This window comes from Silurus aristotelis, assembly GCF_946808225.1.
Source record: "Silurus aristotelis genome assembly, chromosome: 12".
NCBI lineage: Eukaryota > Metazoa > Chordata > Actinopteri > Siluriformes > Siluridae > Silurus > Silurus aristotelis.
Window position 1 is genome coordinate 23620883 of NC_139585.1, and position 109247 is coordinate 23730129.

At 38.2% G+C, this 109247-nt stretch overlaps 2 protein-coding genes across 5 annotated transcripts; both read right to left on the minus strand.

The window, feature by feature from the left end:
* Nucleotides 1-19389: 19389 nt before the first annotated feature.
* wfikkn2b (WAP, follistatin/kazal, immunoglobulin, kunitz and netrin domain containing 2b) lies at nt 19390-22133 on the minus strand. Its single transcript, XM_083556978.1, has 2 exons — nt 21493-22133; nt 19390-20996 (listed from the first exon to the last, which is right to left on the minus strand). Exons 1-2 carry the CDS (start codon nt 21664-21666, stop codon nt 19497-19499), a joined length of 1674 nt encoding a protein of 557 aa, XP_083413104.1. The 5' UTR covers nt 21667-22133; the 3' UTR covers nt 19390-19496.
* Nucleotides 22134-38189: 16056 nt separating this feature from the next.
* On the minus strand, nt 38190-100264 carry abcc3 (ATP-binding cassette, sub-family C (CFTR/MRP), member 3). 4 transcript variants are annotated; one of them, XM_083556889.1, is made up of 31 exons: nt 99946-100264; nt 81527-81703; nt 80109-80234; nt 79321-79458; nt 77270-77395; nt 77092-77153; nt 75978-76109; nt 73292-73525; nt 70984-71161; nt 69060-69221; nt 68609-68701; nt 67511-67714; nt 64188-64334; nt 63862-63949; nt 63696-63762; nt 60997-61123; nt 60709-60885; nt 60395-60562; nt 59735-59918; nt 57798-57906; nt 56969-57125; nt 56545-56752; nt 54365-54675; nt 49911-50110; nt 49597-49723; nt 47750-47851; nt 46952-47095; nt 46658-46816; nt 43923-44089; nt 43596-43790; nt 38190-39185 (listed from the first exon to the last, which is right to left on the minus strand). In XM_083556889.1, exons 1-31 carry the CDS (start codon nt 99979-99981, stop codon nt 39077-39079), a joined length of 4614 nt encoding a protein of 1537 aa, XP_083413015.1. In that variant the 5' UTR covers nt 99982-100264; the 3' UTR covers nt 38190-39076. The 4 variants fall into 4 exon arrangements, with proteins under 4 accessions (XP_083413015.1, XP_083413016.1, XP_083413014.1 ...); XM_083556890.1 differs by lacking the exon at nt 54365-54675 and adding an exon at nt 52402-52715 and having other exon boundaries at nt 79324-79458; nt 99946-100243; XM_083556888.1 differs by lacking the exon at nt 54365-54675 and adding an exon at nt 52402-52715 and having other exon boundaries at nt 99946-100243.
* Between the last annotated feature and the right edge of the window lie 8983 nt (nt 100265-109247).

Here is a 109247-nt window from a genome sequence, read left to right on the forward strand (position 1 = left end):
CTTGTTTGTATTGATTTATATTCGGTAAGCTACTTACCGGTAAGCTACCCTAACCCTAACCCTAACCCTAAACCCTAACCCTAACCCAGCCATTAGCATTGCACAAGCCAGTGCACTCGTAGTGCCGGTCCTAAGCCCCAGGATAAATGGGGAGGGTTGCGTTAGGAAGGGCATCCAGCGTAAAAACGTGCCAAATCGAACATGCGGCTCACGAATACGGATGATCCGCTGTGGCGACCCCTAATGGGGGAAGCGGAAAGAAAGTTTTATTTAGTATACTACTTGGTTTTATAAACCATCGTCAGTGGTTCCTTCGAGTCAAAATACAGTAAATATATTCTCCAGGTTAAATAAGGAGACTGCGTTCATTTGAGACAGACATTAATTACAGTATAGCCCTAACCCTTACCCTAACCTTAACCGAATTTTTTTTCCTTATTCTCTGATAAAAAAGGGAAAAAAAGATTACCTATGGCATTTCTGTCATTACCCATGATCATCTACCTCTGTTGCTATGGAGACTGAGCCAGATGGAGGCAATCGTGCTCGGTGACACGAAAAAAAAGAGAAAATCAATAGATTGAAATTTCATGACTATCACAAAATGCTGTGAGACCGTGTTGGCATGTTCGTGTCTATATAGTCTGATTACGGACCTACTGAGCAACACAAGAACTCTGAGGATGGATTTTGACTGTATTTACATCTATAGTCTACTACAATGCCTTAGAACTTACAATTATTAGAAACCAGTGGTGGAAAAAGTACACAAACTACATACTTGAGTTAAAGTAGAGATACAAAAGGTCAAATTTTACTCCAGTAAACGTAAAAGTGTCCCTTCAAACATTCACTTGAGTAAAAAGTACAAAAGTATTTGCCTTTAATTTTACCTGAGTATCCAAAGTACTATGATTTATTATGGCTATAATGTTTCTATCTTTTTATCACAAGATTTTTTGCTTAATCAACTCATGTGAAAAGACTCTAATGTTACTCTCAGCACACCAGTCAATTAATAGAATGATTTGAATAATTCAAACACTGATTGATATCTATTCAAATGATCATGAGCCCAAAACCTTCTTTTCAACTACTTAAAAAAATCGTGCAATTGAGGTCACGGGTGTTGTGGCGAGTTCGGGTCAGGAGTTTCTTCCATCATTTATTCCTCTCCAAATGTTCTGCTTGCTGTTGAACTGACGCTGAACTGTTTGTGCTAAGTAGACACGACCAAGCAGCAATCAAATCAGAGTTCAACACAGAGCGTGTGCTCTACCCTGATTTTTGTTTTCGCTTGCTGCGTGTTTGACCAGTTGAGTTTTTATCCAGTCATAAATAAAAAGGAACGACTGATTTTGGCGAAATGTAGTTGAATAAAAAGTAAGATGTTTCACTTTGAAATGTAAGCTTTATACAAATATTTATTAAAATAAATTGAATTGAATTACTGCAGGGTTTTAGGCTACTTTTATATTGTTTAGGTACAGGAGTTACTTCCATGGGTCATGGTTTTTTTTTTTTCCATCAGCAGACCTGATAAACTGGCATCCCTTCTACGGTGTATTTCTGTCCCCTTTCATACCTAATAATAAGAGGGAAAATATATTACTGAGACAATGCAAAGCAAAACATCATTTGTCCTCACTGTGGAAAATGTCTCCCATTGTTAGAAAGTGCAGATGCTGTAGACTCCTTCAGTAAATGTGAAATAAATCTGAAAAGTTTTCTTAACAAAAACTTTTATAATAATAACCTTATCAATAATTAGATTTTTTCTTATTAAGAACAGCAATTTTTAATCATGTATATTGTTACTTTAAGGATATATGGACTGTCCACCGTATACAGTATACAGTACATACAGTATACATATACAAGTCCTCTGGAAGACCTATTCCTATAGAAACTATAACATTATTATAAAAGAAAAAATTAAATTGTCCTGCAAAAAAATTCAATTGTCCTGCAATTTCTTTAACAAATGTGGGAGGTGTGTTGTTTCAGAACGCGAATAAATTCTTCCTAACAAATTAGATTTGAGAATTTACACAGGGTTCTATATTTCACTAACATTATACGTGTTTTAGGAATATGTGAATGTTTGGCGCAAAAATGCCACAAGGTTCCCTATTGGAAATTGCTCATTTGAGTTAATTGAACAAGCTAGTTATGAGTGTCTGAGACAAACCGTACACCGTTCTATTCAGGAATCTTCTCACATTAAGAGATTGTTTAAAGCAGGAAAAAGGCAAGTACGGTACATGTGATATTCTTGCGAGTTTGCCAGCAGGTGCCTGGAAAAGTCTTGCGCCAATCAAAAGTCCTCATCTTGTTAAAGTAGACATTTCTAGGACAGGTTTTGTGACATAAAGTACCACACTGTCTTGCAAGACTAGAATCTCATTTAGGGAAGGAATTAGAAAATTATTACTAAATAGAAGTACTTATAGTTTTTACCCAGATGACAAAATGCAAATTCATGATAAAATTAACACCTTTTTGTGTAGGTTGTTATCATTTTGCAAAAAAATAGAAAGATTTCTGAGTCACTGGCTAATTAAAATGCAATTGACATGTTGGCTGAGCGTAACAAAGCACACACTTACTGTACTGGGCAGTTGCCAGCAACTTCCAATATTACTCATTAGTCAGTTTTTTAGTAACAGCGTGCACAATAAGTGATGACGTTAGCTGTAACACTAAGGGAGACATTAAGCTTTGAGTGACTCCATGCTTCATTTATGTGCCTCCTCTTTTTTTTAAGCTGTTTGTCTAAAAGCCTCGAGATAAACTCCAAAAATAGAGAAGAGTGGCAACAGAAGGAGTGTGAGTCATCTATATCTATCTGCTCTACTGTTCTCTGGCCTCGTGGTCGTCTTAATGTAATCTCTACACTGAATATAACTGAGAAAATAATCAAATAACACTAACCCAAAACACACAATAATATTATATAATAATATTATAATAATAATATTTTATGTGTCGTGACCTTTAAAAAAAATTGATATTTAAAGGAAAAACATCTGAATATAATATCGTTGATTCTGTAAAAAAAAACATGTACCAGATTATCCAGTTATGAAGCACTAGTGAAGTAACAAGTCATGATCTTTGCCCCTGTTAATGGTGTGGTAATCTCTTGAGCTGATGCTATGACGTGTCCATTGTGTTACTCTGACAGCAGTGTTACAGTGCATATGCACAACAAAAGCAAAGGAGGGCGAGGGACAACCGCTCTATGTGTGTGTGTGTGTGTGTGTGTGTGTGTGTGTGTGTGTGTGTGTGTGTGTGTGTGTGTAGGCATAAGTACAAAAGCAATCCATCTGTTGTTTGGGAGGTATTCGAATGCATATAGTGAAAAGACTCTTACAAGCCTGAGCGTCCTTGTGTATTTTAATAGGTGTATTTCCCAGCTGTTTACAGAAGCATAATGGTTGATGATGATTTTAACCCTTGCAAGGCCTGGTGTGATCAGGAGTGATGTTTCTCCACTATGTTTATGTCGTAGTGTTTCCATGTTCATGTACTGTGGTCAAAAACAAGTTCTGATCATGGGATTATAGAACAGAGTTCAAAAGGCAACTAGTTCTGGGAAAGGGTAGTGCAGTGGTTAAAATGTTAGACTTTTGATCAGAGGGTTGTGAATTTAAATCCCAGCACCACTAAGCTGCCACAGCTGGGCCCTTGAGCAAGGCCCTTGCCCCTCAACTGCCCAGTTGTGTAAATAAGATAAATGTAAGTTGCTCTGGATAGAAGCGTCTGCCAAATCCTTGCAAATTGCTTATGTAAATCAACAAAAGTGCCGCTGACCCAGGCTTGGTGTTATTTATACTTACCCATACTTACATTTACAGTGAGGAAAATAAGTATTTGAACACCCTGCTATGTTGCAAGTTCTCCCACTTAGAAATCATGGAGGGGTCTGAAATTGTCATCGTAGGTGCATGTCCACTGTGAGAGACATAATCAAAAAATGATCAAAAAAAAAAAATCTCAATGATCCTAAGGAAGGTGAGAAATCAGCCCAGAACTACACGGGAGGAGCTGGACAATGACCTGAAAAGAGCTGGGACCACCGTTTCCAAGGTTACTGTTGGTAATACACTAAGACGTCATGGTTTGAAATCATGCATGGCACGGAAGGTTCCCCTGCTCAAACCAGCACATGTCCAGGCACGTCTTAAGTTTGCCAATGACCATTTGGATGATCCAGAGGAGTCATGGGAGAAAGTCATGTGGTCAGATGAGACCAAAATAGAACTTTTGGGTCATAATTCCTCTAAACGTTTTTGGAGGAAGAAGAATGATGAGTACCATCCCAAGAACACCATCCCTACTGTGAAGCATGGGGGTGGTAGCATCATGCTTTGGGGGTGTTTTTCTGCACATGGGACAGGGCGACTGCACTGTATTAAGGAGAGGATGACCGGGGCCATGTATTGCGAGATTTTGGGGAATAACCTCCTTCCCTCAGTTAGAGCATTGAAGATGGGTCGAGGCTGGGTCTTCCAACATGAAAATGACCTGAAGCACACAGCCAGGATAACCAAGGAGTGGCTCTGTAAGAAGCATATCAAGGTTCTGGCGTGGCCTAGCCAGTCTCCAGACCTAAACCTAATAGAGAATCTTTGGAGGGAGCTCAAACTCCATGTTTCTCAGCGACAGGCCAGAAACCTGACTGATCTAGAGAAGATCTGTGTGGAGGAGTGGGCCAAAATCCCTCCTGCAGTGTGTGCAAACCTGGTGAAAAACTACAGGAAACGTTTGACCTCTGTAATTGCAAACAAAGGCTACTGTACCAAATATTAACATTGACTTTCTCAGGTGTTCAAATACTTATTTGCAGCTGTATCATACAAATAAATAGTTAAAAAATCATACATTGTGATTTCTGGATTTTTTTTTTTAGATTATGTCTCTCACAGTGGACATGCACCTACGATGACAATTTCAGACCCCTCCATGAATTTTAAGTGGGAGAACTTGCAAAATAGCAGGGTGTTCAAATACTTATTTTCCTCACTGCATATTTTTGCCATCTGTCAGCTGCTTTTATCCAGAGAATTATCTCATATATACACGTGAGCACTAGAGGGCATAGTTTTGAGTTCGCGTCCCAGCATTGTACTTGAGTAAAAGTAGAGATAAAGTAGGTAGAATATAACTCTAGTAAAAGTGCTTCCTTAAAACTTTCACTTTAATAAATGTACTTGATTGTCCAAAGTACTATGATTTATTAAGGCTATAATGTTCCTACTGTATTATAATTTTTGTCACAAGACTCTTCCTTAATCAACTCAGTTGACGTGAAAAGACTCCAGTGTCCCTCTCAGCACACCGAACCATAAATAGACTGATATTAATGAATGATTTCCCAAAATGTAGTTGAGTAAAAAAGTAAGATATTTGACTTAAAAATGTAGCGGAAAAAAAAAGTAAAACTTCCTCAAATGGAAATACTTCAGTTTTGAACTCAACATAACCAAAAATCTATAGACAATAAATTCAGCAAATCAAAAACAGAGGCATTAACTCAAAATGGAAAGTAGTAGGACTTCATTGAACATCACATGCATGTTGGCTGCACAAGTATAACTATCACAAGGAAAAGGTAGTTCTTAGGCTATTATCAATGTAGTTAGCGTAGCAAAAGCAAACTGTACTTATATTTTATAACAACATGTTCTTAAATTTAATATTAATGCCATGCAATGTCAGAATGTTCGGCACAGCTATTATTGTAAAGCTCTACCAGCTCTCTAATTTCCACTGACGTGAGCCGTAGCAGAAACAAGTGCTCGATTTTTCGTTTCTGTTTTTAGCTAATTTTGTCGAATTTTTGATCTCGGTGTCATGCTTCCTGATTTGCTGTCATGCTTCTGAATTTGTTTTAGTTTCAATTTTTTTTTAAGTTTTTGTTTTTCGGGTCGTCCGCTTTTGTTCATCAGTTTATCCGTGTGTCTGTCTGATGTTCTGGGGTATCTACGGAAATAAGCGGTTGCACTATTTCTATGAAACAATCCCAATCTTTGGATCATTTCCAGAATTCGATCAGAAACAATGCCAGAGGTCACAGCAAGGTCAAAGAGGGGGGATTTGCAGCAAAAGCATCCCTATTGACATCAATGGTGTACTTGCAAATGTCTATTGAAAATATTTGACCTTGCAATGACCTTTGAGATTGTCTCTGATCTGGTTTTGGAATTATTCCAAAGATCAATTGAAAAAAAAAAAAAGTGATTATTACAAATAAATACTACCAACATTTAAATTCTGTTGCTTCCTTAGCTTTGCTGTTGGGTTTTTGAATTTGTAATCTGTTGCAATTTCTTTATTGTGTTATTAATTTTGTGTAAATAACCACTTTATGGGGGAAATATAGTTCTTTTTCCAAAGTGCCTTATTCTAACTGATCAGCTTTATTAATGATCTGCGTTGAAAAGTGCTTACAGATGCTAATGTCTTCATCCACAGTGCACAAGGACTCACTGAATGGTTTGATAAGTACGACATTAGTGTAAATCCTATGCTATGACCTTTGAAATCACCAGATGCCAACATAAGAGATATTTACAAGAGTTTGACATGTTAGGCAGTGCACCCTGTGATTATTAAAACCCCAAACCAGGAAAAACCCTCTACAGAGACTGAGTGAACTTGGTGATGGTGGTCTGACACTTTATGATGACAGTATGTTGGTTTTTCCCTTTGTCATATGTTTCTAGACTGAATGATAGGGGCTTGTTGCTAAGGGGACGGGTTTGGTTTGGTTGAGAGGATTAAAATGTCGCTCTGTGATGACTGTCTGGAACTCTCCTCCCACCAGAGTGCTTAAGATCCTCTCCAGAAATTGTCCTTTTGTACCAGGCTCTGAGCTTAGACAAGAGGCTCTGATTCAGACAGTGGGCTGCAGTAGTCTGGTTTTGTCTCAAGAAGCCGAGGTGAGCTCCAGTGTCCCAGCTCTCTGACAGCTGAGCTGAATGCTCTTTGTGTCTCACTGAAGGCCTGGACTGCTCACAATGTACTGAGGGACAATTTTCCTGGCCTGTGTTCAGCCACCAGAGCTTGTATGCTGCAGTGGACTAGGGCAACATGACTTTGTGCGTTTCCTCCCCTTTCAGGCTTTTCTGCATTTTTGTTCTTTTTTTCCCCCTCTCTCTCCCACTCTTCCTCTCTGAAAGAATTCTACCTGATTTTATGTGAATATTTCTCTTGAATTGTAATTACAGTTGTATCAAGCTCTCAAAGTTCCAGCACATTTGTGTAAGACTTTCACAGTATCATTTCTGATCCATCTAAAAGGTGTTACGTGAGACAATGTCTTCCACTATGTCCTTGGCAAAAAGCACATTTCCCACATATTGCAGCATATTTTTTTCAGACTAATAGTTTATTGGACTAATGAAACAAAATAAAACAAATGTGCCTGATAGGTCACCTCCAACTACAAATACAAATATTTTGCTACTATGTAACTCACTACTAAAATAAATAAATAAATAAATAAATAAATAAATAAATAAATAAATAAATAAATAAAATTTTTAAAGTTACATGTAGTAATATCTCTTATTAGCGGGTTGGATAGTAGCAAATATTGTTGTAATATAAATGTATTTATTTATTTATTTATTTATTTATTTATTTATTTTTTTATTTATTTATATGTAATACAAATTTCAAGCCCAAAATTCTTTTGAAAATTTTTTTTGTGTTCACTAAAGGAATCAAAATTTGCTGTCCTGTTGGTACTAAAGTTATGAGAAAAATACACCACCACCAATAATAATAATAATAATAATAATAATAATAATAATAATAATAATAATAATAATAATAACAATAATAATAATAATAATTATTATTATTCATTTATTCATTCATTTTCTCCCGCTTATCCGTAATTCGGGTCGCGGGGGCAGCAGTCTAAGCAGGCCCCCGCCTTCGACTGCTGCCCAATCCCCACAGCACCGTCCCTTACGGTCCCTCCTGCAGGTGGTGAGCCCACGGGAAGGCGGCCCCACGTCACGGACCTTGATATTTCCCTCGTAAGGGACCCCCGGAGCATAGAGGGTTAAGGGCCTTGCTCAATAATATTATTATTATTATTATTATTATTATTATTATTATTATTATTATTATTTACTGTGCCTGAAAGTTAAACTTAATCTACCACCCCAGTATGTTCAATAGTGTGCTGATTTTTTAAAAACGTTTATTTCATGATTCAGGCCAATCTCTTAGTTATGATATATGTATAATAACCTATAAAAAAAAACTATAAACTCATCAACTCTTAGAAAACCTCAAAAACATTTCCCAGATATGACATTATATTATTTTTGAGATTTTTCTACATTTTCTGCATTCATAAAATTACATGTACATGTCCATTCCCATCCCTATTTTGTTTGACTGATTGTTGGATAGAATTGGGCTTATGATGCATTGACAAATAGTTAATAAGAAATGATAAACCAATACGTTAAAATGTAAATCAAAATTGTATTAGGAGAGCCTTTAGTTAGAAATCTGTTTTAATTAAATATCATATGAAAATATATTTTTTAAAATATAATTTTAATATAAAAAATTTGCCGTTCTGTATTCAACAAAATATTCCTGACTAACTCACACCTCAAAGCAGCATGGGCCACTGTAGCTGCCTCTAGAAGAGGATTGTGGGCCATGAGAGATTGTGACTGCAAACCAGCAAGGGAAATCAGGGTTTAGCAGGATTTGCAACACTATAAATAAGCAAATAATTTGGATCCTGCCAGTAGTGAAATGGAACAAATGTCACGTTAGCATTTAAAAAACCTTCCTGATCCTAAACACATATTATGTATTATGTATCTATGAGGTGGATGAAATCTTGCATTGTCCTACATAATCACAATTTTTTTTAGTAACATTTATACTTCCATGATGTCAGAGTGCAAGCTTCATGCAGGGGGGAATCGTGTTAAACGTTAAGCCAAACCGTTTCTCAATAATCTGCCTGGCTAAAAATAGTGTCCATAACTCCTGCGCTTGAGAAACATGGCCATTAAAAGTTGCTGAGGTAAAGAAAAGGATGTTCTGCGACACTGTTCCAAATTTAGCCTCCTGCTCCTCCGGCTCAGCTCCTGCACTAGATCTGTACGAGTAGCATTTTCAACACTCCACTGCGACACACAACCGACAAACAGTTATAGAGGCAATCAGAAAAGCTGCTGAATAAAAAAATATATTTACGCAGAAGGACAGGTGCTTCTGGAAGGTTAACCCGAGAACCACAATCTGAACTCAAAATAGCAAGATGAGCTAACTGTAAGAGCATCTGTGTTATAATAGTAAAAATGTCAATCAAACGATGTAATATCAGAGCTGTGGCTGGATAAAAGAGATCAACTGCATGTGTTTCGATTTTGAAACGAAGCCGAGAGCAATTCATTTGGTAGATTTTTGCAGGTTGGGGATTTTGCCCTTTTTGGCTGTTGATATTTTAAAACATAAAAATACGGGGATAATTTAATGTGTAGTATATGTACACCAGACCACACACACAGAACAATCCAGAGCAACCAATGTCCTTCTGCCATGTTTCCAGGTGGTAACAGGAAACCAGAGGACCCCCACATGGACACAGGGAGAACACACAACACTCCACACTGACTTTAAACCATGCTGTTAAACTGGGATATAGAATAATATGGTACTGTGTGCAAATAAAACAATTATAAAATGCATTATTTATTGAATAAATCTCTGATAATATCCAATTCTATTACAAATACATTTCCAAACAAAATCACTGAATGAATAGTTGAATAGTAAATCACATATTTATTTGTAAAATATGGACCATCACTGCGAAGCTAAACACTGCACCAGTGGCAATGATAGAGCAATGGCCAGGTTTCTTATTTTGTTACAGGATCACCAGGAATTCTGAAGAAAAAAAAATTTCAGTTAAATGCTCTTTTAGCTGGAGACAAATAGTTCATGAACCACAAAGGAAAATCACCAGGTGATGCCGACTCAATCCAACGTTTTTGCTTTGGAAAGTGGTGTCGATTGGAGCCTGTTCTATAGAAACACAGTGGGTGGCACCTTAGCAAAAACATCTAATGGAGCACACTTTCTTTGTTCTCTGTCAATCTAAGGGTCATATTATTTTCACAACCTGAAGAAAAACCAATGGAAGCAACCAAAAGCAATACGAATGGTCGTATGATCTGTGTCCATTAATTAATCATTCATTTTCTTTGGGGTTTTTTTTTTGTTGCAAAAACTACATTATATAGACAAACGTTTATGGACATAATATTTGCATGTGTTTTTGAACATCCCAGTCCCTATTTGCTGTTATAATTCCCTCCACTCTTCTGGGAAGATGTTACACTAGATTTGGTGCCTGTGGATATTTGTGCTCATTCAGACACAGGAGTGATGGTAAAGCTCACGTACTGATGTAGGTAAGATGAGAAGGCCTGGGGTACAGTCACTGTTCACTGTTCACTTTCATCCCAGAGGTGTTCAGTAGGGTTGAGGGGTCAGAGATCTATAGCTCAAGTTCTTCCACTCCAACCCATGTAAAGCAAACCTTCATGGCTTTGTGCACAGGGGTATTGCAACATATTTGGGTTAAACAAGGGTGTTAGTAAAGGCAGGTACTGATGTAGGGAGAGGAGGCCTGAGGTGCAGTCAGCATTCCAATTCAGCATGAGGTCAGAGCTCTGTAGCAGGCCACTCAAGATCTTTAACTACAAGACCTGGGAGTTATTTTAGACAGCAACTTGTCTTTCAAAAATCATATCAACCAAGTTACAAAAACAGCCTTCTTTCACCTTAGAAATATTTCTAAGCTAAGAAACATGTTATCTATATCTGATGCAGAGAAGCTCGTCCATGCGTTCATGACGTCCAGAATAGACTATTGCAATGCATTACTAGGTGGATGTCCTGCATCATTAATAAACAAGTTTCAGTTAGTTCAGAATGCAGCAGCCAGAGTTCTCACAAGGTCAAGAAAATATGATCATATAACCCCAATCTTATCGTCCCTGCACTGGCTTCCTGTTAAGTTTCGAATAGATTACAAACTACCACTTATAAAACACTAAATGGTTTGGCTCCCATGTATCTCTTCAGTCTTTTAACATGCTACAATCCGTCACGTTTCCTGAGATCTCAAAACTCTGGACTTTTAGTAGTTCCTAGAATAGCAAAGTCCACTAAAGGCGGTAGATCATTTTCACGTTTAGCTCCTAAACTTTGGAATAGTCTTCCTGACAGTGTTCGGGGCTCAGACACACTCACCCAGTTTAAGTGTAGATTAAAAATGTATCTGCTCATCAGGGATAAATACACACCATTCACCTTAACTGTTGATTTCTGTAAAGCTGCTTTGAGACAATGTCTGTTGTAAAAAGCGCTATACAAATAAACTTGACTTGACTTGACTTGACTTGACTTGACTTGACTACAACTGGAAAAGATATATGGCTGGAAAAGTCAGATCCCAATATGTTTGTCCATGTAGTATATCATGTATTGAATGGGCTTATTAGTGTATGTAGTTTTCATCCATGCTAAACTTGTGACTATGTTTCTCTTAGCCTACCATCTGAGATCATTTAGCCTTGTACACCCAGAGCACCAAATATGTGTTGGCTGATCAAGTACCTAGATCATGGAGACAAATGTGTAGACTTAATTTTTTGGCCAAAATGTTCCTTTTTTTGTATTTTTATTTTTTTACAGCTGCTAGAAAAGGGGCAGTGGAGATGTGGAGCACCTCATTACTGCTACACTGTCGTCTCTCCACTCTGAGCCTAATGGGATTCAGGTTGCAGAGAGAGAGAAAGAGAGAGAGGGAGAGGGAGGGAGGGAGGGAGGGAGGGAGAGAGGGAGAGAGAAGTAAAAACAACCACAGGCCACTTACTAACCTGCATATGAACATACTAGGGCAAAACAGCATACTGCCCCAAGGAACTGTGTTGGAGTTGCAGTATTCATAGTTCAACTATCGAGTCAAACCACAGACCGCAGGTTAATAAATATAATAAATACAGCACACTATTGATCGGGCGTTATGTCATTTCAAAATATCACTCATTCATACCTGTTTGCACTTTAGAAGATGAACTACGTGCATGATTTTGGGTGGTAGAAGGAAACTTAGGAACCCAGAGGAAGCCTATGTACACATGGGAAAACTCCACACCGACAGTATCTCTTGCTCAGAGACTCGATCAGCCTGCACAGAGAATAAACGTGATAAAATATTGAGATACAAAGAAGTGAATTAAGTGTATGTATGATGCGTGTAAAACGAAAGATCAGGCAACGTTCGCTTTTTTTTTGTGTGCGTTATGTAAGTATATCCTGTTCGGATTGGGCAGTTAGTGAAAGGTCGGCATGGTCGTGTGTTTTGCACTTTGTTTTGGAACCGTTTTATTGTACATCACACAAAGAGCAAATTGATCGAGCAAACGCAGTAATTGCAATGATTACTGACGTGATCGTGAAAGCTGCTCCAGAGAGGAGGCAATCAGTCCACTTGGACGCGCTTTCATTTTGACCACGGTGAGAGTGTGAGTGATGTCCCTGAAATAAACACATGCTCACACTCACACACACAGTTGTGTTTTGTTGACGTCAAGCTAATAAAGCATGAAAATAAACAGCGCTGCAGCTTCGTGGAGGAGAACACAAGCTCCACCTATTGGCAAAACATTGCTATAGCAGCAGCAGCAATAATAATAATAATAATAATAATAATAATAATAATAATAATAATAATAATAATAATAATAATAAAGACTTTCTAATTATATTCTATATTAATAAATTATATTCAGTCCCTTAGTCTCAGCCCCTGCTGGAGTCAAGTTTAAGAGGTGGTTCCGGTTTACTGATCATAAGATTCAAATATCAGCACTGCAAAGCTGCCCCTCTTGGGCCCTTGAGCAAGGCCCTTAACTGTTTGTACCCCAGGGGTGCTGAATCATGGCTGACCCTGCAGTCTGATCCCAGCTTCCTGACAAGCTGGGATAGGTAAAATCCTAAGAAGTAGGAACTCAGTGGTTAAGGCGCTGGGTTACTGATTAGAAGGTCGGGGTTCAATAATCAGTATCGCAAGTCTTGGGCCCTTGAGTAAGGCCCTTAACCGTCTGTGCTCCAGGGGCACCTTATGACTCTGACGAAGCTTCAGAACAAGGACAAAAAAAGCCCCCTTAAGTCCCATGACGAAGTTGCTCAGGTTTTCTAGTCCAGTTTTCATCATTGCTTTTTATATAGATATATAGAGGTATTTCGTTTAAAACTAGAAAATATTATATTTCAAGTATTATTGTCTCATTAGCATTTGTCGTAGTTATGCAGTTTTTTGAGAGATTGTGCTTTCTGAAATGCCCCCTGTGGGTAAGTGAAGACACTGTTGGGTTACAGAAACACAGCCTGTCCAATGCTGACACCTAGTGGATCTTCACGCTAACAACATTTTTAACAAAACATCAGTGGTTCTCTGAAGTGCAATCTATATAGAATTAAGGCAAACATAGCAGCGTATCCAGAGTCTCCACTCGACGCTTATCCGTGCGCCCAATGCCACATACATATTTACTGTATACAGTGAGGAAAATAAGCATTTAAACACCCTGCTATTTTGCAAGTTCTCCCACTTAGAAATCATGGAGGGGTCTGAAATTGTCATCGTAGGTGCATGTCCACTGTGAGAGACATAATCTAAAAAAAAAATCCAGAAATCACAATATATGATTTTTTAACTATTTATTTGTATGATACAGCTGCAAATAAGTATTTGAACACCTGAGAAAGTCAATGTTAATATTTGGTACAGTAGCCTTTGTTTGCAATTACAGAGGTCAAACGTTTCCTGTAGTTTTTCACCAGGTTTGCACACACTGCAGGAGGGGTTTTGGCCCACTCCTCCACACAGATCTTCTCTAGATCAGTCAGGTTTCTGGCCTGTCGCTGAGAAACACGGAGTTTGAGCTCCCTCCAAAGATTCTCTATTGGGTTTAGGTCTGGAGACTGGCTAGGCCACGCCAGAACTTTGATATGCTTCTTACAGAGCCACTCCTTGGTTATCCTGGCTGTGTGCTTCGGGTAAATTGTCATGTTGGAAGACCCAGCCTCGACCCATCTTCAATGCTCTAACTGAGGGAAGGAGGTTGTTCCCCAAAATCTTGCAATACATGGCCCCGGTCATCCTCTCCTTAATACAGTGCAGTCGCCCATGTGCAGAAAAACACCCCCAAAGCATGATGCTACCACCCCCATGCTTCACAGTAGGGATGGTGTTCTTGGAATGGTACTCATCATTCTTCTTCCTTCAAACACGTTTAGTGGAATTATGACCCAAAAGTTCTATTTCGGTCTCATCTGAACACATGACTTTCTCCCATGACTCCTCTGGATCATCCAAATGGTCATTGGCAAACTTAAGACATGCCTGGACATGTGCTGGTTTAAGCAGGGGAACCTTCCGTGCCATGCATGATTTCAAACCATGACGTCTTAGTGTATTACCAACAGTAACCTTGGAAACGGTGGTCCCAGCTCTTTTCAGGTCATTGACCAGCTCCTCCTGTGTAGTTCTGGGCTGATTTCTCACCTTCCTTAGGATCATTGAGACCCCACGAGGTGAGATCTTGCATGGAGCCCCAGTCCGAGGGAGACTGACAGTCATGTTTAGCTTCTTCCATTTTCTAATGATTGCTCCAACAGTGGACCTTTTTTCCCCAAGCTGCTTGGCAATTTCCCCGTAGCCCTTTCCAGCCTTGTGGAGGTGTACAATTTTGTCTCTAGTGTCTTTGGACAGCTCTTTGGTCTTGGCCATGTTAGTAGTTGGATTCTTACTGATTGTATGGGGTGGACAGGTGTCTTTATGCAGCTAACGACCTCAAACAGGTGCATCTAATTTAGGATAATAAATGTAGTGGAGGTGAACATTTTAAAGGCAGAATAACAGGTCTTTGAGGGTCAGAATTCTAGCTGATAGACAGGTGTTCAAATACTCATTTGCAGCTGTATCATACAAATAAATAGTTTAAAAATCATATATTGTGATATCTGTTTTTTTTTTTTTTTTTTTTAGATTATGTCTCTCACAGTGGACATGCACCTACGATGACAATTTTAGACCCCTCCATGATTTCTAAGTGGGAGAACTTGCAAAATAGCAGGGTGTTCAAATACTTATTTTCCTCACTGTAGTTTATAATGTGCGGTAATTTTAATTGATCTGTTTTGTTAAATCGTACTGTAATTTGATAACAAATTACATAATACTACCTCATGCTGGCTCTGATTTCTCGGGATTCCTGGGTAGGCTAGGCCATGTCTCGACATCTCCACAAAAAGTACTGGACTACCTGTATATGTACAATATATATGGACATAAGCACAGTTCAGATATCTGTAACACACAGGACTCTGCAGGGGTTTGAGGATCCATTTGCTGGAAGTTTATTAGCTGATAATGTAATAAACAATTGTAAACTTTTCACTGCCATGTTTCCCTTTTATATTTATTTGCCGCTTATGTATCCTCTTACAGTGTATAAGACATGCTGTACATATATTTGCCTATTTAGCTGTGTTTATAAGTTTGCACTATTGCTATTATTTGCACTTCTGGTAGATGTTAAACTGCATTGCTGTATATACACAGAAAAATTAAGGTACAGGATTGTACCTAAAAGAGTACAAACGCTTCAGATGTGCCCTATCAGAGTACAGCAATCTGTTTCATAGCATTTCTGCACGCTGAACATCAGTGAAATGCTACGGAAAAATATCAGGATGTCATTTTAATCCAGGACACAAAGGTACATTTCTATTTTAGGGGGTGCATAAATGTTCTTTTATAGGTACAAACAATAAGGTACAAAAATTTACCTCTATGAGAAAATGCATGAAATATGAATGTGCAATATCAGAATTGTAATTAAAAAATGATGCAAGAGTCAAAACACATATTGCAATTACAAAGTACACTTTATGGACACCTGACTTTTCCAGTCAGGTGTGGTTCTTTCCCAAACTCTTACCACAAACATGGAGGTTTACAACTGTATAGGATGTGGTCTAATAACATTTTCCCATTTACTTGATTTATGAGATTCATAGTTGATCCAAACCTGTGACAATGCCTTTGTGCACAAAGCCAGCTCCATGAAGATCTGCTTTACATGGTGTGTAGTGCAATAACCTGAACCTTATTGAACCAGAATGTGAACGCAATTCCTTCTGACTCATGTGACTCGAGGGTCTATTTTTAGATCCGTTCACTGAGTGATTCAGAAGGATTTAAATCTGTAAATAGATTCGGATTTATTGTCGCTAGTATATACTGTGTAATCAGGTAACAGCTGTGAGGTAAGAATACTCTGTGAGAGAGGGCGACCTCTGGGGGTGAGTAGGTGGAATAAACCTGTCAAAAAATATCCTGTTTGTATTTAAAATGGTGTTTAGTTGTTTAATATTCATATGGGAAATATGAACTTATCTAATTTGTCTTACCAAATAAACAAGTTACCACTAACCAAAAGAAATCCGGCATATCCTTTGCATCCACCATTCTTTTAGTGGGTTGGCTTTTCGTTCCAGTGACTTGCGCACATTTATTCTGACTTCTGCTTCAGTTTTAATAGAAAAGTGTTCATATATCGCTATAGCAAAAGGACCAAAAGCGTAAACAGGCCATGCCCCCCAGGCTCAGTTAATCCAAAGTTATCTAAAGGCTAGTTGATCCACACCGTGAATATACAAACAGCAAAGTCACTTCTTTATCTATTTATTTTTTTGTTAGTACTGTTTTTCAGTCCATCAATGGGCATCTATACACCATTCATTCCCATAAACCCCTTTACTTTTGTGCAAGGCAAATAATCTTTAATGCAGATGAACCTGGTTTTAGGAGGACAAAAAGGTCACATTCAGAATGATCAAGGATTGCTGTGGTAGCGTTGATGGTTCTTGAATGAATTCTTGAAAGGATGGATCCTTGGTTTACATATAAATCTTTCTTTGAACTATTTACAGAACCATAGGCAATAAATCACTTTTGAGTTTCGGAAATTACTTTTCAGCAACTGTATCATCATCCTTAACTGTAGATCATGTTTTCCCTGTCTGCTGCAGAACATCATCACTCATAGTACACCACTCATTTATGTAACTCCCCCCCCAAACTAGTTGAGTAGGTCATCAATAGACCCTTGGATTATCAATAAAACTGTTGAACAAATGATTTTAAGTATTTGGGGTTAATGTATAGCAATAAACTTGAATACAAATTTTAATTTTAACATTTTCTTGCTTATTTTCTCAAACACACACACACACACACACACACACACACACACACACACACACACACACACACACAGATATAGAGCACAGTGGCTTTATCATTCTACAGTAAGTGAAAGATAGATATGTCTGCTCTGGACTGCCTGTGTCCTCCGGTGTCTGTGTGGGCTAAATGGGAGGAACAGAAATTGGTGGACAGGAACTGCCAAGCTTAATCCTTAGAACAAGGTTTACATAACCTTACATGCACTCGGCAGATCACAAGAGAAGTACTTCTGGCTCCCATAAAGCGGAGCTGGCAAGGTACACAGACGGCTGTAAATTTAATTTTATGATGCCAGCAGGATTTGTTGGTATAATGAATCATTTCAGCTTAACGATATTGGAGAGTTTCAAGTAGAATAGGAAGCGAACATGTTGGATTCACTTGGACGACGGTATTCCCCAGTCCGTTTAACTCTACAATGTTGTACTGACCTGCTCGGCTCATTTTTTTTTTTCCAGTTACTTACCAGGAATTAGAAGGTCTGTTTATGTCCTAATATCTCACAGCATGCGATAGATAAAGGCATTCCTTTTTACCTTTTTCTTTCTGACTAGAGTCTGCCACTCCTCGCCGTAAGGTCACACATTTGCTTTCCACCACCTGCAGTAGCTGTCTTTTGAAGCCCGCCCTTGAAAACTCTACGGAAACCAGCTGGTGGGATGTTCGATCTCCCAAATGTTCAAGCTTTGTATCCAAACACGCTTCCCCCTAAATAAGCCTCCACAGCATGACCATCCACTTAGTGTGTGGTGATCTGGTAGAATTAAGCAGAGGCTTATTCTGTAAGAAAGCAGCAAATGATACTTGGAATATCATTGTAGTCAAAAACGCAATCAAGGACAAGTGGTCATTATTGAATCATTATTCCAAGGCATTAAAAATACACCATTATTGCTCATGCATTTACATTACATTCGTGGCATTCAGCAGGAGCCCTTGTCCAGAGCGATGCAGAAAAATGATTTAAGTCTCTATTAATGAATAAATCTACAGTGGTACGCTGGATTACAATTTAAGATGCTCATGGCATTATCTCAAGATTGTCTTTGCCTTTTTAATTTGATTTTCTTTGCCATGTGTTTTGATTATGTTCGTAAGAGAATGCGGTACTGCCAGTCTGGATTTGGAGTAATGTATACCCATCATGTATACATCATTATACAGAACTCCCAGAATCCCTTAAAAGGCAGGTACTAACAAAAGAAAAGAAAAAAAGAATGATAGTCAAACAATAAGACTTATTTATTTATTCATTCAGTGACATTTTGTACAAATATGATTTCAAAATTAAAAAAAACGTGGACGTGCTTACAGGAAATGAATGTTTGGCGCGAACAAAATACGTTAAAATAAATAAAAGGGAAACAAAATCACTTCAAGATTGTCCTCGCTGCAAAAATATCCAGCTGTACATCAAAAGGTCGTCGTGGCAGAAATTGCGGGCAGGATGGAAACACAGATATATCCGAAAGCAAACTTCAGAGTAAATATAATACAAGTGTGCATTTTACGGTATATTACGACCGGGTTTTTTTTTTTTTGAGACATTGTCATTCACCTCCAGTAATAGTCCTAGAGTTTCAGACATGAAACGAATCAGATACCTTGAATGAACCACCTTAAATCGATATCATTTTGAAGCTGGGGTGCAGTTTGGATGTGGTCTAGCAGATGGGTCTGATTAATGCTTTCCTATGCCTACAAATGTGTTCTTTCACTTTAACCTACGAGGCATTTTAGCAGGTTTCCTATGAAGACGTTGAAAGTTAACACTGTCTCATGGGTGAACAGCTGTGTCTCATACTGTATATACAACCTTGTCAAAGCAAACATCTTAACTGGCCTGGAATTTTGTGGATGTTAGACGACTCACTACTCATACACAAGAGTACAATATATAATCAACAAAGGGAAAAAAAAGAAAGAAAAAATGAAATCAGGTATGCAGTAAGTTAAGGAAAAGGATTTAAAAAAAAGAAGTAAACAAAAAAAAAATGTCATTTTGGAACGGAAGAGTTCTCCAATAGATACTTTGCATAGTTTTTACATTGATAAATGTCATTGTCCGTGTGAGTTTGCAAAAGAATAGCAGTCATCTTGGGCTAAGAGCACTGCCCTATTCCCGGAACTCTTTCAGAATTTCGCATGTGTTTTTGTTGATCACCTCGCGCAGCCTGCGGAGTCGCCGTACGCTCAACTGGCTGACGAAGCTGTCTGGCTGGAGCACGGCCATTCCGTTTTGCACATCACCCATGATTATGATCTGACCGTCCGAGAGAGTTACATTGGGACACGGGCAGTTCCAGTCCATGTTCTGCAACGTCACCTCCAAGGGTTGGTTCTGCATGAACTTAAGCCCCATCTTCTCATCCTTAAGGATCTCGTCCACGCTGATCTGCGCCCGGCCCGAGCTTTCCTCTTCCGTCAGCTCGGTCATGCGGCCCAGGATCACAAAGTCACTCTTGCAGAAGCTGGACACCATCTTGTGCTGCGATTTGCATGGCTTACAGCGGTGGTTCTTAGGATACGGGCACAAGTCCTCGCATGACTCTTTGGTTTCAAAGTTGTTGTCGTTGCCTCCACAACCCCCGTAGATAAAGGGCTGGCACTGATTGAGAGTGCTGCTGTAGGCCCAGCGTGGTTTGTAGAATTTGCAGGGACCCTGAAGGCTGGGGAGACCACACGGGGCGGACAGTTCGGCCTGGCAGGACAGCATGCAAGAGTCAAAGCTGTCGAAGTGGTTCTGGTTCTGATTGCAGTTACCGTAGGTGAATGTGAAGCAACTGTTCCTCTTGCTGTCAAAATACCAACTGAGCTCCTCAACACCGCAATTACCTGCGTCTGGCTCCTTCTTGCACTCCTCAGCAGGGAAAGAAGACAGGTTCTTTGGTTTCTCCAACTCAAATGGGTCTCTTTGTTTCACAGAGAGTGGAAAATGGGCTTGGATTGAACCCCCTGAGTTTGTAGCTGTGCAGGTGTAAACACCTATATCTTCGAGTTGAGCACTATAGATTACCAGCTGTCCAACATTAGTGACCACCACATTTCCCAGCACGTGATTGGGTTTCATAACAGTGTTCTCTTTTCCCTCCAGTTGCTTCTCCCAGGTGATCTCAGGCTTTGGCCAGCCAGTCACTTCACATAGGAAGCTTGCTGTGTCACCCACAAATACAGACTGCTCCATTGGGCTGCCACTAATAACCGGGGGCTGCACATCTAACAGGGTGGTGAGCAGTAGGGTGGTCGTCAGAAGGGCGGTCGTTCCTGGAGGTAGAGGACTCGTGTTTACAGGGTGCGACCTGCAGGTCACTACGGACAGCGTGATGCCTTTGGAGCATGCTTCAGCATCCATGTAGCACTTGTTGTAGTAGGTCATTCCGTCCGATGCACAGGTGAAATGCGGCTCTTTTTCACACCGGTCTCTGCACTTGCACGTGGGCTGCCCGTTCCAGATGTGACACTCGGAGCCCTGCTGGGTGCACAGGAACTTATCGCAGGTCACTTTTTTCGGTATGCCGTCAGCTCCCTTTTTTGCTGTCGCATCCATGTAGCGGGCCGCCACACAGCTCCTGCTCCCACAAACATTCGAGCAGCACTTTTCAAAAGTCTCACATACCTATAGAGGGAGATTATAATCAGACATAATAATCAGGCATAATCAGACATTGAGGGTGTTGTCCATTATTATTATTATTAGTAGTAGTGATCGTAGTAGTTGTTGTTGTTGTAGTGGTCATAGTGGTACATCACATTCTGTGAAAGCATTCCAGTATTTATTTCATCATCATTACATTTATTATTAAAGTATATTCTTCAAAATACCTACATATATATTTTTTCTTTGGTTCTATTTGTGAATGAATGCTTTTTAAAAAAAGGACATAAGTATTATTGTTCAGAACGAACCCTCGAGGAATTTTTTCTAATAATTCTTTAATATTTTTTAATATGACACTGATTCTAGAGTTTGGACCTGGTTGTGTCTTAGATTCTCGTAGAACTTCTTATATTGCTCTTGTTGTTCTTTGGATGCATGACTCAAATGTGCTCTAAAGAAATGGATCTGCAAAAGAAGACGTTGGTTTTCTACAAAAGATCTTAGAAGCACTCACCTGGTCGGACTCGCACTCCCGAGTACAGGTGCTCATTGCGTCCACCCACAGGTTGGGGTTCACATCGTTAGGACAGAGCCCGGCGTGCGAGAACGCGGCTTTCTGCAAAGCCATGCCTCTGACGCGCAGCATTACCAACTCCCTGACCAAAAACAACCACATCCAGCGACGCATGGCTTTACTGGAGCGTGTTATTCTCGGGAAAATCAGGATCGCTGTGATCTCGGTGCGCCTTCAGCGGTGCCAGATATCCTTGTCAGAACCGGACCTGCTCCAATCAAGCGTGTAGAGAAAAGAAAAGGAAAGAAAAGAAAAGTCCTTGTAGTTCTATTGGGTGGTAACAGAAACCGTTTAGATCCGACGCCGATGCCTGGATCTCTCCTTTTACGCGCACATGACAGTTCTGAATTGCTCCGAGGTTTATTATAGAGGCTTCACAAAACATCTGGCTCTAAGTTGGGGTTGGTACTGGGATACCTGCCTACGTGAGAAATGCGTGGAGCCCGTGTTAACCCTTCAGAGGGAAAACCTGAGATGTGTCAAACTCATGCGCAAAGAGCGCATACACTACAGCACCAATAACACTGCTTTCCTGACTCTGACAGTACATTTCACTCCAAGGTGGTGACTTTTTTGGGGGGTTTGATAGCTATGATAGATCTGTTCAATGAAGAAGAGGAGGACTGAAGGACTGAAGAAATAAAAGAGAAAAAGCAAGGTGCGCGCATATAACTGCGTTCACAACCCAAGAGAAAATGTATTAGGGGGGATCTGGGCACATTCAAACACTAAATGCTCCATTCAGGTGACACTCACTCTGAACTTGTTTGCATCCTCTGCAGAAAGCATATTGTTCTCATTATAATTCGAAAAATATATAAAAAATTGATAAATATTTTCACTTATAATACGATTGCTCTATCCTCTTTTCTGGACATGGCTTATGTGCATATACTATATTGGGAAAAAAAAGTATTGGCACACCTGACTTTTTCAGTTATATGTGGTTCTTTCCCAAGCGTTTACTACAAAGTTGAAGGCGAACAATTTCTTTAGATGCAGTAGTATGACATTTTCCCAATACTTGGACTAGAAGATCCAAACCGGTTCCAGCATGACAGTTCTTCTGTGTACAAAGTAAACACAATGAAGATATGATTTACATGGGATTAGGTATTTATTTTATGTGTAAGCAAACCCCAAAAGGCTAGTTGTTATCAGGTGCATTTAACTTTAACATCATAATGCTAAAAAAACAAATATGTGTAACTATTGCATTTGTCACTGACATGTACACACCCATTTAAGGATACATTTACTACACTTCTACTAGATTATCAGCATGTTTCTGTATGGATTTATGGATTTTTGCTTGTTTAGCCATAGGAGAATTAGTGAGGTCAGACAGTGGTGCCATGTTAAAAAAAAAAACCCTGCTTACAGGGTGTAAAGGTGTAGAGAGTTGGGTGGGGAACAGTTTGTTTGGGAATCACTTCAGTTTGTTCACATCAACCATTTCTAGGCACTTGTGTGCTTCCAGTGTTGGAGTGGATGTTTGGGGAAGGCACATATGATCAAGGTGACGATCAGGTGTCAGCATACTTCCGAACATAAAGTGTATACTTACAGTATATGAACAAAAGAATTAAGACCTCTGACTTTTCCAGCCATATGTGATTTCTTACTAAAATGTTACCACAAAGTTGTAGGCAATGGTGTTAAATGGTGTAGCATTTAAATCTCCCCTTCACATGAACTAGGAGACACAAACCTGTATGACAATGAACCTGTGTACAAAGTCAGCTCCATGAAGCTCCATCTGCTTTACATTGGGTAAAGTGAAAGATTTTGTGTGGCCAACTATTGAGCTCTGACCTCAATCCTATAGTGAATTTCGATTAAATGTTCAATGTGATGCTCAAAAAGCAAATACCATACTTATGACCAGGTGTCCGTAAACTTTTGGCAATATAGTGTATTTAGAGGTTCTTCCAAACATTGCCTCAAAGCTCTTGAATAGTGATCCAGTGGAACTTAGGAGCATAAACTCTATAAATACAAAAAAATCCTAATTCAGTATATAGTATATAAAATATGGAGTCTCATAAAGTCTTGAGAAGCCTGACTTTCCCAGCCATATGTGGTTCTTTCCCAAACTGTTACACATTTGTAAAGGATGTCTTTTACAAACCCGATTCCAAAAAAGTTGGGACACTGAACAAATTTTGAATAAAAACAGAATGCAATGATGTGGACGTTTCAAATATTAATATTTTATTCAGAATACAACATAGATGACATATCAAATGTTCAAACTGAGAAAATTAATAATTTTAATGTGAAAATAAGTTGATTTTTTATTTAATGGCATCAACACCTCAAAAAAGTTGGGACAAAGCCATGTTTACCACTGTGTGGCATCCACTCTTGTTTTTATAACAGTCTGCAAACGTCTGGGGACTGAGGAGAAGTTGCTCAACTTTAGGAATAGGAATGTTGTCTCACTCTTGTATAATACAGGCTTTTATCTGCTTAACTGTCTTAGGTCTTCTTTGTCGCATCTTCCTCTTTATGATGCGCCAAATGTTTTCTATGGGTGAAAGATCTGGACTGCAGCCATTTCAGTACCCGGATCCTTCTTCTATGCAGCCGTGATGTTGTAATTGATGCAGCATGTGGTCTAGCATTGTCATGTTGGAAAATGCAAGATCTTCCCTGAAAGAGACGACGTCTGGATGGGGCATATGTTGTTCTAGAACTTATATATACCTTTATATATAAGTTCTTTATAGATATACCTTTCAGCATTGATGGTGCCTTTCCAGATGCAAGCCCATACCATCAGAGATGCAGGCTTCTGAACTGAGTGCTAATAACAACTTGGGATGTCCTTATCCTCTTTAGTCCGGATGACAAGGCGTCCCAGTTTTCCAAAAATAACTTTACATTTTGATTCGTCTGACCACAGAACAGTTTTCCACTTTGCCATTTTAAATGAGCCTTGGCCCAGAGAAAACGCCTGTTCTTCTGGATGATGTTTAGATATGGCTTCTTTTTTTGACCTATAGAGTTTTAGCCGGCCAAGGCAAATGGCATGGTGGATTGTGTTCACCGACAATGTTTTCTGGAAGTATTTCTGAGCCAATGTTGTGATTTCCATTACAGTAGCATTCCTGTATTTGATGCAGTGCCGTCTAAGGGGCCGAAGATCACGGGCAATCAGTATGGTTTTCCAACCTTGACCCTTACGCACAGAAATTGTTCCAGATTCTCTGAATCTTTGGATGATATTATGCACTGTAGATGATGATAACTTCAAACCTTTTGCAATTTTTCTCTGAGAAACTCCTTTCTGTTATTGCTCCACTATGTTTTGCTGCAGCATTGGGGGAATTGGTGATCCTTTGTCCATCTTGACTTCTGAGAGACACTGCCACTCTGAGAGGCTCTTTTTATACCCAATCATCTTGCCAATTGACCTAATAAGTTGCAAATTGGTCCTCCAGCTGTTCCTTATGTGTACATTTAAATTTTCCGACCTCTTATTGCTACCTGTCCCAACTTTTTTGGAATGTGTAGTTCTCATGAAATCCAAAATGAGCCAATATTTGGCATGACATTTCAAAATGTTTCATTTTCAAAATTTGGTATTTTATCTACAGTGAGGAAAATAAGTATTTAAACACCCTGCTATTTTGCAAGTTCTCCCACTTAGAAATCATGGAGGGGTCTGAAATTGTCATTGTAGGTGCATGTGCACTGTGAGAGACATAATCTAAAAAAAAAAAAATCCAGAAATCACAATATATAATTTTTTTAACTAATAAGTTTATTTGAATAAGTATTTGAACACCTGTCTATCAGCTAGAATTCTGACCCTCAAAGACCTGTTAGTCTGCCTTTAAAATGTCCACCTCCACTACATTTATTATCCTAAATTAGATACACCTGTTTGAGGTCGTTAGCTGCATAAAGACACCTGTCCACCCCATACAATCAGTAAGAATCCAACTACTAACATGGCCAAGACCAAAGAGCTGTCCAAATACACTAGAGACAAAATTGTACACCTCCACAAGGCTGGAAAGGGCTACAGGGAAATTGCCAAGCAGCTTGGGGAAAAAATGTCCACTGTTGGAGCAATCATTAGAAAATGGAAGAAGCTAAACATGACTGTCAATCTCCCTCGGACTGGGGCTCCATGCAAGATCTCACCTCGTGGGGTCTCAATGATCCTAAGGAAGGTGAGAAATCAGCCCAGAACTACACGGGAGGAGCTGGTCAATGACCTGAAAAGAGCTGGGACCACCGTTTCCAAGGTTACTGTTGGTAATACACTAAGACGTCATGGTTTGAAATCATGCATGGCACGGAAGGTTCCCCTGCTTAAACCAGCACATGTCCAGGCACGTCTTAAGTTTGCCAATGACCATTTGGATGATCCAGAGGAGTCATGGGAGAAAGTCATGTGGTCAGATGAGACCAAAATAGAACTTTTGGTTCACAATTCCACTAAACGTGTTTGGAGGAAGAAGAATGATGAGTACCATCCCAAGAACACCATCCCTACTGTGAATCATGGGGGTGGTAGCATCATGCTTTGGGGGTGTTTTTCTGCACATGGGCGACTGCACTGTATTAAGGAGAGGATGACTGGGGCCATGTATTGGGAGATTTTGGGGAACAACCTCCTTCCCTCAGTTAGAGCATTGAAGATGGGTCGAGGCTGGGTCTTCCAACATGACAATGACCCGAAGCACACAGCCAGGATAACCAAGGAGTGGCTCTGTAAGAAGCATATCAAGGTTCTGGCGTGGCCTAGCCAGTCTCCAGACCTAAACCCAATAGAGAATCTTTGGAGGGAGCTCAAACTCCGTGTTTCTCAGCGACAGGCCAGAAACCTGACTGATCTAGAGAAGATCTGTGTGGAGGAGTGGGCCAAAATCCCTCCTGCAGTGTGTGCAAACCTGGTGAAAAACTACAGGAAACGTTTGACCTCTGTAATTGCAAACAAAGGCTACTGTACCAAATATTAACATTGACTTTCTCAGGTGTTTAAATAATTATTTGCAGCTGTATCATTCAAATAAATAGTTTAAAAATCATACATTGTGATTTCTGGATTTTTTTCTTTAGATTATGTCTCTCACAGTGGACATGCACCTATCAGACCCCTCCATGATTTCTAAGTGGGAGAACTTGCAAAATAGCAGGGTGTTCAAATACTTATTTTTCTCATTGTATATTCTATTGTGAAAAAAATAGAAGTTTATGAGATTTGTAAATTATTGCATTCCTTTTTTATTCACAATTTGTACAGTGTCCCAACTTTTTTGGAATCGGATTTGTAAATGCCATAGCGTTACATTTTCTGCTTCACTTAACCTAGGCGACCCAAACCTGTTCCAGCATGACAATGTCTCTGTGCACAAGTCCAGCACCATGAAGATCTGCTTTACATTGGTTTGAGTTGAAGATTTTAAATAGCCTTCAACAGAGACCTGACCTTAACCCTAATGAACACTTTTGGGATGAATTGAAATGTTGACTGCACCCCAGGCCTCCTCACCTCACCTACATCAGTACCTGACTTTACTAACACCCTTGTGGCTAAATGAGCACAAGTCTCCACAAGCACACTCCAAAATCTAGTGGAACATCTTCCTAGAGTGGTGGAGGTTATAATAACAGGAAATGGTGACAAAATGTGGAATAGGATGTTCAACAAGCTCATACCAAACATACAGGCAGGTGTTCTCAAGCCTTTGTCTACTGTATATTGTGCACATTAACGAACTGAGATGAAACGACTGGGCCCACACCCCATCTGAACCCCATCATTAGGAATTTAGTTTGGTCCTGATTTCACTTTGGATATTTGTTAACATTAAAATAGTATTTGTTCGAAGCAACATTTACCACACAAGTGCAACTAGTGTTATTTTTTATAATTTACTCAAAAATTTAACAGACTCCACTCTTTTCTATAAAAGACAGTGTCTGTGATTTGCACCACATTACAGCAATCTAACACAGATTTATTATGCCCATTTATTATGCATTTCTTTCACCAATAGTTCATTCAAAACATTTCAATATTTAAATAAATGTGAAAAGATATTAAATTAAACAAAACTTTAAATCTTTTATGAATTCCATTTAATTAAAAATTCATATTATATAATTTTAATTGTATAATTTTTATTTAAATATTCAATTACAGTAGAATTTAATGTGTATTTCTATAGGGCAAACTTTAGATTTATAAGAATAAAAATTCCTCATCAAAGATTTGAGGTTAATGTGTTATTTTAAAGTTTAATGTTTTATACTAATCTGTTAATAAAGCTTTTTTAAAGCATATTTTTAAATAGATGTTTTAAACAGCTTTTAATTAGTACATTTTCTTTATTGTTATTGGATCTACATTCGGATTTCTGCTCTGTGCAGAAATTAAAAAAATGATTTTGGCCATACAAACAGAAAAAGATCCAATGGTGACTGTAATTTTCGGTGTTAAAGCATTAATGGTCTAGAGTGTTTCTCTAAGGTTGATGGTATAAATGGAATTTTTTTGTCCAAAGTTGGATCCAATTAATTCAGAACAAAAAAAATTTGTGCTTGTTATTATTCCTATGAACACTAAAAACCTTTCATTGTCATTGTTTTGCACAAAGGCACACATGCTAAGACCTCAACACAAAAACAGTTGATTACATCAGCAGGTAAGTTGATGGTGGTTGTATGATCACTGTACTGATGCTACTACAAGTGGCTTGATTTTCATTGTAGAATCTGGAAATGTTGCCCTTCAAGGAGCAACCACTTCTTGGTTGAATAATATAAGCCGGATAATTGGTCTGTTATACAGATAGCAGCCAAACAGTTTGAAGAATACCCTAGTATGTGTAATATACACAGTAGAAAACATACTGAGAGGTCAAATTTGGGTACCTAACATAAGGCATTTTTATTTTTGGTTAGGCCACAAGGTTGTTCCATATGTCAAACTGGGCAAATTATTGTTAAGCCACCCCTGTTAGAGAGTTATTTTTTTCTGTACTGTGGTAAATTTAATTAACAGCCACATACACTACCTTCCAGTGGCCTCAGCATAATGAACTAGTACTATCAGCATTGGTGCATTGGGCATTTGACAGGGCACTTCATTTTTTGCATTAACCATTTATTCCTACCGTTATCAGCCTGTCCACAATTTCAAATGGCTAAACCCACAGGTACAGACTAACTGGGTTACTAGGATTCTCTGGTCTTTGTGATAATGAGCGTACCCAAGAAGGGAGTTCCCAAAGTGACCAAACTACTGGTAAAAGTAGCAGTTGGTACGTGGGTACCATAGATAGATAGAATTTTGTGAGTGAATGATGAACTTTGTGTACCTTGGGCACAATTATTAATGGATGTATCATATAGAGTAGACCATAGTGGGATACTGCATCCTGCTTCATAGGGTTGAGCAGCTTACCATTGACTCAAATCAGCATCAGCAAATGGCGTAATTTTACAATCACTTCCCAACATTTGGTATATATAATTGCCTGATAGATAAGATGCTCTCTATTAGATTGTCTATTGGTAAGCTCACTTGTGGAGTAAGGATACAGGTGTTCTTCAAAACCTCTGTCCTGGTGCTTTATGTACTTAAAAATCATTATTTTGTCAGAGCAGATCCAAATATAATACTGTCAAGTCAAGTCAAGTTTATTTGTATAGCGCTTTTCACAACAGACATTGTCTCAAAGCAGCTTTACAGAAATCAACAGTCAATGTGAATGGTCTGCATTTATCCCTGATGAGCAACCCATTGCGACTGTGGCAAGGAAAAACTACCTTAGATGTTATGAGGAAGAAACCTTGAGAGGAACCAGACCTAAAAGGGGAACCCATCCTCATTTGGGTGACATCAAGAGTTTGATCATAAATCTTTCAACAATACAGAAAACTGGAGAGTGAGAACTAACATGAGCACTGGAGTATAAGATTATAAGTAAATGTTCTTTCTACAGTCTTTGGTATAAAAGTAGGAGCTACTGTGCCCTCTTCTTAAAAAAAAAAATTTTGTGACCCCGGATATTTGGAGCTTGTTCCCCTTTTAATGAGACGAGGATGCAATTCTGTGGTATTTGAGGTTTCGTCACAGACCAAACCCAATTGTGACAACCTCAAGGAAACTACATTTGCAGCTTCTTTTAACCATCCAAGCATTTTTTAGACTCATAGTTGACTATCTAGTAACAACTGTATGTCTGCCACAATGTCTTTGGGCTCCCAATAGTGAGGAGGGGCGGTGGTAGCTTAGTGTTTAAGGCATTAGACTAAGGCACTGGACTTGGATTTAAAGGTTGTGGGTTCAAATTCCAGCTACATCAATCTGGCCACCGAGCAGGGCCCTTAACCCCATAGTTGTATAAATGTAAGTCGCTCTAGAGAACAGCATCTGCCAAATGCCACAAATGTAAAAGCAATCATGTGATCTTCTTTAGAATTAGGAATTCGTCACTGTTCATTATTAGACTAAGCACAGTATTTAATGTACCAAGGGTATTTGTGTCCCGGCTAGACTCTACCAGATATAGTTTAGCTGACTGCATGCACCTTGTGAATGCCCTGGGTGGGAGACAGAAGCTGGGCATTATGAGATTGTGACACTGGATTAAATTGCCTGTCCTCAGGTAAACCTTAAAAAGATTTTGAGCCATTCGGATGCATTCATTGTGAAGTCCAAAGAGTGTGTGTTTAAAAGGGTTAAATACTCATATCTGTTATACAGAATTGGTAGAAAACTATTTGGTGTCCTGGCCTAGGTCTGTCTAGGAAATGTCTCCCAGACCTGATTACAGACATAGATTTTAATGTTGCGTGTTGATCACTTACTGGGCTCGGAATCAGGATCTAATTCCGGGCAGCCAGTGCACCATTTTGTTAAATGCAAATATCTTGGGTTTGTTTGACGTTTTGATGTAGAGCTGGTCATTTGCACTACTGTTAAAATCGGAACTTAACTTTAAATCATAATCATGAGCATGTAAATGCCATATAGCTGCTTCAGTGGGAGCAGAATGAAACATGATTTATATTCAAATGAATGTGTTTCTCCGGCAATTACATGAGAGACATGTCGTTTAGTTAAAAGCAAAGCATTTAACACAAATAGAAAATGTTTCAACATCGAAATAAATCCATGTTGTCATTAGTATTTTGTAGGCAGCTTGAGACTGAGACTTTGACTGGTCTCATTCTTTGAAGTGTATCAGCTCGTATATATTTTAATACATAGTTCTGCAGCTTACAGTCAGCAGTGCTTCTAGAGCACATGAATTTAATCACTTTCTCATGACTGTAGCCCAAGTAATGCAAGAAAGCTGTTGGTATAAAAAAAATTGTTACAACACCCCTGTGTATGATGGAATCCACATTTTTCTAAATGGCCATGTTTCTAAAAAAAAATTATCAAATGAACTTCAAAGTAGTTTGAGGTGGAAGGTGCTCCTGGGGGGTTCCACCTCCTGATACTCACCTTCCAGCACTAAGTAGGTTCACATTTACTGTGCCTGTTTTTGTGCCATGGATTAACTTTTCTGCGAACAAATCAAGGAGGAGATTTTTTTTATAATAACTGGAAAACGCACGTTGTCCTCACGTACCCTCTCAGAGAAAAACAACACATACTTTACACATCAAGGGTGTCAAACGAGGACAAAAAGGATTTTTCTGGATTATATTAGAGCACTGTAGCTTTATAATATTGATGTTTCCTGAACAAAGCGTGTGATATTTTAAAGTAATTTAGAAGTATGATACTTTAAATAATTGATGCGTGACTTGGAACATATATAGAGTTTCCCTTAATACCCTGCAAGATGCTTATCTCACTGCATGTCTGTTAACCCTGAACTTAACCTAAGATTATACCAAGTGTTCCAATTCATTAAGTTTATTTGTGACAATGAATTGAATGAATTGGTTATGAAGTCAGTGGCAACTATTGATTCATAGTGTGTATCCAGATCATGTGTGTATAAATGTTTATATAAACACTAAATGGACAAAAGTTGACCATGAGATTGGTATGTGCTGTTTGAACATCCCATTTCACATTTAGTCCGCATTTGCTTTTATGGTATCCTCCAATCAAGGGGTAAGGTGTTGTAATTGGAAGGTCATGAGTTGTGGTGCTGGGATTTGAACTCATGACCTTCCAATTACAAGGAAATAGTACTGATATAGGATGGGGGTGCAGTCAATTGGTGCAGTAGGACATTTAGGATCCTCCACTCCAACCCATGTAAACCATATGTTCATGGAGCTGTCTATGTAAACAAGGGCATTGTCATTGTGGAGCAGGTTTGAGTCTTATAATTCAAGTGAAAGGAAAATGTAATGCTACTTCAACCACAGACATCCCATACAACTGTGTGCCTCCAAGTTTGTGGTAAATGTTTGGGAAAGAACCACATATGGCTGGAAATGTCAGGCATCCCAATACTTTTGTGTCTTAAATAAAATAATCACACATTACGTACCCCTTCATCAGCTTTAATATCAGAGTAAACACATATAGCCGCAGTAATTCATCCTTAAAAACTATCGCAATTCATAACCTGTTGAGAGCAATGAAATCTTAGTCTAAAAAATATGGTAAATGTTTCTCCTGTTTGAGATAATAATAGAGGGTTGTATTCAACCCTCTCCCTCTGGAGAAGTCCCAAGATGAGGACAGCACACCCTGAGGCAAGGATAAAAATCTTTATTGGGATTGTGTGTAAATTGCTGGCGTATAGAGACACAGAAAGCGAGGCATCTCCTTTTTTTTTTTTTTGATTGATTACATAAAGAGCAGTTTTGTATGTCTCTTTTTTTTCACACTTCTTTTTTTTTGGGTGACAGCTCACCTTATCTGCCCTTTGTTGCAGCAATTTATTCACAATGTGTTGAGTGAGAGATTTCATTTGGCAGTGGAATTTATAAACTGTTGTCATTTCTGACTGATGCAACCTGAGGCAAAAAAAGCGGGCATGCAGGAGTTGGCTGATTATCTCTGAACGATCAAAAAGGGTTACAAACACACCTCAAATAGCTACACACTTTGTGATAATCATTATTTATACACTGTTTTGACTTTGGGCGTAACATCTGAAAGAGCTTTATATATTTAAAAAAAGATTAAACAAGCTAAACAAACTGATTATTGTACTGAGGGGTTTAAGGAACATTTAAAGAACTTACAAGCTAGTAACAAGATAAACTACAGATACTATAGACTGAGTATAAAATATACTTAACAGGATTTTAAGAAGGTCTAATCGCAAATACGCCGATCCCAATCTACCGGTCAATCACAAAGGTAGTGTGATTGCAAATCGCATCAAGGTGTTCAGTAGGGATGAGGTCAAAGCTCTATAGCAGGCCACTCAAGATCTTCCATTCCAACTAATGTAAAGCATACCTTTATTGTGCTGGATTTGTGCACAGAGGCATTGTCATGCTGGAACGGGTTTCAAGTGACGGGAAAAGTCATCCTACTGCATCCAAGGAAATTCTATACAATTGTGTGCTTTTAGCTTTGTGGTAACAGTTTGGTGAAGAACCACATATGACTGGAAAAGCCAGGCATTTCAATACTTTATAGTATATATACATTGAGGAAAATAAGTATTTGAACACCCTGCTATTTTGCAAGTTCTCCCACTTAGAAATCATGGAGGGGTCTGAAATTGTCATCGTAGGTGCATGTCCACTGTGAGAGACATAATCTAAAAAAAAAAATCCAGAAATCACAATGTATGATTTTTTAACTATTTATTTGTATGATACAGCTGCAAATAAGTATTTGAACACCGGAGAAAGTCAATGTTAATATTTGGTACAGTAGCCTTTTTTGCAATTACAGAGGTCAAACGTTTCCTGTAGTTTTTCACCAGGTTTGCACACACTGCAGGAGGGATTTTGGCCCACTCCTTCACACAGATCTTTTCTAGATCAGTCAGGTTTCTGGTCTGTCGCTGAGAAACACAGAGTTTGAGCTCCCTCCAAATATTCTCTATTGGGATTAGGTCTGAAGACTGGCTAGGCCACGCCAGAACCTTGATATGTTTCTTACAGAGCCACTCCTTGGTTATCCTGGCTGTGTGCTTCGGGTCATTGTCATGTTGGAAGACCCAGCCTCGACCCATCTTCAATGCTCTAACTGAGGGAAGGAGGTTGTTCCCCAAAATCTCGCAATACATGGCCCCGGTCATCCTCTCCTTAATACAGTGCAGTCGCCCTGTCCCATGTGCAAAAAAACACCCCCAAAGCATGATGCTACCACCCCCATGCTTCACAGTAGGGATGGTGTTCTTGGGATGGTACTCATCATTCTTCTTTCTCCAAACACGTTTAGTGGAATTATGACCCAAAAGTTCTATTTTGGTCTCATCTGACCACATGACTTTCTCCCATGACTCCTCTGGATCATCCAAATGGTCATTGGCAAACTAAGGAAGTGCCTGGACATGTGCTGGTTTAAGCAGGGGAACCTTCCGTGCCATGCATGATTTCAAACCATGACGTCTTAGTGTATTACCAACAGTAACCTTGAAAACGGTGGTCCCAGCTTATTTCAGGTCATTGACCAGCTCCTCCCGTGTAGTTCTGGGCTGATTTCTCACCTTTCTTAGGATCATTGAGTCCCCACGAGGTGAGATCTTGCATGGAGCCCCAGTCCGAGGGAGATTGACAGTCATGTTTAGCTTCTTCCATTTTCTAATGATTGCTCCAACAGTGGACCTTTTTTCACCAAGCTGCTTGGCAATTTGCCCGTAGCCCTTTCCAGCCTTGTGGAGGTGTACAATTTTGTCTCTAGTGTCTTTGGACAGCTCTTTGGTCTTGGCCATGTTAGTAGTTGGATTCTTACTGATTGTACAGGGTGGACAGGTGTTTTTATGCAGCTAACGACCTCAAACAGGTGCATCTAATTTAGGATAATAAATGTAGTGGAGGTGGACATTTTTAAGGCAGACTAACAGGTCTTTGGGGGTCAGAATTCTAGCTGATAGACAGGTGTTTAAATACTTATTTGCAGCTGTATCATACAAATAAATAGTTTAAAAATCATATATTGTGATTTCTGGATTTTTTTTTTTTAGATTATGTCTCTCACAGTAGACATGCACCTACGATGATAATTTCAGACCCCCCCATTATTTCTAAGTGGGAGAACTTGCAAAATAGCAGGGTGTTCAAATACTTATTTTCCTAACTGTACATATAGTATATACTGAATTAAGATCAAGTTTGTGACCCTAAGTTCCACTGGTTTACTATTCCAGAGCTTTGGGGCAATGTTTGGAAGAACTCAAACATGTGTCATGTAGAGTCACCATAGGTGTTACCCAGAAATCTTCAGCTGCACACTGCACTAATTCAGTACATGCTTCGGGAATCACAATGCACATATGCATGAAGTTTCTTCTTAACAGGGTTTAGGAGGAAGAATAACAGTTTCTGCACTATGACAAAAACCCTACAGGACCCCAGAAAACCTGTCAGAGTATCTGATTTATTTTTTATTTTTTTCTGTGAGTGCTCAGAGAGAAAGAATAGGAGAGTATTGGATCTGTTTCCACTGCATTGTAAAATATAACTATGAGAACGGGTAGGACTGGTCAAGAGTGTCTGTTTGAGGTGAATGAGATTGGTTTGAATTCCTTTCGAAGCACAAGGGGAGGGCATCGGGATGTGAAAGTTAGCCTGCCACACAGCACTAGGAGGAAATGTGTGTCCAACTTTCTCAGTATTATGTGTGGGGTCCTAAATCAGAACAGTGTGCTACCAAATAGCATATAAATGTTGAAATCGAATGTTGTTGCACCAAGAGTTTAGTGTACATGTTTATAGCACGTAGACTGTACCCACTTTCTCAGCATGGTTTCATCACGTAATTCGCAGCTACACGGACAGCCCCCGGCAGTTTCATGTTTTAGAAGGTTCGGGTGCAAAAAAAAACACCATCACATGCCAGGCTTCATTGAAACCTGTTCTGAAAAGTCCACCGGCTCATGTTTGTATAGACATTGGAATGCTGTTCAGATAACAAACGTCTGCTTTGTTTCGTTCTGAGAAATCTTGCTTTGTCACAACTTCTTAATACCTTCCCCCTGTTCGCCTGACACTGCCAGCTGCTTGCAGTGATATGTGTGGGACCAAAGCAGTAGCCAAACGCATGTGTTTCATGTGGTTTGGCTTTTTACATCCTGGCAATTTGGGTCTATTGATCCTTTTGTGTCCATCATCTGTCAAAAAAGATGATGGCATGGAACAGCAAGTTTTTATGAAGCTAAGAGAAACAAGCAGACCTAAATTATCCCAACTCTAAACCACAGAACATGAGGTGTCTTGTCTAGAGGGTTCTAGTTTATGCTTGCAGACTTGCCAATGTTTGGGACCCACAAGGAATTACATGGCATTGGGCTGAATTATCATTCAGAGCTCTTTCATGGCTTTGAGAGGTAAAAAATAGCAAACGGTGTACTCGTAAGGATTTTTGTGGTGCATGCCATTCACTGCAATTAATTTAATTTCGCATTTGACAGATGAAATCAACACTCTCTCCGACTCAATTACGTGAAGACAGAACGGTAGTGCGGTAAAAAGAATCAAAGCTGCTTTGTCACGTATACAGCGTACCTCCAGTTTCAGCTTTGGTTTTGAACACATACAGTCAGCAACATCTTCACTACGGACATTATTATGATTCTACCTGTTCGGCATCAGAATTTTAAAGGCATTTAAGGTAACTGAGGAACAAATGTCATACAACTACATAAACAACATTGCTGCATTCATCTTTCCCTCGATCCTGACTAGTCTCCCAGTTCCTGCCATTGAAAAAACATCCCCACAGCATGATGCTGCCACCACCATGCTTTAATGTAGGGATGGTATGACCAGATGATGAGCGGTGCATGGATTCCTCCAGACATAACGCTTGCCATTCTGGACACAGAGTTCAATCTTTGTTTCTCATGGTCTGAGAGCCCTTCAGGTGCCTTTTGGCAAAGCCCAGGCAGGTTGTCATGTGCCTTTTACTGAGGAGTGATTTCCATCTGGCCACACTACCATTCAGGCCTGATTGGTGGAGTGCTGCGAAGATGGTTGCTCTCCTGGAAGGTTCTCATCCTCTCTACACAGAGAAACGCTGGAGCTCTTTCAGAGTGACCATCAGGTTCCTGGTCACCTCCCTGACTAAGGTCCTTTTCCCGCAATTGCTCAGTTTCCTGCTCTAGGAAGAGTCCTGGTTGTTCGAAACTTTTTAAAAAACATTTATGGATGATAACAGCCACTGTGCACATTAGGAGCTTCAATGCTGCAGAATTTTTCTGTACCCTATCCCAGATCTGTGCCTCGATATAATCCTGTCTTGGAGGTCTACAGACAAGCCCTTGGACGTTATGGCTTGGTTTATGCTCTGACATGCACTGTTAACTTTGGGACCTTATAAAGACCGGTGTGTGTCTTACCAAATCATGTCTAATCAACTGTATTTACCACAGGTGGACTCCAATCAAGTTGTAGAAACATCTCCAGGATGATCAGTGGAAACTGTACATGGAAACAGTGTTCTTTTTTATTTGTTATTTTTAATACATTTGCAAAGATTTGTTCCCTGGTGGTCTAGTGGTTAGGATGCAGCACTCTCACCGCTGCGGCCCAGGTTCGATCCCCGGTCAGGTAACCAACCCCAGCCATTAGGGTTGCACAAGCCAGTGCACTCTTAGTCCCGGTCCCAAGCCTGGATAAATGGGGAGGGTTGCATTAGGAAGGGCATCCAGTGTAAAAAGGTGCCAAATCGAACATGCGGCTCATGAATACAAATGATCCGCTGTGGCGACCCCTAATGGGAGAAGCCAAAAGAAAGATTTCAAACAAACTTCTTTCATGTTGTCATTATTGGGAAATGTTTGTAGAATTTTGAGTACAATATTGAATTGAATCCATTTTGTAATAAGGTTGTAACATAATAAAAATGTGGAAAAAGTAAAGTGCTGTGAATACTTTCCGGATGCACTGTATACCAAAGAGAAGGAACTGTTAAACCAGCAACAGGGTCCTGGGCCCAAAGATTCACTGATGAATCTGGCTATGAATAAGCAAAGAAATATGAATATAAATAAGGCTGTACAATCTGGTCTGATTATAGAGAAGGGGTCAAAACAACTCCCTGTCCAACCCTGAAAGCACCTACAGATGTGCAGATGACCATAAGAACTGGTTCATGGAACAGTGGGAGAAGGTGGCCTGCTTACCAGGGGAAGAGATGGCACTTTGGCATTCATGGCAACAGTATTCCCAATGTAAAAATAATTAAATGGTTTAGGAAATATAATAAGGAGTCCAAAATGCAGACGTGGCATCTGTAGGATGTGCTGGACAAAGAAATCCTATCTAGGGAGACCCCACCTTACAATTTGTGGATGGTGAAGTATCTGTCGCTAAAATCTTGGAGCCAGATACCACAGCACACCTTAAGCGGTCTTGTGGGGTTCATTTCTCTTTAACTCTGAACTGTTTTGTGTTACAAGCAGGCCATAATCATAGGCAGGTGGTGTATGGCCATTTGGTTTGTGTGTGTGTGTGTGTGTGTGTGTGTGTTATTTGAAAAAGGATGATCAATAAAATAAAGCACAAGAGCACAATTATGAACTTTTCATTTATTATATGATTTCTACACAAAGGTGAATTACATAATAAAATATAAAACATATTTTGGATCACTAAGTATTTGCTTCTTAAGTTTATTAAAATCTCTCATAGTGTTTTTCTTATAGTCCAACATATATTTGTTTACTGATGAGAAAATGGACCCCATATGCACTTTTCAGACGTTCACAGCATAGTGTTTGCTAAGAGTACAAAGTTGTTTCGAATCTAATCGGCATAAATCAGTAAACGCTGTTTTTTTTGTTCTGAATCGAAATGGGCCTGGAGCAAACAGACCAAGGCTGGTTCATACGGTATGAGGTATAAACACGTAGCTGCTAAAGGAAGAAACAGATGATCCCTTTAACTATTTAAATAAAGGCGGCCACGATATTAATGCTTCGCTGCTAAAGTGTAATCAGTCAAAAATATGAATCCAGTCTGGAAACACTTTAAACAAACAACTGCACATCGTACTGAATCTGATTGTCACACAAAAACTTTGGTCACTAAATCATCTTTGGAACTCTCCGATGACAGCAACAACAACAACAACAACAAAAGAAACAATCGGCATAATTGCTTTTGATTGCAAAACTAACAAAACCCGACGTCGGTAATAAAATATGTTCTGTACATGGAGGAATGGCACCTTTACATCAACAGCATTTTTCCCTATAGCATAAGCCTACAAAAACTTAAATAATAAAGTACAAAAATAGACTGCTTCATTGTGAAAATTCAGTGGCCATATGAACCGTAGAACAGCAGTTCTTATAAAACAACAATAATGCGAAAACCGATTACATGTTCAGCTGGGTAACGAAACAATATGATACATTCACTGTCTCAGGCACTGTTGTGTTTCGGCGGCTTCGAAGGCTCACACCATCCCTGCGTCTTTTGCCATGCCGTAGAAGATTCCTTTCTGTGAAATAAGTTTGCTTGGTGTGTCAAACTCTGCAACCTGTCCCTTATCCAACACCAGAACTCTGGGAATGAAAAAAAATAAAGTGATTAAAAGCTATTAAAGTTCAAAAATATCTGTCTACTAAAATGCCAAATGAGCTCCCAATTTTTTCTCATTTGGTTCTGCCAGTTCACAGTCGACCCTCCACACATTACAGGACCACCACCAACTTATGAGAGTACGGGGAAACACAAGGGTGCTTTCACTAATTTATGAGACCAGGCCAAGTTGTGTGTGTAATGAGATGTGTAACAAGATGTGTAAAGGGTTGAATGTTATGGTTAAAAAGTGTATACTTCGATGTATGTTCCAGGTACATCTGATGTGCAACCATTAAAAATACTAAACAGTAACACTTATTTCATCTTGTACATTCCAGTGCATTCCATTTATTTAGTTTTTTTTTTAGTTTCTCAAAACTGCTTTCTGAAGACGTGCTCCCTTAAAACCATATAATCTATGAGAACACACATTACTGTATAAATGATTTATTTATTAAAAAATACAATCATTATGATGTGTAAATATGCCTTCTACAAGGGCTGTGGTTTATAAAAATTTAGTTTTTAGAATTTAGTGATAGTTCAATTTATAATTAATCACAGAAGGTTTGCTTGTTTAAAGCACTTCACAAAATTATGCAGAATTATGCTATGTTGCATTTATTATACCCACTCTGAGATAACAGTGTAAATCCTGGTGTGGTTTAGGAGACAGTACCACAGACCAGTGTCATTTTTTTAATATTTACAGGGCTTTCAGATCGGTACATGTGTACTGAATGCAATCCTTTTTACATGCAGATCATAGTTAAAATCTGAGCTCCCTAAGGAACGTATTTAGTGACGGACCACAAGTTTGTTTAGTCTCCACCTTACGCTTTAAGCACATTTTCTAATTATTATTAAACTTGAAAACATACACAACAATGCTGGGGGTATGAAAAAGAAACTAGAGTTAGTGCAGTTTGACTGTGGCTCCTCACTTCGTACCGGAAATAAGATTTGTTTTGCGCATGCACAAAAACGCTGAAGAATCAATAGAGCTAGCATTAAACGCTAGCCAGGAAGTGGCTAGCCGGTAATGCTAGCGCTATAGATTCGTTAGCCTTTTATGTACAGCTTCAAGAATTTCTTTTAAAAGGAGAAAATCCTGACAATTCCACAAATCGAGGGGCCGAATAAATGAAGGATGGAAGGAATGAAGATGTTTGTTAAAGTATGTTACAATAGTAGTGAAGTAAAACAGTTAAGTACATCATATCTTTAGAAAATTAAATATTAAATGTAAAACACACACACATACACAAAAACACACATCTGTATAACCTGTATTTTTATTAAATATTATTTATTAATTTAGTGTGCCAATTTAATTGATTCCCTAATTTAATCAATAGAATAAAAGCATGTATTGCATTAATTTGATTTATTAAAATTATATTTTTTTTATAAAATTTAATAACATTATTTTATATATTATTTAACCAGGCAGGCATTTTATTGAAATTTTTTTTTAAAAATTGAAACTTTATTAATAAAAATTACAAGCAATTTTATGTTTGGCATTTCTTCCCCCCAATCGTACTGAAAGTGAACTGAACTGTGACTTGAAAACCCAGGACCATACCTAACAGCGAATTTCGTGTACCATTACACCCTTAATATATATACACATACATACATACACACACTCGTGTGTACAAGTGATCTACGGCAACAAGCAAACATTCTGTCCTCAAAATTGATGTGTTAGAAGCAGGAAAATGGGTAAGTGTAAGCATTTGAGTGAGTTGGACAATGTGATGGCTAGGTGTTAAAATAAACGTGTTTATGTGTTAGCGCATTTCTATTTGACCATTTTTATACAAAAATATTAATAAATAAATATAAAGTGAATTTAAAAGAAAGTAAGATTAATTTAAAACTTTCGATGCAACACATTTATTCAGATGAAAAAAAAAGTCCATTGAAATTTTTTTTTTTAAATCATTTGTTTTACTGATGCACCAAATCTCAAATCAAGCACCAAAATCCGCCATGATGCACACATCCAGCAATTAAAGCCGTCCGTGTGGAAACATAGCAAAAGTTCAATTTGGTGTCCTGATAATCTACATAATTTAAAACACTATTATTACTTTAATACATTTACATGAATATTTTGTCTTCATGCTCTATGTTTCACTAATAATAAACATACATTTGCATAAGACAATATTTAAGATGTCAATATTTGTACATGGACAGGTTGATTAGAGTATTAAAAACATGAAAAGGATTAAGATAAATATTTGAATCGATTGAAAGCCCTAATACAGTATATATAAATAACATTTTTATTATATCTTCTCAAGGGGCATGGAAATATACTATACTAATATACTATAAAAATAGCACTTGGATATATTTTAGAGTACCGTAATTTCCGGACTATAAAGCGCACCCATATATAAGCCCACCCACTGAATTTTACAAATATTTTTATTTTTAACATAAATAAGCCGTGTCTACACTAATGTACTTTACACAGGCGTTGACGAAACACGGTGTAACGAGTGAAATATGTTGCACTTCCTTTAGGAGCATAGCGGTATTTTGGGAATAGCATGACACTGCATTTTTCCTCTATTACTGCATGTGTGGAAACCGAGGAATATGTCCTTATTATTTTCTGATGCTCATTTCTAAGTTTCTTTGACTAACCCGTAACGCTGTTGCCAAGAAAAATAAAAAAGCACAAGTTTGGAAACCTGTCTGTCCTTATATGATTTCTGTTGTAACTGGAGTTAGCGAGCTCTCCCTTCACCCAGACTCAACGCGTTACAACGGCTTGTATCTAAACAGTAGCCTACCAAGTAAGTCATTGTTTACTGTCTTCCTCCTTCCTTTCACAACTATTTCTCTCGGGAGTTTATCTTTTGGCATCGTTGTGCGTTTAAAAATCACCCGATGGAAGTTTTTTCTCCCGAAGCCGTGCAGCTCAGAACACAGGTGAGGTGCGTATTTTCGTTTCTGTTCGGAAATTTCATTGGTCTAATGTTATGGGGCTCAGTTTTTTGGCTTGAAGTTTGTGAGACCGGGAAAAACCCAGGAAAAATCCATAAATTAGCCGCATCGTTGTTTAAGCTGCGGGGTTCAAAACGTGGGAAAAAAGTATCGGCTTATAGTCCGGAAAATACGGTAGTCAGTGTGCAGCTTGTACAGCAGTACAGATTTACTTGTCTTCTAAAAATAACTCAAAATACAGCCATTATTGTCTAAATAGCTGGCAACAAAAGTGCGTACACCCTAAGTGTAAAATTAGGTGCTTTAGGTACAATTCTCTCATTCTGACCACTGGATGTTTAACATGGCACCTCATAGTAAAGACTCTCTGAGGATTTGAGGATTAGAATTGTTGCTTTCCACAAAGATGCCTTGGCTATAAGAAGATCAGTAAAACCCTAAAACTGAGTTACAGTGCAGTTGCCAGGGTCATACAGAGGTTTTCCAAAATGGATTTCACTCAGAACAGACCTCGCAAGGGTCCATCAAAGAAATCGAGTCCGTGTGCTGTGCGTCAGGTGCAGAAGCTGCTTCTAAAAACAAAGTGTAGCATCACTGTTTTAGAGGTTGCAGAAGCTGAAGGTTCACGTGCCAGTGCTCAGACCATACGCCTCACACTGCAACAAGTCGGTCTGCAGGCCGTCGTATTAGAAGGAAGCCTCTTCTGAACCTGGCTCACAAGAAAGCCTGCAAACTGTTTGCTAAAGACAACCTGCTCAAGAGCATGAAATACTGGACCTGTGGTTAGATGAGACTAAGATGAACTTGTTTGGCTCAGATGGTGTGCAATACCAAGAAAATTGTCTCTTGCCTACAGTCAAGCATGGTGCTGGTAGCATCATGGTACTGGGGAGCTGCAGTTCATTGAGGGAAACATGGATTCCAACATGTACTGTGACATTTTGAAGCAGAACATGATGCCCTCCCCTCAAAAACTGGGCTGAACGGCAGTTTTCCCAACATGAAAACAATCCCAAACACGCCACCAAGATGACAACTGCCTTGCTGATGAAGCTGAAGGTGAGGGAGTGGCCAAGTATGCATCCAGACCTAATCCATTTTAAACACCTGTGGGGCTCCTCAAGTGGAAGGTGGAGAAGCACCATGTGTCTAACATCCAGCAGCTCCGTGATGTCATTATGGAGGCGTAAAAGAGGATCCCAGCAACAACCTGTGCAGCTCTGGTGAATCTGCAGCTCAGTGCTAGATAATAACTCACATTTGTTGCCAGCTATTTTGACAATAATGGTGTAGGTTGAGTTGTTTTCAGAGGACAGTAAATCTATTCTCTATATCTGTCTGTATGTACTGTCACAATAATTGAATTTTGTGCTAATGGACCAGATTTTTTGACCCAGAGTAGTAAAGGCCAAGCCCAGTCATACCTTGTGTAGTCCATAATGGTGTTGAGTCTGTGAGCGATGGTGAAGACTGTGCAGTCCTCGAACTGTGTGCGAATGGTGGATTGGATGAGATCATCTGTCTCCAAATCAATAGCAGCTGTAGCTTCATCCAGGATGAGGATTCTTGTCTTCCTTAGCAAGGCTCGAGCCAAGCAGACAAGCTGCCTCTGTCCCACACTGCACACACCCAGAACACAGTGGATGTGAGCTCATAGGGATTAACTCTGATATTATAGTCAAGCACTGAAACCTATTAACTGAACCATAATATTTCATCATGCGGTACAGTGTCACATGCTGTTGATGTACCTTAAATTCTCTCCTCCTTCCGAGCATTCCAATTCAAGTTTAGAAGGCTGGTTGCTGACAAACTTATGTAGGTGAGAATGTTTAAGAGCATTCCACAGTTCGTCATCGCTGTATTTGTCAAAAGGGTCGAGGTTCATCCTCAGTGTCCCCGAGAACAGAACTGGTTCCTATAAATAGCAAATTAGGCGGGGCACATTTAAATCGGGCAGGAAAAAATCAATTATTTGGATTTTGGCACCAACACATTTGCTCATCTCATTTTTATTTGTTTAATTATTCAAAATATTCTGTTCAATCAAAAATCAAAAGCGAAGTCTGATTTTTATTAAATATGGAATTAACAATTAATAAACATCACTTTTTTTTTTTGTCTATGTCAGTTATTGCAGAAAAAAATTGTGGGTTCTTCTTGTTTTTTCATGGAGGAATATCAACAAACCTGTCCATCACTAAAATATATCGGATGTGGAAGCATTACATTTTGTGCCTTCACTTGAAAAAGGAGACTAAAACTTCTTCCAATGTCCCTGTGCTCCAAGCCAGCTTCATGAAGATGCGCTTTACACGGGTTGGAATGGAAGATCTTGAGCAGCCTTTTTTACAGCTCTTTTTAGCAGCCTTCTTTATAGCTCTGAATTAAATATGGTTATTCTTTAGGACTACATCTTTAGGACTAATTGGAATGCTGACTGCACCCCAGGCCTCCTCACCTCACCTACATCAGTACCTGACTTTACTGACACCATCTTCCCAACCATCTCCCCAGAAGAGGAAAGGTTATCAAAACTGCAGATTGGTACTAAATGTGGAAATGTTCATGTACTATATTGCCCTTAGTCATTAGTATGGTTTGAGCATCGCTTTCCACATTTAATCCCAATTTGCTCTTATAATTCCCTCCACTCTTCTGGGAAGATGTTGCTCTAGAGTTTGTGGAGATTTGTGTTTATCAGCCACAAGGGTGTTCATAAAAGCAGGTTCTGATGTAGGTGAGGAGGCCTGGGGGTGCAGTCAGTGTTAACATTCATCCCAAAGGTGTTCAGTAGGGATGAGATCAGAGTTCTAAGGCTGGAGACTCAAGATCTTCCTCTCCAAACCATGTAAACCATATCTTCATGGAGTTCACTTTGTACACAGGCGCATTGCCATGCTGGAACAGGTTTGGGTTTCCAAGATCAAGTGACGCAAAACACAACATTTTTTACCGCATCCAAAGACATCCTATATTGTATACCTGCAGGTACTTTTAGTTACTAGTTAAAATTATAATTTGTACGGAGATGCGAGCGACCTCCGAACAAATTTCTAAGGCACGAGCAAACCCACACTGCCGCGTCCCCGCTTTCGGCCGAGGGTAGCATCAGTCGCTTATCTTGTGTCGCTCGTTCATAAAACATAACTTTTTTTTGTGTTATATTTTTATTTCACTAGAAATCTTGAAAAATTTCTCCCAAGAAAATCAGTGATGGTGCTGGGAAAACAAAAGTAAATAGAATTACCATGGAAACCAAGAAAGAAAAGTATGAGCGTGGTGTAGTTCTGTGCATCTCACACTCGCAAACAACCACTACCACATGGGTAAGTGTTAAATTATGTTTACATTACGGTAATTTGCGGTGTATTTGTTTGTTAAAATAGGCTACAAATACGTTTTAAGTGCAGAAATAAGCGATCGAATGAGATCTCAGAATTGATTAAATCACTTTTACATTATTTCTTATGGGGAAAACTAGTTCGAACATACGAGCAAATGGACCTACGAGCAATATTCACTAATGAATTATGCTCGTACAACAGGGTTTTACTGTATTGCAAAAGGAATGGGGTTATTATTTAGTAATTAAATAGTAGTAATTATTCCTCATTTACAGTCTACACCTTTTATTTAAGTCTAAGAAATCCAAAAAGCAATGCCATCCACCAAAGCATAGTTTTGTGTTTTTATCATAAAAAAATAAAAATGCACATATAAATAATAATAACAAAACATATATATGAAAAAAATGGCATTTTCCTTATTCTTATCTAAAAATCATTATTCTCAATACAAAACATATTGTTACTCAGGCAAAAAATTCTGTACCTTTGCTTCTTTTTAAATGCTAAAAACCCCATAGTCCTAAAAACTTCATGTAGTATATGAAAAAAAAAAAGACTTTATTAATAAAATACATCCATTCATCAATAACTAATCGATTCAAATGCAATCAATCTACAGCAGCGTGTAGCGTACAGTATCTGTGCTTACAACACTACTATTGTACTAAATACCTAAATCTACAATCAGCAAAGAGGGGCAAATGAGGACAGGTGGTTCCCATGGATTGACGGTGAATTAGCTGAAATAAAAGTGTTTTTAAAAGTGAATTAGGGTCACGAGAGCAAGAATGAATGCAGAAAACAAAAGACAAACAGGAATATGTTAACGATCTGGACGTGAATTTGCAGCAAATTAGCTACAGTTGTGTTTGGAGTCAAGCATGCTAATTAGCCACTGTTAAACATTTCAAGATGTTTTGCGAGTTGAAAGCTGCTTTGGATCGTAAATTTTTTTGCCAGTATGAAATATTTTTGGCAATCACACCAAAATCTTTTTTTTTTTTTGGCGGACACATTAAAACCTGACTTGAGAGAAATATTAATATAACAATAAATCTTCAACAATAAATTTTCAAAGCTGGGTTTAAGTAAAAACAGCTTGCGTGCGGGTGGGTAAGGGAGAGAAAGTGTTTGACCTGGGGGATGATGGTGAGTTTGGATCGTAGGTCGTGCAGGCCGATCTCGGCAATCTTCACTCCATCGATTGTAATTTCCCCTTCTGCCGCCTCCAGGAGCCGGAACAGACACAGTGTCATGGAGGACTTCCCCGCTCCAGTCCTACCCACAATGCCAATCTGCAAACACACACACACACACACACACACAAAAAAAAAGATATAAAGCGGTCACTACGCACAATTAAGTGCACAGCAAAAGAAATTCTGCAAAAGCAATACTGAGTATCTGCACTGCCTGAATTCATTCCTGACCTTTTCTCCTCCTTTCACCTGGAGAGAAATGTTCTTCAGAACCAAGTCGAGTCCCTCTCGATACCTCACACTGTAGTTACTAAACTCCACTTTGCCCTCAGGAGGCCAGTCTGATGGAGGCTTTTTGTCCACCTCCCACGGTGCCTATAGAAAAAAAAAAAATAGCTATTTATTCAGCGATATGGATTCTTTTGTGTTTTATGTACAGCTTCAAGAATTTCTCTTAAAAAGGAAAAATTCCTGACAATTCCGCATATCGATTGAGTGAATGGATGGATGAAGGATAAGAGGAATTAATTCGTTTATGAACAAACAAATTGAATGAATACATAGATTAGGTTGTGTGTAACAAATGTGAACTATATTATTTAATATCTGCATTTATTTCATTTTATTTAATTGATTTAGTTTGTGCCTATTTAATCAATGACTCAATTTAATCAATATATTAAAAAATGTATTGCATTAATTTGATTTATTCAAATTTTTATATATTTCTTTGTTTTTCTTTATTTTTATTTTTTTTATTAAACCAAGCAGGCATTTTATTTAAAATTATATATATATATATATATAAAAAGTAAACTGGTGATGTTTTACTTCTTCTTCAAGCTGAAAGAAGAACTAATCATCACTCCTGTAAATGAATTATTATTTTTTTTATTCCTGCCCAGTCGTATGGCATCAGTATGAGGCTCGAATGGTCTCTATAAAATGATATAACTGTCTGCTATTTATACATTGCATTGAATCGGTCGTGATCCAGGTCTAAAAAGTAGCTGTGTTGACAACACTGACCTCAGGTGGTGTCTCGGAGTACTCCTTCACTCTCTCTACTGCGACAATGTTGCTTTCAAGCTCAGAGGTCATTCTCACCATCCAGTTCAGGGACATCGTGACCTATTGGATATGGAACGTGAAAATCGGTCACGGTGATGTGTTTTTACACAGCTGTAAAATCACTGCAGCACTAACGTCTTGAGTATGATTCGTTTATTATCTTCGGGTTAGAAAGGCTGTGTTGCAGAACTGATCACTGAGAACTAATGTGAATAAGTGTCTGTGTGAAATAAAAATATTTTCACGTTCAAATATTTATACACGTTTCTAATAGTCTGAAACAAATGCATGCTGTTTCACAATATCACAATATTTTTAAAAATGCTTTCTACAACTGCGTTGGACATTTTTTAACATTTGTGTCAACAATGATGCTGCACACTAGGGTTGCAAAGGGGCGGAAACTTTCCATGGGAACTTCACCTGGGGAATTTGGGAAATATTCCAAGTAGGGAACTTACTAGTAATTGATAAGAATTTATGGGAATTAATTGGAAATGTGGGTGAATGTATGAAAACTGTATCATATACAAACATAAATATAAACATTTTGTTTGGTCATAAGGTGACATGCATGCAAACTGATACAGATTTTTATCATATATATATATATTTGATTAAATTGTTAGTATAATTTAATAATTTAAATGATATATTTAGTTGCGCTATAGCTTACACACAGCACAATGTATGTAATATTTATGTTATTTCTGTGAAAAACATGATTATGGTTTGGAGAAATGCACATGTAGGGGGTGATCCCGCAATTTAAGTTCCCTGATATAGGCTAACCTGCAATTTTGTGTATTCCCAGTTTATTCCCCTTTAATTCACGTTAATTCCCACGGAAAGTTTTCAGTCTTGAAAATTCCTGAAATTTGCAACCCTACTGCACGTTTATAAAGGAACATGTATGTGCTTACCAGAGGTGGAAGAGAACGGATTGCATTTACTCAATTAATTGTAAATGAGTAGTTTCTTTGTGTACTTATACTTTTAAAGTAGTTTTCATAATCAGAAATTGTACTTTTACCTTTACTTTTAATAAATTAATTAAAATCATGCAATTTTCTTTTCTGCAAAAGAGCATAACTCGCATCAGATTTAAATCAAGCATTGAAGTGTTTTTTATTTTAAATAGAATGTTATTGCACTTTCATTTGTAATGGTGTTCTTTCAGTTGAAAACAACTAGTTAATTGATTGCTGTAACTATTGACTATTGGCAAAAATCGTTACGAGAGCGGCCTCTAGAGGCGAATCACTGATTCCACGTGCTGTGAGAGTATGTGCTGCATGGAGAGCGCTATATTTATTTCCTTTAGCACATTTTCATGGTTCGGTAGTGGGGGGTTTTTTTTGTAATAAAGTACAATACTATTTTGCATGGAGTGTTTTTATTTATTTATTCAGTATTCATAAAAAAAAAGTCATCATTTGAATCCGTTTTTTTATTTGTAAAGGTGTTCCTTTAGTTGAAAACAACTAGTTAGAGATTTAGATCTTATTGTCTTTTTTGAACTACACTAGAATCCCACACCCCTTACTGTAAAAAAAAAAAAAAAGGGACTCTGTAAATCTTACTTTGAGTAACTGTCACATGAGCTACTTTTTACTTGAGTAGATTTTTACCCTTGTAACTTGTACTTAAGTACGATTTCATTGAAGTAACAGTTACTTCTAGTTAAGTAAAATGTTTTATTACTCTTTCCACCTCTGGTGCTCACACTCGTGCGTCCGCAATATGTTCAGGACGTCTCCAATTTATTACAAAACCCTCTTTAGAGGACTATTTGGTTACACTACCTGCAGGGCGTACGTGACGGAGAGCCCCACCAGCCCTTCGCTCAGGCTGTCCTTCCTAATCACGGCGAACAGGGCGGCGAACAGCACGATGCAGTTTCCGATAAACTCTATCCGTACCCCCAACCACCTGAACCCATCAAAACACACCGCTGTCATTAAACATCAACACAGAAGGGTTTTATATGAATGGTGGGACAAGCACCACTGGTGGTCTTGCCAAAAAACATTACTGCGAGTCAAGAGAAAATTTGGCAAGACTCACGCCGAACATCTGCACACAATCATGCATGCAGAAGGAGCGAGGCCAGACCTACCTGTTGGAAACAATACCGGGGTAGTAACTCTTTTGGTTCTCGTCCACTTTCCCATCGTTCATGAGCACGAACGAGGTGTTGAGCCCATAAGCACGGATCACGCTAGTGCCGGTGATGGTCTCCGAAAAATGCGAGTAAATAGGGGACCTACTGATCGACTCCAGCCTCTTTAGCTGCCGCGAGGAGGCTACATAAAATCTCTACACAGGAGATGAGGAGGAGAGACACCGACAGCAGGTTTAACAGATATAACTACAATATGAAGCAAAAATGAACTACAGCACACATTGTAATGGGGTTAGGATTCCAATAACACCACATGAATCAGGCATATACACTGTTACTAATGCAAACTATTTAAACTATTTAAATGTAAAATTTGTCTTCTATGGATTGGCAGACGCTTGTATCCAGAGTGGCTTACGTTTATCTCTTTCATACAACTGAGCAGCTATGGGGTTAAGGGCCCTTCTCAGGGACCGAGAAGTTGCAGCTTGGTGACTGGATCCCCAAACTATGGTCTGCCCCTGCATTTGGAACGGCCCTCTGAACAATACCAAAGACATTTTAAAATTTTAATTTAAAAGTCGAAAATTAAAGTTGTTTTAATCATTTCATATCTGTATGTAATAATAAAGGTTATATTTTAAACTAAAATTTCCCTAAGTTATTAATAGAGGTCGAAGCACTGATAATGGATTGCTGAAACTATCGGCTATTGGCAAAAATTATTACGAGAGCGGCCTCTAGAGGCGAATCACCGATTCCACATGCTGCACGGAGAGCGCTATATTAAATTTGTTATTCATAATTTATTCATTATAATATGATATTTATTAATTAATATATTCATATTTATTTCCTTGCACATTTTCATGGTTTAGTAGTGTTTTTTTTTTTTCCTCGTAATAAAGTTCAATACTATTTAGCATGAAGTGTTTTTTTTATTCAGTATCCATTTGAACAGTTTGATTAATCGGTTATCGGCGAGTAAGATCCGACCTAGCTTTCGGCAAAATCCAATATCGGTCGATCTCTAGTTATTAGCGTAGCCTAATTTGTTAGCTTTACCCACCAATCATATGGATAAGTAAGTAAATGTTTTGATTTAAATAGCAATAAATATGAAAAAAATGTCATTATGATAGTTATAATGCTCTGTGAATAGGTTATATATCTCTTGCAATGTAATACTTATTTGCCTGTATGGTGCATAACAAAATAATAAACTAATAAACTAAATAATAAAATCTCCACAATAATACTTATAGCACACTATGGACAATATAATTTTCTGTTACAGACTGAATTACATTCTGTTACATACATTATTCTGTTACAGCAGAAATTACGTAGCCCTCACAGAAAAAGGTTTAAAAATCCATAAAATAGAGTTTTTTCCTTTTTTTCTAAAACATTACTAAATAACAGACTAACGATCTTCACTGAAATCTCTGTGGATGCTTACTGGAATCCTCACCCATTATCAAAGAATGTAGTCCAAATGCATAATATCATTATTATTGTGCATCGACATGAATGTACAACAAAAGACATAAAACCCACTTAGAACCATCAAATCAATACAATAAAAAAAAAAAAAAAACACGGATTTAGAAATCAGGATTATTTCAGTCTCATGCAATGCTGAAGCCAAACCAAAAGCAACATGTGGGGAAAAAAGGAAAAGAACCGCAAAGGAAGCTGCAGTAAGTCATGTGAATGAAGTATGGGGTTTGCAGATTAAAAAAATTTTATACTGTACAAGAGGCACATTTGCAGTAAAAATGCTTTACACACTCATCAGGAAGGGTATTGACCCCCTACTACATGTGTCCTTCACTGTCTCACGGGCCCCTTTGTATAGCATTAAAGGTGTTATGATTGGTGGTCAGTCTGGATTAGGATTATTATCACTACGTTCTATTACATAGGATCACATTTACTGCAATGTTAGGCTCTTGAAATGAATAATAAATGTGACTAGCGCTTTCTGATCAGAACCATCCCTGAATGCCAGGCAGAATGGGGGAAAAAAAGCCTTTCTGAGATGCTTTTAGTGCGATTGTAATGATAGAACACTGGGGTTAAATATAAAGAATTAAAATTAGTCTGGATTAATTAAAAGACATTAACGGAATGAAACCAACTGAAATCACATCTTAAAAAAAAAAAAAAAAAAAAGGACCTCCCATAGCAGACTACTCCTACAAACAGCTGTTCTTTATGCACAATCGTTCGGATTATTCATAATGTAAATCAGCAAATTGGTACCAGTATTTTAGATATCAGCAACGCTTCAGCAATCAATTCGTTCAAAAGAGGTTTTTGGTGTATTAGTCTGCACCTGTTCCAGTTGGATAAAGAACAACTGATGATGAACAACCATACTACTACTCCGAGAATGGCAGGGTGACTACGTGTACTTAAACAGTAAACATATTGACACACGTTAGCATGCTGCATTAATGAGTTAATGTTTCCTATTTACCTGGACCCACCAATAGAACAGCGTTAATGGCACTATGACTATGAAGAACATAGGGGTGAGGGCAGAGCATATGACCAGCACAGTGACTGTGTACCAGAAAGTGCGCATCCAGATATCAATATTTTCTGGAATCAGACAGTCTATTGTGTCCACGTCTTTGCTGAAGCGATTCAACAAGCGCCCTGAGGGGTTGGATTCGAAAAAGGACTGCGGCGACCTCAGAACAGCGCTGAGCATGTGGAGGTGGGTGAAGTTGGCAGCCTTCAGCATAGCGTACACCCGACTCAGTAAAGAGTTAGCCAGAATCAGCACACCTGTGTGGAGTGGAGGGGAGGGAAGATTAAATCAGCTGAACAATGGACTCACACGCTTATTCGTTCAATCCCGGAGACTACAAAACCTACAGGTTCACACAGAGGTTGTTCACACACTCAGGTGTTTAGAAACGCACAGTTTTGTACTAAAACTCTCGTTAATGCTACAACGGAGAGATCTGTAAGAAGTGTGTGAAGTGTAACATGGAAAATTGTGTCTTGTACATCATCCATGGCAAAAAAAGGTCCAAAGCTAAAGATGGAATGGCAAACTAATAAAAAAAAACCTATGGTCAGTCCATCCGAGCTGAGCTTCGGTATCTCAAATGAGTCTATTGTTTAATTCCAACTATCGATTGTATTCCCTATGGAAGTTTGTTTCTGCCACCTACCATTTCTTTTGCCTAATTGCAACTTCAATTTTTGAAATTTTGACTTTTTTCTCTGGACTCTGACTTCATTTCTCAAGATTCTGACAGTTTTTCTCGTGATTCCGATTTTTTTCTCACGATTCTGACTTTATTTCTCGTAATTTTGACTTGTTTCTCACAATTAATTTTTTTTCACCTCACACTTCTTACTTTATTTTTTGCAATATATATATATATATATATATATATATATATATATATATATATATATATATATATATATATATATATATATATATATATATATTTTTTTTTTTTTTTTTGCAATGCCGACCCTATGTCACGCAATTTTGAGTTATCTCCGGGGATCGGAGGCTTAGTTTGATAACCATGCAATTCTTCCATTAACAAAAAGATCTCACGGTTTGTAAAACCATGGCTAAAATTGTCCTATATGATTTGTATTTTATGCTTGATTGGCTAAAAAAAATTCTGAATTTGTAAGAAAAAAAGTAATAATTACAATAAATTGTCAGAATTGCAAGAAACAAAGTCAGACTTGTGAGAATATATCAGAATTGTGAGAAATTCAGTCAAAAATGCCAGAAATAAAGTCGCAATATTTTTTTCAATATGGTATTTTCTATTCCATTAAAAATAAGAGAGAAAGAGAAAGAGAAAGAGAGAGAGAGAGAGAGAGAGAGAGAGAGAGAGAGAGAGAGAGAAAAGAACAAAAAAGAAAACATGTAATGTCACCCTATGGCCACCAGGGTTCAGTAACACATCAGAAATCCTCTGGCTGGGTAAACACATCCAAATCCAAAAAAGGGGAGGATTAAGCAATAAAATGCATTCGTGTGTGTGTGTGTGTGTGTGTGTGTGTGTGTGTGTGTGTGTGTGTGTGTGTGTGTGTGTGTGAGAGAGAGAGAGAGAAAGAGAGAGAGGGAGAGAGAGAGCGAGAAAGAGTACATGCAAACGGTTTAAGGCAGGAAGTAGGCAGGGGAGCTGTTTGTGTGGAAAAAGGAAATGAACATCTCTTCGGTTAGAGAGGGGGAGGAGAGATAGAAAAGAAAAACGAGAATAAGAGATTGCGTCGTGGAAGTGAAAGGAAAAACAAAGGAGGAGAAAGGAAAGGGCAAGAGAAATCACAGCTAGAACCTTCTTTGCCAGCGGCTTTGCTTGCATGCTAGAGCACAAAACACTTTCAATTCTGAAAAGTAGGGAAATATTATTGAAGATTCCTGCAGCTTGACAGTATCTTTTTGGAAAACACAATACCTGCACAAAGAAGTAAATTAGAGCCAATGGGCCAATGACCACAGCAAAGATGGGGGTGGTGTAAATGATAACAATCAGTGTTGAGAGGGAGGTAAAAAAAGTCCCCAGGAACATGAGGATCGTGGAGGGCAAGGACTCATCGATCACGTAAATATCTTTGGAGAAGCGGTTGATGATGCGCCCTATGGGTGTGGTATCAAAGAAAGACTGCGGGGTGTGAAATTTGTTGTCCAGTAGACCCTGGTGCAGCTTGCGGGCAGCCTGAATTTTTCCCATGGCCAGAGTAAAGGAAGAGAACATGACCAGGAGGCCTGCCACAAAAAGAGGAAAGAGGATGAGAGAGTTGCTACACTACACAGACCTGTGGGAGAAAGGAGGTTATGAAGCATGTACTGTATGGAGAGAGAGAAAGAAAAAAAATCAACAAGAAATTCAGGTAATTAGGATGAATACGGGTTATTAGAGATTACAGAGCAGGAACATTAGGCAAAGAACAATCTCTGAGGGAAAAATAAATTTTATATATATATATATATATATATATATATATATATATATATATATATATATATACATAAACATATACATATATATATATATATATATATATATATATATATATATATATATATATATATATGTGTGTATTAAGTGTGCATTCAAAAGTTGTCAAACTGTAGTAATACTGAAGTGAGTGAAGTGCTGTAGTTCATAATTAATTAGTATTTCTTATTTGCATTTTTTTTTTGCTTCAAAAAGTGATGAAGCTCTTCCGTTTACAAAAATACTGTTATTCAGATATTATTATCCTCAAATATTATTATTCTCATTATCTGTAGAATAACATAATTCATTGGTTGTGAATCTAAAAAGTTTTTCCAGGTTGCTGGAGCAGCTGAGAAGGTCATTATACAGTACAAGAGCGGCCTCTAGAGGTGAATCACTGACACGACGTGCTGTTTGTTTTTACATGGGACTGCGTGCTGCACGGAGAGAGCATGGTGTAAAAAGAGTGCTTTATTTACAATTCATTATTTCTCATTTATTAATATATAATATATTCATTAATTGATAAATTCCTATGTATTTAATTTAGAATAAAGTTTTACTTATCAGTACTGTTTTTTTTGTGTTATGTTTGTTTTTTATACAGTATTCATTTTAAAAACAATATAATTTAAATAATCGGTTATCGTACGACTACAAGTATGATCCAACCTAGCTATCGTTATCGATAAAATTCTTTATCGGTCGACCTCTATCTCAAAGAAGAATAAAAGTGTGTACATGGGTGTCAATAACAGAAATCCCACACAGGATTCTACTCCTGTCAACCAAGGTCAGGATTCTCCAGTGAGGCTACAGTGAAGACTCTGCAGCTGATGTGATACAGTGTGTTGCACTGAGATGCTTTTCTGCTCACCATAGGTGTAAAAAGTGGCTATTTCAGTTAACATAACCTTGCTGTCACGTTGAACCAGTCTGACCATTCTTCTTTGAACTCTCTTAAGATCAACAGTTTCTAAAATTCTAAAACAAGCCTGTCTGGCATCAATAAATATGCCATGGTCAAAGCCATTCACATACCATTTTCCAGCATTCCGATGTTTGATGGGAATATTAACCAAAGCTCCTGAACTGTATCTGCATGATTTAATGCATTGTTCTGCTGCCATTTGATTAGCTGATATGATCATTGCATGTATAAGTACAAACTGGTGTTCCTTATGAAATGCTTGGTGAGTGTGTATCTAAATAATAAAATTTGTTTTATACTACTACTACTACTACTACTACTAATAATAATAAAATACGATTTCATTTATCCTATAATCTTCAGTAACTTTATCCTAGTGGATTTGGAGCCTATAATGGCAATTTGGTGTAGTCAATCCGAAAACATGCATGTTTTTGAGATGGGAGGAAACCTAAAAACCCAGAGGTAATAGGAACATGGAGAGAGCATGCAAACACTAGTGTGTTGCCCTATTAAAACCATGCAAAGATCCTCTTCACAAAAATTACTTATAAATGATTCTAAAGCTGTTTTTTTGCAATTTATTTCTTCAAAGACTCTACTTAACTAAATATGTACTCACTAGACTGCCTTATGTTCTACATGGAACGCACCTGCATTTGAAAATAAGCACCACTGACATTTGTACCCATTCGTGCCATACCTTGTGTAAAACCCAGTGCTGCATACACCCCAGCTCTCATCGGTACATTTTCTTCTCTTGTGCTCTCCTCGGTGTCATTAGTCCACGCGGTGAGCCAAATGTTGGCTCCGATAGCCGCTGCACTCTGAGCAGCATACAGAAAGCAGATGAAAATGGACATCAAGGGCCCCACCGCTTTCACGTACTCCCAATAAACCTTGAGTTTCACCTAAATAAATGCAGCAGGTGGAACAGTATACATATATTAGAGTTGAGGAAAACCAAACAGTGACCTGTCTGCAAATGAACAGGGCCTCTTTTTTCTAATAAATACAACATGTTCCTCCTCATCCTATGTACATCGTAAATCCAGAATGCATAACAAAATGACAGTATCAAGTTCAGAGAGTAAAACAAGAGATAAGAAAAGCTGAAAAGCACCAACCCGTCCTGTCTCGGCAGTCTCAGCGTGGATCAGCTTCTCCACTTTAGATTCCTTCTTCTCTTGCAATGGCTCCCCATGCCTCTTCTCGCTGAAGCGGCGTTTGCGTACCGATTTCGTCCTTTGGTTCTCCATATCGTTAGACATAATGCTGATCTGCCTGTGAGAGCAGACAAATGGCCATTTCTGAGAACCATAACCCACATATGGATTATGGAAACATCTACCAAACTATTTTAAAAACAGCATGTTTATAGCAGAGGAATGGATGACCATTAATAGTCCAATTCCTAAAATGTTAGGCTTTAAAGCTAAGAAAGGAATAAAGAGGATAAACAGAAAGATGCATTAAGGCATAGACACTTGAGGTTGACCGATCCATCGGTTTTGCCGATAATTCGGCATCGATAGTTAAAACCATCTGGAACTACTGGCAAAAAACCATACCTATAGTTTTTCCGGGTTGCGTTATACAGTACGAGAGAGTCCTCTAAAGGCGAATCACTGACACCATGTGCTGTTTATTTGAATTTTTATTCATTTTGGATTGTACTCTTTTATTTATTTGGTGTTCAGTTTCTTTTATTTTCCTTAATATTTATGAATATAATAAATATATTTACATTTATTTAATTCAGCACATTTTCATGAATCTATACTTTTTTTTTATTTTTGTAATAATGTTAAGTACTTTTTTACATGGAGAGTTGTGTTTTTTTTAATACAGTATCTATTTTAATAACTACCGGTTGATTAATCGGTTATCGGCAAGTTCCATCCTACCTAGCTATCGGTAAAATAGGTAAATTGGTCAACCTTTATTAGACTCTACCTCATAAACTGTCTTCGAGCCTCATTGACTGCAGGTTCGTTGTCCACCATATCGGTGTGGTTACTGAGAGCATCATCAGGGAATAACTCTTCCTCGTCAATCAACACCTCTGCAACAAACAGATACATGTTCAAACAAGAAGAATTAACTCACTTTTCCCAAAAAGAAAATTAGCTGTACACATATCAAAGAGATTGCAGCATTATATCAGATCTTGCTGTTAACCATATAAGCTGAAAGGTCCAGGTCCAGGTAATAGAACGGGTCTAGCTCTAAAGGAACTGCACAGAAGTCATTTATAATGGTACATATGTCCCAAATTTCTTTCTCATAACCTTTAGTTGCTCTATTTCATAATGGTTTGTCTCAAATTATAGATTAATACACAATAAAAAATAAGAGAACTACATACACATTATTTGCTTTGAGAATGTTATTTGAGAAGTATAGAGAAGGTCAGAAGGAGTTGCATTGTGTGTTTGTGGATTTAGAGAAAGCGTACGACAGGGTGCCGAGAGAAAAGTTGTGGTATCGTATGAGGAAGTCAAGTGTGTCAGAGAAGTATGTGAGGGTGGTGCAGGACATGTATGAGGACAGTGTGACAGCAGTGAAGTGTGCAGTAGGAACCACAGTCTGGTGTAAGGTCTAGGGATGATTGTATCAAGTTAGAATACAGTGGTGATGGACAGGATGACGGACGAGGTCAGACAGGAGTCTCCATGGACTATGATGTTTGCTGATGATATTGTAATTTGTGGTGAGAGTAGGGAGTAGGTTAAGAAGAGCCTGGAGAGCTGGAGGTACACGCTGGAGAAAAGAGGAATGAAAGTCAGTAGGAGTAAGACAGAGTACATTTGTGTGAATGAGAGGGAGGGCAGTGAAGTAGTGTGGTTGCAGGGAGAAGAGGTGGAGAAGGTGGAGGAGTTCAGGTATCTGAGGTTAATAGTGCAAAATAATGGAGAGTGTGTTAGAGAAGTGAAGAAAAGAGTGCAGGCAGGGTGGAGTGGGTGGAGAAGAGTGATGGCAGGAGTGATTTGTGATAGAAGAATATCTGCGAGAGTGAAAGGAAAAGTTTATAGGACTGTGGTGAGACCTGCGATGTTGTACGGTTTAGAGACAGTGGCATTGAGTAAAAGACAGGAGGTGGAGCTGGAGGTAGCAGAGCTGAAGATGTTGAGGTTTTCGTTAAGAGTGATGAGGATGGACAGAATTAGAAACGAGTTTATTAGAGGGACAGCGCATGTAGGACGTTTTGGAGACAAAGTGAAAGAGGCCCGATTTAAATGGTTTGGACATGTGCAGCGGAGGGACTGAACTGAAACACACAAACCAGTGAAATGGTGGTGAGAGAAAAAAAGGGAAGTAAATCTTAATATAATTATTTTCCCATGTTTATCCACTGCAAATAAACCGGTAGTTGTGTTTGAGGCACTGTGTTTTCCCTCATTTGTTTATCTCAGTATTTACTTGTTATCTACACTATAAGGACAGAAGTACTGGGACACCTGACTTTTTCCACCATATGTGGTTCTTTCTTAAACTGTTACCACAAAGTTGGAGGCACACAATTGTATAAAATGTCCCTGGATGCTGTAGCATGACATTTTTAGGAGACCCAAACTTGTTCTAGCATGACAATGTACCCAAAACAAGCTCCATGAAGATATGGTCTACATGGGTTGGAGTGGATGATCTGTAGTGACCTTCTGTAAAACACTGACCTCAACCTTAAAGAACACTTTTGGGATAAATTGGAGTGCTGACTGCACCTGAGGCCTCCTTACATCACCTACATCTGGCTTTACTTATACCCTTGTGAACAAATTTCCATAAGCAAACTCTAAAATCTAGTGAAACATTTTCACAGAAAACAATTGAGATTATTTTAACAAGTGAATGGAGCCAAAACTCATTTAAATGTCCTGTGGCTTGTATACCTGTCACTTCATCATCCTCCATTATGTCCTCTAGCGAGTAGTTTCTCAGGAACTCAGCGAAGGTCCCATTCTCATTCAGCAAGTGCTGGTAAGAGCCCATCTCTGATACCCTTCCCTCCACCAGCACAACGATATTATCCACCTGGGGCAGGAAGCTGATGCTGTGGGTCACCAGGATCCGTGTCTGCACCATGAAACACATTTAGACTCAGTCACAATCGCTCAGAACATCGTGAGCACAATGACATCGGCACAGACTGTAAAAGCCTCTATTTCGCTATGTACTGAATGTCGCCACAGGTATGTGCTGATCAGTTAACAGCAGTGTTTATCTGGCACAAAATAAATTGTTGGACTCACTATTCCTGTTTGGAAAGTTAAGCTGCCAACATCCTGCCATTGTATGCTGGTGAACAACTCAACACATTGGAATATGCGAGATTATTTTTAGCCATGTAGAACACAAACATTGTGTCCCTGACGTAGCTTTGATGCTACTTAAATGATGTCATCCACTTAAGTGCACTAAGCCGGGGACACTATAAATATTAACCATCATTTGTCATTGCCTAGCATTTACATTTACGCCATTTGGCAGACGCCCTTACAATGATCTCATTCATACAATTGAGCATGACCTAAAGTCGTCTTGATATTCACCTTGTGACGGAGCGCTCCCTCTGGCCCAATGACATTGTCGAAGATGTGCTTGGCGACATGGGCATCCACAGCAGACAGAGGGTCATCTAGGAGGTAAACATCTGCCTCACTGTACAGAGCTCTGGCCACACTCACCCTTTGCCTTTGACCTCCAGACAGATTAATTCCCTATACAAAGACAACACATGAATAATTTAATACTCAAGATGCTTAACATAAGACGCTCAGGTGCTACACTGCGTAGTTCATAACTATAAAGTCTAAAAATTTATTTAAAAAGTCATGAAATTCATGAAGTCATGAAAAGACTGTACCTTCTCTCCTATTTCTGTCAGGTCACCTCCAGGAAGTACTTCCAGATCAGGGGTAAGGGCGCAGGCATCCAGCACACGTCGGTACTTCTCCTCTACATATGGCTTGCCGAACAGGATGTTGTCTCTCAGTGTGGCGTTCTGGATCCACGCCTGTTGTGGCACATAAGCCACTGAACCCTAACATCAGAGGAATGTTCAATCATTAAGTCTAGGATATCATGTCAGGTTGGACAGTAAACCGGACATTAGGAGTACATCTAATATAAGATATGAGAAGAATCCACTCACTTTGATGGAGATCTGTCCATCAAGCTTCTCCATTTCACCTAGCAGAGCTGATATGAGAGATGTTTTTCCACATCCCACATGTCCCACCACTGCTAACACTGAGCCCTGGGGCACCATCACGTTAATGCTGGAACACAGGATACAGATATGTATAAAACAATTAGGGTTACAAAGGGGCGGACAATTTCCGGTAAATTTCCAGAAACTTTCCGAAAACTTTCCATGGGAGCTTCATCGGGGGAAATTTGGAAATATTCCAAGTTGGAATATACCAGCAAGTTGGCAACTTACCCGGAATTTATAGAAATTTATGGGAATTAAGTAGAAATTTGGGGAAATTGATATAAACTGTATCATATATAACCACAAATATAAACATTTTATTTGGTATTAAGCTGACATGCATGAAAATGAATACAGATTTAAAAAATAACCACTTTTTTATTTAAGTGTTAGTATAATTTTGTTGCACAATAGCTTATACACAGCACAAGGACGTTTTAAACGTAAACTCATATAATATTTATGTAATTTACGCAAATACTCTCCAAGCTGGACATTTTTTTTTTAATTTTATACCGTAATTCCATGTTGTACTTTGTACTTCCTATTGCACATTAAAATATGTTTGCACATCGAAATGATTTCGCATTATTTTTCAAATACCGCCTTATTATTATATAACGTATTTTTCCTGTTACATTTTCCTGAAATTTCTCAGAATTTGGCAACCCTAATAACAATACATCAGTTTCAATAACAAATAAGGAATTAGTATAATAAACAATATGGAATTTCATTTTAACAAAGACAACTGCATTATGTAATTAAGTCTTTATTAAGTTCCATTAAACTACAAATAAATCATAAAACATTATATGGCCAAAGGTTTGTAGACCCCTGACCCATACAAAAACTGTTGCCAAAAAGGTCAAATTAAGAAAAGTTTTTTGCATATCCCTTTCAACAAAGGACATTCATTTAACAACAAAATTGATTTACTGTAAAAAAAAATTGCGGTAATAGATGTATTTGAAATCAATTTCTCACTGTTGAGCCAACCAGAAGTGTTGATGTTAAGGAAAAACTTGGCAGAAACCAGATTCTAAATTTGTCCCATCCTCATCTAAAAGACACGGGATACTGCTATGATCAGTTACATCCTTCTATAACTCTATACTATAGTCAAAATGGGTAATTGTGTAAAAGCTTGTGAGCAACTTATAAGTATGAGCCTCCGAGGGATTTCTGAATTGGTTACAGTTAACTAAAAAGACACTGTAACTAAGTTATTAACTTAGTGAGAGACATGAGTGCCAAATTGTTTATTGTCTTTGTATTCTGTGGCTTTAAGATTTTCCTTTCCTGAAAAAAATGTCCATGAAGACATTTGGCGATGATGGAGCGGGAAGAACTTGCACTCCAACCTCCACAAAGCCCTGACTTCAAGCCTACTGAACACCTATGGCACCACCTATGCGACACCAGTCCTCCTCTCCCATCATCAGTATGGGCAAATCTATGCTCTAAAATCTCATTAGATTACACATTGGTCTTTCTTAAAAAATTCAGAGGCTGTAAGAACATCAAAAGAGAGTTTAAAAGAGAGATTAATATGCATGGTTTTTGAATAGGTTGTTTAAGCCTATATAGGCATAATGGTCAGGTGTCCACAGACTTTTGGTAGTATGTGGTATTAAGCCCTATCCATGAAATGAAACATATTGCAATATGTTCAGGTTACTTTTTTTTACCAATCTGGAATTTTTAGATGCCTTTTTATTTTGTTTACTGTCACGCTTTTAATACCTGTTTTTAAATGTTTTGTTTTTTTTACAGCTCCATTCAGATTGTTATCAAAGCAGCAAGCTGATGTGTTGCAAAAGAAATCAGTTGATCTGTTTTCCTGTGTGTTCTCTAAAAGTGCCTCAACAGCATTAGGCTGCCTAAAACAGTTTTGCACTCTGTGGTTGAATAGCAGCAGTACTGTCAATGCTTGGAAAGAGCTTGACTTTTGCATTATATTCTTCCCAGAAACAGAGGCTTTTTGTACACTATATGGACATGGAATGGGATGCTTTTTCAGCATCCCATTCCACATTTACTCCACATTTTCTGTTATAATAACCTCCACTCTTTCTGGGAAGAAGTTCCAATAGATTTCAGAGTGTGCTTGTAGAGATTCAGGCACAAGGATGTTAGTAAAGTCAGGTACTGATGTAGGTGAGGTGACGAGGCCTGTGGTGCAATACGCACTCCAGTTCATTCCAAAAGGTGTTCAATAGGGTTGAGGTTAGAGCCACTCAAGATCTTTCACTCCAACCCATGTAGACTAAATGTTCATGGAACTGGCTTTGTGCACGGTCATGTTGAAACAGGTTTGGGTCTCCTAGTTCAAGTGAAGGGACTTGCACGTCCTATACGATGCAATGCCTCCAACTTTGGGTTAAAATCTGGAAAAGTCAGGTGTCCCAATACTTATGTCCATACAGTGTATTTCAAGTAATCAACTCCATTGCTTTTTTTGTATTAAGATATTGTAAATATACTAGTAAAAAATAATGATGTATAATGTTTTTAAAAGAACAAATTATTTACAACTAAAGTCCTTAATCAGCTCTTTAGGTATAGTGTGTTAGATGATAATTTTGTGTTGTTTTAACACCTCTGTGCATTCTTAGGCAAATGAACATCCTTACTTCTGAAGTGTGGGCGGATCTTTTTTGGCCCATGAGAATTTCCCGTTCAGGACGGTTACAGCATATTCTGGAAGTGCGATTAAGAATGAACATTCATGACTCATGTAAGCAACACAAGTTAAACACAAAAGCTGAAAAAAACTGATGTGTCATGATTACACCGCACCCGAGGCTGCAGGCTTTTTATCCACGCTGTCTGGGTCCAGCTCATCATGACTCAGGAATTGCTGAATGCGCTTGAGAGACACGCTAGCCTGTGTGCCGGACGGAAAAAAAGAAAATCTGTGTCTAGAAATGTTTTCTAAATGCTTAATAAGGACATGTTATATCTGGGCCCTGAGTGAAAAACCTGTCTATTCCAATAACTAATCATAAACAGTGCAAACTAGTCTTATTGGGGTTACAAATACAAATAATTTACAGCAAATTGTTAAGCTTGCATAAGAAGATTGTGTCATAAACTGCCTATGATACCCAAAAATATGTACTCACTTGCAGAACACTGCTTATGACCTGTGGAAGCATGTTCAGCGGAAATCGCAGGATGTTGAACAGAGCAAGCGAGACAAAGGCCTTGTCGGCATCTAAGACGTTGCTTTTGTCGACAGTCACATACACGGCAAACGTTGTCAATGCAACCTGAGGAAACATTCGAGCAATGTCAGTTAGACCTCACTTATCTCCTCCACACAGCCTTGAGACAGGACACTGATATTACTGGGGCTTTCTAGGAAATTTTTTTTTCTATTAAAATGATCTGAAAATTAACTTCAAAACACCCACATCTCACTATGTAATGACACTGTGAAAACAGACCGAAATAAAAACTCACTCACTAATGACTTCAATTGTCATTGAATCACAAGCTTATTTACTGGTACGTGCCATCAAAGGCAAAGGTTTCTACTACCATGGGCAAACATTAACATAAGGTGTTAAACAAATCAAAGCTATTTAAATTGCCTAAACACATTCCTGGTAGAGCTTGCGCACACACACACGCACGCACGCACGCACGCACGCACGCACGCACGCACGCACACACGCACACACACACACACACACGGCAATTACAATTCCATAACAGCTTGTGCGCATGTCGACTTCTTGTCCTACGAGAAAATTATTTGTTGGGGGAAATAAATTGTCAAAATTGTGTTTTGGCAAAGAATTATTGCCTATTTTTTTTTTTTTATCATAATATCTATAAAATCACAATATATAATACTGATGTAACATAAATCTACAAAAATACTGTATACAGTATATCTAATGTGTCCGACTGTTGTAGTTCAGCTATTGACAAAAATCCATTCCGTGTTTTTCCGGCTTCCGGTCCGCTGTCGTAACGAAAGCTCTTGCGATCAGCACGATTGTTTTGCACGTGAGACTGCACGCTGCACGGAGAGCGCAATATTATATTTATTGTTTATCATTTATTAATTAGATAATGACATTTATGCATTAATATATTAATATTTATTTCTTTTAGCCAATTTTCATGATTCATTTCTTTATTTTTTTTATGTTTGTAATAAAGTTAAGTACTATTTTACATGAAGTGTTTGTTTTCCAGTATCCATTTAAAAACTATCGGGTGATTAATTGGTTATCGGCAAGAACAATCCAGCCTAGCCACACACACACACACACACACACACACACACACACACACACACACACACACACACACACACACACACACACACACACACACACACACACACACACACACACACACACACACACACACACACAGTCCCTAAAACAATTCCCCCAATCACCATCACCAAATTACACAAAACAAGAAGAATTTGAGCAAAAGTCAGACTTCAAGCATTATACATGAAAGGATACAATTATTCTTTCTGCCAAAACTGAAAATCTCACAGTTATTCAATATACAATGTTTATTGGCTTTACCAGTTGCACTCATTTACCAGGAATAACTGTATGCACATTGGCACAAAAGCTTTTCAAACCACAGTATACAACACTTAAGTACATATTGTGTAAAGTATGTAATTTCAGTTTTCTAGAATATTTTCTCATTAATATTTTTCAAGTGATTGCATTCTTATATATATATACAGTGAGGAAAATAAGTATTTGAACACCCTGCTATTTTGCAAGTTCTCCCACTTAGAAATCATGGAGGGGTCTGAAATTGTCATCGTAGGTGCATGTCCACTGTGAGAGACATAATCTAAAAAAAAAAATCCAGATATCACAATATATGATTTTTAAACTATTTATTTGTATGATACAGCTGCAAATAAGTATTTGAACACCTGTCCATCAGCTAGAATTCTGACCTATAAAGACCTGTTATTCTGCCTTTAAAATGTCCACCTCCACTACATTTATTATCCTAAATTAGATGCACCTGTTTGAGGTCGTTAGCTGCATAAAGACACCTGTCCACCCCATACAATCAGTAAGAATCCAACTACTAACATGGCCAAGACCAAAGAGCTGTCCAAAGACACTAGAGACTAAATTGTACACCTCCACAAGGCTGGAAAGGGCTACAGGGAAATTGCCAAGCAGCTTGGTGAAAAAAGGTCCACTGTTGGAGCAATCATTAGAAAATGGAAGAAGCTAAACATGACTGTCAATCTCCCTCAGACTGGGGCTCCATGCAAGATCTCACCTCGTGGGGTCTCAATGATCCTAAGGAAGGTGAGAAATCAGCCCAGAACTACACGGGAGGAGCTGGTCAATGACCTGAAAAGAGCTGGGACCACCGTTTCCAAGGTTACTGTTGGTAATACATTAAGACGTCATGGTTTAAAATCATGCATGGCACGGACGGTTCCCCTGCTCAAACCAGCACATGTCCAGGCACGTTTTAAGTTTGCCAGTGACCATTTGGATAATCCAGAGGAGTCATTGGAGAAAGTCATGTGGTCAGATGAGACCAAAATAGAACTTTTGGGTCATAATTCCACTAAACGTGTTTGGAGGAAGAAGAATGATGAGTACCATCCCAAGAACACCATCCCTACTGTGAAGCATGGGGGTGGTAGCATCATGCTTTGGGGGTGTTTTCTGCACATGGGACAGGGCGACTGCACTGTATTAAGGAGAGGATGACCAGGGCCATGTATTGCGAGATTTTGGGGAACAACCTCCTTCCCTCAGTTAGAGCATTGAAGATGGGTCGAGGCTGGGTCTTCCAACATGACAATGACCCGAAGCACACAGCTAGGATAACCAAGGAGTGGCTCTGTAAGAAGCATATCAAGGTTCTGGCGTGGCCTAGCCAGTCTCCAGACCTAAACACAATAGAGAATCTTTGGAGGGAGCTCAAACTCCGTGTTTCTCAGCCACAGGCCAGAAACCTGACTGATCTAGAGAAGATCTGTGTGGAGGAGTGGGCCAAAACCCCTCCTGCAGTGTGTGCAAACCTGGTGAAAAACTACAGGAAACGTTTGACCTCTGTAATTGCAAACAAAGGCTCCTGTACCAAATATTAACATTGACTTTCTCAGGTGTTCAAATACTTATTTGCAGCTGTATCATACAAATAAATAGTTTAAAAATCATACATTGTGATTTCTGGATTTTTTTTTTAGATTATGTCTCTCACAGTGGACATGCACCTACGATGACAATTTCAGACCCCTCCATGATTTCTAAGTGGGAGAACTTGCAAAATAGCAGGGTGTTGAAATACTTATTTTCCTCACTGTGTATGTGTATATATATATATATATATATATATATATATATATATATATATATATATATATATATATATATATATATATATATATATATATATATTAAAAAAACTGAACTTTCCCACTCACCAGAAAGGGGGCACTGGTCCAGGCCATGACAGACAGGGCGCTAAGGTAGCCAGACTTGCGCAGCACGTTAAGTTCCTTTTGCCGAATTTGTAGGACCTTCTCCTTAAAAGAGGGCTCCCAGGCATAGAGCTTGAGGACTTTTATGCCGTTCAGGATTTCGTTCATCAGCTTGATGCGGGCGTCTTTGTACTTCATCTGCTCCACCTAGACGCCATGAAACAACTCAAATGAACAACTGATGTACAACGGCAATTTCAAAAAACTGCAAAATGTAATATCAGAGGCATCCAGTATTAATTTTCCATCTTGTCTTTTTTGCACATAGTTTTCTCCAGATTCTTTAAAGTTTTTAATGATAAGATATTTAACTGTTTTGCAATTTTAGGTTAAGAAACATTCTGAAATTTGTGGACACACTTTGTGGACAATCTTTACTTCTGAAAGACTCTGCCTCTCTAAGATACACTATGTATAATCTGTCATCTTACTGACTTGTTGTCAATTAACTTCATTAGTTGCAAAATGTTTCTCCAACTGTTTATTGTTAATAACACTTACTTTTTCCAGACTTTTGACTTTTTGTGGGATAAACACACATCGTTCACTTTAATTCTTAAATTCTGTAAAGATGCTTTAAGACAATGTCCTTTGGTGAAAAGCGCTATAAAAGAAAACTTGAACTTTCGTTGCCTTTTTTTGACACGTGTTGAAACCATCAAATTGGAAATGACCTTGTGTTTTTCTCTAAATGGTACATTTACCCAGTTTAAACATTTGATATGTTTTCTATGTCCTATTGTGAATAGAATATGGATTTTTAAGATTTTCAATTCATGGCATTCTGTTTTTTATTTCCATTTTACACAGTGTCCCATCTTTTTCGGAATTGGCGTTGTAAGTGCATACTCATAGAATGTCTAAAAAAAAAAACCTCATTAGATGCACGCTCCTTTTCTTTAGCAGTGTATCTGCAGTTAAAATGCGATGCTGAGCCGTTTACATACCCGTCTGAGTTTAAAATTGAAGTTTTAGTAACGAATTTCCTTTAAATTTCAGGAAACAAAATATTAATCTCGACATGAAGAAAGAAGAAGAGACCTGGTACGATCTGGTTTTCATGGCAATCACAGCATTAAAGGGAATCAGAAGAACCATAACAGCAATGCCTGCCAGGACAGAGGGACCCAGAGTCTACAAGATAAAGGGGGAAAAGGGAAAAAGAAAAAAAAGAAAAACAAAATCAAGAGATCAAAAAAGATCAGTAAGTAAGTTTTGGTGTCTTATCTAGCAAAATCTGAAATGTGGTACTTGTGCACTTTTTATAGGTAACCACTTTTCATTTATCGCATAACACAGTATGTCGAAAAGTGCATGAATTATGCTGCTCCAGTGACACACAACCATCCTCATAAACAGTGCAAAACTATAACAAACTATATGTTACTTTGAAGCTAGACATCCAGGGTTACTTCTCTCCAGTCTCTGTTCAGCTTTTTGTTCAACCTGTTAACTGTAGTGTAAAAAATGTTGAAAGGGTAGAATTACTGACCTGCCAGAGAAAGAAGAGAGCCAGTATGATCTGCAGTGGTGCAGACCACAGCATGTTCAGGAACGTGGTGAGGTCCATAAAGCGCTGAGCATCCACAGACATCAAGTTAACGATCTCTCCAACGGTGGATGAGCGCTTCGCTTCGTTAGTAATGACCAGAGACTGCACAAAGAGCAGCACAACAACATGGTCAAATGTAGAGTTGGGATGTAGAATTTGGCTGAATTAGCACGCTTAAATGACATGGATTTGAAGAATCAGGAACATGCCAGAATGTGGAAACACAGTCACTTTATAGCTCAAATTTATAGGAGAAAATAAAGATTATTTTTTTTACTTTTTTGATATGTCCAAAAACAAACTGCTACATCTTACTAGTGATGGAATCGTTTGAATGAATGCACTTCAGTTTAGTTAACTATCTAAAAGTGAGCTACACTTTTCTCCATCAACACACTGCACTTTGCAAGCACACTGGGGATTTATTTTGTCTAGAGAGCTAGGTCATGGATTTATTCAGCAAGGACAATTCTCATACACTTGAAAATGAGACAAACGCTGACAATTTCAATTTTGTTGTTAAACAACTTAGGACATGCCGTCTCATATTCATGATCTCAAATCCGAAAGTCTTCACTCTATTTTAATGAAAGCAAAAGACCTGGCCTCGGCGTTCCAATACTTTCGGAGGGGACGGCATTCTAAGCAGTTATTATAAATAATTAAATAAGTCATAAATAAATCTGATCACGCACCAGAAACCTGAAAGTCAAAAACCTGAAAAGCAGGTAAACACAACTCAGCTTGACCACAACTAATTCCCCTCACTACCACACCCGTTCCTCCCCCTGGGTGAACTATAAAAAGTGGTGCAAATCTGACTCTCTAGCATGACACAGCACAAAATGTCAGAGCATAAGGCAAGAAAATATATTTTTTCAAATATATAATTGGTAAACATACTTCTATATGAATATATAAATAATATTTTTTAGATAATCCACGATATAAATAATATTCCACAATATAGATAGTTATATTTTTTCATCTCACACTTATATATTGTTAATATCTTTAGCAGTTATGTGCAATTACCTCAGTGCAATAATAATAATAATTAGTTACACGTGTAAAAACTATAACTATTATTGTAGTCTGACTTTCTGCCATCTGTTTGGCATTGCTCCTACAAATATTTTTTATGAAGAATACGCTAATCTACGCTAATTTCACATTAATCATTACTCCAACAACTTCTCATTACATCCAGTTCCTGTGTTGTAATCGTCAGGGTACTTACAATGTGCCGTTATTTCTTACAGAATAACTTATATACTGTATGTAACTGAACCCAAACTATTTAAATATTTTCCTTTCGTAACGTTAAGTTCTCAAAAATGTATATTTATCAAAAAAACTTTAAACAGCTTTAAAGAAGTAGATTACTAATATAAATAAATAATTCGACCACCATATTATCTTTTTATCTGTCTGTAAACATTATAAATCAGAGGCACACCTTAGCGTAACTGCGCTAACCTCATCCCACATTACTGTGTAAAAGTGCACTGAAGCACACTAAACGATCCACACCTTTTCCTGCGCCCACACAGGGACAGGTTCCTTTTTCATTACTCATACATTCATCACAGCTTTCAAATGCAGTCTGACCTGATGGATGAGAGCGGCTAAAGCTCAGATCAACTTTAAGACTCGGCTGACGTTATTATGTTTTTGAAATGAGAGGCTTTGTGCTAGGCTTGAGCTATTACAATTTACACCGAAATTACACCGAAACACTTGTCAGAATAAGTTGTGTAAAAATGCGGGTCCGCAAGAATTTTTGTGCTAGTTCATAATCATTATCTGACAGCAGGGTGTATGTGCAGATGTGTGTGTCTGCATGTGTATGGTGGTCATGTACCTTTCTGTAAATTGCCCCTATGATAGCAGTGCGCAGCCTCATGCCTGTAACAAAGCAGTACTGGAAATGCTGATGTAGGATGAGTGTCTGTAATAGGGCACAGCCAAACATGCAGAAGGCCAGAGCAAAGCCCCACCAAGAAGGCACATCCTTCTTTTGGGTGAACCTAATTAGCAACCTGAAAGTCACAAAGAGTAACATGTTCAGCTGAATCTTTATCCACTGTATCTATTGCATATGTGGAATTAGGACTAAATTATATTTTAATATGTCAGCTTATGCTAAGCAAGGTTTATGCTAAGCAAATGTATTTACACATACAATAATCAATAATAAAAAATGCATAGGCAATTATTGAAAAAAAAAGTGTTAAAATATTTGCTGTACAGTTTTTCTTGAACTAGAAAAAAGATGATGTCATGTTCTTGCAATCTTCAAACTGTCTATTTTAGATGTAGCCCCAGATGCCCAGTTTGGTCTTCTGCTGTTGTTTGCCTCAGGGCTTGACATGCTCTGTACTGAGATGCTTCTCTGCTCAGTATCACTGTAAGGTGTGGTTATTCGAGTTTCCATAGTTTTCCTGTCAGCTCAAACCAGCCTGACCAATCTAGCCTGACCTCTCTCATACAGCAGTACATCTGCTCACTGGATGTTTTTCCCCCATATTTTTTCCTATAAATGTTGGACACCATTGGTTTTTGAACATGTTTTGAAAATCCCAAAATTCAATATGATTCGATTTCATTCAAATATATTCCAATCAATTCCAATGTTTTAGCATTATTATTGTATAGCACATAGACAATGAACATTGTTCCAAAGGAGTTCTACAGAATTAGATAGATATAACTTTTACATGTCTAAAATTAGTGGCGATAGTGGGAAGAAAAAAAAACTCCCTGCTATAGTAGAAGGAAGAAACCTTCAGAGGAACCAGATTCAAAGAGAACCAATCCTCATCTGGGTGACACAATGCCCATTTATTATAGTTCCATCATTGTTGTGGTTAACTCTTCACTGATGGACGCTCTAATGCAAAAACCTTTTATGAAAAGCATTTTAGCACTGTTTATTTATATCAATTACAGTCCAAATCTATTTCCATGAATGTTAAATGTAACCCTTCACAGTAACTTTATGGAACTTAGACTTAGAACCATCTTCAGCAGGAAGGACTGGTAGGACATCAAGATGAATAAAACAGGTCCAGAAAGAAGAAACTGACCAGTACCTCGACACAGGGGTGAAAAGAGGGGTTAAATGAGCCTGTTTAACAAAAGTAATTATGCAACAATCAAATTATCACATATTCCCCCATTTTGGTGCTGAACATTTCATCAAACAAAGGCCTAATGGAATAAATGTGGGTATACAGGCAGTTCTAATATCATGAATTCAAATGTTAAAAACAGCCATGATTTTGAGCAAGTTTTCACACTGGAGTGATACAGATCATATCCAGTATGTGTGCTTTCAGTGTCTTTTCCATGTGCCATCACTTGTGTGGTTAGTATGTTTAGCTTGACTATGATGGTACAAGACAGTGTCCCATTTTTTGGACCACAGAGCTTAATTTGCGTGTTGTGTAATAAAATGTCGGCCATTTAAGCTTTGAACCATCCATGCTTAATACATGGAAATCTAGCCTAGCGCTTTCATAAACATAGACAGAAAAACACAGCCTGTCTGTGGTTTCATCACATACACAGGGAAGTCGGAGCACCTGAAAAACAGCTAAACAAGGAAATGTGGTGGGATAAAAACAAATTAGCATTTGGCCTTTGCTTTGCAAATGACTCTAAAGAAAGAACCCACAGCGGAGGACAAGCAAGCATTGTGCTCGTTCTGACTATCTAATCGGCATATACCGCTCTGTATTTATGTCAAGCAAATAAGCTTATACGTGTGCTTGTTATATTGCATACATGAAGGTCATGCTCTAAAAGTAAGTTGATTCAATACCAAGAACTCTATGTGGGCTTTTAAGGTTCCACACAATAGCCAATCGTGTTTAAATACTTCTATCTGCAACTGCAACATCTGTTCCCTCCAAACTGGCCTTTTTCATGCCACTTCATTAGTCACCATTGATATAACACTAATATCGATTTAAGTAGATAGCAGCGTCGCAGGAAACCCAGCAACGCTACAGAACTGCTGACAGCTGCTGATAAATAACTCTAAGATAAGGCTGATCAAACACCATTTATCACGTTCTGCCTCTCAGCAAGTAGCTGTAACTCATGACACGCCACTCGCTTCCCTGTCGTAAATTATCGATCGTCTGTGTCTTGTCCCTGCTTTGCACCTGAGCAGCTGAGGGTTGATGAACACGATGATATCCTGTAGCAGCTTGAAGGCTGAGCCAATGAGAAAGTAGGGCCCGAAGGCTCGGATCAGGGCGTACAGGAATGACGGCTGCTGAGACTCCTTCTTCTTGGAGAGCAGCACTTCCACCTCCTCAGGATTTTTTACATCCGCATGGTTGCTCTCCGCCTCAGCTTTATTGTACACGGCCTGTCCATTTATTTCCTCTGCAGACCTGTCGAAGTTATTAACAGAACAGCGGTCATGAGATGCTTTCGATAAAAACTGCTGAGCTTGTCATTGTCCTTGGCTTGTTTTTTTGCTGAACATAAGCATTTTTTGTGGGAAAAACGGAGTACGACAAAATTGTATGCAATTTCCTTTGGAACTGTCTTAATAACTGGGCAGATTAAAATAACATGAGATCTTGAACACTACATGGGGAAAAAAAACACTTTGGTTCATGTATGGTATAAACAAGTGGGTCTTGACACCAAAAATTTATTGTGTACACAATATACAGTGAGGTAAATAAGTATTTGAACACCCTGCTATTTTGCAAGTTCTCCCACTTAGAAATCATGGAGGGGTCTGAAATTGTCATCGTAGGTGCATGTCCACTGTGAGAGACATAATCTAAAAAAAAAAAAATCCAGAAATCACAATGTATGATTTTTAAACTATTTATTTGTATGATACAGCTGCAAATAAGTATTTGAACACCTGAGAAAGTCAATGTTAATATTTGGTACAGTAGCCTTTGTTTGCAAATACAGAGTAGTCCTCCCGTGTAGTTCTGGGCTGATTTCTCACCTTCCTTAGGATCATTGAGACCCCACGAGGTGAGATCTTGCATGGAGCCCCAGTCTGAGGGAGATTGACAGTCATGTTTAGCTTCTTCCATTTTCTAATGATTGCTCCAACAGTGGACCTTTTTTCACCAAGCTGCTTGGCAATTTCCTCGTAGCCCTTTCCAGCCTTGTGGAGGTGTACAATTTTGTCTCTAGTGTCTTTGGACAGCTCTTTGGTCTTGGCCATGTTAGTAGTTGGATTCTTACTGATTGTATGGGGTGGACAGGTGTCTTTATGCAGCTAACGACCTCAAACAGGTGCATCTAATTTAGGATAATAAATGTAGTGGAGGTGGACATTTTAAAGGCAGACTAACAGGTCTTTGAGGGTCAGAATTCTAGCTGATAGACAGGTGTTCAAATATTAATTTGCAGCTGTATCATACAAATAAATAGTTCTATAAATCATATATTGTGATATCTGGATTTTTTTTATTTTTTTTTTTAGATTATGTCTCTCACAGTGGACATGCACCTACGATGACAATTTCAGACCCCTCCATGATTTCTAAGTGGGAGAACTTGCAAAATAGCAGGGTGTTCAAATACTTATTTTCCTCACTGTATCTACTGTCTTAAAATCAGAAATATTCAGCTACATATCTAAAGGTCGGAGGAGAATTGCAAATAGATTGTAAAAGCTAGTGGCCTGATAAAGCATAACATAAAATCAATATTCGAAATGTTTGCAAAAGGAGAACCTAACGACTCTTAGAAGAGAACAGGAAGCTTCGGCTATAAAAGAGAAAGAGGAACATAGGCTCCTAAAGGAGTTACGTTTACTCATGCAGATTTAAGCCAATCACATTAGTGGGAAAAATCCCTAGTCTCTCAAATCTGAAGTGAGACAGCATTCACAGAGGCTTCTGCTTTCACTGTACTGTCTCCCAGCAACAGTGCCACTTTCTCAATATTGGAATAGTTGTCAGAATACATATGTGTTAATGATACATATATTTACAACCTTGAACTTTTTCTGAATTTGTACTGTATTGGAATGTAAATGGATTTTTAACATGCAATACAGTATATTTATTAGCAAGCCAAAAATCTGTAGAACAATCTTAAATTGTATTTATAGTTGAAATCTCTCTATCAGCTTTGTCAATCTTTATATTTTTGCGCATTATCATCGCTCAAGAATCAGGCCATTATAGTCCTGACCTTGCTAGGCCATTCTAACCTTTTCAGGTTCTTGGTTTTAAAGTTGGCAGCCCAACTTCAAGGTGAACCTCAAGTCTAGAAATCTGGCTGACATAAGCATTTTTTCGTCTAGGACCGCCCTATGCTTAGTTCATTTGCTTATGCAAGTCTTTTAGGAAAAAGCACCCCCCCCCCCAACATAATAATGCTACCACCACCATGCTTCACTGCATGGATGTGGTTTTTAGGATGATTAGAAGTGTTTGTTAAATGTAGCTTTTTTTCTAATGCAAATAAGCTTTTTTTTCCAAATGTTTGCTGAATCTCCAGAACTTTATATGGCTAATTTAAGTAATGATTTCATTTTTAACACTCTTCCATTAAACCTGCTTGGTAGAGAATCTAGACTGTGGTTGTCCCAGGAACAACTGTATTATGTACCATTATACTGTCACATATGAACACAGGTCAACCCAATTCAACTAGCAGGTGTAAAAACTTGTACTTTTTATTAAAAAATCTATTTTGGAAACCATGCTAATCCCTTCCCTAATACACACAGTATTCTTCTAACGAGAAATTTCAGTCCAAAGATTTAACACAATGTAGACCGAATATAGTAGATCTGTATCTACAGAAGTGACTCTCAATGACATCCACTGTATGAAAAATCAGCACTGGGCCTCAACATACCTTTGTAATTTAGACTTCTCCACTTCCCATTCCTTGAGGAGTTTGGGTACCACCACTTTCGAGCTGTCATCTTTATTCAAGGACCACAGGTCTTTGTTTTCCAGGGGAGATTTATAGCCTTTTATTGCCATTCTGGGAAACAGAAAAACACAGACACACACATTCACTATATATATATATATATATATATATATATATATATAACTATATATATATATATATATAACTATATATATATATATATATAACTATATATATATATATATATATATATATATATATATATATATATATATATATATATATATATATATATATATAAACAAGGTTAAAGGTTAGATAAATATGTTAGATAAAAGTTTGGTTGAAACGATTTAGAGGTTATGAATTCTTGCACACTGAAGTTTGATTAATAGAATAACTTCAAATTTTAAGGGTTTGAATAATATGTGATTTTAAGATTTTTGAAAAAAGGAAAAAAAAAAAAAAAAAAAAAACAGAAAAGCTAAATAGTTTTACACCAATACCGGAACAAAACACAGTGAAGGTATGTGAACAGCAAGCTATATTTAAGTTAAATGTAAAGCTCTTGTATTTTAGGTGTAACATTCACTGTTGGAGACGGATGATCCGCTGTGGAGACCCCTAATGGGAGCAGCTGTAAGAAGAAGAAGATTCACTGTTGGTCTTTTAGCTGACAATATACTAGCTGGGTGCTAATAAAGTTTGTGGGCAACTATTTTGGATACTGGCATAAAGAAATTAAGGACACCGGCATAAAGGCAGGCTTCTATGTACTACTTTTATACCACCTGTAAAATCTTCTTGCTCAAAGACCATGGTTAGGTGGGTAACGATTAATATTTAGCCTAACCTCTGCAACAACAACATACATTGTTTGCAAATGATTTGTTTATTTAATCTGCAACAGCGTTCCCCAGTATTGATACAGTAAACGATTACAGTGGTAGTGACCTTAACATTTTCTGTAATTAAATCGGACCGTTTTATCTGTGTCTATAGCAAACAACATAGGAAAACGAAAGCATTTGCATTTCCATTCCCACACCACACTGGTGTAAAACCTATGGCCATGAATAAACATGGATACTACCTTGTGAACCACCAGAAGGTCATTCTTGACAAGAACCCAGCAGAGGATTCTGGACATGGATTCTAGAAAAGAAATAAAACAAGACACTTCATAGACACTGTGAATTACTGAATATGCCACCTGAACCCACACCGTACAAATCCCCACCCACTCCCTCTCTTCCCACAGCCACACTTACAGGATCTGTGATTACATTAGAGAAGAGCGGAGGCTTCTCGTTGAAGCAAGACAGGATGAGCTCCACCACCGTGAGGCTGAAATACATGTAGAAGGTTGTGAAACGCAGTTTGTCTTTAACCTCATCCTGAAATGAAAAAGAAGAAGAAAAAAAAAAAAAGAATAAGAAAGAATCTCTCATTACATCTCAATTACCATCATTTCAAACACATACATCTTCCTCTTCCCGGCTCTTCACATTACCCAATGCCTGATCTTCCTCCTTATCTTAATTTCTAATAATCGCTGAGATTTCTTTTTATTCAAGACCAAATGCAATGGATCGCCTGATGAAACAAACGAAGGTATTAATAAAGGTAATTCCGCAGCACCTTCACATACTAAACCTTAACCAAAGGAATATTCTATAAAGAATTGACCTTAAGAGCGTGAGATGTGTTGCGAACGTGTTTATGTTTGCACAAGTAAAAATGTTTATTTAAGTAAGAATGTCAAACATTTTGCAGGGTGTACGCTGTACATAGCTCCAGGGCCACGGTGGTTTCCAAAAGCGCTATAAAGTTTGCTTTCATACAGTTTTTCTCCATCTTTCATTGCATTAAGCACAGCTTTTTAAAGTAACCAATGAACAGCAATTAACATACATCACTACATTTCATAAAAAAAAAAAAAAAACAAGATAGAAACACTGATTATGAGATAAACTCTGATAAAATACAACAGGAATAAACATGTCCAAAGACTCTTAACTCTCCACATTTCTCTTTCTATTGTAGAAAGTAATAAAAAACATAGACAAAGCAACTTATTCAATTGACAGGGGCTTTAAGTAAATTGTAAAATTTGTAAATTGTAGTTGAAATTCTGGTCAATAAGCTTATATAAACTGGCACCTTATAACACTATAGCAGTGGCAGGCGTGCATTTCAGGATGAGGCTTTCAGTGGTGTCCTACCTGAATCAATCCACCTCCTAATTTCATCATTATGACAACACGGCTATAGAAACCAGCAATGTTATAAAGAAACTCCGTATAACACCGCTGAATTACAGACATGTATTTCATACAGTGGGAATGAACGGCATCACTAAAGCAAGAAACCCAATTAACACATTTCAATAAGTCTCATTTCACTGTAGCCACAGCTGCATACATCATTTTCCAGCACAAGCATCAATAATAAATAACATGACCCCTGGTTTTGCGTGCATTTTTGTGCATTTTAGCTGTGCAATGCAGTTTTTTTCCCCTGCCGATTTGAAATGAAGGCAAATTGTGTGGTTTTGTGCAAATTCTACAAGGGATAGAACGTAACATATAATATATAAATGGTTCCTGAAAATGCTTAACAACTATTTTGAACTGTTTTGCCTCACGATGTCCACCTTTTCTTAAAAGTCCATCTTGTAAATGCCTTATAGAATTATATATATATATATATATATATATATATATATATATATATATATAATTGAATAAATCAATTTCTTCTTCTGTCATCCATTGTGGTATCAAAAAACAGCTTTTAAATCCACAAGAAATGTTTGTGCTTGTGCAGTTTGCTACAGATACAGTTTGTGAGCTCTGTATAGTGATCAGTGGGCTGATCATCCAATCAAAGGATGTGAAAATGGCGACGTTATTGGGCGCCTGCTGGATGGCCTCAGAGTGGCGAACTCAAAATCTGGAATATGGATTGTAAGATACTGTGCACCCACAGTGTTCACTGTGAAGGGCTTACGGCAGATACCTTGACCCTGGCAACATGTGAAGTGATGTCTGATTGGACAGGAACTCTAACGTACACTTATACTCGGTTGCACACCCGAGAGAGTAGCTATGAAATGAAGAGAATAGCTTTTGAGAATAATTTGATATATATTCGTAGACAAGCGCAAGTCAGTGATTTTGATAGAGCCAGCAAAGAAGGCCTTGTTGGCCATGATGGCCAGCCACTGCAATATATACAGCACATATATCTTTTTAAACAGAATTATTTTAAGCTGCAAGTGTGCTTTAGATGCTGAAAAAATAACGAAATTGGTACAAACCACCTGGCGGGCCTGAAGGATCTTCGAGCGGAAAGGCACAATGGCGCACAGCACAGAGATCGTCCAAAATATAAAAAGCACTCCCGAAGACTGCACCCCTTTCAGACGCTCATACTGGATAAGAAAGGTGGCTAATAGCTGTCAGAAAGAGAGAGGGAAAGTAGTGTTAGACAGAGTCACATACAGATATTTATGTATTGGATTTAGATGGGTTTTGTATTAATATACTGATATACTATAGAACAGAATACACTGCATATTTGGTCACTTTGATAAGAAAATCTGTGCACATCGAACCAATCAATCTTGTCACACAAGAGGTCAAGAGACTCAGTTAATGTCCACATCGAACGTCAGAATGGAGTCAGTTATCGTTTATCGTTTATTAATGCCCAAATGTATGGTTTTAGTATTTGAGTGTCAGGATTATGAGTAAAAATGATTTGTTGAAGCAAGTAGTCAGATTGATTGAGTCAAAAGGTCCAAAGTAACTGAAAAAGAACATCATGCCCAACCTTGAACTCTACTTGCTACAACAGTAAAAGACCACATCAAATAAGAGCAGGAATCTGACACTACAGTGGACCTTGTCTCACTTGCTCGCATTTTTTTCCACAATCCGATGTTTGATGTTAACGCTACTCAAAAAGCTTCACCTGCATTTCCATGCCTTTTTATGCATCTCATTGCTGCAACAAGATTGTAAATTTGCCTATTGTACATTTTGTTTGTTTCTGCAGATTCTGATTCATCAAATGCCAGCAGCATTACAATGTTTCTATAATTACCATAGTGACACCAAGTACTAATGGAGTGACAAAGTATATCGGAGGTTTCTTAGGGTCCTGGTTCAATTCGCTGAACGATGTGAAGAGGTCTGCCCAACACACGATCCATAAAATAATGCCAAAAATCTGCACACAGAAAAAAAAAATTACACACAATCTGTTCATAAATGAAGAGCCTACGCTATTACCCTGAAAACAAGAAAAAAAATACCAACTGATAATACATTTAACATGACATTCAACTTTACAATCTCTCTCTCTCCCTCCCTATATATATATATATATATATATATATATATATATATATATATATATATATATATATATATATATATATATATATATATATATATATATAAACCTCAATATTCCCAGGGGGTTATGTTCTATGAAAAAATTTGGAGGTTTTGACTCTCCTTTTGATGGTTCCTTTTTAAAGGGGAATTGTACTGTACTGTAAACTCAACAAAAATTGTGAATGACATCATAAATGTTTTATTTTCAACTTCAAATGAATAATACAATAATACAAATTGTTTTTCAAACATTTTTATGTAATTTATTAGTACAAACTCTGTTCTGAAATGTTACTCCGAGCCACTCGCGGCTTTTCACAAACTATTTTTCACAAGTTACTCTTGAAAATAAAAATTCGCAAACTATCGGGGTCGCCAGTGTCAAGGTCGCGAGTATCGAGGTTCCACTGTAAATACATACATACATACACATACATATATATATATATAAATATAAATATGTACGCACACACACTGACCAGGCATAACATTATTACCACCTGCCTAATATCATGTTGGTTCCCCTTTTTGCTGCCATCTAATCAAAAGACGTGAAAATGCGGGTGTTTTGGACGCCTGCGAAATGTCCTCGAAGTGGCAGACTCAAAATCTGTTTAGTTAAAGCAACATCCAAACAAATTTTAGCAGTCACATCAAGTTTTGCCGGAGTCAAAGGTATCTATAAGCCCTTAACCCTTGTTGATTGTGAAGGGCTTATAGATACTTTTGACTCCGGCAACACGTGATGTGACTGCTAAAATCTGTTTGGATAGAAACTCTAACCTAAACTTACACTCAGTTGCACCACTCCTAGAAACAGCTCAGCCAATATATATATATATATATATATATATATATATATATATATATATATATATATATATATATATATATATATATATATATATGTAAGAATTATACAGTATACAGTATAATTATAGAGAAAAAGAGACATTGGAAAACCAAAAACTAGACTTCTGTAGTATTGAATATACTGTAGTCTAGAAAGTGTTTTGAAACATTGAAGGAAGGAAGTCTAAAAGATTTTGCAATGCTCTACTAACATATCCTTCCTAATTCCTCCTAGTTTTTGCAGAGACCAGCAAGATTTTACCAGCTTACCGTTTTTATTCTGTTTAATACAGACATCATAATGTAGTCGCTCTTGTTCAGCTTGAGATAAGTGAAGTAAAAAGGGAAGACGAGCCACAGGTAAATGCAGGGGATCCATGGGAGCACGGAGAGCTGAAAGCACTCAGTTAGGTCAGGGTTGCTATGGTAGAGGGTCAGATTCAGGTCCTGAAAAGAAAAAAAAAACAAAAACAGCTCACTTACACAGATTGTACCTGCAAAATATATACATACATACTGTACATCAGCAATAGATGAACTGTACATGGAGGAGATATTTAATGAGAAATCGGTATAAAAATCTATATTCCCTGAACTAATGTCACTTTCGGAGAGTTTTATGTCTGTTGGTTATTTTTAGGTAAAAACTGGAATTGCGTATTCACAAAATTCCAAAGATGAGATGTGGAGAAAGTCTGCTTACACAAATGCTTAAAGTAATTTTCTGGGTGGCTTGTTTGGAATATTAATATCACCTACATGCTGAGGTTTGCCAGATGTGTAGCTTATACTATGTACTATTGAGATCTACTGTCTTGTCCAGTCGGTTTCCGGAAGAAATATTCACTTCCAACCTTGCATAGCTAACTAAAGAGACAATCTTTAACTACTTTCCTATTCTTCTATTTGGTGCAATGAGGGTTTCAAGGGAAAAATGGAATTAGAGCTGTAGGTCAATGTGTATCACAAACTCATCTTAGAGCAAAGTTTGGATTACATAATTTGCATTTACCTGTTTATGTTACAGTGTGTTAGTATTTATGGTATTACATTTACACCAATATTACTTCCACTGAAAAGTTGTACAGGGATTAAAATTTTACTGAATTCCTATTCAAGACCACAGAAATGTCCATTTGTAATTTTGAGACTTATCACGTCAATGCCGCAGCTTTCAATACCCTGGAATCTAATAAAGGTTAACAGATGCTGCTCTGTGCATGAGAAGAATGTCCTCATCTCCCTTCTGTTGATTAGTGCAATAATAGGTAATCACAGGCGTCTGTCTGCTCTATTAAACAGTCTACAGCAGTTAGCCCTCTCTTCTACTTCTTTTTGCAATCTAATATAGAGTGAATGCATGCTGAAGAAAATGGCCAGATTGTTTCCTTAAAGAAAATCATAGCAACATACAGAATATGTGCTGTTACGGTCTGTTAGAAAGGAACCATCTCCCTACATCTAATCCTACATTTAAGGGATCAGTATATTGACCTTCAAAAATGTCAAGAAACCATAGTAATTTTAAGGTGTGCTGACATTTGCGCATTTGCCTCACCTAGCTGTCTAGCAGACAGGTAACATATTGAAGTAATAGGATGTGAGAAGTTTGATCGAGCTGTGCCATTCGGTAGCTACCTAGCAATTTAATAAAAAAAATAAATAAATCTATTTGATGAAGTATACCATATTTTTCGAACTATAAGCCACTATTTTTCCCACGTTTTGAACCCCGCGGCTTAAACAACGAAGCGGCTTTTTTATGAATTGGTTTTTCCCGGTTTTACAAACTTCAAGCCAAAAAACTGAGCACCAAAACATTAGACCAATGAAATTTCCGAACGGAAACAAAAAAAAGCACCTCACCTTTGTTCTGAGCTGCACGGCATCAGGAGAATAAATTTATTATTTTTTTTAAACACACGACGATGCCAAAAGAAAAACTCTCGAGAGAAATAGTTGTGAAAGAAAGGAGGAAGACGGTGAACAATGACTTTCTTGGTAGGCTACTTGGTTTAGATACAAGCCGTTGTAACGCGTTGAGTCTGGGTGAAGGGAGAGCTCGCTAACTCCAGTTGCAACAGAAATCATACAGACAGGTTTCCAAAACTCGTGCTTTTTTATTATTCTTGGCAACAGCGTTAAGGGTTAGTCAGAAAAACTTAAAAAATGAGCATCAGAAAATAATAAGGACATATTCCTCGGTCTTGCACACATGCAGTAATAGCGGAAAAATGCGGCGGCAGGCTATTCCCAAAATGCCGTTCTGCTCTTAAAGGAGCCACAACATATTTCACCCGGTACACCGTGTAACAGACACTGTCTTTCGTTAAAGCCTGTGTAAAGTTCATTAGTTTCAGTGTAGACATTATGTAGGCTTATTTATGTTCAAAATAAAAATCTTTGTCAAATTCAGTGGGTAAAGCTTATATATGGGTGCGCTTTATAGTCCGGAAATTACGGTACACTAGTTTGTGGACACCTGAACAGACAAACAGTCATATTAGTCAAAACTGCAGCATACCATCTCTATACATTACTTCCTCATTAGCAAATGATAATATTTAGCATGTTATACCAAAAGATTAATATGGGCTTTTTGAACATCCAAACTCCATATTTAGTCTTCAGTTGCTGTTATGAAAACCGCCACTATACTAGAAAGATGTTCCAATAGATTTTGAGTGCATCTGTGGAGATTTGTGCTCATTCAGCAACAAGGGTGTTGGTAAAGTCAAGTACTGATGTAGGTGAGGTGAGGAGGCCTGGGATGCAGTCAGCATTCCAATTAATCCATAAGGTTTTGAGGTTAGAGCTCTATAGCAGGCCACTGAAAATCTTCTATTCAATCAAATTCAAGGCATATCTTCCTGAAGCTCGCTTTGTGCACAGGATCAGGTGGATCAGGTTTGGGTTCAAAGTTCAGGTGAAGAAAAAATGTCAAGGTACCACATCCAGAGGCATCCTATACAAATGTGTGCCTCCAAATTTGTAGTAACAGTGTGGGGGAGAAAATCATATGACTGGTAACTTCAGATGTCACAAGTTAGTTTGGTTCCTATAGTGTTAAACTGTCAGAATACCTGCGTATTCTTCAGCCACAGCAACAGCCAACTGCTTTTCCAAGACTGCCATTCAGATGTTCTGGCTTTTGTTTGTTGTTTTCCTTCATGACTGGCATAACTACAGAGCAATTGAACAGGGTGGGGGTTGGCGTGTGTGAGACAGATGTTCATTCAATGCTTTTTTAGTTAGTAAAATGTATTCATTTAAAAGGAGACTAAAATGAAAGATGGCATCCAGAGCCCAAATATAAAAACAGCCAGCAAGCAAGCACTTGCTAGCATGTAGCGTAAAGTAAACCTGAGCTGAATTGTGCCCTCTCTGTAGTGGCAGAAAATAAACACAGCTGCCTGGCTTGCTCTCAGTCTGTCAGCACTAAGCGTGAACACATGCAAATTAACTGACATGGCCTTCCAGTGTAGCCTGAATTTTCCCAAGAGCCGTTCCTGTCAGCCTTGGCCGAGCAAAATTTGTCTACTCTTCATAGATATGTTGTGTTAGCGTTCAGAGGAAATCAGGAGAGATTTGTAAGTCGAATCCGAAGAAACAACAATTTATACAAACGTGTAAACATTTACCCAGTGGGTGGAATATTTCACTAAGAGTTTGTACGGAAACAAGCTGCATCTATCTCCCCCCTCTGCAGATTTCCTGAGTAAACCATACACCAACTGCTGCTATGACACTGCTGGGGTTAAAGATAGCTTTGCCTGATCTAACTATGTGCTACAATCATGTCTGTTTTTTTTTTACGCTGGCAGCCAGATGGCCCAATATCTGTCTTCAAAAATTGATAATGGATAAGCTGTGGCAATTTTTCCACTTGTACAGTGCAAGCAGTGGCGAGACGAACTATAATCAAAAAGACCACTTTGGTACGGTTAATGCCAATATATTATAGTATCTTTTTACATTTACATTACCTCCTCATTTGCAACTGATAATGTTTAGTCTCTTCGATTGTACCTTCCATAAAAAAAACACCTCACTTCACTTCATTAGCAGAACCAGACAACATGAGCCGATTCGTTATCAGTCTTATTGAGGAAGTGCAGCGTGATTACAACTTTGCATAATGAACGAATAATGCAGGTGCAGGCCATGTCTTTGTGAAACTATTAAAAAGGTTCAGAAAGTCCATGTTTCGTATTCCATCTTAATATTACCAATCAATGATTTGAGCCAATAAACTAATCAGTGTGATGATTAAACGAATACGAGATTGACACGTTTTTAGATATCTACAAAGGAAAAACAATGGAACAACTAATGAGAAAGTCATGTTGTAAAAGTAATATCTGCTATCATGTCATTAAGAATATCTCCAGGTGCAGCAAATGTGCCAAGTATTTTGCATACAGAGCAGGATATTACTTAGAAAATATGCTGTATATCCTTTCGAAAAGATTGAACCACTACTGTTGATGAAATGAAAATGGTTTAAGAGCTTTTGAAATGGGGAAATGTGGCAGGACATTTACAGACACACAACAAACACAGAAAGCACCCGTGGTAAAGTGGGTGATTACTGTATATGGAACAACACTTTACCATACAGCTTTAATTTCATTCAAGCTTAAGGGGAAAAAGCTTTTTAACAAATGGCCTAATAAACTCCTATCAGCAGCCCCATAACGTCACATACAATAAGTCGTTTGGTAGTTACCTCATTTTGAATACTTTTAAACATGTTAAGTAAAAGAAATGTAAAGATTGTATCTTTATTTGATCAGTAAGGTTGATGTGCTTGATAGGCCAGAGGTAAAATTCGCCATCAAGTTGTACATCAATACCATCATCCGACTCAAGCCAAAGGCACAAGCTATGGCGCAAACCTTTTTAGCCTTTTTATGGCATTTTATCCTAGCCACCTTGTGTTCCAACAATACAGCATGACACTTGGTAGGAGCTTTGGTTCCCTGGTGGTCTAGTGGTTAGGATGCGGCGCTCTCACCGCTGCGGCCCGGGTTCGATCCCCGGTCAGGGAACCAACCCCAGCAATTAGGGTTGCACAAGCCTTAGTGCCGGTCCCAAATTCGGATAAATGGGGAGGGTTGCGTTATGAAGGGCATCCAGCGTAAAACATCTGCCAAATCAAACATGCGGATGGTCCGCTGTGGGGACCCCTAAGAAAGAAACTTGGTAGAAACTGAGAGAAAAATTAAGAGAAAGGATTACAAAAAGTGACACATTCAACACAAATGAGACTACCTAAATAACACCTACGTAAACACAAGACGGAAGCTGGACCCATGCTTACCAAACATCATGTAAATAAGACAATATTTTTGCCGTAAAGTTGCATAAACTGAACTACGTCTACATTTTGCCATGTTATTATTAACAAAAAAGAAGCTGCAACATCGGAACCAGGTATTTAGAGGTATATCTTTATTTGAACAAAATAAACTACAATATGAAGGATTTTTATGGTCCACCTTAAAAAAACAATCTTATTTTTTCTCATTGTCTAAACTTCTCTGCTACTTTTCTTCCCGGGCATCTGCATCCATCCCTCCCTTACACCCTGCATGCGATGCAAGGAAATCTCCACGGGTGTCAAGTCAAGTCAAGAAGCTTTTATTGTCATTGCAACCATATATAGGTGATGCAGTACACAGTAAAATAAGACGTTCTTCAAGGCAACAAGCTGACTATTTTCTCCAGCGTGCATTCATGCTATATTAGATTGCAGAAAGAAGAAGAGAGGGCTAACTGCTGAAATGAAACTGGTGCTACATAAAACAACATAGAGCTACATAACAGAACACAGAGCTAAGGACTGAAGTAAATTGTCCTAGCCACATAAGGTGCATTATGTGCAACCTGCTGCAACCAGTACAAGACAGATCAGATTTCCAATTCGGCCCGAAAATGTTCAATAAGGTTGAGGTCAGAGCTCTATAGCAGGCCACTCCAGATCTTTCACTCCAGCCAGTGTAAAGCATAAAGCTCTTCATGGAGCTGGCGCTGTTGTCATGCTGGAAAAGGTTTGAGTCTGATTGATTCTGCTACATCAAAAAGACGGCATATACAATTGTGTGATTCCAACTTTGTGTTAACAGTTTGGGGAAGACCCATAATCGTCTGAAAGGTGTCCCAATGCTTTTGTCCATATAATGTATGTCAAGGATAAAGATCTCATGTCGTTCATTTGTATAAGTGTATGGCGATCACACTGCAAAAAGGGACACTAAAAAAAAACTACACACTTATGCGTTAGGCTTGTGTGATTTACTTTTCCATGCTCATGATTCAATCACTGGATATCATGATGTCGATGTGATTCTCATTGACCTCACACTGTAGCACCAGGGACGACCGAAACACATAAGCTATGAGCTACAAGCAAAGCAAGGACAAGCTACACACGAGCACAGAGTCATTTATACCGTGAATCCAAATCAAACGTGTGCCCACCAACATACTGGCTGTGAATGCTTTCTGTAGTGGCAAACTGCTCCTGCTGAGCCACCTGGATGCTAGCCAAACTCACAACTGGCTTTGTGTTCATGCACATGCGTGTGATAGAGAGAGAGAGAGTGAGAGATAGAGAGGAAGAGAGGGAGGGAAACAGACTCTTATGCCCTCCTGCTTAATCTAATCCTGCAGGAACAGCCAGGCGGTAGTGGGTGTAATCGCTGAACCTGTGGTTGCGGTAGTGAATATGGCATGTGTAAACCTATGACACATGGTTTGTTTTTTCCCGCATGACGTTTTCACGAACAGTGCTCGACCTTGTTCATGTACATTTGCATCGTGCTAGGAAAGAACACAGAAGTGAGCTTGCAGGTTATTTAATATCTTTCCTGTTATGTCACATCGTATGTTGTATTATACATAATGCTCATGCCAGAAATGCCAGACAGCCAATGCTAGGTTCACAAGCTCTTATGATTCAAGTGGATAAAAAGGCATTTGCAGTTCACCTCTACTACATATAAACTCCACCTAAGTATATCTTATAGTCACACATAAAACCCTGACCGATAGGTGAGCCCTTCATGCTGTTTGTTTAAGATATAATCTCCCACTGCAGTTCGGGAACGTATGTTTGCGCTCGCCAGGAGCCGCACTCGAGGATCAAGCATGAGAAAATAAAAGAGAATTCGTTTGTAATTCCAAACCGTTGCACTCTATGACACTGTACACACATGCGCTCCTAGCACAAAGGCCTTTTCTCATATGGATTTCCCGTCTGATCCCTGAAACAAAAGTATACATTGTTTTCACCGGGCCAATGTGAAAACTTAATTAGGGCAGAATTGGCAAGACTAACTAGAACCTTAAATATAACAGGCTTTATAGTTCACGTAATTGATTGCTAAAGAAATGGCGACTAAAACACTTAAAACAATAATAAAAAAAATAAAAACAGTATATAATGTGAATGAACAAATCTCAAATTATATATATACACACATAATAGACACACAAATATACAAAATATACTCACACACATACATACTAGATAGATAGATAGATAGATAGATAGATAGATAGATAGATAGATAGATAGATAGATAGATAGATAGATAGATAGATAGATAGATAGATAAAAAAATAAACTTTCTTTAGGCTTCTCCCGATAGGGGGCGCCACAGCGGATCATCCGCATGTTAGATTTGGCACATGTTTTTACGCTGGATGCCCTTCCTAACGCAACCCTCCCCATTTATCTGGGCTTGGGATCGGCACTAAGGCTTGTGCAACCCTAACGGCTGGGGTCGGTTCCCTGACAGGGGGATCAAACCCGAACCCGGGCCGCATCCTAACCACTAGACCACATATATAATAATCTAGTCTTTTGGAAAGATTTTCCAGTAGATTTTAGAGAGTGCTTATGGACATTTGCTCTCATTTAGCAACAAGTTATTTAGTAAAATCAGGTGATGTGAGAAGGCCTGGGGGGCAATCAGAGTTTCAAATAACCCAGAGGTGTTTAATCAGCTTGAGGTCTGAGCTCTATAGCAGGCCAATCAAGAGTTTTCACTCCGCCCCATATAAACCATATCTTCTTAAAAATGGCTTTGTGCATGTCACCTAGTTCGAGTGGAGGGAAAATTTCATTTTACCAGCATCCGAAGACAATTGTGTGCCTCCAACTTTGTGGTAACAGTTTGGGGAAGAACAACATATTACTGGAAAAGTCAGCTGTCGCAATCCTTTTGTCCATTTAGTGTATTTCTACTTCCTTAAAGTTGAGGTGTCAGACTATTCTCTGGTCTGAAACTTTATTAATCATATAGTAAATGTTATTCAATGCAAAAGTTCTCCAAGTCTGGTTTTGTTTTCCTGACCACATCAGGTTCCTTGTTGCTTTTTTTAGTCGCTACAGTGATGTACTGGCTTTGCCTGACAATCAATGAGTAACAACAAATGAAGAAGTGAAAGTAAATGGGTTGGAATGATGACCAAAAGGCAGGGGATATTGTCTCGGATTATATAAAATTTCAGGCTATTTCACTGAGATCATGTTTAGATTCATGTTTACACCAACTGTAGTCTCACGACATCAGGTGTACACACTGTGATATACAATAATACTGTGATATACATTGGCTGCTCATCTAATCAGCCAATGTGCAATGCATTGAATCCTACATATAAAGGTCAAGCTTCAGGTAATGGTTCTTTCTTTCTTTCTTAAAAAAAAAAAAAAAAGGGCCTGATGTGTACAAAAACATACTTACTTTTGACAACAATGTTAAGCAGAAAAGCATCTCAAAACACATCACTTCAAACACTGTCCTGTTTCAGTCATCCTATGCACTTTCTAGCTACAGCTTCCTGTTTTTGTTTTCTGTGTGCTTTTCTGTTTACCGTGGCTGTAAACAGTGGTTGCACCAGGCTGAGAAGACTGAATCTGCTATAGGTAAACAGCTTGGTGTGAAGAAATCAACTGTGGGAGTAATTATTAGAAAATGGAAGACATACAAGATCACTGATAATCTCCCTCGATCTGGGGCTCCACGCAAGATCTCACCCAGGATGACTGATCCGTGTAAAGGAACGAATGAATAGGGCCATGTATGGTGAGATTTTTTTGAGTGAAAACCTCCTTCTATCAGCAACAGCATTGAAGATGAACCGTGGCTGGGTCTTTCAGCATGACAATGATCCCAAACACACCGCCCAGCCAACGAAGGAGTGGCTACATAAGAAGCATTTCAAGGTCCTGGAGTGGCTTAGCCAGTCTCCAGATCTCAACCCCATAGAAAATCTTTGAAGGGAGTTGAAAATCAGACAGCCCCAAAACATCACTGCTCTAGAGGAGATCTGCATGGAGGAATGGTCCAAACTACCAGCAACAGTGTGTAAAAACCTTGTGGAGACTTACAGAAAACGTTTGATCTCGGTCATTGCCAACAAAGTGTATATACAAGTATTGAGATGAACTTTTGTTATTGACCAAATACCATCATTTGTAAATACATTCTTCAAAATCAGACAGTGTGATTTTCTGGATCTTTTTTTCTCATTTTGTCTCTCATAGTTGAAGTGTACCTATGATGAAAATTACAGGCCTCTCTCATCTTTTTATATATTCATAAAAATACAAAAATTTATTATTATTATTTATATATTTTCATCCCTATTTTACACTTAGTTATACATTTTACTTTTATACTTCTTATTTCATTTTATTTTGATATTCTTTTTCTATTTACATGTCAGTATATTTACAGTCTATTTACAGGAGAGTCATAAAAAGCATTCCACTACATGTTGTGCTCTGTATGAATGTGTATGTGACAAAAAATTTGAATTTAAAAAGCTCTTCATTGGTGGTTTTTACATTATTCAGTATAAATCATAGAGCTTTTTATGCATTAAAATCCCAGGAGATCAGCAGGTTGGGAAATATGCCAGTAGCCAGATGAATATTTCTTTCCCTATTCTGAAAAAGCAAAAACAAAAAGACGTCTGAACCTTAAACGAACCTCTTGACCGGAATCGGAATCAGTTGACCGTGAAATCAAAAGAAGTGGAGCACATAACTGTAAAGTACCTTCTGATTTTCATCTCGGTTTCAAAATGACTCAGGTTGTTGCATTTGTGCAAGATGCATTCCTGGGTTTCAGATTTGTTTATGTGAACTCAATTTATATGAGATGAGCAGAGATTTTGCTACAGTGATGTTTCCCAGCTGTGAATAACTCCCTGTGGAAGATGTTTTTCGAAATAGATGAAGTGGTAACATGGTGGTTAAGATGTCAGGCTTCTGATCAGAAGATTCGGAGTTCAAATCCCAGCACTGCCATAGTTGTATAAATGAGATCATTCTAAGGGTGTCTATAGTGTGCTATAAATAAAAATAAAAAAATCACAGCATTATAAGAAAGGTATCATGTTATAGATAACTGACCACTTAAGAAGATACTTTTCGTATTTACAAATGTATTTTGTCACGCTTGCATTGTAGCTTATCTTGTCGCTATTTTCTGTCACGTGGCTTTAGACAGATTTGTGCACGATATCTGAGAGAATTAGGCGTTTTGAGTACATAGAAAAAGTCTTAGCTCGTAAAAAATGGTGGCAAAAACAAAAGTTATAATTTTGTTCAGTGTAATTGAGAATAACTGCCTGATATGAGCTCTACATACCGTAAAGTTCAGTGTGAAAGGTGATAATCTCCTCCAGATTAAGTGGCTACACTCATGATTAATTAGAGCAACACGTTACAACGCTAAGGTTTGGTGTCAGGACAAATATACTGTTGGTTGTTGCTCAAATCTTGACCCATTTGTGCCCATGTATCAATTGCATTATCAATATTAAAGCCAATGTCTTCTACATTTATCAAGTTGATTTCTATAGCGCTTTTTACAACAGACATTGTCTCAAAGAAGCTTTACAGAAATCAACAGTTAAGTTGAACGGTGTGTATTTATCCCTGATGAGCAGCCGTGGTGACTGTGGCAAGGAAAAACTCCCTTAGATGTTATGAGGAAGAAACCTTGAGAGGAACCAGACTCAAAAGGGGAACCCATCCTCATTTGGGTGACATCAAGAGTTTGATCATAAATCTTTCAACAATACAGAACACTGGAGAGTGAGAACTAACATGATTACTGGAGTATAAGATTATAAGTAATTATATGTAGATTTGTAAGTAAGTTAAATGCAAAAAAAAAAAATTTTATCTGTTGTATTCTTCTCCGATACCATATCTTTTGAACAAGATACACTATAAAAACAAATGTTTGTGGACACCCGACCATTCGTATGATCTTACTGAACATCCCGTTCCACATTTAGTCCCCATTTGCTGTTATAATTACCTCCACTCCTCTGGGAAGATGTTTCACTATATTTTCTGAGCTGTTCAGGATGTGATTCGAAATAGGAGAAATAGAAGCTCATTGGTTAAAAATATCTTGAAAGATTTCGAGTCTCCTGCTATAGAGCTCTGAGCTCATCCCTATTGGATGAATTGGAACGCTGACTGCACCCCAGACCTCCTCACCTCACCAACATCACTACCTGGTTTTACTGATGCCTTTGTTTCTGAACGAGCACAAATCTCCCAGAGCACATGCCAAATTCTGGTGGAAAATCTTCCCAGATGAGTAGAGGTTATTATAACAGGACTAAATGGAGAACTGGACGTTTAATAATGGGTCAGTTTTTTTAATGAAATTTTTATAATTAAATGTTTTGTTCCATAGACTTTTCTTTAACAACCACAACTGCCCAAATAAAGCTGCCGTGAACTCCATCTGCCAAACCACACACACTCTCTAACATTGCAGCTCAAGCTACTGATCAAATTACTCACACACATAAAAAGAGACCCCCCATCCTCAAATTCTCTATAAGTGCAACGCTCTTCATGACCCCTACATGATCAATATCTTGCTGACATGTTGTTCTTGCCACTGTTTTTGTATCTTTCTTCCCCTTCTAGATTCCGTTTGCAATTGAAATAAAAAGAAACACTTTCACTTGAATACACTTCCTGCTCTTCACATGGCATCTCCAATGAGGTTATAAGTCATCAGAAAAAAAGCAGTCATGCTAGATTTCAACAAGTGAATCAAATATCAGCTATCTGCAAATACGGTCGGCAGCCAGATACGTGCACGCAACCCAGTGACATTGCAAACCACGCAGGTGTTCTTAAAGTGATTTTATATTCTTTAAGCTGTAATGTATAAAAACAGGATGTCAATTGCAGAGTTATATTCATTCATTCATTTTCTCCCGCTTATCCATAATTCGGGTCGGGGGGCAGCAGGCCCCCGCCTTCGACTGCTGCCCAATCCTCACAGCACCGTCCCTTACGGTCCCTCCTGCAGGTGGTGAGCCCACGGGAAGGCGGCCCCACGTCACTCCGACGTCACGGACCTTGATATTTCCCTCGCAGAGTTATAATTCTCTTTAAATGATCTCTTCATGTTCAATTTCCCAAAAAGGTCACACAGGGATTTCTTCGAGGGTCAGAGTTCACTGGAACTCAAACTTCTTCAGCATTTGAATAGAATAGCCTTTATTTGTCACATATACGTTACAGCACGGTTAAATTCGTTCTTCGCATATCCCATTTTGCTCAGGGGCTGGGGTCAGAGTGCAGGGTCGGCCATGATGCGGCTGACCCTGGAGCACAGAGGGTTAAGGGCCTTGCTCAAGGGCCCGAGAGTGGCAGCTTGGCGATACCAGGGCTTGAACCCCCGACCTTCCAATCAGTAACCCAGCATCCTAACCACTGAGCTACCACTCCCCCAGATTCCCCTCAGATTCCCCTCAGATTTGGAAACTAATCTCAAAACCAGTTTTTCGTTTTGTTTTTTTTTCCCCACCCCGTAACATGTCTCATATGTTAATCTGCATTAGTTGCATGTGTTCTACATACTGTACATACTACAATGTTCAGTATGTAAGGCTTTTGATAATCTCTTCCAGATTAAGTGGCTAAACCCCCATGCTACAGCACTATATCAGATTTCATCACATTCCAAGCTTGGTGCCAGAACATATATACTGTAGGTTGTTGCTCAAAACCTGACGCATTTGTGCGACGTATCAAATACGTAATCAATATTAAATCCGATGACTTCTATATTATTGGATTCGTTCACCAGGTACATTTTTTAAAGCAAAAAGAACAACAAAATGAGATGTTATATTTCTTATATTCTTTTTCTATACAATATACACAAAGGTTTGTGGACACCTGACCATTCACACTCTATGTGCCCTATAGGAGGACACTCAAGATCTTCCAACCATTTGAACCATGTCTTCATAGAGCTGGCTTTTTACACTCAGCTCCATTGCTTACTGAGCTTTTCATATTGTCTAAACTTCTCTTTCTAACCATCTCTATCTGTACATCCCTCTGTCACATCCTGCATGTGATGCCACTTACTAGGAATTTCCTGTTGATCAGAAATACAAGACAGTCAGCGAAGCGAATCATCCCAAAGATGTTTAATAGGGTTTAGGGTCCGAGATCTATAGCAGGATACTCAAGATCTTCCATTCTAAACCATGAAATCTCAACTAAGCTCGCTTTATGCACAGGGGCATTGTCATGTGGGAACAGGTTTGGGTCTCCAAGTTCAAATGAAGAAAAAATTTCCTGCTACTACTTCCAATGACACCAATATAGGATATATATATATATATATATAGTGTGTCTCCAATTTTGTGATAACAGCTTGGAAAAGAACCGAGATGCCCATATTGGGTATTGATTTTAATATGGAAATCTGCTTGATAATTGTAATTCTATTCTGAATTACTCCATACAGCTCTTTCTTTTTTTTCTGTCTGTCTCTTTTAAATAATTCAGGGAAGTGTGGCTGCCTGCTCCATGAGCCGATCGTCGGGGACGTTTCAGGACATAGTGCCTCGAGAGAACAAAACGGGAAAGAAAGCAACCGAAAACATTTAAGAAAAGGAGTATGAAGTGTCCTGTTACAGTGAACGGATTATAAAACAGTATGGGAGAAGTGCGACGGCTGTGGGAAGGAAATCTTTTCGATGCTACACATTTCCGAGCTCCAAGCACTTTGCTCATAAACCAAACACACAAAGATAGTTTTCCTGAGGAATTTTTCACTATGCTATTGAATTCTTAGTTCACACATAGTATAACATAAATACTTGCTATGGCCATGTAACCTATTTGTAGAGCCCTGGTCAAAAGCACCAAAAAAAAAAACAAGTAATTGTGATAATCAACAATCAAAGCATGCACTGAGGAGGTGGTTTATACGATCACCTCTTTATTATAGACTCTGTTTACTGATGAGTCATCGTTACTACAGATGTCCCTAACCGGCGTATGTCTGCAAAAACTGGCACATCCAAACATTATAGAAAGCCAATCTTTCATTGGTTACAGCCTGTGAAATGCCAAGACATGATCTAGACGGTGATGTGTGCTGTTTTCACATGCCTTCGAAATGCTGATTCATTTCTGCAAACCTCAACACGGTACGTTCAAGAGATTAGTGGGAGTAAAGCATTAGATCTTTAGGAGTTGATTCTAATGCATGAGCAAACATGAGCAAACCGAGAACTCGATTCTATATATCTCGCCTTGGGTCAAATTGATGGAGTATTTCCAAAGACCACAATTTGTACGCATTTGTACTCATTTCAAGCGTAAAATATCCTTGTTCTGTACAAGTCAAGTTGATTTCTATAGCGCTTTACACAACCGACATTGTCTCAAAGCAGCTTTACAGATATCAACAGTTAAGGTGAATGGTGTGTATTTATCCCTGATGAGCAGCCATGGTGACTGTGACAAGGAGAAACTCCCTTAGATGTCATGAGGAAAAAACCTTGAGAGGAACCAGACTCAAAAGGGGAACCCCTCCTCATTTGGGTGATATCAAGAGTGTGATTATAGTCTTTAAACAATACACTGGAGAGTGAGAACTAACATGAGCACTGGAGTGTAAGATTATGAGTAATGTCCATTCTACAGTCTTTTTTTGTGGTTATGAAACTAGGAGCTACTGAGCAATTCATAAAATAGCTCAACATTTGCGATCATCACAGATCCAACACCAGCTTCTCCATGCCAGAGCCTTTAAACACTCAAAGAGGTCCAATGTCAAAACTCTACACATGAAGTGGGATCCAATTGGCACTGGTATGTCTCTAGATGGTACGGAAAGTTTGCGAGTTCGGCATCTATTTCGCTCTTTTACAATAAAATACGAAGCCTACGATTTTAAAGCATAGATAGGCAATCTAGAAATATGTTTAAATTGGTTTATTGTAAATATATAGTAAGAAATAACAAACTAACCTTGTCTACACAATATGGACAGAATTGGTATGTGATTGGTAAGTCCCTTCCCACATTTACTTCCCATTTTCTCCACTGTTCCACTTGATTTTGGAGTGTGCTTGTGGAGATTTGCACTCATTCAGCCAAAAGGGTCTTCATCCCAAAGGTATTCAATAGGGTTGAGGTCAGATCTCTGTAGCAATAGATCTTCCACTCCAACCCATATGTTCATGGAGCTGTGTTTGTGCACAGGTGTATTGTCATGCTGGAACAGGTTTGGGTCTTCTAGTTGAAGTGAAGGGAAAAATGTCATGCTACAGCATCCAAAGACTTTGTGGTAACAGTTTGGGGAGGAACCAGTCAGGTGTACCAATACTTTTGTCTATATTTATAATATTTTAGATATTTTAGGTTAGATGTGCTGTTGGAAATACGAGGAACATAATCACACTGATTTGAGCGCTCGTGTGTGAGCCGAGCATGACGAGCAATCGCCCTTAACGCTCTCATGAACTCCCGCTCTTGAAACTTTCCTCTCTTTTTCTCCTATCACACAGTTCCCTTACTCACAGTAATCTCCCCGACCCAAAACATTTCAAACCTTAAGAACCCGGCTTTCCCACAAAGCAACCGTTCTTCAGCAACATGAACAGTTCAAATGTCCGTCGATATTAAATCACTCTTATCGACGAGCGAAAGCTCTGTTCCAAAGTGAACGTGGACGATAGAAGCTGCCCGAAGGCGGAGCGAAACGCAGCCAGGCGCATTGTTAAGTGCACATCTGTCTTCCCCTCCTCCATCCGCTTTCGTTCAGCCTGACGGTGTAGCACACGGCGTTAAAATACACAGGCTTACGGAGTGCACGAGGGAAATCTAACACCCATGACGCTGAAGCTAAGCTCCTGAATTACAAATCGTGCCCGAAAGAACTTCAACCTTTGAACACCATTTTGAACTTTCAAGTTTTTCTTGTCTGCCAACCCAAACCCTTCGCTGATTAGCTTTCGAACAAAGGCCATCGAACATTCCAGGATAGATCTAAAATTCCTAAATAAGTGGCTTGAGAGCTCAGGTTGCACCCTGCACCTGAGGCAAGACCCCTAATTGCCCAAAGCTCTTAGACGTTCTTTTCCCTCACCTAAAGTCACTCTTTACCATTGTGGAAATGCCTTAGATCATTATAATGGGTTACATGTATCAGCAGTGACATTAAGACCTGTATATTAATACTCACAGGGAAAGTGGTAGCTCAGTGGTTAAGGTTTTGATCAGAAAGTCAGGGGTTTGAGCCCCAGTATCGCCAACCTGCCACTTTTAGGGCCCCTGAGCAAAGCCCTTAACCCTCAGTGCTCCATGGGCACTGTATCATTACTGACCCTGTGCTCTGACGCCAGCTCCTTGTATCAGTGGGATATGTGAAGAAATAATTTCACTGTACTGTGAAGTTTATATGAAAAGCACGAAGCATTTTTCTTTACTCTTACTAATGAAATGTGAACCGATAGGAGGAGGAAGCTCAGTGGTTAAGATGTTGGACTTATGATCAGAAGATTGTGAGTTCAAATCCCACCACCACCAGTTGTGGGTTAAGCAAGGCCTTAACCCACAACTGTTGAGTTGTATTACTGAGATAATTATAATTACTCTGGATAAGAGTGTGCCAAATGGCATAAATGTAAACTCTGTGAGGGAAAATGTGTGGGATGCATACAGTATTTCCAATTGCTATGTCTCACCTCTTGCTAGCCAAAATCCTATGAATTAAAATTTAATTTAAGTCTTTCAGCAGGACAAAGGTTACTCAAACCAACTTTTACCTACATCACAAGCTCCTAACCTGCATATGCATAATTTATTCTGTATCGTTCCGCTGCAACACGATTGGCCGATTGCATGACTGCATAAATAGGTAATGAAGTGAACGGTGAGTGAATTGAATTGTCCCAATATTCAGGGCCGTTTTTTTCAACCAAGTAGAAAAGAAAACAACAGGCATATAAGAAATCTACAAGCTTGAAAAGAAATATGTTTACTGAGCTTAGTAGGTTTAATGGAAACTTAGAGTAAGATAGTATAAGTATATTCTATCTATCCATCCATCCATCCATCCATCCAGCTATCTATCTGTACCACCAACAGCGAAGCTGATATTCAACCTTCATTGAAAAATGAAAATAAATGTAACTCAACACCATTTTGCAAATGTCCCATATTGAGCATTACTTCTACAGGGGTCTGGTTTTACCATCCTGACATATTATATAAAGAAATTGTAATTCACAGGACTGCGGGTACAATGATGAGGAAATCAACGAAATTATGAAATTATGATTCTGCTTTTATCATTGATGTGATTAGAGAAGACTTTGGGACTCACTGGAAAAGACTGGCAAGTTCTAACATCTGTACTGGGCATACATTTTGTTTTTTTTAATAAAATATTCAATGTCCATTGCTAAGAAGGCTGTACAGGCAAACCTATGAGTAAAAACATAACCTTTTTTATAAGATATAATATTTTCACATACACACATTTATATTTATGGCATTTTGGCAGACACCCTTATCCAGATCGACGGTGACTTTAACTTCCAAACAAGCTTGGATATGTGAAGAAAAGAGTGAATGAATATCTCATGTATATGCGACAAATGACATAAACTGAAGGTCTCGATTATGACGACCTAATTAAATATGTCAAAATGTTTTTTTAATTAAATGTGTACATTTTTCATATTACATATTTTTTTAACATCAGGCTCTACGCTGTCAAAACAAACAACAGGTATCTTCATGCTCTCCCTGGGTTGGTGGCATCAACCTTCAAATCGTTATGTTACACGTATTCACTTAATCAATCACGGTATATTTACGTACAAAGGATACACTTCTATGTTTTATCCCTCCATATAAAAGATAGATATTTAACCCAGGAAAGCTATCCTGCTGAGAAAAATCCCATCATCTCTTTCACATTTTTTTCCCCAAACCTGTATGATTGTACACAGTCAGTTCTGGAAGTCTATTAGGTTGATATGGTTGAGATGAATGGAGATTGCATGAACTTTCATTTCAGGCTCAAAGTGAGAAAAAAGAAGGGCAAGCAGGCAGCCATGTCACTTTCTTCTAGATAAAAGTTCAAGTGGTTTCATGGATGCTGGTTGTAAGTTTCAAAAGAAAAGCTCAAAACAAGCAGTGTTATTTTGTACTTTCTGTTGTAGCAACAAACATCTCAATTCCCACTGGCGGTTCTCCATCAGGCTCCAGAAGTCTTTATGCCATAGAAACAACGCGGCTTGTTAAAGGGAAAGTGGACTCTGTAATGGATCTTAGCACTAAGTCTTTCTGCTCGTGAGAAGGTATAAACACTCACCCAGAAGGGACGATCAGAGCCGCACAAAACCTCCATCTGGGCGCTGCTCCTCAAACCCCCTCGGTTCCTCGGGTGGAATGGACGCTGCTTCGGGTCTGCTCAAGTTCTACTGATCGACCAGATAGGCATGTATATAATAACTCACACTCACACACGCTTAGTCACACTTCCTTTCTCACACACTTCCACACACACTCGATGGATCAGCGGTGCGAGAGATGGATAGTGCAGGAGAAAGTCTTGGCACCCCACCCCCTTTCTCCAGGCTATCGCCGAGCAGGAAAACTCATCCGGAGGTTGTCAAGACACGCAGGTCTCTGCCCACAGCCCGCCCCTTTGTGTAAACACTCACACACACACACACACACTCACACACACACACACACACACACACAGTACAGTACGTGCGCCACTCAGATTCGAACCTCAAGCACTAATGCATATTTTTTTCTGTTTGTTTGTTTGTTTGTTTGTTTGTTTTTATTTTTATTTTTACACACCCACACACACACACACACGCTTGCTCTTTCACAAACTACCTCCTAAACACATGGACATGCACTCACTCTTTTACACACCACATCCATAAACCCATACATTCCTCAGACCTTAAGCACAGGGATAAATGGTAAAAGGTGGGTGGTGGTTGCCAAAGGTGGGAGGTAATAAAGAACAAATACTTTATTAATGTACTTAAGTAGATTTTTCTGGTATCAGTATTTTACTTTTTTTACTTTCACTCATTACTTTTCTGTACACAAACATCTGTAAGTACATTTTCAAAACATGAGCGTTACTTTAGTTTAGTGACGATCGATGTTTTTTTCTTCTCACTGCGCGACGTTTTCAGTCAATCAACCTACTTCCTGTCATTGCGGGTTTTTATTTTTCAATCTATCACTGGTGTATCATTTCCTGGATCTCACACACCACAGATGTAGACTAGTTTGTGAAGAGAGCAGACAGAAAGCAACAAGAAGTTTGGGGTTAACGTGGATGAGACAGAGGGAGTCAGTGATGTAAACATGACTGAGAACATTTCTGATCATCATCATCTTTTCTCTGCTTGTGTTCTATATGACGGATGATGTTCAGCCTGGATACATTCGTTAGAAAACAACATTTGTTTTGTACTGATATATTAAATAAGGCTGTCAAAACGCTAATTCGTTTTAACGGCACTACTTTTATTCACGTGCGGATTGATGCAGTGCGCATTTCTGTTTGTTTTTTTAGTTATTATTCACAACGTCCTTTATTTACTCGGATATAAAAATGAATTAATAAACTGTACCGTATTGATTTCATTTTAAATCAGTAAACATGTGTTTTACTGATCCGCCAAGTCTCAAATCAGCCAAAATGCGCCACGATGCGACCCTCTGGTGGTCGACAAACGCGTTTCGTCGCACTTATTTTCCTCATAACGCCGAAACGAAACTTTTTTGATCGTATTGATAAGAGCAATGAATCAATCTGTAAAGGGTCTACTTTTATTTGTATACACTCATAATAACAAAAACGCTGTTCTTCTGTAAAATAAAGAAAACAGACAGGGGGCGCCCTTTGCCCTCTCGTGAAACTAAAACAAGTAGTAGTAGTAATGGCTACTTTTTACTTAGGTACATGTCAGAGTCTTTACTTTACTATAGAACTTCTATACTTTACTCTTAATTAAAAAATTATAGTCGGTATTTCGACATTTATCAGAATATTTAAAAAATATGATTATCTGTACTTCTACTTAAGTAAAGGATGTGTATATTTTTGCCACCTCTGATTGTAGCTAAGTAGATAAGGCTCTGGGTTACTAGTCAGGGTTCAAGCCTTGGGATCCCCTGCACTCTGACCCCAGCTTCTTACACCGCTGGAATATGTGAAGAAATTTCCCTTGTGTCATCAATAACGCATTCTAAGCAACATTTTAATGTCCAACTGCAACACTTAGAAATAGAAAGTATGACAATATCATGATTTAGTCATTCCACATCAAATAACATTTTTAGGACACCATCCTGGTACAACATGGTATATAGGGTATATTTGTAGATCTGTCCTGATTCCCCGTCTTTGTTATTTGTCCTGGTTCTCCGTTCTGGTTCTCTAGTGCCGAGATCTGTCTGTCATATGCAAGGTGGCATCAGAACAATGGTTTAAAACGGGATATCTGGACAAAGGAGTGTGTGCATTTATCTCAAATAAACTACATCTGACAATGCATTCATTCTGATATGTTGTATACAGTAACACTGTATACAGGGACTTATTGAATATGGTGGAAACCTCAGATAATTCAACAACAAAAAAAACCTGATCATATGGTAAGGTTTTTGTGAAGGGACATTTACTTAGAAAGACATTTCTAGAGGTGGTCAGTGTGAAAGCAGGAATGTCTTTGAGACAGAGGGCTTTGGGATTTTTAAGCATCAGTATAAGATGTAAAAAAAAAAAAAAAAAAAACAAAGGGAAAAATAACGAATATACATTTTAGCTAGTGAAAACAGGACTTGTTTCATGGGATATCCACACATGAAATATTTCTGCAAATTAAATCAAACCTATGACTTGATCTTCATACTTTAATAGCTGAAAAAATTGTAGTCGTTAGCAATTTTCTGTGGTTTTAATAAATGATCAAACCCACTGACACATCTCTTACCCTCCTCCATAAACACATGTTGGACTCCTCCAGTAGTGGATCGTCCTTATATAGAGCAAAGACATGCATTAACATACAATAACTTCTCTCCGCCAACATCCATTAACACACACACACACACACACACACACACACACACACACACACACACACACACACACAAACACAAACACACACGGGTGCGTGACACACAAACGTACAGATTCTTTATCTGTCTATAAACATATGGACATATTTCCTAATGCTATTAAAACTCAAATCACAAACACACATGATACAGATACATGATGGAGGAAAACCTCTGAAATTTGTGCAACAGTTCAAATATGCTGAGCAACACATTATATTACATTACATTTGTTATTTTCTTTAACAAAATTACATTATAGGATTTAACAACATTCCCGTGGGCTCACCACCTGCAGGAGGGACCGTAAGGGACGGTGCTGTGAGGATTGGGCAGCAGTCGAAGGCGGGGGCCTGCTTAGACTGCTGCCCCCGCGACCCGAATTACAGATAAGCGGGAGAAAATGAATGAATGAATGAATGAATGAATGAATGATTTAACAACAGGATATACACAAACAGACTCAGACACACTCACACACACATTACTTTGTTATCGTAAATGCATAAAACATGCAATGATAGAAACAATCCTGTGCTCACTTCTAGTCACAGTACAATTTATTTTCTGTATATAATCTCATCATTAGGCCACTTGGTTAAATCCGCCATTCTGAAACAAACAATAGAAACCACCATAGAAAATCTAATTCCACTACAAATACTATCACAAATCATCACCTGTAAAGACTACCAAATGGTTTGAATAATATAGTGTTTGTTTACATCATTACATGATTATGATCAAACCAAAGAAACCATTGTAGAAGAATCTGTATGCTTAGTCTTAATTAGTTACAATCCAAATCCTAAATAATGTCCTAATGGTCTCTATTAGTGTCCACTAGGCACCAGCATGTGAAAAATTGCCCAAAGTGTTCAATTCTTCAAAGCCCAAGCTCTACATTACTACATTATGTTGAAATATAGACATGCTGCCATATAAAAAAATCCCTTTTCCAAGTTTTGTTAAAATATTACAATTAGCAATTTAGTAGATATCAAATATTTCTCTTCAAGTCTTAGTAATGAAATAATAACCATTAAAGCAAAAAAAATAAAAATGTGTGTAGTTTAATGTTAAAACCTGACCAATGATCCAGACCTGCATCCCTACAAGACATCAATATTAGTTTTACTGTAGTCACTGAATAATTCATCATAATGCTTGCAAACAAATAAAGTGAATGATGTGCTTTTCGGGTGTTAAATACCACAGTGAATACGATTTAGCTGGAACTGAGATGACAATCAGTGAGGGAAATGATAACTGTGAATAAAACTGAGTGGAAATGAAACCAACAGATAAGCAAATCTGTATCGAAACAGCAAGGCTGCCCTCTCCTGGTGCTGTTAAAGTGTATTAAAAGCTTGAGTTAGCTGGGGTTTGGGTTGGTTGAGGTAAAAAAAAGGGTTTTCTCTTCAATTGCAGACCATTCTGTGAAGCTGGGGATGGTTCCTCATCAACAGCCTATAGATCCATGAGGTTTCTGAGTAACTCAAGGACTTCGAGAATAAATTTGGACTGTAATTTATATCAACTGTCTACTACTGGGGTCACCAACCAGGTCACCCACAAGGACCACATGAGTCGCCCGTGGCCTTTTCTAAAAATAGCTCACCATAGCGCCACTTATCAGTGAGCTGCATCTATTTTTTTTGTTGCTCTTCTTTTTTTTTAAATCACACTTGCATTGGTGTAAATTAGAAAATGACGATATTAAAAAAAATACTTGAAAAAGTTTTCATATTAGATTAGAGCTATCTGGCCTCCAAGTTGATTTTTGTATGTTACGTAATTGATAATCTGTACAAACATGATGCAACGTAGTGGATGATTTCTTAAACATTGTTAGTGGCTAGTGAAAATGTAGAAATGATCATTTGAAAATTTAAATACTTGCAGAGTTTTATAGAAATAAAGTTTTGCATATTGATATTGATCTGTTTCCTACCTTGTTAAATCATTGCTGATCATTATTGTGAGAAATCCTTAAGGTCCCCTGGTGGTCTCGTGGTTAAGATGCAGTGCTCCCACCGCTGCGACCCGGGTTCGATTCCCGGTCAGGGAACCATCCCCAGCTACTCTTAGTGCCGGTCCCAAGCCCGGATAAATTGGGGAGGGTTGCGTTAGGAAGGGCATCCAGCGGTGCGGAGGATCCGCTGTGGCGACCCCTAACGGGAGAAGCTGAAAAGAAAGTATTGTGAGAAATCCTTAACATGATCAGTGTCTTCACATAAATAAATATCATTAATTATTAATAACAACATATAATTAAAAATAAATTGAGCAAATTTGTTATTTCAGAAGTGTGAATGAAACTGGTAGCCCTTCACATTAATTGGTTACCCAAGAAGTAGCTCTCAGTTTCGAAAAGGTTGGTGACCCCTGGAGTACTACAATGACTCAGGACCACAGTTTGCATGAAAAGTTTTGCATTTCAAGTCAAGAGGCTTTTATTGTCATTTCTACTTTACACAGTGGTACGCAGTACACAGTAAAAACGAGACAACGTTTCTCCAGAACACTGGTGCTACGCTAAACAACAAAGAGCTACAACACACTACATAAAGCTACATTCAAAAACATATCACTGAACTGCACACTTAAAAGATAATGAAACTGTATTCCAAAGAATCAAAAAATCATTATCCTTAGTCTCTTTAAAGATGAGCACGAACACCTCTCTACACTTTTCAGATTAAAAGCTTCTTCATTTACATCTTTAATCAAAAAAATACTTGTTAATACTACTTTTTAGCTATATCCTGCTCAAGGTCATGATACAGTAGATTGGGAGATGATCCCATTGGGAGCACTGGGAACAAAGCAGGGCAATTCTCCTGGCAGGACATCATGGACATCATGAACATCATGAACATCATGGATTGCACAGCTGTGCTGTCTGATAGTATTTGGTTTACTGTCATGTGAACATCCTCTGCAAATGCAGTTATTGTTATTACCACTAATCAAATTGGGATGGTGGAACATTGTTCTGCTCTCATTGTGCAGTAACATGAAAAACAGCCCTGTGCATTAGAGTGATCATGAATCTCGAAGGAAACATTTCTCTAAACATTTCTGTATCTAACTTGTGATCTTCAGCAATCTTTTATGTCTTTTGATTCACTTTGTGTTGAGTTTTTAGATGTTAGATTGAAATAGTGGCCCAGCATTTCTCAAACCAATGTGTACAAGCAGCACAACTCATTGGATTTCTTGAGAAAGCCTGTCTTTTTCTTCTTTTCTTCTTTTTCTTCTTCTTGTTTCGGCTGCTTCCATTAGGGGTCGCCACTGCGGATAATCCGTCTCCATACCCCCTCCATACTTTTCTTAAAATCCTTAGTTCATCTTTCAAATGTAAGTATTTGTGTCAGTTCCCATCAGAATTAAAAGTCCTTTTGTCATTGTTTACAAACAAGATAATCAAAATGTTTAGTCATGTTGTCAGTATGATGCTGCACAGTTTCAGTATTTCTTGATATAAACTACGGTTTGGATTACACTGATTGAAAATGCACAACATTTTTAATTATTCTGTATGGCATCTATGAATTTCAACAGCATAAATGTATTTATTTGATTGCATATTTGATTTATATTGATTGCAAGAGACCAGACAGGATTTACACTTGCAGCCCCAGACCATGATGCAACCACCACCATGCTTGACTGTAGGCAAGACACAATTTTCTTGGTACTTCTCACCAAGGTGTCAGCACACATACTTCATAGTCTCATCAGACCACAGGACATGGTTCCAGTATTTCATGCTCTTGAGCTGGTTGTCTTCAGCAAACAGTTTGCAGGCTTTCTTGTGAGCCAGTTTCAGAAGAGGCTTCCTTCTGGAACGGCGGCCATGTAAACCGACTTGTTGCAGTGAACAGCGTATGGTCTGTGCACTGACAAGTAAACCTTCTGCTTCTGCAACCTCTAAAGCATTGCTGCAGAACTCATGTATCTGTTTTTTGAAGCAGTTTCTGCGCCTGACGCACAACACGAGGACTCGACTTCTTTGATAGGCCTTTGTAAGGCCTGTTCTGAGTGGAACCTGTCTTGGAAAACCTCTGTATGACCCCGAACACTGTACTGTACCTCAGTTTCAGGGTGTTACTGATCTTCTTATAGCTAAGGCTTCTTCGTGGAGAGCAACAATTCTAATTCTCAAACCCTTCAGAGAGTCTTTGCTATGAGGTGCCATGTTGAACATCCAATGTTCAGAATGAGAGAATTGTATTCAAAGCACCACATTTTAACTTCTCTAATACAAGATAGACACATTTGTATGGTCCTGTCAAGCAGACAAAAACATGAGCATGATGAATAGGACATGTGGCTTTGCATGGTTACATGACATACAGCTGTTATCACTTAGGGTGTACTTAGTTTTGTTGCCAATTATCTTGACAATAACGGCTGTATGTTGAGTTATTTTCAGAGGACAGTAAATCTGTACTGCTACACAAGCTGCACATTGACTAAAATATATCTAAGTTTCATTTCTGCAGTATTGTCCCTTGAGAAGATACTAAAATGGTTGCTAAAATGTGAGGGGTGTACTTACTTTTTGAATTTATGAATTGAATAAAACTTTATATTCGTAATTTATTAATATTCATTACTATCGAAATGCTTTTTAATTATGTTAATTGGTTATAAGTGCTACACAAATTATGTTGATCTGTATTGATAGTTTCCTGAGACTACACTTACCTGTGTTGGTAAGGACAGACAGACAGACAGACAGACAGACAGACAGACAGACAGACAGACAGACAGACAGACAGACAGACAGATAGATAGATAGATAGATAGATAGATAGATAGATAGATAGATAGATAGATAGATAGATAGATAGATAGATAGATAGATAGATAGATAGATAGATACACAAATTATGTTGATCTGTATTGATAGTTTCCTGAGACTACACTTGCCTGTGTTGGTAAGGACAGACAGACGGACGGACGGACAGATAGACAGACAGACAGACAGACAGACAGACAGACAGACAGACAGACAGACAGACAGATAGATAGATAGATAGATAGATAGATAGATAGATAGATAGATAGATAGATAGATAGATAGATAGATAGATAGATGGATGGATGGATGGATGGATGGATGGATGGATGGATGGATGGATGGATGTTTCTTTTTTCCTGGAATAATTCTGGCCACCAGATGGAGTCACAAGAGTGTTTAAGGTTGGTTGAACTGTTAGAAGGTTTAACTGGATATGATTTGATGTTAATATAAAAATATTTGATCCAAGTCGCATGGTTTTTAACACTTTTTGGGTGGGTGAAATTTCAAGTTTTATATTGGTTGGCTTCCAATTTCAAGTATTTATTCATCCAAAATGCAGCAATTATCATAGCATGTCCTGATATAAACAAACAAACAAATACATCCAATGTTTCTTGATACTTTTGGCTGACAGGAGTCATGAAGTCCTGTGCTGGTGTGGATCATCTACCTCTGTGCAGTTTTATATGAAAATTGGGTGGTTTTTCTAAGCATTTTAAAGAAACTTTTCCTTGTTCATCAAGGAATTAGTTGAACAGATTTCAGGGAATCACCTGACAGTCATACTTATGCTTTTTTTTCTCTTGGTTTGAAAAGTGGCTTTATTTACATAATGTTGAATTTCTTATTAACCTTTATATTTAGGGCTTTTAGCAGACAGCCTTATCCAAAGAGACTTATATATAGATTTACAACTGATGCCAGGAGTGGCGTCTTGGTAGTGCTGGAATTTTACCTCACAATTGTCCAATCAGAACTCCAATGTCTTAACCACATGATTACAACTTTCCCACAAATAGCCCACTTCCACATACAAACATGTTTCTGTAAAATTGAGGTTAACCTAATTATTACAGTTTTTCTCAGTTGCTTTGAAACGTTTCTCAGACCAGAAATGTAATTCTCAAAACTACTTGTTCAACCTCCACATCATTTATTAACTTGTGCACATCATAAAAACAATTCTTGTTGCTTTGATCAAAATGCTTCGGGACATTCATTTAATCGATTGTGTACAATTGTCTGCTGTTTCCTACATTATCAGTTGTTTATGTCATGCTTATCAAAATATATTATACTGGTTACACCTGAATGGTCTCAACCCCCAAAACATCTGGGCATAAGTTTATAACTTCTTATTCTGATGGCAATGAGATGTTCATTGTCACAAATACTTACATTTGAGAGATGAACTAAGGATTTTGAGAAAAGTGCAGGCTTTTGAAAGAAATGCAATGTTTTGTGCTGCTTGTACACATTGTTTTGAGAAATGCACTTACTGGTTTGCAAATATTAAGGATGATTTGGAAAAGGCTACAAAGTAAATGAGAAAAACTGTAAACAATAATCAAAATAACAACAATAACAACAATAATTCTAATTGGATTTCTAAGACTTTAAAAAAAAAAAATTCTATTAGATTTTTGAAAATTATAAAAAAAAACTATTAATGACAACAACATTAAAGGTGCATAAAGTAA

What these genes read in the sequence shown, in the direction of transcription:
- wfikkn2b (XM_083556978.1), bottom strand. Translation starts at nt 21,666, where the DNA reads ATGCGTCGCTGGATGTGGTTGTTTTTGGTCAGGGAGTTGGTAATGCTG. An exon ending in GGGAGTGCGAGTCCGACCAG is followed by an intron (nt 20,997 to 21,492) that starts GTGAGTGCTTCT and finishes CTCCCTCTATAG; the next exon opens with GTATGTGAGACTTTTGAAAA.
- abcc3 (XM_083556888.1), bottom strand. Translation starts at nt 99,981, where the DNA reads ATGGAGGTTTTGTGCGGCTCTGATCGTCCCTTCTGG. An exon ending in CTAATGTAATCACAGATCCT is followed by an intron (nt 77,154 to 77,269) that starts GTAAGTGTGGCT and finishes TTTCTTTTCTAG; the next exon opens with AATCCATGTCCAGAATCCTC. An exon ending in ATCAACCCTCAGCTGCTCAG is followed by an intron (nt 71,162 to 73,291) that starts GTGCAAAGCAGG and finishes TGTGACTTTCAG; the next exon opens with GTTGCTAATTAGGTTCACCC.